At 35.9% G+C, this 144,179-nt stretch overlaps 1 protein-coding gene and 2 long non-coding RNA genes across 6 annotated transcripts; 2 read left to right on the top strand and 1 right to left on the bottom strand.

Annotated features, from left to right (window-relative positions):
* Positions 1-35,339: 35,339 nt before the first annotated feature.
* On the top strand, positions 35,340-89,362 carry FAM174A (family with sequence similarity 174 member A). 4 transcript variants are annotated; one of them, XM_017651882.3, is made up of 4 exons: positions 35,340-35,922; positions 56,734-56,868; positions 60,436-60,526; positions 81,434-89,362. In XM_017651882.3, exons 1-3 carry the CDS (start codon positions 35,495-35,497, stop codon positions 60,482-60,484), a joined length of 612 nt encoding a protein of 203 aa, XP_017507371.1. In that variant the 5' UTR covers positions 35,340-35,494; the 3' UTR covers positions 60,485-60,526; positions 81,434-89,362. The 4 variants fall into 4 exon arrangements, with proteins under 4 accessions (XP_017507371.1, XP_036867861.1, XP_017507382.1 ...); XM_037011966.2 differs by lacking the exon at positions 81,434-89,362 and adding an exon at positions 61,637-69,461; XM_017651887.3 differs by lacking the exon at positions 60,436-60,526 and having other exon boundaries at positions 35,345-35,922.
* Positions 89,363-89,486: 124 nt separating this feature from the next.
* On the bottom strand, positions 89,487-126,821 carry LOC118971222 (uncharacterized). The gene is made up of 4 exons (XR_005059564.2): positions 126,746-126,821; positions 96,427-96,595; positions 90,000-90,122; positions 89,487-89,844 (listed from the first exon to the last, which is right to left on the bottom strand). It is a non-coding gene; the product is annotated as an uncharacterized lncRNA (long non-coding RNA).
* Positions 126,822-130,347: 3,526 nt separating this feature from the next.
* Positions 130,348-133,563, top strand: LOC140848365 (uncharacterized). The gene is made up of 4 exons (XR_012129138.1): positions 130,348-130,449; positions 131,268-131,349; positions 132,501-132,564; positions 133,345-133,563. It is a non-coding gene; the product is annotated as an uncharacterized lncRNA (long non-coding RNA).
* Positions 133,564-144,179: the final 10,616 nt, after the last annotated feature.

Below are 144,179 nucleotides of genomic sequence, written 5' to 3'. Positions count from 1 at the left end.
TGGTCTTATGCACTAACCCAACTATAGATTTGAAAATATCAGGTGTAATGATTCTTCACAATTTCTTAATTACAGACCACTTTGAATATCTGCTGAAAATAATGGACTTCCATTAAAATTCATATGCATAAAATCTATATGTAACTTAAGATGCTCCTTTATCTCCCTTACCCACAGTTAAGGATCTCTGAATAACAACAAGAGTAAAAATGGATGGACTACTTAATTTTCAGGAAATCCTTTGTAAACATTTTTTCTTCAAAGATTTTGAGACATTGAGCAGTGGTGAGTTTGAAGTTTTTCTCCCTGGTGATCCCCTGGTACATGCATTCTGTGCTGTCACTAAATCAAAACCAGACAGAAGTTTATAGGTTAATAGGTTTAAGCAGGGGGGATAAGTGACAGCCCTGTAAGACAGAAAGGATGAGAAAGAAAATGATATACCAAAATGCCTAATTTCCTCAGTGCAGAAGAAGAATACAGATCCCTGAAAGAAGGGCCCAGGATCTCCACAGGACTCTAAGGAAATCATACCATTATTAAAATGAATGCATAGATAGCAATTTAAGATTTAAAGCTCCATAGTAAAAATGCTGGTAACAAGGATATTAGTTTAAATAATATGTGTAGTCCATTTTAATAATGCTTCCTGAATTTAAAAGGTCTGTATTTGTCTGTGCATATGTGTGTGTGTGTATTCTCTAGCAAAGCACCCACAAATACTTAATAGTAAATGATCAGGGTACATATTGCAATATACATGACAACAGCTGGAAACAAAGCAGTAAATTATTGCAAGACATGTACCCAAAGCCAGAATATGCCTTTGGTTTTGAAATAGCTGATTTGAAGTAATTCTTTTTGACATTACATAATAAATTTAGTTGGTTCCAAATTTGAGAAAATATATTCCTATCAATTGCATAGAAAAGAACATTCTTTCTATAAAGGACATATTTCCAGTTCAAACAAAAGTGGCAGCAAGACAAGTTTTAAAGTTTCTTACCAAACTTGAATTTTTATAAGAAGTATTAAAATATGACTATAAAAATCAACAATGAGGTGTCTATGTTAATTCCAAATAGCTTTTTCTTGGGTATTGTACAAGAGATGGATTCTCAGTCCATCCAGTTAAGTATAATGTCTAAAAACAGACTTGATTTACATGAGCTAATAAATTTCTTTTCTTTTATTAAATAAACACTTTTGTTTTGGTCACTTTTTACCAAGAGGTAGATATGTGCAGCCAATATAGAGTCCAAATCATTGAAGTAAAGAACAAGGTGAGACAAAAAAAACTTTCACATTATCTAATATCCTTAACAGATATTTCCACAAAGTGATGAATAGGAGTTCAATAGTCAAAATCATCATACTTTAAGCTAGCCTATTCTTCAATTAGAAAAATTGATATAAAAGGCCCAGTTTACAAGACTGTCAAGAACAGAGTTTACTCAACATTTTAGATGGAATATCTATTAAGTTAATAGAACCATAATTCAGTGAAAGTAGAAGCTTGCTTTTAAAAAATGGGTAACTTAGCTAATTATTTCAGCCAAACTATGACTCCATTCTTCCTTATTGCTTGTACTCATCTTTCATGTCTATGCTTAAATGTCTCTTTTTCAGAAACCCTTCCCTCAACTGACAAATTAAACCAGGGTTCCTGTATGATTTCTAGTTGTATCTTTTATTTTTATATATATTTTTAAATCATGAATTACATTCCTATACCTTTGTATAATTATTAAATAACAGTATCTCCCACCTTACAAACTGTGAATCTTGTGAGTATAGTTTTCTTTCAGTTTCTCTTTCTTTTTTACTCCCTCCTACTCCACACTGCCTCTGATTCCACTGCATCTCCTGCATCCAGTGTACTGTCTGACACTAGTAGGCACTAAATCAATATTTGTTAACTTAACAAGTGAATGGATGACTAACTGGGTTTAAGAAAATGTAGCTGGTTTAATATGCATTCACCGAAGAAGTCCTTAAGAATAATTACTTCCCATTCCCACTTCCAGGTCCTGCACTATCAAGTTAAACAAAGGAATGGTTAGACTGTATCAAGGAATCTTACGATGAAGCAGGAGTTAACAATGCAACTGCTTTCAACAAATCACTTTCTACGGATCACATTCTTTCTTTTGTAGGTATCTTTTGTAGGTTACATTTTTCCTGTTGTTTGCTCCAAGGCAGATCCTTAAATTTTAGTAGCAGGGAACAAGATCTAGACTTACTGGGAGAAAATTAATTTCAAGTATATCATTTGTTGAACTTAAAATAGAAACAGGAAATTGCACAACTGTTTAAAGACTGATGCTTGAGAGATGGGAATAATGTCGAGCATATGCTATGTTCCAAGCATGTTATATACAGCTTCACAATAAATTAAGTGGGAGTTATTATTGCCATTTGGTAGCCAAAGAACTTGGAACTTAAAGTTTAAATAACTCACCCAGGTAACTGATCACTAGTTAGCATGTAGAATTACAGATTACAATGAAACATTCATAAGACTCTAAAATGTAAACATAACAAATGGCCTCCCTAAGAAAAATTATAATTTGAATGTCTATCTTAATTTAACCAATTCTAGTTACTAAATATATATGTGCTAATGCTTGATTCATAATATAATTTAAAAATAATCAAATACAAATTATCTTTACTAGAAATATAAAACACCTGAGTGACTTATACTTTTAAGAGGAAAGCAATAAAAATGTGTATCATGCAAAGGAAACATAAAAGTAAGTCAAAGTTTATAGAACTACACAGAAAGGAAAACTTTAAATGAGTTTATTTAATACATTTTATCCAAAAATGCAGTACCCAATGCAACTAAAGAGAGACAAATAAAGCTATAGTGACATACATATATATACAAGATACACTCTGAATAAAAAATCTGGGTTATGAAAAAGCATGCATTAGGTCACATTCATAATAGAGATGATGATAATGATAGATACCATATTTAATCAAATAAAAAATACTTAATTTGCTGCTCATTTCCATGTTTTCTCTTAGATCCATTTCCCACCCATCCCTTACTCTGCTGACCCTCTAGATGCTATTCCACAGCATTCTTGCCAGCTGGCTTCTTTTTACTTTCCGTTAATGGGAGGCACATGTCAACAAATGGAAAGAGGGAGGAAGAGCCAGGATGTCTCTCTCTTCTCCCTGAAGTACAGCCTCCTTCATGGATCTAGCTCCAATCAGTCTCTCCATGATTCAGGCTCCCTCCATGATTCCAGTTCCTGCTAGGCACGCTACCTTATGTGCACAAATAACACTACCCTATCCCTTCATTCTTCCACCCTAAAAGTGAGAGCACTTTCCTTCAGTGGTTAATCTCTGGCTGTCTTACCTACTTCTGTTTGCCTTCTTAGTTCTTTTAACATTTTTCTAAGTAGTTCTCTATTCTTTCTCTCGAATTTCCTGACATCAGTTCTGTTTTTTAATTGGACATTAACTGATGCTCATGCTGTTTGGATGGCCTGACATCTATGAAACTTCAGTGGATCCTATCATTTTTGCTGATGAGATAGCAAAACTAACTTTCAATTGCCTTTATATCTTCTTACTATCTTGGGTTAATCAACACTGAAGCTCTTAAATCTTAAAAGTGCTCTCTTTTTTCAAAAAGGATCAACAATTATTGACATTTCCTTCTTGTGGTTAAAATGCTTTGAAATGATCTCTTTGTTAAGGAGGCTACATTTAAATTTGAATATTATCCAATAAATTGATCATAGCAAAGGGTTAGATCCAAAATCTAGGGTGTTTAGCTGAGTATCTTAGGAAATAAGAACATGATAATGCAGAATGCATTCTGGGACAATAAACTCTGGATGAGACATGAGGTTAACAGGTTGCAATGGCCCCAGTACTACCGCTGTTTCTCAGGATGATGAGAGGGAGATAATACAGGAAGGGGCATATATAGTAATTAGAAAAATCCAGGCACTGTTCGAAGTACTTTACATATAATTACTCATTTTTTTTCTTATTAAGCTATCATTGATACACAATCTTATGCTCAGGTTTCACATGAGCAACATTATGGTTACTACATTCCCCCTGTAATCAAGTGCCCACTACATAACCCATTACAGTCACTGTCCATCAGCATAGTAAGATGCTATAGAGTCAATACTTGTCTTCTCTGTGCTACACTTCCTTCTCTGCGACCCCCTGTATTATGTGTGCTAATCATAATGCCCCTTAATCCCTTATTCCTCCCTTCCTACCCACCCTCCCCAGTCCCTTTCCTTTGGTAACTGTTAGTCCATTCTTGGGTTCTGTGAGTCCAGTGCTGTTTTGTTCCTTCAGTTTTTGCTTTGTTGACAGACGAGTGAAATCATTTGGTACCTGTCTTTCTCCGCCTGGCTTATTTCACTCAGTATAATACCTTAAAGCCTCATCCATGTTGTTGCAAATGGTAGGATTTGTTTTCTTCTAATGGCTGAATAATATTACATTGTGTATATGTATCACATCTTCTTTATCCATTCATCTACTGATGGACACTTAGGTTGCTTCCATATCTTGGCTATTGTAAACAGTGTTGTGATAAACATAGGGTTGCATATGTCTTTTTGAAACTGGTCTGCTGCATTCTTAGGTTAAATTCCTAATAGTGGAATTCCTGGATCAAATGGTATTTCTCTTTTTAGTTTTTTGTGGAACCTCCATACTGCTTTCCACAATGGTTGAACTGATTTACATTCTCACAGGCAGTGTAGGAGGGTTCCCCTTTCTCCACAAACTCGCCAACATTTGTTGTTGCCTGTCTTTTGGATGGTGGCCGTCCTAACTGTTGTGAGGTGATAACTCAGTGTGGTTTTAATTTGCATTTCTCTGATGACAAGCGATATGGAGCATCTTTTCATGTGCTTATTGGCCATCTGAATTTCTTCTTTAGAGAAGTGTATGTTCAGATCCTCTGCCCATTTTTTAATAAGGTTATTTGCTTTTTGGGTGTTGAGGCACATCAGTTCTCTATATATTTTGTATGTTAACCCCTTATCAGATGTCATTTAGGAATACATTCTCACATACTATAGAATGCCTTTTGTTCTACTGATGGTGTCCTTTGCTGTACAGAAGCTTTTTAGTTTGATATAGTTCCACTTGTTCATTTTTGCTTTTGTTTCCCTTGCCTGGGGAGATATGTTCATGAAAATGTTCCTCATGTTTACATTCAAGAGAGTTTTGCCTATGTTTCCTTCTAAGAGTTTTATGGTTTCATGACTTACATTTAGGTCTTTGATTCATTTTGAGCTTACTTTGGTATACGGTGTTAGACAGTAATCCAGTTTCATTCTCTTACATGTAGTAGTCCAGTTTTGCCAACACCAACTGTTCCCAGTGTATGTCCATGCCTCCTTCATTAGATATTAATTGGCCATATATGCATGGGTTTATATCTGGGCTCTCTATTCTGTTCCATTGGTCTATGGGTCTGTTCTTGTGCCAGTACCAAATTGTCTTGATTACTGTGGATTTTTAATAGAGCTTGAAGTTGGGGACCATAATCCCCCCTGCTTTATTTTTCCTTTCAGGATTGCTTTGGCTACTCAGGGTTTTTTGTGGTTCCATATGAATTTTAGAACTATTTGTTCCAGTTCATTGAAGAATTCTGTCGGTATTTTGATAGAGATTACATTGAATCTGTAGATCCTTTTAGGCAGGATGACCATTTTGACAATATTAATTCTTCCTACCCAAGAGTATGGGATGAATTTCCATTTATTAGTGTCCTCTTTAATTTCTCTCGAGTGTCTTGTAGTTTTCAAGGTATAGGTCTTTCACTTCCTTGGTTAGGTTTATTCCTAGGTATTTTATTCTTTTTGATGCACTTGTGAATGGAATTGTTTTCCTAATTTCTCTTTCTGCTAGTTCATCATTAGTATATAGGAATGCAACAGATTTCTGTGTAATAATTTTGTATCCTGTAACTCTGCTGAATTCAGATATTAGTTTTAGTAGTTTGGAAGTGGATTCTTTTGGGTTTTTTATGTAGAGTATCATGTCATCTGCAAACAGTGACAGTTTAACTTCTTCCTTACCAATCTGGATACCTTTTATTTCTTTGTGTTGTCTACCATGGCTAGGACCTCCAGTACTATGCTGAGTAAAAGTGGGAAGAGTGGGCATCCTTGTCTTGTTCCCGATCTCAGAAGGAAAGCTTTAAGCTTTTCACTGTTAAGTATCATGTTGGCTGTGAGTTTTATGACCTTTATTATGTTGAGGAACTTGCCCTCTATACCCATTTTGTTGAGTTTTTATCAAGAATGGGTTTTGAATATTGTCAAATGCTTTTTCAGCATCTATGGAGATGATCATGTGGTTTTTGTCCTTTTTATTGATATAGAGGATGATGTTGATGGATTTTCAAATGTTGTACCCTCCTTGCATCCCTGAGATGAATCCCACTTGATCATGGTGCATGATCTCCTTGATGTATTTTGAATTTGGTTTGCTACTATTTTGTTGAGTATTATTGCATCTATGTTCATCAAGGATATTGGTCTGTACTTTTCTTTCTTTGTGGTGTTTTTGCCAGGTTGTGGTATTAGAATGATGCTGGCCTCATAGAAGGAGTTTGGAGGTATTCCCTCCTCTTCAATTTTTTGGAAAACTTTAAGGAGAATGGGTATTATACCTCTTCTAAATGTCTGATAAAGTTCAGCAGTGAAGCCGTCTGGTCCAGGAGTTTCATTCTTGGGTAGTTTTTTGATTACTGATTCAATTTCATTGCTGATAATTGGTCTGTTCAGATTTTCTGTTTCTTCCTGGATACATGCTTAAATATATACTTACTCATTTTCTATCTCCAACCCAGGACTGTTATTATTTTCAACTTGTACACAGAGACTACTGCAAGAAGTCAGAATACCTGGAGATAGTAAGACTATAAATATGCATAATTGCAGAATGCCAACCTTGCAGTTTTTTATAGATTGTCTCTAAATTTAATGCCTGCCATTTGTCCTAGACACCATGAACTAAATAAGATCAATAAAATCCTGAAAAGAATAGGTGTTTTTTTTCTCTTTTAGATAGCCTGAAAGGATCATGTTTACTGGAACACTGTAGTTCCAGTGTATCATTTATGATCATAAAGTAAAAGAATCCTTGACATCACTTATTTAAAAAAATCACTTTATAACAGAAAGGTTATGCTATAGTGTAGATAAGAATGGCCTGTATCACTTATCTATTGCTGCATAATAAATTACCACAGACTTCATGGTTATAAACAGAAACTTTTATGTCACAGGTTCTGAGGGTCAGGAATCCAAAAGTAGTTTAGCCATGTAGTTCTGGCTCAGGGGCTCTCATGACATTTCAGTTAAATTGTTAGCTGGTCTGCATCTTTATGGCCTGACTGGGGCTGGAGAATCTGGTACTAAGCTCATTCACTTGGCTACAGTAGGAGGTTTCCACTCCTCACCATATGGGTCTCTCCACAAGGCTTCCCTCAGATGGAGTGATGAGAGAGAGACTGACCAAGTTGGAAGGTATAATCTCTTATAACTTAAGCTCAGAAGTGACCTACCATCCCTCTGCCATATTTGATTCATCAAGTAGACCAACCCTAGTACAATTCACAAGAGTGTGGACACCAGAAGACATCAGAGGTGATCTTTAAGGCTGCTTACCACAGAGCCCTTGACTTGCACACAATTAATGCAAAGATTTGAGTTAATAAAGTGACCTGGGAAACAGGGGAAGACAAAACTCCCACTATTTCCTTACCCTCCCTCAAAGCTTCATGAGTAGAAAAGATGGCCCTTCCAGTTTAGAGGTACTGCATATCCTCCTGCCTTTGTCTCATCACTGGGAGACAAAAGTAATAGCGTACTTGAGCAGTGAAATAATGTACTGATAACCCCCTGAAATCCTGACTTCTCCTGTGTTTATAACTTATCCAGTTAAAGCAATGGGTTTACTAGGAAAACCTGTCAGAAGGTGCATGGGTTTTCTTAATGGGACAAGCTGAATAGAGTTAGTGGAGCAATTGTACCTACACCAGGTGCCATATTCTCCATACTTGTCAGAGTTTCATTTATCCTCCTGGAATCCATGAAATAGTTTAGGTCTTCAAGGACTTATGGATTCCCCTTTGATGTTTTCCTGAGAAATTTTCTATATACTTCAAGACAGAATATTGTATTAAGTTAGCCCCAAGGTCAACCTACACACTAAGCTGAGAATTTACACAGTCTTTATTCAATCTTAGTTAGGCTAGAAGGAATGATCTAGAATGATAATCAGGTGTGTGGCTTACTACTATTGAGAGAGAGTTTTGTATAGTCTATACCTTGCTTTAACTTTTCCTCTTTAAACATGATTTTTTAATAAGACACACTTTTCAATGTATTACTAGGTACAATCTAAATATACAGTTTTTGAATTAAACTTGCAATCAGGGAGAATTAGAGCAAGGGAGGAGTATTTTTGTGCCAAGCTTGACTGATCAGAGTGACTACTTAGATGGAACAAATGTAGTTCAAACATCAGCCAGTCTCTTCATTCATTTTAAGGATAGGGTTTTTTTTCCTTATTGATTTTTCTCTGCTCATTACGGATCACTTCATCTCCCTTTGATTTGTTTCTCTTACCGACTTGGTACTTCTTGTAGGTGCTTCACTTCTCACTAATGGCAATTGTTGGCTATTGACCAGATATGACATGACTACTGAATCGAAACTTTTTACTTCATTATAGCTCAATATTAGTAAATGCAGTTTTATATATTCCAAATTAGCTCTGCCAATAACATTAAGAAATGTAGGGGCCAGTAAGGACAAAATCATAATAAAAATGTCCAATAATACAATAACATTTTAGATCTCTCCCAATACTTATAAGGTAAAATCATTTTGCTTATCTACAATAAGCAGGGAAATTCTGCAAACATCCTGGTGTGTTCTTTCATTGTGATTTTTATTCTATTTGGTAATAGAGTTGCAAAAATTAAATTAATCCTGTAAAGTAACTATTGACCATTGAATAAACAAACCAAAGAAAACACTAATTTCATTTATATTATTTTCTTTTTTTAGATGCTGTATTTGGCAAGCCCAACTTTCTCAAGGACAGTAATTGCTATTTAGTCCACCTTGCCAGTATGGAGTGGCAAAACACAGAGTATTACATCCACTGTTTTCTGACCTACACTAGTTATGTTTCTATGACCTACAGGAGAACTACAAGAATTACTGTCTCTTCATTTTTCCCCAAAGGTTTCACTTGTAATATATTTTACAGAATATGTGTCTGTAGCAGAAAATGAAAATACATTCCTTTGTGAAATGTACATGTTTTCAAAACATGGGCAGTCAGATATAGGATGGATGGGGCACAAGAAATGATAAGAGAGAAGCAAAACAAAATCTAATAAAGAGTTTCCTACAGTTTTTGTGTCATATTTGTGAGATATGATATATCCATCCCATAATAGGACACAATAATAGGACCCAGAAATGATATATCCATCTTATAATAGGACACAATAATAGGAACTTAAGGAGATATAAGATGCAGAGCTCTATTTTGAGATTTTATCCAAATTCTTGTTTGGATACACACCTTTTTCTCTCTCAGCTTGAGCATGTAACTACATGGTCATTTTTATGAATGAGGTAAATCAACACTTTCTTATTGACCTCTTTTCCCATTCTCCTCACCGGTTTTATTGTACCTTTACACTTCCCTTGAAACCCTAGCCTGCCTCTTGAATGACACTCTTAACTTGGCCTTCGAACATTCATTCAGCCTCTCCACTCAGAAAGTGGATGAAATGATCAATGTATTTCAGCCTCTGCTTCTTTTTCCTCTTCTGACATAGACTCTCAAGAGTAATATACACCACTCCTTTCACTCTTATGCCTCCCTTGAATCCATAACACTTTATTTTTTCCCTCTACCACTCCAACAAAACTACCTGAAATTGTTCTCTGGATTGTCAAACTTTATTTTTCATCTGCCTTGATTTCATTGTGACATTCCTCCTCAGTGGCATTCTCTCCTCTTTTAGCTTAACGGTCAGTACTGTTTTGATCTTCTTTATCACTCACTATTGTTTATCTGGCTGATTTAGCATTAACTTTTAACCTGCTTTCCTATCCACAGATGAGCAACATTTTTGTCCCTGTTATGGTCTTTATACAGTTCCTTCCATGATATCAACTGTACAAAATTATTTCTCCAGTATTAAACCTTATCCTGAGTGCAAGACTCATTTTAATTCATTTACCAAACTCTGAACATAATTATAGTTCTCCAATAGAAATCTTAAGTATAATATATACAAAAATAGTAACATAATAATAGTAATGACAATATATAAATAGTAATACATTTCACATATATATTATCTGTTTTAATCTCCATAATAATCCCTTGAGAGGAATTACTCTACGGGTTTTACCAAGAATGAAACTAAGAATCAGAACAATTAAAATTGTCCACAATGTCAAAAAGCCAGTAAGTCAAATGCAAGTACAGCGATTTGAATTCAAGTCTGATCACTAAATTCTACTGCTTCTCAAATAAGTTTATGTGCAATAAAACTTGCTTTTCTACCTTGTTTAAAGCCCAGTTAATGACTTCAGCATCCATTAATCACTCCTACTTGAAAACTATGAGACAGCTCAGACCACTCATTCTCTAATGATACCCACATCCAATTTATGAGTTTTCAGAAATGGTTGCCAAAATTTCTTTAAATAAATTCCCTGCTTTCATTTTTTTCCACTACCCTTGTTCACATACTTTCTAATCTCTGCTGTCTTTAAATCATTTCCTACTCACTAAACCTGAGTTAATTGTTCTTTAACTTAAGAATTTTCATCATTCCCTTGAAGAAAATCTTTCAATTCTTCTAATTGCCTACAGGATAAAGTCTGTAGTACAAATCCTTTCATTCTCATATCTGTTATTATTTCTAGTTATATCCCTTGCCACTTAAGTTCCATGCCCTTTTGGTTTTAGATTCACTTCATCATAGTTTGATGTGTCAACATGCCAGTCAATTTGAACACCTGCCCTTATTCTTTTGCTCACGCCCTTTCTTACGTCATTCTCTTCCCTGTCTAGAAATCCAGTTAATCTCTCCTCATTACTGATGCATTTGGATTCAAATAGGTGTCTATGTCCCAAAATAAACTGACAGGTTTTCATGGCAAGAGTCAAGTATTCATTTTCATAACTCTCCTCCTTTTTCCCTTGGAGACACATCAACTAGAACTTCTTGTACATAAAAGCTCACACTGAAATTGTAGTTTCACAGCTACAGTGAGATAAGAGAAAATTCTGGCATTCAAACCTCTGACATACTAGGAAAACTAGGACCTATTACAATGTGATAACGGTATATGCAAAAATCCCACCATAGTATTACACAATAACATTTCAGAGCACTTATAACATAAAATTGATCTTAAAACATTCTAGAAATAGAAAAAGAGATTATACATAAAGGATGGGCTATAAGAAAACATCACATTTATAAAATCTATAGCTATTAATTTCTAAAAATTAAGGCCACTATGAGGAAAATACAAATTTGACACAAAAACATTCAAATCATGAAAGGGAAAAATGGAATGAATAGAAGTCTTATTTTAGCTAAATTCATAAAAGAGAAGAAAAGAACCCTTGACAAAGTCTAATACAAATCAACTAGAATAAATAAAATAAGGATTATTACAATAAGTTTAAGATTTAAAAACTTTTATATATTACTAAAGAGGAAAATAAATCAAGGGATATATAATTTATACTAGGATAACTAAAAATGAGCAAATAAGTAAAAACACAGGCAAAAAAAAGATCAAGGCAGACAAAAATATTGTTAAGTTGGCAGTTTTATATTTTATGACATATTACTCAAGAAAAAAGTCTTATTTTGCACTAATGGGACAATGTGAATCTCTCATAATGAGAAAAGCTATAATATTTTGAGCATTTATAAAAACACTTTCCTTTAATGTAGTAGCAAACTATAAAAAGCAAGAGTATAAGAAACAATAAGAAGGTGTTTGTCACCCTTTCCATCCAAAAAAGATTCATGTTAGGAGAGAACTCATTTACCTCAGAATTCAACAGGCTGAGGAGACATAGAAATGGTAAAAGAGATTTGAATATCATCCTTAATAATCCCAGAATTTTATTTATTCTGGGTATATATGCCCAAAATATATATTCTTCTAAAATGTACAACTATTACTTATAAAATCACTTATGTCTTTTGTCACAAAAAGCTCAATAAAATTTCCAAATAGTAACTATAAAGTCAACATTCCCTAACTTCAATGCAATCATATTTCAAAATTAATATAAAACACAAAATATAAATAAAATATATAAATAATATAAAAATTAATTTAAGACAGGAAATTAAAAACATCAATTCTAAAAGAATTCATCAATTCCTAAAAAAGGGAACCAAATTTTAAAAAATAGTCTGTTTGAAATTAATACTGATTAAAACATTACATGGAATACCAATAGGATTCAGCCAAAGCTTTATGCAGTAAAAATAACGTAAACCTTAACTTCTTCATTAGAAAGAAGGTATAGAAAATAAATGAGTTATGCACTTAATTCAAGATATATAAAAAGCAATAAAATACATGAAATGAATTTAACTGGATGACATTAAAATGGATTTTAAAAGTGAAACCCCTCAAAAGTCAGCATGTAGTCCCACTTGTTTATTTTCACTTTGTTGCCTATCCTTTTGATGTCATATGCATGAAATCACTGCCAAGACCAGTATTATGAAATTTTTCTCCCACATTTTCCTCTGGGAGTTTTACAATTATGGGTTTTATGTTTAAGTATTTAATCCATTTTGAGTTGATTTTTGTATATCATTTAAAATGAGTCCAATGTCATTCTTTTACAGTTTTTCTAACACCAGCTCTTAAAGAGAATGCCCTTCCCTCCTTGTGTATTCCTGGCACCTTAGTGGAAGATAAAGTGACCATATATGTGTATATTTATTTTTAGGCTCTCTCTTTCATTCCATGATCTACATGATTTTCTTCATGCCAGTACCATAGTCTTTTGATTATTGTACCTTTACAATACATTTTGAAATCAGGAGTATGACGACTCCACCTTTGTTCTTTCTTGGATCAGTTTGGCTAATCATGGCCTTTTCTAGTCCCAAAGAAGTTTCAGAATGGCTTTTCTTCTAATTCTACAAAAAAACCGACTTTGAGACTTTGATTCTCCTGCACAGCAAAGGAAACAATTAACAAAGTGAAATGCCTACTGATTGGGAGAAAATATTTTCAAATCATATATTTGAAAAGAGGTTAATCTCAAAAATATGAAAAGAACTCCTACAACCTGATAACCAAAAAACTAATAAATTTTTTTAAAGGGCTAAAGACTTGAATATACAGTTCTCCAAAGAAGATATACAAAGGGCCAAAGAGTGTATGAAAAAAATATTCATTGTCACTAATCAACAGGGAAATGCAAATAAAAGTCACTAAGAGATACCACCTTACACCTTTCAGGATGGCCATTATCAAAAAAATAAAAGACAAGTGTTGGTGAGAATGTTGAGAAATTGGAAAACTGTTGGTGCAAATACAAAATAGTGTGGTTACTATTTAAAACAGTGGGAGATTCATTAAAAGTTTAAAAATGGGACTACTATAGGATCTAGCCACCCTGCTCCTGGGTATACAGCCATAAGAACTGACATCAGGATCTCAAAGAGATATCATCACTCCCACGTTCATTGCAGCACTATTCACAAAGCTAAAATGTAGAAAAAACCTAAATGTTCATGAACACGTGAATGAAGAAAGAAACTGCATATACATGCAATGGAATACTAGTCATCCTTAAACAAAGAAAACTGTACTATATAACAACATGGATGAACTTAAGGACATTATACTAAGTTAAATAAGCTAGACAGAGAAATACAACAACTGCATAATTCTACTTATATGAAGTGACTAAAATAGTCAAATACACAAAATCAAAGTTGGCAATGCTAGTTACCAGAAGCTTGGGGATGTATGAAATGGGGAGTGATTTAATCAACAGATACAATGTTTCAGTTAAGTAAAATGAGTAAGTTCTAGAGATCTGCTGTACAACACTGTAACCTATTCAACTATACAATGTACACTTATAATATGTTAAAATGATGAATCTCATGTTAAGTATTCTTACCACATTAAAACAAAAAGCATGATTAATAAGAGTAAGAGCTGAAATTTTGAAACAACCAACAAAACAAACTTTTAGTAAGCTTGATAAAGAAAAGTATCAGAGAGAAATAAAAAATAAACAACACTATCAATTATAATAGGAATATAATGAGATAAAATAATACTAAAAATTACATTTATTGGTGTCTTTAATTTCTCTCATGACTGTCTTACTGTTTTCAGGGTATAAGTCTTTCACCTCACTGGTTAGGTTTATTCCTAGGTACTTTATTCTTTTTGATGCAATTGTAAATGGAATTGTTTTCCTAATTTCTCTATCTGCTAGCTCACCATTAGTATATGCAACAGATTTCTGTGTATTGATTTTGTATCCTGCAACTTTGCTAAATTCAGTTATTCTAGTAGTTTTGGGGTGGATTCTTCAGGGTTTTTTATGTACAATATCATATCATCTGCAAACAGGGACAGTTTGACTTCTTCCTTACCAATCTTGATGCTTTTTATTTCTTTGTGTTGTCTGATTGCCATGGCTGGGACTTCCAGAACTCTGTTGAATAAAAGTGGGGAAAGTGGGCATCCTTGTTTTGTTCCTGATCTTAAAGGAGAAACTTTCAGCTTCTTGCTGTTAAGTATGATGTTGGTTGTGGGTTTGTGGTATATGGCCTTTATTATGTTGAGGTATTTGCCCTCTATACACACTTTCTTGAGTGATTTTTTATGGGTGTTGAATTTTGTCAAATGCTTTTTCAGTATCTATTGAGATAATAATGTGATTTTGTCCTTCTTTTTGTTGATGTGGTGTATGACGTTGATGGATTTTCAAATATTATACCATCCTTGCATCCCGGGAATAAACCCCACTTGATCTTGATGGATGATCTTTTTTATGTATTTTTGAATTTGGTTTGGTAATAATTTGTTGAGGATTTTTTCATCTGTGTTCATCAGGGATTCTGGTCTGTAATTTTCTTTTTTTGTGGTGTCTTTGTCTGGTTTAGGTATTAGAGTGATGCTTTCCTCATAAAATGAGTTTAGGAGTATTCCCTCCTACTTTGTGGAAAACTTGAAGGAGGGTGGGTATTAGGTCTTCACTTAATGTTGGATAAAATTCATCAGTGAAGCCATCTGGTTCAGAAGTTTTGTTCTTAGGTAGTTTTTTGATTACCAATTCAATTTCCTTGCTGGTACTTGTTCTGTTCAGATGGTCTGTTTCTTCCTGGGTCAGTTTTGGTAGGTTGAATTTTTCTAGAAAGTTTTCCATTTCTTCTAGGTTATCCAATTTGTTAGCATATACTTTTTCACAGTATTCTCTAATAATTGTTTGTATTTCTGTGGTGTCTGTAGTGATTTTTCCTTTCCCATTTCTGATTCTGTTTATGTGTGTACACTCTCTTTTTTCCTGGATAAGTCTGGCTAGGGGTGTATCTATTTTCCTTATTTCTAAAAGAACCAGTTCCTGGTTTCATTGATTCTTTCTATTGTTTTCTTCTTCTCAATTTTACTTATTTCTACTCTGATCTTTATTATCTCCCCCCTTCTACTGACATTGGGCCTCATTTGTTCTCCTTTTTCTGGTTTCATTAATTTTGAGCTTAGACTATTAATTTGGGAATGTTCTTTTTTTGTGAGGTAGGCCTATATTGCAGTATACTTCCCTCTTAGAACTGCCTTGAGCTGTGTCCCACAGATTTTGGAGTGTTGAGTTATTGTTTTCATTTATCTCCATATATTGCTTATCTCTGTTCTAATTTGGTCACTGATTCATGATTATTTAGGAGCATATTATTAAGCCTCCATGTTTTTGTGGGCTTTTTTTGTTTTCTTTGCATAATTTATTTCTAGTTTCATACCTTTGTGGTCTGAAAAGATGGTTGGCACAATTTCAATCCTTCTGAATTTACTGAGGCTCATTTTGCGGCCTAGTATATGATCTATACTGGAAAACGTTCCATGTACACTTGAGAAGAGTGTGTAACAACTGCTGCTCTTGGGTGGAGTGTTCTGTAGATATCTGGTATTTCCATCTGTTTTAACATGTTGCTCAGTGCCTCTGTCTCCTTACTTATTTCTGTCTGGTTGATCTGCCCCTTGGAGTAACAAGTGTGTTGAAGTCTCCTAAAATGAATGCATTGCATTCTATTTCCCCCTTTAACTCTGTTAGCATTTTTTTCACATATTTAGGTGCTATGTTGGGTGCATATTTATTATGGTTATATACTCCTGTTGGACTGACCCCTTTATAATTATATAATGCTCTTGTCTCTTGCTACTTTGTTTTGAAATCTATTTTGTCTAATACAAGTACTGCAACTCCTGCTTTTTTCTCCCTATTACTTGCATGAAATAACTTTTCCCATCTCTTCACTTTTAGTCTGTGTATGTCTCTGAGTTTGAAGTGTGTCTTTTGTAGATAGAATGTAGACAGGTCTTGTTTTTTTTTACCCATTCTGTACCTCTATGTCTTTTTATTGGTGCATTCAGTCCATATACCTTTAGGGTGATTATCAATAGATATTTACTGATTGTCATTGCAGGCTTTAGATTTATGGATACCAAAGGATCAAGGGCAGCTTCTTTACTGTCTCATAGTCTAACTTAACTTGCTTATCATGCTATTTCAAACACAATCTAAAGGTTCTTTTTTTAATCCTCTCTTATTTTTCTTCCTCTTCCCCTCTTTATATGTTAGGTGTCAAATTCTGCATTCTTTGTGTATGCCTTGACTGACTTTGTGGGTATTTACTTTTGCATTTGCTTAGTTAACTAATTGGTCTACTTTACTGTGGTTTTATTTCCTACAGTGACAGCTATTTTGCCATAGGAGCAGTTCCATCTAGAGCAGTCCTTTTAAAACACACTGTAGAGATGGTTTGTGAGAGGTAAATTCCTTCAACTTTTGCTTATCTGGAAATTAATCCCTACTTCAAATTTAAATGATAATCTCACTGGGTATAGAGTATTCTTGCTTCATTGTATTAAATATATCATGCCACTCCCTTCTGGCCTGTAAAGTTTCTGCTGAGGTCTGATGATAACTTGATAGGCTTTCCTTTGTAGGTGATCTTTTTTTCTCTCTCTGGTTGATTTTAATACTCTCTCCTTGCTCTTGATCTTTGCCATTTTAATTATTATATATCTTGGTGTTGACTTCCTAGGGTCCCTTGTGTCGGTAATTTCTGCACTTCCATGACCTGAGGGACAATTTCCTTCCCAAGATTGGGGAAGTTTTCAGCAATTATTTCCTCAAAGACATTTTCTCTCTCTTCTTCTTCTGGTACCCCTATAATGCGAGTATTGTTCCTTTTGGACTGGTTGCACAGGTCTCATATTGTTTCATTCCTAGAGATCCTTTTTTCCTCTGTGCCTCAGCTTCTTTGTACTCCTGTTCTCTAATTTCTATTTCATTTACCATCTCCTCTACCTCATCTAATCTGCTTTTAAATCCCTCCATTGTGTTTCATTTCAGATACTATATTTTTTAAAATTTCTGTTTCTTAAAGTCCTCTCTGAGATCTTGAATATTTTCTGTAGCTCCTTGAGCATGTTTATGATTTTTATTTCAAAATCTTTATCGAGATTGGTGATTTCAGTTTCACTTAGCCATCTTTTTTTCTTTTTCCTAGTAATTTTGTTTGGACTAAATTCGTTAGCTTTTCATATTTGTTGATTACTATGGAATAATAATTTTGTGGAAGCAGTGCCTCCTAGTGCTCAGAAGCTCTACTCTCTGGAGCTGTCAGCACCTGGAGCGATGGTGGGAGTCACAGACATGTGGTGCTGGCCCCTGCTGGGAGGAAAGAGCTCTTTCCTGCTTCTGGGCTGCAGTGCCTGCCTCCACTGCCAAGTCCCAGGGTCCGAGGACACAGGAAGGAGCCTCTGTGTTACGCTTATCTGGCTGCCATAGACAGAGCAACCCTCAGGCTGGCCTCGCACAATGGTGTTGTCAGTAGATATATAGACTGGTGCCTGCCGGTAGGAAGGAGCAGCAGGCTGCATATCACAGTGGGCATATGGGGGCTCAGCCTTACATTGCCAGCCAGCCAGATGGAGCATCTGAAGCTCCTGGAAGTTTCCAACCTGCTGGGCTGTGTGTTAACATGATTCTATCTACCTGTCCTTTCTCATGAGCAGCAAGCTTTGTGTAATCCTTGCCCCATTAGCACGCATCCAACTATTGGTAATTCTTTCAAAGTGCCCACCTTTTTTTGTCCAGGAGAGGCCTTTTGTGGGCGCCTGCTCTCCAGGAGTGGCTGGAATCTCAGTCTCTCCAAATATTCTGCCTGCCTTTGCTTTCCAACACCTGTAATCTCCAGACCACCATGTAGTGTTGGTTCATCCTCCCAGAGCAGATCTCCAGGTGTGGGTGTTTAGCAGTCCTGGGCTTCTACTCCCTCCCCACTTTGTTTCTTTTCTTCCCACCTGTGAACTGGCTTTGGGGGAGGCCTTGGGTCCTGCCGGACATTTTCATAACAAAATAATGTGTTGTTTTGTGTTTGTAAATCAGGTCAATACTATGTTACTCTGTATATATACCAAATATATATATTTATATTTGATTTGAATTTAGGGGCCCTGTTGATTAAAAACCACACAAATTTAAACACTAGGATAAAAAGTCATCTTAGAAGAGTCTTCCACAATGACAGGCAGACAGAAACTGCACTCATTTTAATAGAGAGATTCCTGTTTTCCCACATCATACTCATTTCAGAGGATGTACATAGGCATTAAGTGGAACAACAGAAAGAATTGACCATAGTAGTTAAGATTCACCATTTAGTAATTTTGCACTTGAAGGAAACTTACTTATCATTATAAACTATATGTAGAAAAGAAATGCAGACTCTGTACTTATTATAAATAAAACACTAGAATCAATACCTTATAAGAGAAAAAAAGAAATAAGGATGTCCATTAACAGAATTAGAATTCTAGAAATTGTATTATATTGGAAGTCATGATTGAAGCAACATATGAATTTAAATAAATCAGAATTAAAGAATTAAATTTTAAAATAAGGAAGCACATTGTCATTATGCCAAGAATATTATACTTAATTGTAAAAACAAAATTATACTAAGAAAAAATACTACTAGATGTTCTATAAGAGTTTAGTAAAACACTAAATACACTATCAGTATACTGACATTAACATCCTTTTTCATATACTATATCTTTTTGAAAATGAGAAAATAATTCAAATTCACAATAGCAGGAAAAACTATAAAACACATAGTAATACCAAACAAGAAATGTGTCAACCTATAAAAATAATTGGCAAATCTTTCCTAAAGTATATAAAAGTTAAGGGAAATATATACTGTACTTTTAGATGACTTCCTTATCATAACAACATAAAATGACTCAACAGTAAATGCCAAACTCAATCAAATTCTCAGAGAGCTGTTTTGGGGAAAGACAACAAATTCATTCTGTAGCTTAATTGGATGAGTAAATGTTGAAGAATAGCCTGGACATTTTTTAAAAGGAAGAAAATTAGAATAAAGCTGAAGTACTTTTTAAATGTGGTATTGATGCAATAATAAACAGATCAAAAGAAGCAGGTGAGGAGTCACAAAAAGGACACATACATATATGCGGAATGAAAAGGGAAAAATTCATCTTATTAGGGAATGAATAAAATGGGGATAATTCTAGCCTTATATTATAATGAAAATAAACTACAAATGATTTAGCAATTTATATAAACACATAATATATTCACAACATATATAACACATAATATATTCACAACATATATAACACATAAACATATATAACCAGTTATATAAAACATAGAGTATTAGAAAAACATTTTTTAATATTCATGAGAGATGACTTTTCTAACCATGATATGAACAAAATGCCATAAAAGGAAGGACTAAATTTGACATTAAAATTTAGAAGTTCTTTATATTACCAGATTTTATAAACAAAATTAACAGAAAAGATACAGGAAGAAAAATATTTTCTACATATATATCATGAAAGAGTTAATAACCATGATATATAAAGAGCTCCTATAAGTCATAGTGAAACAGGATGTTTTAGAAATTTAGAACCAATTCTGACACAGAATGCAAAGATGAAAATACAAGAATGTTTATTGCTGCATTATTCCTAATGAAAAAAAATTGCAAACCCAAATGTTGATCAGTGTTTGTTTCATAGCAAGAGTGTTTCATAGGGTAATCAGTGTGAAAGTTTTATTTGTTTCAAATCATTTCCAACACTTACAATGTCAGTCTCTAATTTTAGCCATTTTGGTGGCTGTGTATTAACTTATCTATCTTTTATGACTATTGGGTTGGGCACTTTTTCATATGCTTATTGGTTATTATGGATACTCTCTTTTGTCAAGACCCTGTTCAAACTTTCTGCTCATTTTTCCAGTTTGATTCTTTTTTGTATAGATTTGTAGGAGCCCTCCATATATTTTTGGATATGAGCTCCTAGATAAAAATATGTATTGAAATATTTTCTCTCAAAGCATAGCTTGCCTTTTCACTCTCCCAGTGGTGTCTTTTCATAACAGCTCTTAGATTTAATGAACATCAACATCAACACAAACAGAAATGAGTGCACATCCACAGAATGTCATGCACAAAATGGCCTTATCAGCTTTATTCATAAGTCAAATTTAGAAACCACTCTAATGTCCATCAGCAATAAAATTGATTAAATAAACTGTAGTATATTCATACAATGGAATGCTTCACCCAGAAAAAGAAATTACAGCTACATGCAACAACATAGATCAATCTCACAAACCATGGTTAAAAAAAATCTACTCTAACAACACAGAGAGGTCCAAACTCAAGGACAGTGATGGGTTGAGTAGACTAAGATAGAACAAAATACTTACCATCTAATTCCATTTATGTGAAGTTCAACAACAGGCAAAATAAACCAACAGTGAAAGAAACAAGAATAGTGCTTTCCAGTGGTTCTCAACTAGAGGTGACTTTGTTCCCCAAGGGACATTTGTAGTTCTGGGTGTCACCACAGGGAGTGGCGGTGCTCCTGAAATCTAGGATTAACGGTCAGGTATTCTGCCTATTTAGATACTCTTTTATTTTCTTATTTCTCTTCATTACACTTGACAAATATATAAGAACCAAGGGTGAATAATTTAATTATACTATTAACATAAAAAAGTGTTAAAAAACTGGGAATGGAAAGAAGGAAGGGAAGAAGAAAGAAAGGAAATTCCAAAACAAGGCAGAACTAAATCTGATTCATAACAACATTTCAGGTGAATAATGAGAATAGAATGAATCAGTTTTTTTTCTTATTACTTAGCATTTTTGCTTCATTATTCTTTATAATTTCCTGTTTCTCCTTCATGCTACCAAAATTCTGTTTTCTGAGAATATTTATTATGCTCATTTTAAATTATTTAACTAGCTTCTTTTTCTGGTTTGTCTAGGCTGAAGTGTGTTATTTTTCTTTTATAGCTGTGTTCTTCAGATTGATGGATTTTTCTTTTCTCCTATAAATTATGGGAGGTGGACAAAAATCTAGGAATGCACTAACTTTGGCCATTCCAGATGATTTGAAGGATGTGGAATGCCCAAGGCAGATGGTACCTGTGATATCTCTGAATTCAAGCACCTTCATTTCCTATCCCCTCAAAAAGTGGTCCTAATGTATAGGAAATACCTTTCTGCCTCTCACAAGAGATCACTCCATAAATGCATTGGTTCCCAAATCTGACTGTACATTATAATAACTGGGGTGCTTTACAAAGTACACCTGTGCCCCAGCCTCCAGAGAATCTCCCTTACTTATTTAGGATTGTGGCACTGGCATTAGAATTTTTCTAAGCTCCCCAGATAATTCTAATGTGCAGCCATGACTGCAACTAGTTTTACAATCAGTAGATTTAATTCACAGAGAACTAATCTTATCAATCTGTTTTAGTATTTTCCTAGCAGCAATGCCCTACTGTAGTGGTTCTTAAACTAGGGTTCATCCAGATCATGCAGTGGGTTTATAAAATCACAGATCGCTGGACCCAGCTCAAAACTTGGACTGGCACATGAGAACTTTTACTTCCAGCACGTCCACAAGTGACGCTGATGCTATGGGCCTTACTCTCCAAGAGAGTAACTGGCCTATTGTTAATATTTATACATATGCCTAATTTATAAAAAGTACATTACTATGTTGCTTTTAATTGATCACTTTCAAAACCAAATAATTTAAGAAAGTAAGTACAGTATGAACAGAACACTCCCAAAGATAATTTTAGCTTAAATTAATTTAAATCAATTTTTTTAAAAAGAAAATGGCTTAAACCAGGGGCACTTGTTGAACAAAGTGAAAAATCTTAGAATACAGAAAAACTCACACTGGAAGTTACTGTTCTGAATTGAAAACTTGGAAATTATAAAATGATCAACTTTTGTAGTGATCTTAAGATTTTTTATAAATTATTATCTTAATTTTCTTAGTACTTAGAAATTTATAAACACAAGCACATCATTTACTAATAAACCCTAGTGAAAGATAATTTTAAATATGGTGTAATAATTACAGGAGAGCTTAAGCTACCGCATTTTGGTTTCATTATATGCATTAAATAAACCAAATAACATAACCACTTTGGAGAAGTCTTTATTCGGACTGTGTCTGAAACAACATATACCAAGAGTTTATTAAACCATCTTGGAGATGTAAGATAATCATTTTTGTCCTAATAGATAACTCTAATAATGATAAATCATAAATTGATATCATTGATAAATTCAGATATGACATAGATTTGTGTGATATACATTACATATTATTTTTCATGCTAAAAGCTAAGAAATATGCTAATGATAACTAAATATTTTAGATCTGATTACTTCCCCATTGCTTAGTGATTTATTTTTTATGTCTTTTAGGCTATGTGAGGCAGAAGCTTCAAAGCTACAACCTGTAGAACTTACATTTTCCCAAGAGGAATTCTTCATCTAAGTCATCCTTAACACAGAAGCTTCACTTGCAAGTACATGGCACTACGCTGCTGAGAATCCTGTCTGAGGCTGTCCAAAAATGTTTGTGAAAACTGCCAAATGAGTGTAACCATTTTATTAAATCTAACCTTAGTGGACTAGAAACTTGAAATGTTTCTTTTTCTTTTTCCTGCTCTTTCTCTTCAACCATCCTCTATACAGTCTCTTTCTCCACCTTTCTCTTCAAGAAGATCTTTGAGTCAACAGTAGAATATAAGTGATAATGTCCTCCAAATCAACCCCAAGGAACGTCTGGTCTCCCTTTGTTCACAGCTCTCCTTAGAACACAGGGTACTAAAGCCTTCTTATTCCTAGTTTTGGTACCTATTTACCACTTCCTTTACCCATTCACCACTCTGTTACAATGCTTTTGGAAAAGCAAACATGCTAACCTCAGACAGAATTCTACTGCAATTCACTGTGCTTTTTTTTTCATGGAAAATCTGTCCTTTAGATTCAATTAAATGAAATATTTTTATCCTATATATCTGTTTGACATTCAAAAGCAGTTGCTCTTAAATAATGAATTTACTCTTCTGCAGGTTAAAACATTATTTAGAAATACATTAGGTTGGAGGTATTATAGAACTATATAATTTGGGTGTTTGAGTTACCCCAATCTCTCGTCCGCCTGTCACCACCACAAAGAGTTATCAAGATTCTCTATTCTGAAAATCAAAAAGAAAAAAAAATAGGAACAAAAGAAAAGAAAAAAGGGTGTAATTTATCCTAATAGGATGCTTTCACCAAATCTATGCTTTTCTGTTAGAGCCATTTCAATGACAGAAACTTAAATAAAACATTAGACTTTAAACATCACTTAATCAATTCTCAGAAACGTAGATGGCCTAAGTACACTATGTAGGACATAGAAAGTATATGCTCATATTAACCAATTTGCAGAATTAAATTAAACCAACTCTGATAAAAGTTGAGCAAGAGACAAGTTGGCTAAAGACTAATTAGGGAAGATATGCTAAAGTAAGAATGTTTAAATTGGATTCTAAGGGAGGAAGAGGCTCTGAGAAAAATTAAAGATGGTGTGCTCTTTGTAGAGCAGGAAAAGGGAAGAGTACATCAGGATTGACACAATGAATACTGGAAGGAGAGGAGGATCTCAAAATGAAACCTCTGGTTCTTTTCAATTGGCTACTAACAATTCAACTCCCGAGTGTCCACTCCCAGCTTTCAGTGATGTTACTTCTAAAATCAAATTCTTTCTACCCTTATCATATATAAGTCCATATGTTGTTTTACTGTTTTTCTTCACAAAGTCTGGCAGAGAAATTAGATATGCCAATTTGAGTCCAATAAACCGAGTAATACTAGTTCAGATTATATTACAAGGAATAGTTTTGAATGTTATTTAGTCATCTGGATGAAGAGATAAAAAAATTCATTTGTTTATCAAAGAGTATTTATTTTAAATTAGTATTTGTAAAATTTTAACCCAATATTGCACAAAAGCATAGCTCCCATCTCTATTCTTACAGTATCTACTAACTCTTTTCTAGAAATTCATTACTATTTAATTTTACTTAATCTGTGTTAATACATTAGTATCTTCATCTGATTTTAGGTGCCTAAAAGTTGGGATTATATCTCATTTGAATTATCGATCTCTAAAACAATAGCTCATCTTTAGCACAGATATTAATTGGGGTTATTTTAGAAGTAAAGGATATCAAATCAATGCAAGAAAATAAATAAAGGGAAAATATAAGAGCACAATATCAGAAAACACAGTAGTATGAAAGAAGCCAGGACTTGGATAATTCCAGAATTGGAAACTAAAATGTTTCTTGTTAAAAACAACAGCAAAGCAAATAAAAGCAAACAAATCTATAGTCACTTTTCATTCCTCATCTGTGTTTCTTTCTTTCTTCCTATGAAGTCACTTTGTTTCACTATTCACATCAGCTTTGGAAGTACCTTAGACCACATGGCAAAAAACGGCTGAGATTTTACTTTTTAACCATTCAATAAACTTTCCTGGGTATGAATATTCCCAGGTCAAGTCTCAGGGCCAATTTTAAATCAATTGTAATGGATTCTGAATGGTCAGGTGCCTACCTAGAGTTTGCCAGACATGGCCAGAAAGTGGGATCAGACTGCTCAATGACCATGGGATTGTGAGAAACAGCTCCCAAGGGAAGGGTCCTGGAGAGGTCCGTGCAGTGCTTAGGTAGGCTTGACAAACTGAAAGGATGAAAAAGGAAGGAGCAAATGAATCACACTAAAACATAAAATCCATTTTAAAAGTTCTCATCAATAAGCTCTGATTGATACATTCTTATAATGGAAAGTATTATTCCCCTGGTGACAAGCAAAATAATATTTAAAGCAACATCTTGAGACTCACGTCATTCTTAGATACTTGTTTTCCTTCGTTTCCCTCTGCTGTATTAGTATTGACTTCACATTAGTCAGGAATCTTTTAAATCACAGAATTACCTTTTTATCTTTTTTCCTTTTGTTGTGAAAGAATACATAGTTTTCACATGACAGAATACTCAGTATGTTTTTAGAACTGCTATAGTTATTAGTACTTCCAGTGATTTATGTTGAACAAAGAAGTTGCTAACAATACACAGGAACAGTACAGATATTGAATACTGGAATTTCCAGTTTCTATTTCCCTAATTCCCTTTACCTAATTTAGTGTTGTTCTCTCACACAGACTCAATAAGATACATGAAAAATTTAATTTTTCTACATACACTCTAAAATTTTTTAAAGCCCTTTCTTGAGGTTGCAGTGTACTAGGTCAGGATGCAGGCTAAGGGAAGGGTTAAGTGTCTTCAGTAACAACATAAGTAAAGCAAAATGAAAAAGCATGCCAAGAAGTGAGTGAATAAGCAGGAGGTAGAGTGAATAAGCACTGGGTAAATATCTAAACTGCATCAAAAGTTTGTGGCTTGTGATTATTCATTTGATGTGCCAAGGTATGTGGATGGACCACTGGATTCCATTTAAATTTTAGGTACAGGCTAATGTCTTCCCCTTCTACCATTAGGGCTCACCAGGTAGATGTATACACATTTCAGGACATCCCTGAGGTTACAGGTAGGCCACCGTTACAGTTTTATTTTACTGTAGCCTTTCTATAAAATACAATTAGGAGCTTGCAACAGTGTTTGTGGGAAGGGAATACTTCAATGACCAACCCAGATTCCCCTCTGGTATGTCAGTGCTGACTGTAGGGGGTGATCGTGAGTGTGGAAGCCTTATTAGAACTGTAGGAAAACATCATATTAAAATTGCAGGAAAAGATTTAAATAGAAAACACATTTGATATTCAATTTTTGAAAGAAAACTCTTAACTTTTTTAAATAGCAAATTTACCTATTTGCCTTATGATCCTTGTCATCCTTTAAGATGAATGTTTTGGATATGGAACATCACTTTCAACTTTTAAACTGGGTTTACTTAATAAAAAAGGAAGAATCATTCACTATTTTAATTAACCATGCCAAAAGTGGTTTTTAAACTATAATTAAAATTTTCATTGTGGCTTAAATGATTTTTAGTGGTGTTATGTTCATAGAATCAAAGTTTTTTTGCATATAGTGTAGTTACATTAACTCCACTTAGAATAGTAAAAAGCCGTTAGCTGAATTTTTAAACTTTTTCTTCCTAATAAGAGTTTCCATTTTAAAAAAGATCTAAGTCCCTTATGGATGTCAAGGAGTAAACTCATATTTTCCAAATGTTTGCTGAGACATAGTACTAATGACAGATTAGAAAATATTATGTAGTGCAAAAGGGCCCAATTTTAAAAACCAGGGTATTTGAATTCAGACCTGCCTTTCAGTAGGCTTTTGTCTACTAGAAAAATTATAGAATCTCTCTAGACATTCCTTTTCTCTTCTACAAATTATGGGATTATATTTACTTCTATGGTCTGTTATAGAAATATAGAAATATTTGTGTATATCAAGAAATATTTGTATAAATCAAAAAATATACAAACATCTTAAAATGTATTTAATGCTAATTTTTTCTTTTAAATAATTTAATTTGATTAACCTGAATAATTTGCATTATATCTTTCCAACTTTTTTATTCTTCAGAGAGTTGTGGTAGATGGATAAAATACTATGAATATTATTCAAAATTAGAAATCTTACTTTCTTGTTCATTCTGTAAATTAACCAATATTTACTGAATGCCAACCATGTGCAGGCACCCCTGTTAAATACCAATGCAGTTACAAATTCCTACCCTTGAAAGGCTTACACAAAATTTTATATTGCCTGCTAATGAGTTCTGTACCTTACAGATATATTTGAATTCATCAGCAGTGCTGACTGCACAGTGTTTGTTAGTTTATATTTTTTTTATTTGTCAATTGAGAAATGATTTTACATAAGCATATAAATTTATGGCTTATTTGGGGAAAAAACTCATGCCTTTTATTCTTGTAAGCCAAAAACTGGCTGAAAGAAAGTAACTTCTACTTTGAGATAGGACCATAATTTTCTAGTTGATTATATATACATTTACTTACCCCTCCTGACCTCGTTTAGTTTCAATCCCTGGTCTACAAACATAAATGTAATTGGGAAAATATCTCGCTGAGAGAAGCTATACTGAGCAGAGTCTGCTGTGAGTTCCATGTAATTGCTAAAGCAGTTAACATAACCACCCAATCAATGATCTTGTCATAAGACGGACATGAAGGATAGGATAAAGAGGAAGACATTTTACAGTTGATGGGCCTGTGAGAAAACAAGCCACAAGACAATCTGACAATTGGTTTCTAAGACATTCCTCATGATGTGGATTAATTTTTGTGTTAGGCTATTTATCTAAAGGCCAAAGAAGGCAAAAGGATAGGGCCCCCTAAAATCATAATTCAGTCCTGAATAAAGAACATGGCAAACCTTGTGATGTACCGATATGGAATGATTTCCACATTATTTTAAAAAAATGACAACAAAAAGAAAAGTACCAGACTATAAACAAAGAACACTATTACTTCATTTATGTTAAAAGGAAACTCTTATATAACTTGCTTAAGTATGAATATCTTGGGAAGACGTGTAAGAAAATGAAAACATGATTAGACTATGAGAGAGGAACTGTGTATCTGGTGAACAGGGATGGAAGAAAGTTTTTCAATAAAAATCCTTCACATTTTAAATTTTGAGCCATGTTAATTTAATATTTATTTTTCAAATAAAAATATTTTTAAAATAAAGTAAGTTTTTATAATATAAAGGCAACTAATCTTTAGGGAGCATTTCTCATGCTTATATGGCATCAAGTATATCCTTTCAAATTAATGACCCATTTTACAATATAGCTATTACTATCCACATTTCATATGCTCTTTCTGAAATTAAAAAACAAGTATGGTGCTTCTAACAAATTCCAAATTTGGTCTCAGCTTAAAGAATGGTAAGATTTGTCCACAAAGACTTACATACTCAATTGCCTTGCTGAATTTGGTTCTTTTCCTAGTTGCCTGTCCTGTTTCTCAGCTTTAAAATACCAACTTAAAATACAAATTTCATTCCCTTCCCTACCTCCTATTACTATCAATCACCAAACACACATTCATGGAAGAGGCTCTGAAGAAGTTAGTTGCAAACATATCTGTTACAGATTATAAACCCCACGCCCTTTGATCCCAATGACTTCTCAGTGCCTCAGTAAACATCCATTGCCCAGTAAGTTTAATTTGTATACCCACTTGGTGACACTCATGCTAAGAGAGATTGTGCAGTGCACATATGGAGCCAGTCATAACTGCCTTATCTCACAAAATATTAATCTTCCAATTTCCATTCAAACCTGATACTGAGTTCTCCTTTTAGGTTCATTGCCAATACACTACCCCTCATTTTTAGGAACACTAAATTACTGCATGGGATGAATATTCATTAATGAAAGCCTCCCATGTAAGGCCTGCCTTCTCCCAAGTGATAACAGCAGTGAGAAGGAGGCAAAATCAGCACCCTACACCCCTACACCCTATGCTGGCTCTGCTCTCAAACATCACTCTCCTGTGTTTTTTCTGGTAGTTAAACTACAGTCTTGGGTTTACTTCTTACAGTTGTTACTCGCCAGATTGGGTGCTCAGCTACAGACACTGAGAGCCATTCTTCATTTAGTACTGGCTTCGGCTCTATCAGCTTCTGCTTTTCAACCAACTGACACAACAACTTCTTTTTCAACCTTTAAGATAGAGATACTCTACATACATAATACCCTAAATGAGGTCAATGGCATACATTCCCTTAAGAAATAATACACTGGCAGAAAATATTTAAATAAAATAATACTATAGGAGTATTTGAATTACCAGTGTTCCAGCTAAAGGGAAATTTTCTAACATTGCAAATATATAGGATAAGTGAAAATTCGTGTTTGCAAAGATATTGTAAACAAAAATATTTGTGATAGAAATACAAAATTGAGTATAAATTAAATATACTCTGTTATTCTAAATACATAAACAAAAATTATCTGCATATACACAGGCACATACATAATACTGGAATATGGAAAGGAAATTCTCAGGGTGGTAGAATTATTATAAAGAACCCTGTAAATTTCCAACTTTGATAATAACTGTGTATCACTTTTATTATTAGAAAAAATGCCACTTTCATGACCCAGCATAAGAAATACCTGAGGATGTATTTTTATTTGTAGTTATTTATTTTTTCTTAGATATACCTCTTTTCATTACTTATTAGTCTTTGAGTCTTTAGTTGCTTTAAGTCTAACAGTATACCTCCTTATTCATGATTGTAACAATGCTTATTTGGCATCAGTATTGTGCCACTTCAGTTTTTACTCCTAATCTTTTGAGCTGCCTGCTTCACACATAACATTTTCCACCTCTTATTTCACAAATGTAAAACCTTAATTCTATTTATACATATTCCTAAATTCACACCTAACATTTCAAACTTCACATTTCACATGTCATATTTTGCAAATGTGAAAGAGTATATTTCCATTTACTGCACCTCCCTTGTCCTTTACCTTTATGCTTGTTTCCATGTTTATTTGTACACACATCATAAACATGGCCTTATAATATTACCTTGCAAAGAATTAAATTATTTTGAGAAAATTAGAAGAAAGTTTTTGTATTAACACACCAAATTTCCATTTCTACGAGCTATTCTCTCCTTCCTAGAAATAAAAATTCCATCTTATACCATTTCCATTCAGCCTGAAAAACATCCTGTATTTTTTGTAGTGCAGTCTGCTTGAAATGAGGTTCCTCAGCTTTCATTTGCCTTTGCCTCATTTTTGGAAGATAATTTTACTAGATATAGAATTCAAGAATGATAGCTTTTTTTTCATTTGGCACCTTAAAAATGCCACTGTATTGTCTTCTGGTCTCCATACTTTCAGATGAGAAGTATGCCTTCATTTGTATTATTGTTCTTCTGTAGGCAATGTATCTTTTTCTATGGCTCCATTCTAGATTTTTTATTTTGGACTCCACCGTTTGTGACTTTCTTTCTGACTATGATATGCCTAAATGTAGTTTTCTCTGTATTTATCTTGCTTACTGCTCTCTGATCTTCTTGGAATTGTAAGTCAGAGTTGTTAAGCTATCATTTTTCAAAAATATTTTATTGCCTCACTATACTCTGCTTTTTCTTTTGCACTCCAATACATATATATCAAACTGTGTATTATTGCCCCATAAATTTATGGGGTTCTGTTCATTTTTCTTGAAACTTTTTATATCCCTGTTCTTGAGACTTTATAGTAAATTGTTTTTATTTCCCAAGCTCTTCTAAATTGGCAAGATTTAACCTTCAAACTCTGTCTTCTCAAGAATCTTGTTAGGGTTTGTTTTTAAGTTTTGTTATAGTGGGACTTTCTCTGGGTATAGGTTTTATCACAAAGCAGTGATTCCACATGATTCCCATGTTGTTAGGAGGTGTTGATAAAGTCAAAATTCTGAAGTCCCAGTACTACTTAATGTCTAATATCTCTGTCCTGCTTTCTCACCTCTGTAACAGCCACTCACTTATAAACCTTGAGTGCCTATGCATAGAGTTGCACTGTCGATTCCAGACAAGGACTTGTAGTGAACTTCATGACTCTTACAGACTCCTTCTCTTAATGACTTGCCTCAGATTCCAACTGGTTCAAAAGCCCAGAACTCTTATCTCTGCTACTTTAAAGACTTCTATATTTTCACTGAACTCCAGGTCACTGTACTGCAGTTGGGAAATTTTACCCAGGGAGAGATTTGGGGCAACTGTGGGTTCACTTTGTTTCTTTCATCTCAGGAACCACAGCTCATTTGATGGTCATTTTCTTTTAGATCTTTAATGCTAACATTTATTTTTGGTCCTACTTGTTATGCAGCACCTACCCCAGCAGCACTGTTCTCTCCTTATTCTCCACCTGTTGCTCTTTTGTTGTCTCTCTAGACATTCTAATTCTGCCTTCATATTCTAGTTATTAAGTACATTCTCTTGCCCTCCTGGTTTTGCTGTAAGTTCATATTCTCTTTTATGTACTATTGAACTCTATTTCTTTTCACACTAAAGATAGATAGTCCCCTGATGTGGAAGTTTCCTGTCACTTAAACTATAAGAGATTACTTCTGTTAGATGTGACTAAGAATGACCGTTGTATTGAGCCAACCTCCTACTTTCCCTCATCTTTAATGGACAACCAAGGGAATTTTGACACCAAGGAATGCTTATTGGCTTTTGTTCTCTATTCTGAACTAAAAATAAAATATCTATCAACATAAGTTTTCCTCTTGCTAATAAACACAATTTGGTTGGAGACTAGAATATGTCCATCTAGATATTAAAATTCCCAGATTCCTGCAAGCTGGTAAGACATCTCTCTCCAATAAGATGCATGTCAAGGGCATCAGGTAAGGCTTTTGGGTAACCAATTGTTCTCATGGGTTTTTTTTTAGAAAATGACATACATGGCTCCTCATTTCTCATTATGCCTATTCCCTATTTCCCTCCCACTTACCCATTTTGGCTCAGGAAGTTCTGATCTTAAGACTTTAGAAAAACATGACTCAAAATAACTGTCCGATCCCAGAAGAATGAGATGTGCATGGAGTAAAACTGAACTAAACTTGTGGCCTGGAACTAAGCCTATACAAGGTCAACTAAAGTCAGTCAATCTGAGCTTTACCAAAGACATGTGAGATTATAAATGCTTATTTGTTGCATGCCAGTGCTTTCTTTTTGGTTACTGGATATGCAGCATTATTTTAGCAATAGATGACTGAGACAATAAGGTAGACTCAAATTATGGAAACCCTTAATTAGGAAAAGATAAAATGCAGCAGAGCATAGCCCACCTCTGCTGCTGGTGGCCTACATTCACCGCCCAGTTCCATTGTTTTTATTCATGTGGATTTTTGCCAAATTGATTACTCTGTACTCAGTTTCCTTAATTGTATAATAGGAATAATGGTTTTTTGTACGTGTATGTATGTGGGTTAAACAAATACAATTATGTAACATTTGGTAACATGATATTTGGTACATAAGAGGCTGAATTAGTATTCAAAATTATTATTCCACACAGACTGAGGGTTTTAGATTTAACTCAGCAGATTTTTAACTATATTTTCATGAAAGACTGTTGCTCTTTCAGCTGCCATGTTCCCTGATTATTTAGGACAATAGTGGGGTTTTTGCCAGTCTGCAGATTAAGAAAACTAATATAATTATTGTTCTAAGAATTTTTCTCCTTTATATGATTCTAAATCTCTAGTGCTTGGCACAATTTGTTTGCAAGCCAACTGAAAACAAGTATATGAATAAGTAGTATTATTAAAAGAAAAACTCAGAAATGTCAATTATACTTAGCTTGACAACTTGTCATTTAAATAGATATGTGTGCCCAAAATTGTCATTCCATATTATACAAGCAGAATAAAGTATTTTATCCCAAGTAACTTGCTCCTAGTTCCTGTGATGGAATTGAAAACAGTTTCATGATGCTTTACAAATAATATGGCATTCTGCAAAGAACACAATAATTTGCAGGTGTTGTTTTTTATTGTTGTGGTGGACTGAGAATCTCTGGGAGAAAAGATCTATTTGTGTGGTGTTTATTTGTTATATTAAGATAGATCTGAACTTGAAAGCATACCCCTGGCAGTAATACATAGAGTTTAATTGGAAGTAGATGAAGTTGGGAATAAAGAAGACTAGTGTACAGCTCTAGGAATACAAAAATGGTCCCTTGTCAGCAGCAGGGAACAGAAAATAGTTGATTAATAAAAAATATGTAAGAGAGGTGAAGAAGATGTGACATCTGAATGCATGTGGTGAGGAAAAGATTCTTAAACTTCAGTGTAAATGAAAATCATTCTGACAGTTTAATAAAAATACCTACTCCATATCCCCACTCCCCAAAATTCTGTCTCCGAATTTCTGTAATTGTGATTTAGGACCTGCATTTTTAACAAATTCTACTTCTGATTCTGATTCAGGTGGCTGACAAACATATATGGAGAAACATTAGAACATAGTATGCTCTCGTTTGGAGCCATTAGTTTGACTGCTATTTCAGAATTATTTAGTACTTTGTATGTTCGTTACTGGAAAGGACTGCTGCACACTGGGAAACCAAGCGTAAAGGGTAACTTCAAGATTTTATGTGTGAGCACCTAGGAGAATAATGCCTTTAAACAAGATGAGGAACACAATGGTAAAATGACATATTGTAAGGAAGGAAAGATGATGCACTTTTCATTGATGTGTTGTATGGTTCTTCAAGGGGTGGAGGGAGTGACATTAAATATCAACCCTCCTCCACTATAGCCCTGAATAAGGTTGTATATAAGGGAGAAAGGAAATCCAAAGAGCCCCTTTATTACTGTTAATTGCCAGTTTGGAAGATAAATAAAGGTGTATCACCCATGGTTTCCTTCACACTGAAGCCCAGCATTAAGATGCCTAGTGCCTTAAGTTCTACCAGGCAGGAGCAACTGCATTACTCTGTTACTTTCAAGCAGCTAAAAGACATTAATCTGTACACCTTACATACATTAGTTTGTTACAAATTTCTTACTGTTGACCTTGTACTTGTTATTTTAACACACACTTCAGAATTCAGAATTAGTGCAATTATTGTTTTATCTTCATTTGAACCTAAATGGTATAGGAGGGAAGATCACATCTTATCTACTACCTAATCCTTATTTGTCTACAGTATGCAATATTCAGCACAATGCTAAAACAGAGGTAGAAACTCTAAGTAATGTGTTGAATGAATACTTTTTTTAAAAGACAAATATTAACTTAGGCTTCTGGCCAGGTGTATGTTAATATCGGCTCAAATCAATTTCATTTTACTGATGTCAAAGTTAAAAAGGTAAGGAATACTTTATCAAGATTATTTCAGTAGATGAGAGAGGCCAGAACTCTGAGCTCAACTTCTCAGAAACAAAGACACTGCTAGAGAGATTGACACTGCACCACAGATCACCTCTGTTTACCAATTGGACTTAACCAAAGGCAGAGTTAACTTTTTCTCATAGCTTCGTGACGGGACGTAGTTTTTCAACTTGGAAGAGGAAGCCTGCCTAAGTTAGGCTCCCACTGTTCCTGAGACTGGGATATAGGAGTGCTATCTTATTTTTTGACTGTATTTCAAAAGGATAGCTCCCAGTCCTTAAGAAAGACAGTCCTGGTTTGTAAAACTGGAGCTTTTAGAAAGATTTATAGCTCAAAAGGGCAGAGAATGCATTTACAATTACAAGTTTTCTAAGGTAAATGCTCCAAGGAAATACAGGTCAGGGACCTAAAGTCAGGAAGAAATTTGTCTGAATTTTGTACCTGAGCTGAGGGAAACGCCAAGCTCGTCTTATCAATGATTAGCTGTGTTTCGTAAATTCTGCACCAAATAATTCAAACTACGGACTTCTAATCCGTCATGGCTTCGTCATGTAAAGAGTTGCTGCACACTTCACACGATCCTTTCCTGTTCACTTCCTTACTAGTGACCCACTTGTGGAAGGGCGCATGCGCAGAAGGCAGTGTGTGCCTCACGTCACTGAACGCGCCTGATCCTACGTGCTGGCAACCGATAGCGTCCATAGTTGCAGCGGCTGCTGAGATGTACGAACTTCCGTTTCTCAAGGCAGGGGCCGCCGCTGCCGCCTCTTACACCTGCTGCGGCCGGGTCTTAGCCCTGTGTTTGGTCTCCTTTTCCGGGTTCTCCTCTGCGCCCATGGTGCCTTCTGGAGCCAGGGCTGCGGGCCCGGCGGCTCCCGCGTAGTGAGAGGGCGGTCCGGGAACGATGAAGGTCTCGCATGGCAGCGGCTGTCTCAGCCGCCTGCTGGCCTTAGCCCTCCTGCCGCTGCTGCTGAGAGGGCCCTTGGCCGTGCTGCTGCCCGCGGCCGAGGCTGCGCCGGACCGCGGTCCTCCGTACCATGGGCCGCGGACCCTGCCGCCCCTGCCGCCGGGTCCCACCGCTGCCCGGTCCCAGGGCCGCGCTCCGGCTGAGGCCGCGGGGCCACGGGGCTTTGAGGGCGGCAATGGCAGCAGCCCCGGGACAGGGCTTGCGGCGGACGACCTAGGAGGGAAGGCAGGGGAAGAAGGCTCTGTGGGTGGCGGCCTCGCTGTGAGCCCCAACCCCGGCGACAAGCCCATGACCCAGCGGGCCCTGACAGTGTTGATGGTGGTGAGCGGCGCGGTGCTGGTGTATTTCGTCGTCAGGACGGTCAGGTGAGGCAAAGCCTCCTTGAGCCTGCCCCCAAACAGGCTTGACAAGGGCAGGATGGTGACCAAGCTAGGAAGATTGCTGTGACCCAGGGTTACCTCTTCCCCGTCCCCAGTAACAGGGATGCCTACCTGAATGAGACTGTGAAGATGACCGTCTTAAAAACCTGTGGTACCTTTGGGAGAATTTAAACCACCAAGTAGCTGCTCCCTTTCATGTATAAATTACAAATTAGCATCCCACCTCCAAATCTCTTTGCCTCAAATGGTACTTTTCCTGAAGAGGAAGTAATCTTGTATTCGACCACACTATCTTGTAATGCTTCTCTTTTCTACTCTATATATTGTTGTGTACTTTGTCATTTTTGCCTATCAGAATGCAAACTTCTTAAAGTCAGGGTTCTTATTTAGTAGCATTTGTAAGTCCTAGAGTTCGTTGTTCAATATTGCCACTTACCAGGAATCGGTATTTGAATGGATTAATAGCGCATAAGAAACTTATTACATGCATTTTACTTTATAAAGTTGAAAAAGAAGAAAATATCTCCTTACCAGCAGTTTCTTATTATTGGCCTTATTATATGATCCAGGTTTAATATTGAAGCAAATGCTTAATATCTTAATAAAACTCTAATTATATGTGACTTTAAATTTATAAAAATTTGAATTAGTAAATGGATAAATTTGGTATTTCACACAAAAAAACTTTGTAAAATGAATTCATCTATAAATAATAATTCTAAGTTGTGCAAAAGTTTATATTTACAAAGTGAAGTTTTTTGAGCCAGTTCTTACTACAGAGTGCTAAATTATGGAGTTATTTAAATTTCAGATTTGGAGCAGATCTGATCATTAAAGTAACACCTTTCACTTTACATATGAGGAAACTGACTCAGATGGGTAAAGTAATAATATCTAGTTTCTTATTGGATCTAGTGATAATCTATGATTATACAATCCACTTTTTGCTTTCTTTGTGGTCTTTCCCCAGGATGTCTACGTCCTGATCAGTGTTCAACCTTTTGACTAAATAAACCAGGTCATTATATTGTAAGTGCCTGGTTACAAATAAAAGTAAATGATTATCATTTATTTTTCTGCTACTCTTACTTAATGTCTTATCAAGTAAAAAAGAATTCAATTAGTGATACTTGTTATTGTTATCAGTAGTCTCCATTTGATACATTCTTTTGCTACTGAAGTAAAACTGTTTTATTGCATTGAGCATATTAAAATATTCCAGTCATATTATAAGACTGTTTTGGAAATATCTGTAATAAGCCCTTTTAAGAGGGCTCGTTGGGACCATTTCTCTTAAGAGCTGACATAAAGAGTCAAGAGCTCACCATTAGAAGAGCCAGCCAAGAAAAGATCTGAGGGAGCACTGTTTAGGTAGTTTGCTCCTGTGTTATATAGAGTAGAGGATACATTTGCAGGAATGCATTAGTTTATTGTTTTCCAAACTTTCACACATTTTTCCTATAACTCCCTACCGTTTTTTTTTCATGTATTTCTTTAAATGTATTTATTTACCAAAAAAGTTTCCTTTTAAACAAATCTGTTAATTTATGAAGGGAAAACCAACGTCCCTTGGCTTTAAAAACCTGAAAAGTAGAATGTAAGCCAGTTATTCTAGGCATATGGTCTAAGGAACCCTGAGGAGTGGGAGGGTTCTTTGAGACCCCTTCAGGGAATCTGCTAGATCAAAATTATTTTCAAAATAATACATTCTCTTACAAGTATATTGGTTACAAGAAGTTCATTGATACAGTTTCAAATTCCTTATTGCATCTAACTGTTAGGAAAATAACTCTTGTTGAGTTTTGGTATAGAATCAAGAAAGAGTAAACACTAGTATTTGAAAAAGCTACTAAAATGCTCCTTCTTTTTCCAAGTTCCTATCTACATGAACATGGATTTCTTGTTCTATCATCCAATCAAACAACAGAATTGCAAATGACTGAACACAGAAGCAAATAGGAAAATCTAGCTGTTTTCTGTCTCTATATTCTATCTTGTTCTGTTTAAGCCAGATATTAAAAGGATTTAGAAAAATCTAAATCAATGCCAGTTCTTCACTTTCTTTTGTCTTCTTTTTGACAATGTATTTTTCATTAAATATTTAACATGCAATGGATTTATTATTTTAAATTGATAAAAATTTTAAAGTTTTCTCAGGTTTAATTAATAATCTTAACTATAAATATACATAAATATAAACTCTTTCAGATCCTGAATAATTTTTAAGAATTTAAAGGAACCCCAAGACTTAAAGCGTTTGTAAACCACCAGTGTAAACAATATTATTTGAGCTGGATACTGTCGGTTCACAAAAGTCAGCAAATCAAGCCCACTTTCTATTAAGGGGAAGTGAGAAGATGTTTGTGGGTTGTTAAAGACATATTACTACCAAACTGGGACTTTCTCCTTGATAAAAACAAAGATTAGGAAAAAGGAAGCATAAATTATATTTCTCAATATAATTGTTATTTCATGCTGTCTGTATAGTTCCTGTAAAGATTCAGAGTATTCTTGAGTATTATGTATCTTAAACACAAATTGTGGGTCTGTTGATAACATTTATGGGATGATCCTTTTTCATTTTGCTTCCACCTTATTTATAATTTCATATATAAATGTCTATTGCCATTGATTTTCTATCTTTGTTTATGTAAAGTTTGGAAGAGTACCTAACAGTCTTCAGTCTGATTCTGTTGGATGACTCACTAACTTGCTGTATGTTAACAGCCAGATTCTGAACCATGACTAAGAAAAACTTACTTCTTTAACCAGCATCTACTATTTGCATTCAGTCCAAGTCCTAAATGTAGGTGGCCACCTGATGTCCAAACCTTGATCAATGCTAATAATGTCTGAGTAATGTTCAGAACTCATATTCTTTGCTTCCATATTATGGGATGAATACCATTTTGGTGAATGTCCATACTCCCAAAATATGTGTGACAGCATGACATTAGCTATTTGTGCCAAGGGGTAAGAATGGGCAAAAATAATCATTTCCTTCACTGATGTGGGGTAACAGAATATTTTACTTGTAACTACTTTAATTTCATTGAACTTCCAAATTGCTTTGCTTTAATCTAATTCAGTTTTAATGAACTTATGACTAAAATAGCTTCCATCTTGGTCTGGAAATACTGAAGAACAGTTAGGTTCTCTGTGTAGAAACTAAAAAAATATATGCGGGAACAGTAGAAACAAAGTAGGTTTACTAGGATTCATGTAGACTGTCTGTGAGAAGAGGCTCATTGTTGTATTCTATATTCGCAGTGTGAACATTATGTACAATATATGGTAGGTACTGAATAAGGAGTTGCCTAAGAATGAGCATTCTTAGTTAATTTTTTATATTGCTGTACAGGTAGGTGTTCCATATTTGGAAATTTAAGGGTAATTGCTATTTATTGATAGAATAAAGAAGTATGAAGATCTCAGTTAATACTTAGATTTCCTTCCTCTCTGAAAGACATTCTTGTCACAGTAAAATCTACACAGCAAGGGAAAAAATACTCTATGTGATCATAATTATTTTTTAGCATGTATGTTGATGGTATAAAAACAATTTCTGGTGTAACTTTGTGAATAATGGTCCTTAAAAGCAGGAATTTTTTTTTTTCATGCCATGGCATTGCTACTTCTTTCACTTTGTGTGCAATACGGTGTGTTGGAAGAAGACCAAGGCTTAGATTCCAATCCTGATACTTTTTTCTTCTGTAATCTTTATTAAGTCACTTAACCTTTCCACCTTAAGATCTCCTCCTATAAATTGGGGATAGAAAGCTATTTTACAGAGTGGAAATGAGCATGCAATTTGATATGCTAGACTTCATGTAGGCAGTCAGTATTTATTCAGCTGCTTAGAACTGGGCACTGGGGATCAATTGTGAGTGTGAGACATTTCTGCTTCCATGGCACTTAACTGACTAGAGGAGCAGAGAGACTAATCAAGCAATCCTATAGATAATAAAGAATGTATAGGATGTTATAAGAAGTATTAAAAAGCAGTTCCTATTAACACTTAGTGTAAATATATGTTACTAATTTATTTTGAATGGTTACCACAACTATAAGCTAAGACACAAAATAACATTTCTTTAAAAGAAACTTACTTTCTAACTGAAACATTTTTTAAGGTTTGGCTTACCATCCTAATTTCTAACATTTATTAATTGCTTATTATGTATCAGATACTATGCCACATACTTCACATGCATTTTCCAATTTAATTCTTGCAAAAACCTTCAAAGTAGGTAATACTATTTCTGAATAGTTCAAGGAATTGAGGCTGAGTAAGGTTAAATAACTTGTCCAAGGGTTCAGGTATAGGACCTGGCAGCACTGCACTGAAACCCAGCTCTGTCTGAACCTTCTCAGCATGCCCAGCCACATGCTGCTTCCTGTGATTAAAAGTGACCAGTATAAAGTGATACTGCACATAAGTATGACTGGCTTATTTATGGAGAAAAACCAGGTGGATATTATATGTATCATGACATTCTGTGTAAAACAATGTTTCTCGTGAATGTTCTCTCAAAAGTGAACATTTCACGTTGATAAGTGAGTCAATCTTAGCATTTTTTGATCATTATGTCTGTGCCAAGCAGAAATAATTAAGTATGTTACCTCAATCCCCTACCCGCCTTTCCTTATCCAAAGATTTTCTTGATTTGCTAGGTATAATCAAGGAGTGGTGATATTTTAAAGCAAACTCTGTTAATCTGATCATATGTAATTCTACCTCAGCTCCTCCTGGAGCAAGTCATTTTGAATTATGAATATGGGATTGCTAACAGTATCTTTCCCATCTGTTAATTACTAACCTCAGTTATGGAATTTATTTTCTTTTTCTTCCAGAAGGCATGTTGTTTTAACACTACTTGCAAAATCATAAAGCATCAATAAAAGTCACTCAGTCCAGGCAAAAATAGTGACTATTTTGACTACTTAACACTTATGTTTTTACTGCCATTTATTTAGCAAATACTGTTGCAACTACTATGTGCCATTGGTAGGCCCTATTATAAGGGTTAGCAGGCTCAAGGTGAAAAAGTCCCAGCCTTTGTGAAACCTCCATTTTAGTTGTCAATATAACCTTGGAAAGTGGAGTTTTCCCAACAATTGTAAATTGCCCTGTTTTGTCATCATTTATTCAGTTAGATAGTATATATTGAATGTCATATATAGAGAGATTCAGAACTTGTAAATGTTTTGAACAACTACAAGTTCTTAAAGAACTCATATTTTCCAAGTATGGAGAGTATTTGAAATGAGTTAAAATGGTGGAAGAAAAGGTGCCCATACCAGGGTCATGTTTGTTATGGTCGAGAATAGGGGATTTTTGCATTGTAGGAAACATAATTAACATTGTTACCCTTTCAGAAGACCTTATTGACAGGGATTTTTCTTAGTGCACACCAGGGACACTGGACATCACAGGTCCCCTGATAGCATGCCTTGTGTATTGTTGTAGTACTAAAGCTTCACATCTTTCTTAGTGGGAGGGCCCTGATATATAAACTAGTTAAAAGCAATTCTGCACTGATTGGTCACACTTTCAGTGCCACATAAGACTAAAGAATCCACCTTAAAAAGTCATGTTCATGAATTTGAGCTGCTGAATCTCTGAGGAAAGAACACAGTGAAAAAGTTACGATGATCTACTTGGAGTTGGGACCACTGAGATAAGCTGAAAAGCAACTGTAGAATGAAACTCTGAAAAGTGGGTTTTTTTGCAACACTGACTTTTGATTGAAAACTGCTAAGAAAAAATTAACTTATTCAGACTGGAGGGGTTACTAATAGGATTTGCCTGAAAGATTCTTAAGAAGAATCAGAAGGAAATACACATCTGGGTGATAGAAGATTGGCAACATACCTCAGAGAAGCTAAGATGCTAAGTGTCCTTGTCAGGAGGTCTTGACATGTAAGCAATAGAATATCCAATTAAAAGTGACTTTAGCATATGGACATTTTTGTTGCTGTTGTTTAGTTATCATGACAATGAAGAGGCTCAGGCTTGGTTCAGTGACTTGATGAGGTTAGAATTCTTGTGGATGACTACCTCACCTTTACTCTATGTTCTCACACGAGAGTGACTCAAACAGGGAAGAGGGCATGAAAGAAATCCTCTTCCTATGTTCTTTTTAATTGGGGTTGGGTTGGGGTGGAATTTTTCTCAGAAACTAAGCTGTTAGAAGCATCCCCTTCTATCTCATGTGTCTGAAGATTTACCTTCTCAGCCCTAGACAATGACTGACAAAAGGAAGATCGTATTTTCATGATTGTTTTATACCAATTATTATGATCATTATGTATTTCTTAGAGCTGGGCCCAATTGCTCTAAATAAAATCATGTTCTGTTAAAGCAGAAGAATGTTGCTTTTTGGATAAAAGAAAAGTAGAATTGTGATCAAGAGATGGCCTAAGCAGAAGAACATGAATGCACTTGTTAATACAAGTAGCTACCATGTTATTACTTTTTATCACAAATGTATGGAACTAGACCATACAGTTTACTAAAACAATATATCCAATCTGGTATAATGTAAGACCATTGTATTGGGGATCAGAAGGATGTTTTGGTAAATAATTTTGTGACCTTGGTTAAATTGCTTTGATTCTTCAGGAAAACATTATAGCTTAATGTTTAAGAACTCAGGTTTTAGAGTCAAATTTCTTGTATTGGACTCCTAGCTCTACCATTTACTGTCTCAAAGTTAAATTTTTGCAAGCCCTGCCTCTCTATGTATAAAATGAAGGCACTTATAGGATTGTTGTGAGGATTATATCAGGTAATGCTTGTAAGCTGCTTAGTTCAATGCCTGACATATGTGTACACTCAGTAAATATTATGTCATTTTTCATATCTAGAGTTGCAGTTGTAATATGTTGTGGGCGTTTTACTGTAATACGTTTTCTAGTACCGCCCCTTTACCATACTCTGTATGGTATCTGATCTCTGAAATTAATCAGCAAGAGCATAGTAGGTCTGATAGGACTAGAGATGGGGTGGGAACTGAGGAGACTGTAAGAGAAATCTGCTGGTGGGGTTGGTCATAGAGCCAGTCAGGTAAACTGTGGGGGTCCTAGGTTGTAAATATGACTTTAAATTTGGTTGGAAATAAACTCAAGCTGAGCTGTCAAAGTGGAGATCAGAATAATTACCAAGCCTCACATCCCAAGCTTTAGGGCCTAAAAGAAAACACTAGGAAACCCATGCAAAGAAGAAGAGGAGAGCTATTTGCCATGCACTTTCATACAGGACACCTCACAGCTAAATTGTATGACATTTACTTAGGATTTACTTCATCTGGGGCTATCCACCAACATAGCATCAGACAGACAAATCTAAGCACAAGAACTGATTGTATGTGCTGAATTACAGGGAGCTGACTGAGAAAAGGCATCTATCAGAGAAAGGAACATTGCAACATACTAAACACAGATGAACATGCATTTCTTCCTTAGCTTTTGTGTGTTCGCCATGAACATTTACAGGAGGTGGGCAGTGGCAGGAAACCTGTTGGGGGAATCTTCTATTTAGTGCTGTATTTGGTCAAGGTGGTGATAGTAACATAGCTTGATAACCTATGGGCCAATAGAGATAACAAAAGAATAATTCTGAAAAGAAGCCAAAGGAATTCAAAAGGTCAGTAGTCCAAGAACTTCAACATGGGGTCAGTAGCTCCTGAGAGCACCATTGCTTTACGTCAAAGTGCAATAATTATAATGATCCTGAGAGATAAAAAAAAAAAAAAGTAGGATTAACTTTTTTATCCTGTTCAGTAAGGCAGGGATATCTCTAGTGTTGGATATGGTGTCATGTTGAATGCTGAGAATTTAAAGGAAGACAAAAAGGTTGGTTTGGCTTTTGAAAGGATTAACTTCAATTTTAGAGTACAAATGAAGGATAACTACATGTTACAATATTCAAAAGGTAAAAGTGAAACTTCTCAGCACAAGAGGCATTGTCTGTTCTAACTGGGTAGTATCTGAGAGTCCCCTAAGCTCTACCTAAAACATCCTGTGAGTATCTTAGAGGTCCTGGAGTGAGTATGTATTTAATATGTTTAATCTAGTACTTTTTTTTTGTCCTGAGCCAGAAAGCAATTACCCATATTATGACTTAAAAATTGGCATCTCCCCTAGATTATGCTATGGTATGTTTCTGGAGATGAACTTCTTTCAGGCTTCTCATCTCAGAGGTGGTGATGTGCATATGAAATTGTAGGTGTCTTTGTTATACAGAGAAAATGCTAGATATATTCTGAATCCATGTATTTTAGTTAATTAGTTGACTTAACAGATACTGTGCATCTGCTTTGTGCTGGTCCGTGTGTGCTGTGGGTATAGTGGTGAACAAGAACAAATCTGTGTCCTGTTCCTGTGAAACTAATAGTCTGATAAGGAAGACAGATAGTTACACAAGTAAGTATGCAGGTCCATCTTTGATAAGCTCTTTCATGAGGATGTCCATGGGTGGTATGGAAGTCATAATAGGTGTGTGTTTGTGACCTAGCTAGGTAGATTAGGGAAGGTTTCCCTAAGGAAGTAATACTTGAGCTGGAGGTCCAAGATACATGTATAGGCATTACTGCAGCAGTATTTTGGTGTGTGGGTATGAGTGTGAGGCCAATGACAGAGAAAGTATGAACATTATAATGGAATGAGAGAAGGCTTTGTGTCTGGAGTGCAGAAGGTGAAGTAGAATGTAGAGTGAAAAGCAAAGTGAAGGTAGATAAGCATGAGCCATCCTGTGTTGAACTTTGTAGGCCAAATTACAGAATCTTTACTTAATGCTGAGCAGTGAGAAACCAGTGGAGATTTTCGAGGATGGAGGGGAGGTTAGTGGGTGACCAGGATAGACAGAAGTAAACAGTTATGTGGCAATTTTAATAGTCAAGGCAAATAAATGATAATAGCAGTGATGAACACTATAAAAAAACTTAAGTGGTCTCAGGAAATACAGTCAACTAGGGCCATGATTCCTAGGCTTGTTCCCAGCCAATGACTCAGTATCGCCCAACTGGGCCATCCTGACTGACAGACAGAGTCTTCTTGCTTGAGGATATCACATTGGCTTACTCAAAACTTTCTCTGAATTGTACTGCAGTCAACTGATCTTACCCAATCATTCATCCTTTCCACTCTTTTTCATAGCTGTCATCACACTCTGCAGGACCTCCCCATCTTCTGCTCCTTCCCTCTTTATCCTTCAGAAGTCTTTCCCCAAGTAAACCTTCTGTACTCTGTATGGTTTCCAAGGCTGCTATAACAAGGTACCATGAACTACGTGACTTAAAACAACAGAAATAATGTCTCCTCACAGTTGTGGAAGCTAAATATTCAAAATCAAGCTACTGGCAAGATAGGTTCCCTCTGAAGGCTATTAAGGGAATGTTCTGGACTGAATGTTTATACACCCCTCTAACCCCCACCAAATTCATATGGGAATGTATTTGAAGATAAAGCCTTTGAGGAGGTGATAAAGGTTAAGGGTAATGATGTCAGCGCTGGACCCTCATCCAATAGGGTTGATGTCCTTATAAGAAAAAGAGACACAAGAGCTCACTTGCTTCCCGTGCATACAAAGGATGTCATGTGAAATGGTGGGTGCATACGAACCAAGAGAAGAAGCCTCTAAATGAAGCCTACCTGTTGGCACCTTCATCTTGGACTTCCCAGCCTCCAGAATAATGATAAATAAATATCAGTTGTTTTAGCCACCAAGTCTACGGCATTTTGTTAATGGCAGTCCAAGCAGACTAATGGAAGGCTGTGTTCCAGGTCTCTACCCTCAGCTTGTACATGGCCATTTTCATGTTTATTTAATGTTCTCTCTGTATGCATGTGTGTCTCAAAATTTCATCTTTTTTATTTTTTTATTTTGGTATCATTAATATACAATTACATGAGCACCATTGTGGTTACTAGATTCCCTCCATTATCAAGTCCCCACCACATACCCCATTACAGTCACTGTCCATCAGTGTAGTAAGATGCTATAGTGTCACTACTTGTCTTTGTTCTATACTGCCTTCCCCATGCCCCCTCCTACATTATGTGTGATAATCCTAATGCCCCTCATACCCCTTATCCCTCCCTTCCCACCCTTCCTCCCCAGTCCTTTCCCTTTGGTAACTGTTAGTCCATTCTTGGGTTCAGTGAGTCTGTTCTTTGTTCTTATCCTCCACAGATGAGTGAAATCATTTGGTACTTGTCTTTCTCCTCCTGCTTATTTCACTGAGCATAACACCATCTAGCTCCATCCATGTTGTTGCAAATGGCAGAATTTGTTTTCTTCTTATGGCTGAATAATATTCCACCATGTATATGTACCACATCTTCTTTATTTATTCATCTACTGATGGACACTTAGGTTGCTTCCATTTCTTGGCTATTGTAAATAGTGCTGTGATAAACATAGGAGTGCATACGTCTTTTTCAAACTGGCCTCCTGCATTCTTAGGGTAAATTCCTAGAAGTGGAATTCCTGGATCAAATGGTATTTCTATTTTGAGTTTTTTAAGGAACCTCCATACTCCTTTCCACAGCGATTGAACTAATTTGCATTGCTACCAGCAGTGTAGAGGGTTCTCTTTTCTCCACATCCTCACCAACATTTGTTGTTTGTCTTTTGGATGTTGGCCATCCTAACTGGTGTGAGGTGATATCTCAGTGTGGTTTTAATTTGCATTTATCTGATGATTAGTGATGTGGAGCATCTTTTCACCTGCCTGTTGGCCATCTGAATTTCTTTGGAGAACTGTCTGTTTATATCCTCTGCCCATTTTTAAATTGGATTATTTGCTTTTTGTTTGTTGAAGTGCATGAGCTCTTTTTATCTTTTGGATGTCAACCCCCTGTTAGATATATCATTTATGAATATAGTCTCCCATACTGTAGAATACCTTTTTGTTCTACTGATGGTGTCCTCTGCTGCACAGAAGCTTTTTAGTTTGATGTAGTCCCACTTGTTCATTTTTGCTTCTGTTTCCCTTGCCCATGGAGATATGTTCATGAAGAAGTTTTTCATGTTTATATGCAAGAGAGTTTTGCCTATGTTTTCTTCTAAGAGTTTTATGGTTTTATGACTTACATTCAGGTCTTTGATCCATTTTGAGTTTACTTTTGTGTATGGAGTTAAACATTAATCCAGTTTCATTCTCTTACATGTAGCCATCTAGTTTTGCCAACACCAACTGTTGAGGAGGCTCTCATTTCTCTATTGTATATCCGTGGCTCCTTCATTGTATATTAATTGACCATATATGTTTAGGTTAATATCTGGGCTCTCTATTCTGTTCCACTGGTCTATGGGTCTGTTCTTGTGCCAGTACCAAATTTTCTTGATTACTGTGGCTTTGTAGTAGAGCTTGAAGTTAGGGTTGGGGAGTGAGATCCCCCCCACTTTATTCTTCCTTCTCAGGATTGCTTTGGCTATTTGGGGTGTTTTGTGGTTCCATATGAATTTTACAACTATTTGTTCCAGTTCATTGAAGAATGCTGTTGGTATTTTGGTAGGATTGCAATGAATCTCTAGATTGCTTTAGGCAGGATGACCATTTTGACAATTATTAATTCTTTCTAGCCAAGAGCATGGGATGAGTTTCCATTTGTTAGTGTCCTTTTTAATTTCTCTTAAGAGTGTCTTGTAGTTTTCAAGGTATAGGTCTTTCACTTCCTTGGTTAGGTTTATTCCTAGGTATCTTATTTTTTTTGATGCAATTGTGAATGGAATTGTTTTCCTGATTTCTCTTTTTGCTAATTCATCATTAGTATATAGAAATGCAACAAATTTCTGTGTATTAATTTTGTATCCTGCAACTTTGCTGAATTCAGATATTAGTTCTAATAGTTTTGGAGTGGATTCTTCAGGGATTTTTATGTACAATAACATGTCATCCGCAAACACTAACAGTTTGACTTCTTCCTTACCTTTTATTTCTTTGTATTTTCTGATTGCCATGGCTAAGACCTCCACTTCTATGTTGAATAAAAGCATGGAGAGTGGGCATCCTTGTCTTGTTCCCAATCTCAGAGGAAAAGCTTTAATCTTCTCGCTGTTCAGTATAATGTTCATTGTGGGTTTGTCATATATGGCCTTTTTTATGTTGAGGTACTTGCCCACTATACCCATTTTGTTGAGAGTTTTTATCGTGAATGGATGTTGAATTTTGTCAAATGCTTTTTCAGCATCTATGGAGATGAGCATGTGGTTTTTGTCCTTTTTGTTGATGTGGTGGATGATGTTGATGGATTTTCAAATGTACCATCCTTGCATCCCTGAGATGAATCCCACTTGATCATGGTGTATGATCCCCTTGATGTATTTTGAATTTGGTTTACTACTATTTTGTTGAGTATTTTTGCATCTATGTTCATCAGGGATATTGGTCTGTAGGTTTCTTTTTTTGTGGTGTCTTTGCCTGGTTTTGGTATTAGTGATGCTGGCTTCATAGAAAGAGTTTGGAACTATTCTCTCCTCTTCTATTTTTTTGGAAAACTTTTAAGGAAAATGGGTATTATGTCTTCTCTGTATGTCTGATAAAGTTCAGCACTGAATCCATCTGGTATGGGGGGTTTTGTTCTTGGGTTGTTTTTGATTACTGATTCAGTTTCATTGCTGGTAATTTGTCTGTTTAGATTAAAATTCAGCAGTGAATCCATCTGGTATGGGGGTTTTGTTTTTGGGTAGTTTTTTGATTACCAATTCAATTTCATTGCTGGTAATTGGTCTGTTTAGATTTTCTGTTTCTTCCTGGGTCAGTCTTGGAAGGTTGTGTTTATCTAGAAAGTTGTTCATTTTTTCTAGGTTATCCAGTTTGTTAGCATATAGATTTTCATAGTATTTGCTAATAATTTGTATTTGTGTGGTATCTGTCATGATTTTTCCTTTATCATTTCTGATTCTGTATATGTGTGTAGATTCTACTTTTCTTCTTAATAAGTCTAGCTGGGGTTTTTCTATTTTATTTCTTTTCTCAAAGAATCAACTCTTGGTTTCATTAATTTTTTTCTATTGTTTTAGTCTTCTCAATTTTATTTATTTATTCTCTGGTTTTTATTATGTCCCTCCTTCTGCTGACTTTGGGTCTCATTTGGTCTTCTTTTTCCAGTTTGAATAATTGCGAATTTAGACTATTCATTTGGGTTGTTCTTTCTTCTTTACATAAGCCTGGATTGCTATATACTTTCCTCTTAGAACTGACTTCGCCGTGTCCCATATAATTTGGGGGCATTGTGTTGTTTTCATTTGTGTCCACATACTGCTGGATCTCTGTTTTAATTTGGTCATTGATCCATTGATTATTTAGGAGCATATTGTTAAGCCTACATGTTTTTGTGAGCCTTTTTGTTTTGTTTGTGCATATTATTTCTAATTTTATACCTTTGTGATCTGAGAAGTTGGTTGGTAGAATATCAATCTTTTTGAATTTACTGAGGCTCTTTTTGTGGCCTAGTATGTGGTCTATTCTGGAGAATGTTCCATGTGCACTTGAGAAGAATGTGTATCCTGTTGCTTTTGGATGTAGAGTTCTACAGATGTCTATTAGGTCCATCTGTTCTAGTGTGTTGTTCAGTGCCTCTGTGTCCTTACTTGTTTTCTGTCTGGTGGATCTGTCCTTTGGGGTGAGTGGTGTGTTGAAGTCTCCCAAAATGAATGCATTACAGTCTATTTCCTCCTTTAATTCTGTTAGTATTTGTTTCACATATGTTGGTGCTCCTGTATTGGGTGCATATATATTTATAATGGTTATATCGTCTTGTTGGACTGAGCCCTTTATCATTATGTAATGTCCTTCTTTATCTTTTGTTACTTTCTTTATTTTGAGGTCTGTTTTGTCTGATACTAGAATTGCAACACCTGCTTTTTTCTCTCTGTTGTTTGCATGAAATATGTTTTTCCATCCCTTGACTTTAAGTCTTTGTATGTCTTTGGGTTTGAAGTGAGTCTCTTGTAGGCAGCATATAAATAGGTCTTGCTTTTTTATCCATTGTGTAATTCTGTGTCTTTTGATTGGTGCATTCAGTCCATTTACATTTAGGGTGATTATTGATGGATATTACTTATTGCCAATTCAAGCTTTAGATTCATAGTTACCAAAGGTTCATGGGCAGCTTCTTTACTATATAACCGTCTAACTTAACTCACTTATTCCATTTTGGTAAACACAGTCTGATGGTTCTTTATTTCTCTGCCTTCTTTTTCTTCCTCCTCCACTCTTTACATGTTAGGTGTTTTATTCTGTACTGCTTGTGTTTTCCTGGACTGATTTTGTGTATAGCTGATTTTATTTTGCCCTCAGTTAATATTTGGTTGGTCTATTTTCTCTGCTGTGGTTTTATTTTCTCTGGTGACAGCTATTTAGCCTTAGGCATACTTCCATCTAGAGCAGTCCCTTTAAAATACAGTGTAGAGATGGTTTGTGGGAGGTAAATTTCCTGAACTTTTTCTTATGTGGGAATTGTTTATTCCTGCCTCCAAATTTAAATGATGATCTTTCTGGCCAATTCTATTTCATTGCATTCAATATTCCATGTCATTTGCTTCTGCCCTGTAAGGCTTCTGCTGAGAAGTCTGATGATAGCCTGATGGGTTTTCCTTTGTAGATGATCTTTTTTCTCTCTGCCTCCTTTTAATACTCTGTCCTTGTCTTTGATCTTTGCCATTTTAATTATTATATGTCTTGGTGTTGTCCTCCTTGGATCCCTTGTGCTGGGAGATCTTTTGACTTCTGTGGCTTGAGAGAATATTTCCTTCCCTAGATTGGGGAAGTTTTCAGCAATTATTTCTTCAAAGACACTTCCTATACCTTTTTCTGTCTCTTCTTCTGGTACCCCCATAATGCGAATATTGTTCCATTTGGATAGCTCGCACAGTTCTCTTAATGTTCTTTCATTCCTAGAGATCCTTTTATCTCTCTCTGCCTCAGCTTCTCTGTATTCCTGTTCTCTGATTTCTATTCCATTAACAGTCTCTTGCACCTCATCCAGTCTGCTCTTAAACCCTTCCATTGTTTGTTTCATTTCTGATATCTCCCTCTTGAACTCATCCCTTAGCTCTTGAATATTTCTCTGTAGCTCCATCAGCATACTTATGACTTTTATTTTGAAATTTTTTTCAGGAAGATTGGTGATTTCAGTCTCACCAAGCCCTCTCTCTGGTGTTTGAGAGATTTTAGACTGAACAAGGTTCTTCTGCCTTTTCATGGTGATGGGAGTGTTCACCAGTTAGTGGCACGTGTGTCAGCTGAGAGAACAAAGTCCCTTTCTGCTTGCCAGTTGCCTTGCCTGTCTCCACTGTCTGTGCCAGTTAACCACGCACAGGGAGCAGCCTCTGGGTTAATCCCCTAAGCTGCTGTGGGTGGGGCAGCCTTCAAGATGTCCTAGGGCACTGGCGGGAATTGCAGTCCAGCGGTGCATGTTCTGCCGGAAAAGCAAAGCCCCTTTGTGCCTTCCTCTCTCCACGCCCATCTTTGCCGGTCAACCGCATCCAGGGAGCAGCCTCTTGGTTAGTCCCCTAACCTGCTGTGGGCGGGGCATCTGTTAGAGTGGCCTAGGGCACTGATGGGGTTTGCAGGTGAATGGCATGTGTTCTGCCCTGAAAACAAAGCTTCTTTGTGCCTCCTGGACTCTCCGCCGTCTGTGCAGGTCAACTGTGTGCAGGGAGCAGCCTCTGGGTCTGGGCCAGTTAGCCGGGCGCAAGGAGAAGCCTCTGTGCTATGCTATGTAGTTGCTTTAGGCAGGGCTTCTCCCCAGCTGTTTCCGCAGCAATGATGGGTCAGCCGGTTTGCTTGCAGTCTGAGCGGGCAGTGGAGTGGGGAAGGAACGGCAGGCTGCTTATCGCTGTGAGGGGTATTGGAGCTGTGGCGCCTGAAGTTCCTTAAAGTTCCCAGCCTGTGGGGTGAGTGTGCCAGGACAATTTTGTCCACCTGTTAAACGCTTGTCCCTTTAAGACTTTTAAAGCTTCCACTTTTCGTTTTTCCCAGGACAGCTGGCTGTGGGAACCTCTTCACTGTCTCAATCTCAGACCTTGCTTTTCCACTCCTCCGTATCCAGTGTGTGTCTCAGCTCCCAGGGCAGACCACCAGGGCTGGTTATTTAGCAGTCCTGTGCTTCCACTCCCTCCCCACTCTGATTCTTTTCTTCCCTGCGCGCAGTTACTCAGATCCCAACAGGTCACAACTTTGTATCCTACCCTTTTCCCTTTTCCATGAGATGTTGGGTTATAGCAGATGTAGCCTGGCTTGTGTACTGTATCTTCTGGTCTCTTTTTTAGGAATAATTGTATTCACTGTGTTTTCAAAATATGTATGGTTTTGGGAGGAGATTTCAGCCACACTACTCATGCCACCATCTTGAGAACCTCCCTCAAAATTTTTAAAAGGACACCAGTCATACTAGATTAGGGCCCACATTTCTAACAACTTCATTTTAACTGGATTGATTCTGTGAAAAGCCTGTCTTCAAATAGTCACATTTGAGAAAGGAACTAGGGATAAAGTTTTCAACATAGCAATTTTGAAGGGACACAATTCAACCCATTACATACTTTGATCTCTTACTGTTGTCTGCTTCTTGAAGAACTTGAAATGACAACTTATGGATTGTGTTTTGGGAAGGGAATTGAAAATGAGAAAGGTGTCAGATGAAAGAACCTTTATAATATGTAATATATCCAGTTGGGTTGGGTTTCTTGATGAAAATCATAGAAAACTAAAATAGTGACAATTTTATTAAGGTAATGTTCTGGACTGAATGTTTATCCACCCCCTTTGCTTGCGTCACAATGTCAAAATAATTAGTTTCAAAATCCTTTGTGGTTACTAATTCATCTTTTTACTAAAAATAGTTAAGACAAAAAATTATGTGTCAGTAGTACATTTGTTTATTAACATTCACTCTGCCTTATTATGTCTAATCATACAAGGGAGTGAATGTGCTATAGAAGATATTAAGGAGTAATACTACTTATATTATTTCATACTTAATAATACCCTTCAGGCCAATTGAAACAAAAAGAATAAAATCAGATTGGTATAGCAAGTTACAGCAAGTTACATTGATTGGTTTTCTCTCTTTCATAGAGTTGTAAAATGGATTGGAGTTTTATTCTGTTGTGTTTATTTTATGTGGTATCACACATTTTTACATAAAATTTTATCAAGCTTACTTTAGTAGTTTTATTTTTCTACTGTAGCTTTTACATGTTATTTAAACAGAAATAATTCTTACCAACCTTAGTATAGTGGAACATTGAGGAGTCTGCATCCTACTTGAATAGTAACCTGAATACTTTGCCATGTGATGAGTGAATATAGTCTAGTATAATAAACAATATGGCTATTTCTTTTGCCCTCTTAAGTTTCCATATTTCCCTCTGTACACATTTATAGATAGTTCCTAATTCTGTTAACTAAGAACAAACAGAATGTCTTTTCAGATTGCAGTATGTATTTCCTATAGTAGAAAAGTATGTATATCTGCATATGTAGGTAATTGTCAACACACAAAGACAAGTTTGGATGTCATGAGCTTACAGAAAGCATTCATTTGTTTGGAAAAATGCCATAACTGTTGAAATGGAGTGAATTGTAAAGCCTTTACCCTTGTTTTAAAATAATGTATGCTACATGTTAAAAGATAAAAGTAGCCTTTTTTCCTTAAAATTTAAGTGTGTTCTTTATGTGTATCGTATTTTACATGCAATGTCAGTATTTTAAGTAGATGGTTTATTAAATCAGCCAATAATTTTAAAGCTTTTCAAGTGTTTTTGGCCTTCCCTGAGAAAAATAATTGTGTATGGTTATATGTATTTGTGCTTTATTATATATGATGCTTTGATGACCATGTAGCTATCATGGCCATGTAGCTGACACAGCTTGTATCTTTGGACTTAGGAGAAACATTTTGAGGGTTATTGCTTTTCAGGTTTAAATTCTACTTAACAATATGCAGGTTTTCTTTTTTACTGGTATGACTTAGTAGCATTTATTAAAATACTACATTTATTTAAATTGAACTTCATTTTCCCATATCTGAGGTGACTAACAATGCATTTTGTATATGAAATAGGTTCTTATCTTTAAAGAGTTTGGATTCATGTTTGGTAGAAAGTATTTATATACACAACTAAAGGAAAATATAAACTAGAATAAATAACACAGTACTCACACCAAGGCAAATGTTTACCCTATACACAGAGAAAATAGCATGATTAGTCAGATTAGCCACTTATTGAAAGTTTGCAAATTTATTGATGGTATGATGAAGACCTTGGGAGTGGAGGAGAATGTCAGCTGAGATGAATTTCAAAAGTCCTTAACCTTTATGTTCATATCATTCATTCCTTTTTTCAAGATTTGCCAAGGTATCCTGTGACTGGCATTGGCCAGGTTATTAACATATTGACCATTTGATATGTAACATATGACCTGGAAGAATCTAATTCCTGAAAATAATTTTACATAACTAGTTTCTTCTTTGTTGACTAAAAGTGTCAGAATGTTTGGAAGACCATATGGTTTAGAAAACTGAGCAACAGACTGGCAAAAGGGAAGAGGACAAATTATGACTCTGGATATCCTTAACTTACTCCTGTGCTTCCAAGTGGCTTCACTCACTCTTGTGTGTACTTTTTTAAATTAAAGGAATGCATGCAAATGTTATTAAGCCATATAATTCAAAAAGACCAACAGAAAACTTTAACTTTCCTGTACTTTTCTATTCCTACTCCTGGAATCAATACTAAGTTTTCTGTGAATTACTTTTATTAGTCTAAATCAGGGGTTGGCTAACTATTGCCTATAGTCCAGATCTGACCTGTTTTCTAAGGCCCATGAACCAAGAATATTTTTTTAACATTTTTAAAGGATTAAAAAGAAAAAGCCAACAACAAAATCAAGGTGAATATGTGACAGAACGTATGTTATCTAGAGTCCAAAATATTTACTATCTGATTCTTTGTTAAAGTTTAGACCCATTGTCTACATGAGGTGTGTGTGCGTGTGTGTGTGTGTGAATATACACACACACACACGCACACACATACAACACACACACATATATATACTTGTTAATTTAACAACATATTTCTCACTATATAAAAAAGACTAGCTTATGTATCATACTGCTGCCAATCTATCTCATTTCTGCTATTTCTAATATTAGTACTGGTCACACTTACAGTTTTAAATACTATACTTGAACCTCTGTTTCCTGTTCCAACACCTTTCGGTGGACATAGAGATAGATTTATAGACAGTGATCAGTGTAAGTATCTTATTTTTTGTCCAGGCTTAGGAATATTTTCTAAATTTTCATCACTGAGACCAGGTACTTTACACTCAAAAGCTAGCACAATGCCTGATACATAGTAAGACTCAAATGTTTTTTCAGTATGTATTTGTGTACATGAGTGTTGTGTGTGTCAGATAGTTTGTCTTCCAGAGGTCTCCACAGTTGTGTTTGCATAGGCTTCTATTGCTCTTTACAGTTAGAGCTGTAGTAGTATTTCTTATCACACATCCCATCAAACAAACTAAATTGGAATTTAAGTAAATCTATTTGTTATTACTTGCTGAACTATCTTCTGTTTTTAAAATTGTGTAGGTATTGTATAAAACATGTTTTCTTGTGTGTGCAGTTGAGGTTCTTGCATTGGAACTGACCTAGGTATTGACTGCAGGGTCACATTGGCATCACTGAGCTAGACAATGGTGTCACTCAGACCCTTATCAGGGAGTGCCTTAGTCAACTGGACTTTGTACTACAAAGTATGCAGTGGTGAAGTAGGTAGGCATGATTGCTGTCTTCATGGAACTTAGTAGGAGAGACAGGCGAGTAAACATTCAAATAATAATATACATAAGCAAATATAAATGCATGGAAGTCAATAATTTGGAGGAAAACAAGTTATTTGAGAGAGAAGCAGAGAGGGTTATAATTCATGATATTCTTTCATCTACATACAGATAATAACATTTAGCACTCTACAATATTTTCATTACTCTAGGGCAGTGGGTTCTCAAAATTTAGCATGCATCAAACTCCTAAGAAGTGTTTGTTAAAACATGGGTTTCAGAGTCCCAAGTTCAAAATTTCTTAATAAGTCTGAGTGGTCATAAGGATTTCCATTTCTAATAATTTCCTGGATGGTTCTGATTCTTTTGATCCAGGAACCATACTTCGTGATCAGGATAGTGGTTTTCAGCACATTGGGATCACTTACAGAACTTTACCAAAATATTGATACTTCGTTCCTATTCCTAGAAATTCTGATTTAATTGTGTGGAGATATGGCCTGAGTATGGAACTATTTCAAATACCCTAGGTGATTCTGATGTGCAGCCAGCATTGTAGGCTACCCACTCTAGAATTTGAGTACATACATGCATACAGTTTCTTAGTGGGACAGAAAATACCTAATCCTTTGCAATGGTAAAAAGGCATGGAGGAAATGGGAAAAAGGCTGTAGTGGAAGGCTTCAGTAAAAATATGATACTTGAACTAAGGCTTAAAGGATTTATGTCAACTGTAAGCTGACTGAGGGAAGAGATCATGTCAAATGGAAGAAAAGGTGTGGGACACAAATGTGTAGAGGTAGGTTTTGTTTTATAAATGATCCTAGGCATTGAGTCAGTTGCATTTCTGAAATGTAATCATTCTGATGCTGAATGCCTCCTGTGTCAGAAACAGAGGGATAATTTATTTTTAATTTACAAATATATTAATTAAGGAAGATCTATACCACATCCAAGTAATTTTTATTAATTAATATGTTATATTTAATAGGATGAGGAGAAGAAATCGAAAGACTAGGAGATATGGCGTTTTGGACACTAACATAGAAAACATGGAATTGACACCTTTAGAACAGGATGATGAGGATGATGATAACACATTGTTTGATGCTAATCATCCTCGGAGGTAAGTGTTGAACACTTTAATTTCATGAATCAGTATGCAAGTACCTCATATGTAAATGGAAAAATTAAAGTAAAATTTTATTTAGCAGTTTTACCCTAACAGATTTTATTCAGTCTATTTAATGAAGTTCTTTGTGCTGCCCAACCAATAACTCAGTATACATTGCTTTTTTAAAATAAGCATAAATAATAGAATACCATCCCCAAAATAAATCTTTATTGTAGATCTCCTTTCAGAGCTTTGTCCTTTTAACAGCTGCATACTGCTATACTGGTAACATGTATTAACTCTGTGTGTGTATGTGTGTGTGTAAAATATTAGTAAACATGATTTGCTTTTTGCATTCTGAGGATGTTTTGATTTAGTCTGATTTATTCTATTTGTAAACAAGCAGTGCTTCCTAGCAAAATTGTGGGACTGTGGGACTGTGGACTGAAAGTGTAGCGATAATGTCTGTTCTCAAATCTATTCTCAGTAAATAGTAAGACCTTTCCCAAGAAGTTTGGATAAGTGAAATCATATGGATATTGACTTAATTTCAGTGCAAATGGAATGAGGAAAGGAGGCAATAAAGATCTCAGTCAATGGGAAAGACATACTGGAACAGAGGGAGAATTACTTGGGTGAAGGAAAACGGGAGTTCAGAATCAAGTACAAATGCAGAGAGTACAGAAATTTGGAATTTAAAAAACTCTTAAATTATATATGAGCTTTTAGTTGATAGTAATTCATTCATTTAACAAAAATACATTAATGAAATGCCAGTTGTAGTTAGAATGGAAGAAACTAGATTTATAAATACAAACAACTGTATCTGTTGATTAGGAACTCAGTGATAATAAACATTAATAAAATACATAAGATACACATTTTAAGACATTCAAATATCCCTCCAAAAGCCCTTAAATTGCCTATAAAGTATTGTACAATTCTCATTAAGTCTTGTATTTCCAGTTGTTGATGCTTATTTAGGTGAGAACCTGATGAAGTTGCTGGCATGCTTTAGGAACCATTGTGTGTAATAGATACTTATTTTTATACTTTACAATTACAGTAAGAATAATGTGAAATACAGCTGGGAGCCAGACTGACTGAGGGAATAACACATCATGTCTCTCATCTTGGGCTCACTCTATGGCAGGTGTTCATTGAATCAAATAAGGGTGGAGTCTCACTTTTTATATAATTATTTCTTTAATTTTTCTTCAAAGCTTTTACAGTATTTTGAAAGTATAGTACCACTGACCCCTTGAACGATGAGAGTTATGGGTGCCAACCCCATGGGCAGTTGAAAATCCATGTATAATTTTTTGACTCCCTAAAAGCTTTACTAATATCCTACTGTTGACAGGAAACCTTACCAATCAACAGTCAATTAACACATATTTTATATGTTAGGTGTTACATACTTTATTCTTATAATAAAGTAAGCTAGAGAAGACGTTTTTTCAAATTTTTGTCAATGTCCAAAAAATTCTCCAATATATTTATTGAAAAAAAATCATTTGTAAATGAAACTGTGCAGTTCAAACCTGTGTTGTTTGAGGGTCAGCTGTATTTGTAGTATTTTCAAAATCTAAATGCATGTGAGACACCTTTTCTATACATACACAGAAAGGGAAGACAGAAAAAAGGAAGTTGTTCACTTAGGAAATCAGTATTGTTTCCAAAAAAGAAATTAATTTGAACCCTAGTTACTCTCTTTCAAGTGTGTTTGACTAAAGACAAAGATGTTAAAGGCAGAGCAACTATCCAAAGCTTAGTAGTTGTGAAAGATGATAGTTTGTTCAGGGTATGCAAGCAGCAGAAAGTGTCTGGAATGCAGCCTTTGGTGTGTGCATTTGTATTTATACAGGCAAGGTTGGAAGGATCATTTGTGGCAGGACAAAGGAATGTACAGGTTTTTTGAAGGAAATATGAAGAGTTTTATAATCTAAGGATTTTGTTATTACCCTGTTGTCATTGAAGAACCATTGTTGGTGTTTGTCTTAAATGTACATAATCAGATAATCAGACTTGTGTTATAGAATGATACCCTTGTAGTAGGACAGTGGCCTAAGAGAAATGAAAAGGGACAAGTAGGAGGGGCATAAAGAAAGGGACAGTTTCCATGAGATATAATTACCTGTAGGTATCTTTGATTCTGTATTCTGACTCATCACACACCTTTCTCCAATAATCCCTCTCTTTCACCCCACTTTCCATGAATTTTCCATTCCATTAGAGAACTAGATATTAATCAGTTACATAAACAAAGAAAGGATAAGTATAGGGTGATGTGAGACCTTACAGTGGGGGTATAGAACACTTAACCAAAGCTAATGGTCCAGAAAAGCCTCTTGGAAGTGATACGTAAATTGAGACCTGGAAAATGATAGAAATTAGAAAAATGTAAGGTGGGGCTAGAGAGGGTAGAGCAGGCACCAAATACCAGAGGTAAAGGAGAGGATAGAGTGTTCAAGGAACTCAAAGAAGTTAAATAGATGCATGTTAATGTGTGTGAAAATAAGTGAATGGAGCATTTTTGAGCTTTGAATGCAAAAGTAAGAGCGAGGGGTAAGGAAGAATAAAAAATTAGAAAGCAGATCATAATCCCCAGTTAGAAGTTATTCTATAGGTCATGAAAAGCCACTTGAAAAATTTTAGGTCAGGTGAAACACAGTGTTGTGTTTTGAAGATTCATGGGTTGGAGAAGAGTGAGATGAGGAGTAAGGCAACCGGGAAGACCAGTCAGGTGGCGCAGGTCCGTGTGTGGCGTAATGCTAGCAGTGAGAACAAGGGGAGTAGACGGCTTTAAGTTACTCGAGAGGTTTGGAAAGGTATTCTGAACAAAATTAGGTATTGTATCTGGAGAATAAATGAGGGAGAAATGGTAACAATAACATAGAAGCAAGTTTCCAGAATAATGATAATAATTATCAATGAATAATTGATAATGAAATTTTCTTGAGGTTTTTATAGTTTATTTATAGTTAGGTCCAGATAAAGTAAGGAGAACAGCAAATTGTTAACTGTGCTTACCTAGTCATTCATTCATTCAATAAATTAATGATGCAGCAGCTATTTCTATAACAACTATTTAGTGCCAGGCACTGTCCTAGATGCTTGGGACACATTAGAGCAACAGAAAAAAACAGAAAAGGAAAAAAAAAAATCCTGACTTTGTAAAGCTTAGCTCCTGGCAGGGAAAAGGTGAGATGGAGAGGTTGACAGTTCATTTTCATTTTCACTTTTCCTTCTATATCCTTTTATGTTGTATTTTTGTCAAGGACCATGTATTCATGTATTACTTTAAAAAATACTTTTTGTTTGGGAATACTATCAAACCTCCAGTGATGTTACAGGTATAAAAATAGTACAAAGAATATCTTATTATTTTTGCCTAGATTCACCTATCTTTAACGTTCTCCTTCATCTGTTCTCCTGTGTGCTCTCTCTCATAATACAGATGTGAAAGTCTGCTTCTCCCTCATTTGACATTGACTTGGTGTTGTAATGTTTTATCATAATTAGATTCAAGTTATTGATTCTTAGCTGAAGTACATAGATCATCTGTCTCCTTCTCAGGATATCATCTGGAAACACACGATGTCCATCTGTCCTTCGTGAGCGGTAGTAACGTTGATGGACCTGCTCAAGGTTTCATCCAGTTTCTCCAGTACGTTACTCTTTTTTGTCCCCTTGCAACTAATAAGGAAATATCTTTAAATTACGAAAATGATTTGCCAAAATTTCCACCTAAATTTACCATTCATTCATCATGATTCTTGCCTGGTATAATCTTCACTATGATATTTACAAAATTATGATTTTCCAACTTCAACACTCCTTCCATATTTACCAATCAGCATTGACAGTATGTTGCAAGCAAGAGCCCTCCCTCATCCCTTCTGTATTATCTACCTATTTATTTATTGACAGTGTGGAATTATGGTTTTATCTGTTTTCAAAGGCTCATAATTCATTGCTGTACATGTCCATGGGAGCATCTTCAAGCTGGCTTCTTTGCTTTTGTAACTTGCTCCCCTTTTTTTTTTTTAAGCACTTCCTTACATTCTGCCTAACAAGACGTTCCAGGCTTATTTTTGTACCTTCCCTTCCCAGCCGTGGAATTAGCCATTTCTCCAAGGAATCTTGGCTCTTTTGAGTTGGCACTAAGTGAGCTCTTTGCTACTGGGGTATCCTTGCTTCTTGGCCCTTTCAGTAGGCATGTCTATGAAATGTATGCACATGTACACACAGCCACATACACACATATTCCCATGTGTATGCATACAAGTTATTACTTTGTGCCTCCTATTCATCCTGTTCACCTCCTGAGAAGGAGATAGATGATCTGTTCCCACTGGGTTCTCATTTCCTGTTCCTTTCCTACAACTGTACTCTCCTTATTCTGTCCTGATCACGACTTCTAACAGCATTCTAGGTCCCAACACCATCAATATATTTATTTGCTCAATCTTATAATAAAGCTAATATAGTTTCAGAATTGCTTTGCCTCATAGCTCCACAAATAAACCAGTCTACTAAGAAGAGTTAGGATTTGTTTGCAGTTTTCCTCTCACAACCCCATCATTCCCAAGACTGAGAGTATTCAGTCAGAAATTGTAAGTGCTTTGACTTAGTTCTTTTTTCCTCCCCTCTACAGTGTGGTTATAGTAGTCATTTGAAATATAATTTAAGTAATTGGAGTCTGCCTTGTGTTTTGGGTCTCTCCTTCCCATCTCATTTTACTCTTTTTTTTTAATACGATAAAACACTACTGTAGGGGTTCAGAGTGAATCACCTCAAGATGTGCCAACTTCACATATGGATTATTTCAAGTTGAAAACAATCAAGGCTCAAAAGACTCAGGAAAAACTTTGGCCTTCCTTCTGATTTTCTAAAACAATTAAGATAGAGAACCTGCTCCAGAAAGGGCACCATCACCATAGATGATAAGAAGTAGGTGTGGTAGACAAGGAGGAACTCAGCAAAGTCTGTTTGTTAAAATTCTTCTCTATGTCCCATTGTTTTTACATGGCCCAGCACAAATTTGTCTACTTTCCATCTTCCTGTGAATTGCTTTCCTCCCTTTGAAGTCCCAGACCCCTAATTCCTTTTCGTTAGTCCAGGATGACATGTATGTTATGTATACCTCATTTTGCTTCACTATCTTTGAAATCTCTCATGATTCTATGGATTACTTGTGTGTACATAATTAAATTTTATTTTCTTGTGTTAATTTGTCTCATGTCAATTTAATTCTTAGACCAGAAGAACCTTGAAGGGTAGAAGAAAAATTTTCCTTCCTAACACTAACATGGTTCCAAAAGTAAAAACTCTACAAACATATTTTTTAAATACACACACACATATACTTAGGAAGTATCACTTCCTCTTATATCCCTTCCACTCCATTCTCCCCACTTCATCCCCTGTAGGTAATCAATTTCATCAGTTTCTGGTTTATCTTCCCTGGGGTCCATTTGATAAAGGTCAGCAGAAATATGCATTTCTTATGTTTCTCGCCTTTCTTAAATAAGGAGTAGCGTACAATATGTGCTATTTTTTGTTGTGGTTGTTGCACTGAGTATCTCCTATAAATCACATATATAAGTGCGTGGAGAAATTTTTCTGTAGCCGCACAGCACTCCTTGGTATGTAGATACCATGGTTTATTCAGTCATTTTCCTGTGCTTTGCCTGAACTTTGACATGTAGGCAGTTTTCAATTAGTTTGCAATTACAAATTATACTATAATGCATCATCTTATGTATATATATTTTTGTATTTTGGGAGGTGTATATTCAAAGTAAATTTCTAGGAGTGAGATTATGGGTCAAAGGATGTGAAGTTAGTTTTAACTATGAGAGTTGGAGGGGCCTAGGAGGTATTTCAGTAAACATACTAAGTTGGATGGATTCATTTTTTTCATTAAAAGTAATAAGAAATTGCCTACCATGTGTCCCAGGCAGTCTACAAAGGTGTGAGAATACAGTGGTGAACAAAACTGGGCAAAATGCCCAGCCTTATACAGTTAACAATCTAGCAGATGTGTACATAGGCCAAAATTATGGAACAAAGAAGTCTTAGCTAGACTTGGGATTACCCACTATTACTTTCTGACCTTGCCAAAATCAGACTTAACATTCTTTTCTAGACCAGATCTACTTTTGGCTCTTTTAAAATGAGCAGCAAGATGATATTTCAGTACACCAAGAAGCAAAGACCAGTGTTTCTATTCTTTTATATTCTCCAAACAATATTAAAAATCATATAAATAACATTTAAACATCATTTAAACAATACACTGATTCTAGACCTCTGCTGTGATTTTTTTTGAAGTCTATGCAGATATGGACCCATTTTTTGGGCAAGGTGGACACATTTCTTTAATGGAAAGCAGTTTCAAGGAGGTATGGGTAGAAGTGTGTTGATATTACTTTCAGTAGCTTAGAGATAATTCTCGGTGATGAGCTATACAGTTCAAATTATTTTACTTAATTTGAAGCTGATTGAATGGGCAGTACTTGTTCTGACCTTTTAATGTTGGTATTTCAGATTAGACATGCATTGTACCATCAGTGTATTCAACATTTCAAATTTATTTTGTGGGAAAGAGTCATATAGATCTTATTGTGACTCACTTTAATAACATGGTAACCATGGTTAATGACATTTTTTATCCCAATAAAGAGAAAAAATCAACACTTATATGGAGAGTGTATTATAAGGTCTTTGTTGGCCCTAAATGAGACTTTTATCACCAAGATCTTTCCAGAACGGCCATATAAATAGTAGAAGAAACCAAGGGAAATGGATGATAATAGTAGAGAGAATGTCTTCAGAGGACATTGGAGGGTATGTACCAGAGAATATCTACTAGAGAGGGATATGATCTAGGAGCCTATCACTGAGCCGAGGGGAAGTATGAAACAGATGGGGTTAACAGAACTGTAATAGGAAGATTGTAATAGTCACTTGTTAGAAAATAACCTACTTTAGTGCAGGATGTCCTAGACACTGTGCTAGGCTCCTTAAATGTGCTATGAAATCATAAAAGATAATCATGCAAAATAGTTCCTATTGCTCTTATTTTTAAGGTAGGAGAACTGAGGCTCAAAAAGTTTAAGTAATTCAGGCTTCTCTTCCTGTTTCAATCTCATTCCATTTTTGAAATATTGATTTGATTTATACTTATAAAGAAAATTATTCTAAATTCTGTTCATTCTGTCTTCTCTACCAGCACTTGCTATTATACTTTCTTTTTCAAATGAGGACCATAGAAATGATGAATATAAATATTAAGATTTGCCAGCCTTGCTAACTGCAATGTAGAATCATATTAGTGTACAATACAACTACTGGTAATTCTTATTGAATCATCTGTTACTGATGCTGCCTTCATTGTTAGAGTGGTTTCTAAAATTGGTTCCTCTTCGTTTTCCAAGTTCTGTCCACAAAATAACAGGAAACAAGTCATTTCCAGAGAGATTAATGAATTTCCTTCTGTACAATTTTATCACAGTATAGAACTATCTTTTTACTGTCAGCTTTCTCTGAAAAGCATATTTTTATCATGGCTTTTAATACATCAAAATTTTAATGTTTGTTATTGGTAGTTAGGATTTGGGGTATTGTTTTCGTTGTTTCTTTGTATTAGATTGAACTATATGGAACTACCAGTATATGGTTTAATCTAAATTTCCTAAGGGGAATTTATTGTTTCATGTAACACGCTGTCAGGGATAGGCCTCCTCAGGCCCTGGCTCCTCTCCTCCGGGAGCCCCCCACCACCTGGACTCTGCTCATCTTCACGTGCTGGCTTCATGTTCAGGCCGGTAATGGGGCGGGGCCAGCAGTTCCCATGGTCACACCCAGAGCGGTAACTTCCAGTGGAAGTTAGGATCTGGCTCCCCGGTGTTTCTTTCTTAGGAATGAGAAAAGTTTTCCCAGAAACATGTAACAGAGTTGTTTTTTGTTTTTGTTTTTGTTTTCCATATCTTTGATCATGGGATCATTCCTAAACTAAACCCTAGGTAGAAAAATGGAAGTACCATGATCAGCTCAGAATTATCATTTGGGTTTGGATCATATTCAGGAGTTAACCACCATTACCACTACATCTAGTAATTTAGGCACTGAGGTGAATGTAGTTAAAATGGGGACATTTTGTGGTTATGTGGAAAAAAATAACTTGCAGCATGGTTAATATATCTCCTGTTGCTATTGGTATCCTAATTTTGTATATTAGAAGAATTTCTCTTTTTTTTTTTGCACAAGGGCATTATAAAACTGAAAAACAACGATCAAGTCTTTAACTTGTATAGGATATTTCAGCCACCTGCTTAGACAGAAAAATTGCTGAGGAATCAGACAGCAAATACTGAGTAAAAATTACCTTCATTTTTTTCAAAGAAAAATATTAGAAACACATACTTATAACCAGCCTCAAAAACATAGTTTGAAAAGTGCTTTACAACACAAAACAAGTGATAACAATACCTTCTTAATGTTGTTTGATTTCTACTGATCAGTAAAATTATTGTTATTATGCTATATTGATGTGCACTAAAAGACATTTTGACAATTTCCATAGCAGCTTCGAAAAGCTAGTACTTCCATTACTTCAAGGCTATTCTAGTAATTTTGACCAAGTACATAATGTAAAAAAATCCTAAATTTGCTTTTCAGCTACTTACGGCTGCTTCACTAAGTTTAATACTGCATTGTGTGCGTTCATTATGTTTGTTACTTGACCACAAAATATTTTCTGGTTATTAACATCAACATACCAGAATCAGAAAGCAGATTTTATGTTAGTGTTTAACTCGAAACCCACATTATGATCTTACTCAGATAGCTACTAATTTGAAAATAGTGCTAATTTTTTTTTTTTTGAGAGGGCATCTCTCATATTTATTGATCAAATGGTTGTTAACAACAATAAAATTCAGTATAGGGGGGTCAATGCTCAATGTACAATCATTAATCCATCTCAAGCCTAATTCTCGTCAGTCTCCAATCTTCTGAAGCTTAACGAACAAGTTCTTACATGGTGAACGAATTCTTACATAGTGAATAAATTCTTACATGGTGAACAGTACAAGGGCATTCATCACAGAAACTTCCGGTTTTGATCACGCATTATGACCTATAAACAATCAGGTCAAATATGAATATTCATTTGATTTTTGTACTTGATTTATATGTTGATCCCACATTTCTCCCTCTATTATTATTATTATTATTTTTATTTTTAATAAAGTGCTGAAGTGGTAGGTAGATGCAAGATAAAGGTAGAAAACATAGTTTAGTGCTGTAAGAGGGCAAATGTAGATGATCAGGTGTGTGCCTATGGACTAAGTATTAATCCAGGCTAGACAAGGGCAGCAAGACATCCACGGATGCAGAAGATTTCTCTCAAAGCAGGGGGGGTGAGGTTCTGAGCCTCACCTCTGTTGATCCCCAAATTCTCACCTGATGGCCCCCAATAGTGCTAATTTTTAAAACACTCCTTTTAATGTTGAACATGACATACTGTCAGAATAAATACTAAGGTTATTCAAAGTAAATAGATTATAGGAATGTGTCAAAGTACTAATATTTATTTTAAATAGAAATTGGTATTTTAGAATGTCCAGTGTTAATGTTACTAGTAGGATAGTCTACTTTTAGGGAACTCTGTTTTTCTTTTTTTTCATTTGTTTCCAATAAATATATTTATTCAACAAATATACCTGGCCCACACTAGGAAATAAAGGAGTGGGGGTAAGGCCAGAAAGTCTCTGCCCTTTTTGATTTTATATGTTTGGTGGTGATGGTGGTGGTGGGTGGGGAGTGGGAATAGGTAAGGTACAGAAAAGAGAGCCAACCAGTAAATATACAAATATTAATAGCTAACATGCATGAAGCACTTACAATAAGCCAGGTTCCTTGGTTTGTGCTTTGAATGTATTAGCTCATTTAATCTTCACAGCAATTCTATGAAGTAGGAAATATTATTATTCTGGAAACAAAGGTATTGAGAGATGAAATGCTTTGCCCAGACACACACCTACTGGTGAGCTGTGTAACTGGGTTGGAGCCGACAGAGTCTGGCTTTCATGCTCCTGTGCTTTACCAATCAACTCTGTTGCCAGGTGATTAGGACTATGAAGAAAATATAACAGAGTGATGTGACACCCTGTGACTGTTTGCTGCCTTAAACTGAGTGATGAAAGGGACCTCTTTAAGAAGATACCCTTTGAACTGATATCTAAATAACTAAGGAAACAGTCATGTAGGAATCTAGAGGCCAGTAAACAAGAGCAGAGGCTCTAAGGTACTAATGAGGACCAGGACCTAAGATATCAAGGATCAGACAGTGCTAGTGAGACAGAAGTAGCATGCAAGGGTGGTAGTTCAGGCACAGTTAGAGAGGTGGCATGGGTGCAGGAGGCCAGATCGTTTCAATGTGGGCCATGATAAAGAGGCTGAACACTATGGTGTGATGGGAAGCAATTCGCAGCTTTGCAACAGGGTAGTAACAAAATCTCATCTGTATTTGAAAAGAAGCATTCCAGGTGCTAGTAAAGAACAGAAGGCCAGTCAGGAGGCTTTTTCAGTAATCTGGATGAGAGGTAGTGGTGGCTGGAGTGTCAATGTAACAATGGGATGGAGAAAAGGGGTAGATTTAGGACATATTTTAGAGATAGAAGAGGACATACTCATAGATTGTGAAGGATGATAAAAAGAGAAGTCAAAATATTTTGCTGCTAAGGAAACAAGGTGTGATTTGAATCAAGCAATTGATGTTTCTATCTATGTCTTATATTAGTTTTTATTATATTAAATTAGTTTTTATTAAAATTTCCTAGTTATATAACAGCAATATCATTGCTTAACAAAATCTTCATTTTTATTACTTACAAAATTTACCTAAATGTCATATACTATGTATGCCATGTGAAGTGGGCTTGGCCCAAGGACAAGCAGAACTTTATATCAACAAATGCTTACTGAGTCCCACAGTCTGCAGGACACTGTGGTAGGTGGTCTATTGATGAGAATGGACCCATTCCCACAAAAAGTGTCTGCTCTAGTCGAAGAGAAACTCAGATAAACATATTATTACAAATATGTATAATCAGAGACAGAGGGGAAAGGAGTAGGAAGAGCCACAGGAAAGATGATGGCTGGGCAGACTGCTGGCTCAAGAGGAGGGTGCAGGTGGACATCAGGTACAGAACGGTCCCAAGCAGAGAGAAGGACACATATAAAAGTCCTGAAATGTGGTGTGAACACAGAACCACAAGTAGTTCAACATTTCTGGAGCAACAAATGAAAGGAGGTGGCATTTAACCTGAAGAGTTAAGCAGAGGTCACACAGTGCAAGGCCATGTATGTGATGCCCAGAAGTCTGAACACTATCCTGCAGGCAATACGGAAGTATTGAAAGTTTTACATCAGATCTAGTGACAATATAGAGGGAATATTGGTAGGGGACAAACAGAGGAAGCTGTTGCGAAAGTGTTACCATGAAGGTGCCCAAGGAAGAGATGATACTAGTTTAGACTTGTATCAATGATGGTAATGGGCTTGCATAATATATAGAGAGGTGGACTCGAAAGGACTTGGAGCAGGTTGAAGGAGTAGTCAAGATGAATTTCCAGGTTTCTCATTGAAGCACCTGGATAAAGAATGGTGGAAGAGTCAAAGGTTTGAAGGATAATGAGAAATTCAGCATGGAGTATTTAGGTTTGAGGAATCTGTCCAAGTAGACTCCCAGACATACAAGTCAGGGTCTCATAGGTGAGATCTGCGCTGGGGACGTAAGTGTGCAAATCTTCATCCTGTAACTGAAGCCAAATGAGGGAGAAGCTCAGAATGCAGGGTGTGGGGAAAGAAAAACAGGCCTACAGGCCTTGGAATTTACTGTTCAGGAGAAGGAAGAGGACAAGTCGACAAAAGAGGCCCAGAATAGCAGAAAGAGAACTGTTTAATCTACAGAAATGGGGTAGTGATGAATAGTGCAAGTGAAAGAAATCAGTTAGAAGTTAAATCGGTGCACTTTCCTAACTGGATTCTTGAGAGGGCAGAGAGGATAGAGTTGAGAATGATTTCAAAGTTTCTGGATTTGGTAATGTCACTGACATAAGAAATATTAGCTATAAATCAGGCTTGGAAGTAAGGTGATCATTTCAGTCCTGTGATACACTCAGAATTATATTCAGCAATATTCTTAGCAATATGCTCTAAATGCAGTGTTAAACAGTGGATTAAGGTCAAAGTAACTACATATTATGCTGAAGAAAATTAGTTTGTGAATTACAATATTTATAATGTACAATATCAAGTCTAAAACCAAGGTGTCAGCTGGGCCTTGCTGTCTCTGAAGGCTCTAGGAGAGAATCCTTCCTTGCCCCTTACTGGCTTCTGTGGTTCCTGGAAATCCTTGGTGTTCCTTGGATTGTAGATGCATCCAGTCTCGGCCTCTTATCTTTCCATGGCTGCCTCCTCTGTGTGTCAGTTTTTTTTTTATTTATTTTTTTTTAATTTTTTATTTTTTTGAAGAACATTATGTTTACTAGGCTCTCCCCTACCCCAAGTCCCCCCCACAAACCCCATTACAGTCACTGTTCATCAGCATAGTAAGATGTTGTAGACTCACTACTTGTCTTCTCTGTGTTGCAAAGCCCTCCCCTTTCCCCCAACCCCCATATTATACATGCTAATCATAATACCCCCTTTCTTCTTCCCTGCATTTATCCCTCCCTACCCTCTCATTCTCCCCAGTCTTTTTCCCTTTGGTAACTGTTAGTCCATTCTTGGCTTCTGTGATTCTGCTGCTGTCTTGTTCCTTCAGGTTTTCTTTTGTTCTTATACTCCACAGATGAGTGAAATCATTTGGTATTTGTCTTTCTCCACTTGGCTTATTTCATGAGCATAATACCCTCCAGCTCCATCCATGTTGTTGCAAATGGTAGGATTTGTTTCCTTCTTATGGCTGAATAATATTCCATTGTGTATATGTACCACCTCTTCTTTATCCATTCACCTACTGATGGACACTTAGGTTGCTTCCATTTCTTGGCTATTGTAAATAGTGCAGCGATAAACATAGGGGTGCATCTGTATTTTTCAAACTGGAGTGCTGCATCCTTAGGGTAAATTCCTAGAAGTGGAATTCCTGGTCCAAATGGTAAGTCTATTTTGAGCATTTTAAGGAACCTCCATATTGCTTTCCACAATGGTTGAACTAATTTACATTGCCACGAGCAGTGTAGGAGGGTTCCCCTCTCTCCACAACCTCGCCAACATTTGCTGCTGTTTGTCTTTTGGATGGTGGCCATCCTTACTGGTGTGAGGTGATATCTCATTGTGGTTTTAATTTGCATTTCTCTGATGATTAGCGATGTGGAGCATCTTTTCATGTGTCTGTTGGCCATCTGAATTTCTTCTTTCGAGAACTGTCTGTTCATCTCCTCTGCCCATTTTTTAATTGGATTATTTGCTTTTTGTTTGTTGAGTAGTGTGAACTCTTTATATATTTTGGATGTCAATCCTTTATCGTATCTGTCATTTACAAAAATATTCTCCCATACTGTACAGTACCTCTTTGTTCTGTTGATGGTGTTCCTTGCTGTACAGAAGCTTTTCAGCTTGATATAGTCCCACTTGTTCATTTTTGCTTTTGTTTTCCTTGCCCAGGGAGACATATTCATGAAGAAGTCACTAATATTCACATCCAAAAGTTTTTTGCCTATGTTTTTTCCTAAGAGTTTTATGGTTTCATGACTTACATTCAGGTCTTTGATCCATTTTGAATTTACTTTTGTGTATGGGGTTAGACAGTGATCCAGTTTCATTCCTTTACATGTAGCTGTCCAGTTTTGCCAGCACCATCTGTTGAAGAGACTTTCATTTCCCCATTGTATGTCCATGGCTCCTTTATCGAATATTAATTGACCACATATGTTTGGGTTAATGTCTGGAGTCCCTAATCTGTTCCACTGGTCAGTGGCTCTATTCTTGTGCCAGTACCAAATTGTCTTGATTAGTATGGCTTTGTAGTAGAACTTGAAGTTGGGGAGTGAGATCCCCACCACTTTATTCTTCTTTCTCAGGATTGCTTTGGCTATTCGGGATCTTTGGTGTTTCCATATGAATTTTTGAACTATTTGTTCCAGTTCGTTGAAGAATGTTGTTGGTAATTTGATAGGGATTGCATCAAATCTGTATATTGCTTTTGGCAGGATGGCCATTTTGACGATATTAATTCTTCCTAGCCAGGAGCATGGGATGAGTTTCCATTTGTTAGTGACCTCTTTAACTTCTCTTAAGAGTGTCTTACAGTTTTAAGGGTATAGGTCTTTCACTTCTTTGGTTAGGTTTATTCCTAGGCATTTTATTCTTTTTGATGCAATTGTGAATGGAATTGTCTTCCCGATTTCTCTTTCTATTGGTTCATTGTTAGTATATAGGAAAGCCACAGATTTCTGTGTGTTAATCTTGTATCCTGCAACTTTGCTGTATTCCAATATCAGTTCTAGTAGTTTTGGAGTGGAGTCTTTAGGGTTTTTTATGTACAATATCATGTCATCTGCAAATAGTGACAGTTTAACTTCTTCATTACCAATCTGGATTCATTGTATTTCTTTGTTTTGTCTGATTGCTGTGGCTAGGACCTCCAGTAGTATGTTAAATAACAGTGGGGATAGTGAGCATCCCTGTCTTGTTCCCGATCTCAGAGGAAAAGCTTTCAGCTTCTCACTGTTAAGTATGATGTTGGCTGTGGGTTTATTCTATATGGCCTTTATTATGTTGAGGTACTTGCCCTCTATTCCCATTTTGCTGAGAGTTTTTATCATGAATGGATGTTGAATTTTGTCAAATGCTTTTTCAGCATCTATGGAGATGATCATGTGGTTTTTGTCTCTCTTTTTATTGATGTGGTGGATGATGTTGATGGATTTTCGAATGTTGTACCATCCTTGCATCCCTGGGATGAATCCCACTTGGTCGTGGTGTATGATCCTTTTGATATATTTTTGAATTCGGTTTGCTAATATTTTATTGAGTATTTTTGCATCTACGTTCATCAGGGATATTGGTCTGTAATTTTCTTTTTCGGTGGGGTCTTTGCCTGGTTTTGGTATTACGGTGATGTTGGCTTCATAGAATGAGTTTGGAAGTATTCCCTCCTCTTCTATTTTTTGGAAAACTTTAAGGAGAATGGTATTATATCTTCTCTGTATGTCTGATAATATTCTGAGGTAAATCCATCTGGCCCGGGTGTTTTTTTCATAGGTAGTTTTTTGATTACTGCTTCAATTTCTTTGCTGGTAATTGGTTTGTTTAGATGTTGTGTGTCTTCCTTGATTAGTCTTGGAAGGTTGTATTTTTCTAGGAAGTTGTCCATTTCTTCTAGGTTTTCCAGCTTCTTAGCATATAGATTTTCATAGTAGTCTCTAATAATTCTTTGTATTTCTGTTGGGTCCATCGTGATGTTTCCTTTCTCATTTCTGATTCTGTTGATGTGTGTTGATTCTCTTTTTCTCTTATTAAATCTGGCTAGAGGCTTATCTCTTTTATTTATTTTCTCAAAGAACCAACTCTTGGTTTCACTGATTTTTTCTATTGTTTCAGTCTTCTCAATTTTGTTTATTTATTCTCTGATCTTTATTATGTTCCTCCTTCTGCTGACTGTAGGCCTCATTTGTTCTTCTTTTTAAAATTTTGATAACTGTGACATTAGACTATTCATTTGGGTTTGTTCTTCCTTCTTTACATATGCCTGGATTGCTATATACTTTCCTCTTAAGACTGCTTTCGCTGCATCCCACAGTAGTTGGGGCTTAGTGTTGTTGTTGTCGTTTGTTTCCATATATTGCTGGATCTCCATTTTAATTTGGTCACTGATCCATTGACTATTTAGAAGCATATTATTAAGCCTCCATGGGCTTGTGAGCCTTTTTGCTTTCTTGGTACAATTTATTTCTAGTTTTATACCTCTGTTGTCTGAAAAGTTGGTTGGTAGGATTTCAATCTTTTAGAATTTACTAAGGCTTTTTTTGTGGCCTAGAATGTGGTCTATTCTGGAGAATGTTCCATGTGCACTTGAGAAGAATGTATATCCTGTTGCTTTTGGGTGTAGAGTTCTGTAGATGTCTATTAGGTCCATCTGTTCTAGTGTGTTGTTCAGTGCCTCTGTGTCCTTACTTATTTTCTGTCTGGTGCATCTGTCCTTTGGAGTGAATGGTGTGTTGAAGTCTCCTAAAATGAATGCATTGCAGTCTATTTCCTCCTTTAGTTCTGTTAGTATTTGTTCACATATGCTGGTGCTCCTGTGTTGGGTGCATATATATTTATAATGGTTATATCCTCTTGTTGGACTGAGCCCTTTATCATTATGTAATGTCCTTCTTTATCTCTTGTTACTTTCTTTGTTTTGAAGTCTATTTTGTCTGATACTAGTACTGCAACACCTGCTTTTTTCTCCCTATTGTTTGCATGAAATATCTTTTTCAATGCATTGACTTTTAGTCTGTGCATGTCTTTGGGTTTGAGGTGAGTCTCTTGTAAGCAGCATATTGATGGTTCTTGTTTTTTTATCCATTCAGTGATTCTATGTCTTTTGATTGGTGCATTCAGTCCCTTTACATTTAGGGTGATTATCGATAGGTATGTACTTATTACCATTTCAGGCTTTAGATTCGTGGTTACCAAAGGTTCCAGGTTACTTCCCTTACTATCTAAGAGCTAACTTAAGTCACCTAGTATGCTGTTACAAACACAATCTAAAGGTTCTTTTCCATTTCTCCTCCTTTTTCTTCCTCCTTCATTCTTTATATATTAGGTATCAGATTCTATACTTTTTCTCTATCCATTGATTGGGTTTGGGGATAGTCAATTTAATTTTGCATTTGCATCACAATCAGCTGCTCCACCCTCCGTACCATGATTTTACTACCTCTGGTGACAGCTATCCAAACCTAGGAACACTTCCATCTATAGCAGTCCCTCCAAAATAGACTGCAGAGATGGTTTGTCTGAGGTAAACTCTCTCAGCTTTTGCTTATCTGGAAATTGTTTAATCCCTCCTTCAAATTTAAATGATAATCTCACCAGATAAGGTAATCTTGGTTCCATGCCCTTTTGCTTCATGGCATTAAATACATCATGCCACTCCCTTCTGTCCTGTAAGGTTTCTGCTGAGAAGTCTGTTGTTAGTTTTATGGGTTTACCATTGTATGTGATCTTATTTCTGCCTCTGGCTGCTTTTAACAGGCTGTCCTTATCCTTGATCTTTCCCATTTTAATTACTATGTGTCTTGGTGTTGTCTTCCTTGGGTCCCTTGTGTAGGGGGATCTGTGGATCTCCATGGCCTGAGAGAATATCTCCTTCGCCAGATTGGGGAAGTTTTCAGCAACTACCTCCTCAAAGACACTTTCTATCCCTTTTTCTCTCTCTTCTTCTTCTGGTATCCCTATAATGCGAATATTGTTCCACTTGGATTGGTCACACATTTCTCTCAATATTCTTTCATTTTTAGAGATCCTTTTTTCTCTCTGTGCCTCAGCTTCTTTGTATTCCTCTTCTCTAGTTTCTGTTTCATTTATTGTCTCCTCCACCGTATCCAACCTGCTTTTAATACCCTCTATCATGTTCTATAACGATTGGATCTCTGACCTGAATTCATTCCTGAGTTCTTGGATGTCTCCTTACCTCCATTAGGATGTTGATGATTTTTATTTTGAACTCCCTTTCAGGAAGAGTCACTAGGTCCATATCATTTAAATCTTTCTCAGGAGTTGTATTAAGAATTTTACTCTGGACAAGGTTCCTTTGGTGTTTCATGTTTGTATATGGCGCCCTCTAGTGTCCAGAAGCTCTATTCTGGAGCTGCTCAGCACCTGAAGCAATGTTGAGGGTTGCAGGGGAGCAGTACTGGGGGTAGGAAAGAGCTGTTCCCCGCCTCCTGGCTGCTGTGCCTGTCTCCACTGCCTGAGCCAGTGGGCCAGGCACACAAGTATAAGTTTTTGTCCCAGAGCAGCCAGATATGGATCCCTGCTTTCCACAAGCAGCCAAAATCCCAGTCTCCCCAGGAACTCTGCCTGTATTAACTTTCCAATCCGGTAGTCATGCGAGTCTCATGAAAGCACCATGAAATGTAGGTTTTTGCTCCCAGCGCTGATCTCCAGAGCTAGGTATTCAGCAGTCCGAAGCCTTCCACTCCCTCCCTGCTCCATTTCTGTTCCTCCCGCCAGTGAGCTGGGGTGGGGGAGGGGCTCGGATCCCACAGAACCACAGCTCTGGTACGTTACCCCGTTCGCTGAGGTCTGCTCTTTTCTCCAGGTCTGTGCAGTCTGATGCAGTCCTCTTTCCTGTTGCTCTCTCATAATTAGTTGCACCAATTAAATTTTCTAATTGTATCCAGTTTTAGGAGGAAGCCTCTGCCTCTCCTCTTACACCACCATTTTTAATCCTCTCTCGGGAACTCTGTTTTTGTCATTACTTGAACAGGTAATAAGAAAGAACCTTCATGTAATTTTTTTTTTATATATTTTACTTTTCTGTGGACATGGAGCATTAAAAAAAATTTGCTCCATTAATAGACTTTACATTGTGCTTATTGGTTAAGAACTTGAATCATTTGTATATTATTTTTCACAAATGTTATGTGTATAACATCAGATTTTGTGTGATAATGTGGTTTTCTCATGTTAGTGCATGGCCTGGAGTTGTCCTGTCTCAGTTGATAGCTGCTAGGCATTTGTGGCTCTCGAACATTTGAAATGTGACTTGTGTGGCTAAGCAACTGAATTTTTAATTTTATTGAGTTTTACCTAATTGAAAGTTTAATTTAAATGGCTAGATGTGGCTAGTGGCTGTTTTGTGGCATAGCACAGACCTAGAGCAAAAGTGACTGATTGGGTTTAAACTAATTCTAGTAAAAACTCTTATGTAACAGTTGAATTACAAGTTTCTGTTCATATAAAAGTTGATTCATTTAATAAAATGCTTACTGTTTTGGTTCAGGATTTATATTCTGCTGTGAGTGGTTGATTTATATTAATGGGGTTGAGGACAGCACAGGGACAAAGACCTCAAGTTTATGGACAGGAATAATCCTAAACATGATTATAAAGGCATTAACCTTTCCTAGCACTCTCAGATAATGTTCATTTTCTAAAATCCACAGATATTATATCTTTTTTAAAAGACCTAGGAGAAAAAACCACCAAGAATCTAATATTTGCAAATTTATTTAAATGGACAAAAGTAAGAATCTCTTGATTGCACTAGGATAGTTTTTCCTTTCAAACTTGATTTGGATTTATAGCCATTTTAATAGTGTAAGATTTTCTGAGTTCATTTTTAAGTTGTCCTTGAAAATAATGTCTCTTCGAAAAAATTATTGTATCATTGTGTAATGTATAGAGATAGCATTCTCGAGGCTCGTAAAATACTCAAACTGAGATTCCCATAAAATTTATTAATACTGCCAACTTACTTTACCTCATAGAAAAGCATGGTGATTATTTTTATTTTTATAAGAATATTTAATGCGAGATCTAGCCTTTTACATTTGTAGGAGCACAATACAAAATTGTTGACCATAGGTGCAATGTTGTGCAACAGATCTCTAGAACTTACTCATCTTGTGTAACTGAAACATTACACCCACTGAATAGCAATTCCCATTTCCATCCCCTCAGGCCCCAGCAACCACCATTCTACTCTCTGCTTTTCAAATTTGACTATTTTTTTGCTACAATAATAGAGAACTTAGAATTACAGAGTCTCGAAAGTTTTTCTCACATCAGTAGTAGGCCACTGGCATTAATTCAATGGCTGTTGTTTGGCAGGGTCCACATTGATGTTATTTTCTTGAACCTTTCCTTGTGCTTGAATCCTGGTTATACAGCTGCTGTAGTTTCAGCCATCACATCTGTGTTCTGGGCAACAAGAGGGTGGGAGGCAAGAATGTATGCCACATCTGTCTCTTTATCAGGAAATCAGTTTCTTGGAACTGTTCCCTTCCTCCCAACAGATTTTTCACCCCTTTGCACATGCATGTAGGTGCGTGGGTGTGTGCGTGTGCACACACACACACACACACATACACTCAGTATTTTTATTAGCAAAGAAAAAGAGAATAAATGTTGAGTAGACAACTTAAGTCACTGATAATTCAAAATATTTTCTGAAAGTTAAATTTGGTAACTGGCAAGAAAAAAATGTTTGGGTTTGAGGGGCTGGGATCACTGACGAAAGGCATGAATTCTGAGGAGTTACTATTGATGTGTAGCTGTTTTGCAGGAAATAAGATGTGACCAGGGCAATGGGACTGTAGAGTGGGGCACAGAGTGTGCCAGTGACAGTATGCTGTGTGCTGCTCTTTGTTCTTAGAGTAGGGATCTATTGTCATAACCAGAGGAACTTTTCAAGTATGGGAATTCTGTAACTGGTTGAACAGTTATAGAGCATTTGACTTCTGATCTAATATTTAGATCTCAGTGACTAAACTCTCGTGACTGAGAAGTATTGTAGTAAAATAAGGAGACCAGAGTACGATTGCATAGAGCCAAGTGCTCTGGAGCTTCCGTCGCTGTAACTGAAGGACTTGACCTCAGTCCCTTGGATCTTGACTTTTCCTCTTTACCAAGTCACCTGACAAATAATGTGGTTGTACTACATCTCCAAACTCTTTCCCAGTTTTTAGACTCTAATGGTTGTCCATTTTCATCTTGAAGACTTCTATAAAGAGATGGCGTTAATCTTCTCTTAGAAACTGTTTTATCCCCCTTTTAAGAAAAAGAATTTTGGAGCATCTAGTAAATAACTGTCCAGGATGATACTAGAATTCAGGTTTCCTTTTTAGGTCAAGGCAGTTTTGTCTTCAGTGATTTACATGGTTTATTTGTAGTTATGTAATAAGAGCAGGGAATTATGGTTATTTTTTCTTTTCTTTTTTTTTTTTTTCAGCATTCTTAATACCAAGCAATTTTCTTGGCAGATTGTAAAATTTCAATGTGTGGTGATTAAATGAATGAATGTCACTTTTTAAAATGTGTTTATTAAATTCAGTAGCGCACACACTCCAATATGTTGCATACCCTATGTTAAATACTTTAAAAGCCACCAAGGCATTAAATGTTATGGTCGCCTATGTCTATTTTCACATGAAAAATAGATTTGAAGTAGATTTGTCTGTACTGGTTCTACATGTCACTACCATAAAGAGTGGTTGAACAAGGCTGTAACATTCTTTACTTTTTTTAGATCCTAAATTCTAATGGTGGTAAACTTAAACTTGCCAATTCCAGTAGTTATTTCCAGCTTAACCATTGTCAGTTCAAGATTTAAACATCATTAATAGAAGATTCTCTACACTCCTTTCCTCATCCCTTCACACCAAGTTATCTAGGTTCTTCAGAGAATTGCACCATTACTCATTTAATCTATGTCACTATTAATTTTAATCTCTAACACTATGAAAAAAAAAGCAGTGCCAATTTAATTGTGAAATAATATAATGACATTTTTACATAATGTGGGAATTTTCCACTACAGCCTTTCCATACTTCCTACATTTTTCATTCCTCCTAAAGAATTTAATAATTTCTTCTGCCTTCAAATGCATGTCTAAGTGTGTAATAGTTTCTCAGAACAGAACTTAGCAGAGTTACATTTAAGTCATCTTCCCATTTTAAAAGACATGTTTGCTTGTTGGCAAAAATAGGGAATCAACACTATTGTTCCAATGATAAACATCTGCTTCATTGAAAACAAATTAGAGCACTATCTCTGTCATTTCCTTCTGTATACACAATGACTGTTGCTTTGGTGATGTTTTATGATGTTATTTTTTTTTTTTTGGAGGCACAGCAAACGTCATTAAACTCATTCCTTATACCAATAATGCATTTGATTTCAGTGAAATGACGACAATATAAAGAGCTTTAACCAACTTTTTTCATGTGTTGGCAATGACAACTGAGTAACAATTACCACTTGTCAGACAGCAGTTCTAGGAAGCCTGCCATCAGTGGGAAGATGTACCCCAAGCTCAGAGATGTTAAAATAAGAAAAAAGTGTTTTAGAAACTGAAAGAGTTCTGTCCTTCCTATGAGAGGGGATACATTTGCAGTCCTACTTAGCTTTGGGGCTTTAGCCTCTTATCTCTGCCATTTCTGCCAGAAGACCCTCTTGTTAACAGGTCTACACAGATGATACTCTGTACTTCATGTTCTGTCTCGATGATTCTTTGAGTCTGCCTGCCCACCTCTGTGACTTCTGTGTCACCTCTCTGAGCAGTATGCACTCTTGGCTGTCTTTCCCAGGCAGTGCTAACAAATTTTTCAAACTGCTGTGGGATCTCTGAAAAACTGAGTTAGGGATAGAAACATAGGAGATTTCACTAAGGAGGTGATTCTTGAGGTGTAGTAAGTCTTAAAATTATGTAAGATACTCAAATAAGAGCCTTATAAAATGGGAGAAAGTTGCATTTCAAGGAGAGTTGAAAGCATGAGCTAAGGAATGCCCTGTGTGAGAGTGTGTGCATGATGTGAACCTCTGTAGAACACAGGATATGTACTAGGTTCATAGAAAATCAGTCAGGCTTGGGACCAAGTTGAGATGGATGTGTTAAAGAAACATACTAAAGGTTTGGATTTCTATTTTTGAAAATGTGCAGAAACCAAATGCTTTGGAGTGAAAGAGTGATGCCATGAGATTTATGTTCTAGGAAGATGATTTAACCTTATGAAAGATAAATTTAGAGTTGGGAAGAAACTAAGTTTTAATGTTTTGAAGTTACTTCAGTTGTTCAGTTGAGAGGTCTCAAAGCAAAAGTAAAAAGTAGGGTTTAGAAAGGGAAAGAAATGAAAAACTTTGACAGTGTAGTAGTATTCAGCAGAATGTAGAACATGAGAAATAGTCAGAGAGGATCTCACTGCTCCCACTGGAATGGTGACTAAGTAGACAGTGTTTATCATTATTTGAGTTAAGAAAATACAGTGGAAGACCAGGTGTAAGGCTGGAAAATGATGTCCTATAGGACATGTAGAGAAAAATTTCTTCTTCAGTATTGTTTGTTCTGGAGTTTAGTCATGCCAAGGAGAGATCCGGGAATGGTGGTTCTACACAGCACATAGTAGGTGTTAGGATGAAAACATTTGGGATGGAATTCTGAGGAAATCCCTGCTCAAAGAATACAATAAGTAGAACAGGTTGTAGAATCTGGAAAATATGAATAGGTTAAAAAAAATGTTTAACATATGTAAAAGACAGGTATAGATAGGTATGCATATTTCCATATGTTTTAAGGCTGATTATGAATCTTAAAATGCATTTGTGAAACCAGGCATTAAAAAATTATGTACTAGGTATTTCTTAGTCACAAATCTGACAGTGCTATTGCTAAATGTTCCTTAGGTTTTCATAAGTGGTCCAAGTTCAAAAGGCTATTTAGTGATAGAAGTGGGATTAGGTATTCTTACTTTGCCAAATGAAACTGCAATTTTGATTTTACTGATGAATTTTTTTTCATAACTCACAAATCCATTATCAAAATGATCAAGAGTTTCAAGCTGGCAAAGGACAAGTGTGTAAAATGAAGAATGTTAACATTGTTTTTAATAATCTTCAACATCTTTTTTAAAAAGCTTGAGTTTACCCTCCAGTTAAAATATGTTAGAATCTCATTAGCTTACAATAATCGAGTAATCACACAGAGATCTATTGTAGATTGCTTACTAAAGATTTTTGATAAAACAATAAGTTGGAAGAAAGTATTCATTCTCATACATATCTCTAATGAAGTTCTGACTGTTAATGATAATTATAAATGAAGACATATTTAGTAAAATTTATACACCTTTGGCTATTTTAGTTTGATTAAATGCTTTTGGTTGTATTGGCTCTTATTAGCAGAAGTTTCTTGGAAGCTATGGTTGGATTAACAATAAAGCATGATGCATAATTAGAATAAAGGTCTATAAAAATATGTGATGAAAATATCTCATGTCACCATAAACTAGTAATATAAAATATAATAAATAATATATAAAAATAAGAAAATGGGCAAACTTACCCCATTATCTATGTTTATGGAAAACCTTGTCTTCTGTATGGATACATTTGGTAACTGTGTTATATTTCAAAAAGTGTACTTCCAGACTTGCAGCTTATATTAATCATTTCTGAATGTTTAGAAATAGGATTAGTTAAGAATTGCATTTACAGAAACTATAGAAAAAAATTATTATATTGTATACTTAAGTTACTGAAAGCCACTTATGAATATTATATGAAGGTATAACTTTAATAGGACTATGGAATAGTTTTTAATTACCCACACTAGTTATATATAAAAACCGCTTTTGAAAAATTAGAATTATAATTCAAATGGTAGTATGTGATATAATTAATATAGACACGCTAATCATGTTTTATTGGTGCCATTCATTATAATTCACTTAGATTAAATACTTTCATTATCTTCCTGCCACTCCAGATCTTTGGGAATATTTTTAAATGTGTTTAAGTTTCTTTCAGGATGAGCATTTATAGTATTTTTTGCTGTTGTTGCAGATAAGAATGTGCCTTTTGATGAGAGGACTTCATCTTTCTACAATGAGGAGCAGAATTTCTACATTTAAGGAATAAGAAGCCACATTATCAATGGGGGGGGTATTTAAGCTACATATATTATGGCAACCTTTAATTTGTTGTTGCAATAAATATTGTATCATTTTGTTATGTCTTTGTATGTATAGAAGTGCTTTTAATGGGCTCAGACTTGTTGGGAATAAACCACTGTAGTAGAAATCTGTTTGAAATTACTTTAAAGTAGGGTGTTTTCTGATCAGTTTATTTCTTGTTTACCATATTTATTGTTAACTTATATACCAGTTAGTTAATGGGGTTTTTTTTTTTTGTTCTTTTGTTTTTCTCTAATTTTTTCCCCCACTGTAATTACAAATCCCAACAACCAACTGATGTGTAAACAAAATTTTAATGTTTCTTTACCAAAATGTATTTCCCATTTCTGCAGGGAAAAGAAGCCAAATTTATTACTTTGAGTTTGAGTTTTTTTAATATTAATAAATATCTGAGTTGTATGCAAAATAAATATTTCAAAATTTTTTTAAGGTGGTACAGAATATGTTTACGATACCAAATGAAAGACTACAGAATTATATTTTAATGTGTATTTTACATGATTTCTAGAGAAATGTGTCAAAAAATTTATTATTGTATTTTAGCAACATCTTTGTTAACTACTTTGATTAGGTATTTCAGACACTAGTAAGTCTCAAAACCATTTTATTTACAGTATGTGAGAAATAGAAGTAATGGCAAAAATGTTCTGGTCTTATTATGCTGTAGGTGAGTAAGGAATTAAAGTAAGTGCATAGACTTTGGAGTTACTCCTGTATGCAGAGAATGACTTCATTATCTCTGAAAAAATTATTTAACTCTATTGAGCTTCAGTTTTTACATTCTAAAAATTAGAGAACATAGGAAAAGCATAGGTCACAAACTCAGTTGCTTACAAGGGCCAGGGAGGTAATTTAATTGCCTATACGTGAGTCAGGATAGGCTAGGTTATGTCGTACTAACAGAATGTCCCCAAATCACACAGATTACAACAGATTTATTTCAGTCATGCTGCCCATTTGTTATGGACTGTGATTCTGCTTTTCATTGTTTTTTCGTCAGGGCCAAGAGTGATGGGGAAACCTCTGTCTGCAATATTGCCTTGTAGCTAAATGTCCAGATGTCATGAACTGCATGCTAATTCATAAGCTTCTGCCCTAAAATGATATATTTCATTTCCATCTACATATTAACAAACCCTAAGGCCACTCCAAAGTTCAACAACGCAAGAATAGGTAATACTCTAGTGATGAGGTAAGTTGGAATATTTGGCCACCCCAAATGCCAGCATAGTTTTACCTGTATGCTGATTGACTTATCACAATGAGTCAAGTCCCCCTGATGTCAGTGTGTCTGCGAATATTGTGTAAGCAGGAACTAAAGTGAAAATACATTTCCTCTTCTAACATGATCACTTTGGTTCAGTTCCCACTAATATTTACTATCAGGAAATATCTGCCAGTGTTTCTAAATCTTTCAGTTTTAATTTCCAGTAGAAGCCAAGACTCCATATTTCTTATGTGAAGTTTCATCATTTTACAATGTTACTAAACCAGAACACATTTTTGCATTAAATTTAGCCACATACCTACCGTTTTGTGACATTTGAAAATCATACACTACAGTATCAGTAATTCACATAACTGCTATTATTTATAAACTGAATGTTACATTAAAACTAGAGATAAGAATCAAATCTTTTTCTTTAGGCAGTAAAATTCTAATTTTTAAATAACCTGAAGTAATGATAAGTTTCATTAATGGTCTCCTGGTTGGTTTTAAAGGAGATATTACCAAAATGTTTTGAGCAGTGGCAACAGTTTTATAAGAAATATACAGTTTCTCTTGATGACTACTTTAAAAAGAGTATCTTTCAACTGAATGTGGAAATTCTTACATGTTTGTTAAAAATACTCTTATATCATTACTTTCATATAGTCATTCCTGAACTGCAGATCTACTGTTATAATCATAACAAGCCAGATGGTACACCAAATTTTAGTTTCATTAGCTATGTAACAAGCATGTGCATTAAATGGGTAGGATTTTCAACCTACAAAGCTATTTGTACATTATAAAATAACTGGCAGAATCTTAAATGTTTTGAATACATGCTACTATTCTCCTTTTCCATTTTCTACTTCCCTTTGGCTGTTTATTGGTAAGAGCCTAACGTAGGAATTGGAGATCAGTAGACACTAGTGTAATTGCATTTATAGCTCAGTAAGAGACTAAATGGGGAGGAAGAGTAACTAATAGACATTCTATACTTAAACCGGAAGCTTCTGACCAAGCACCACATGGGGCTTGAAAATCAAGTGGCTTCTTTCTGCCTAACTTCTCGTAATTATTAGGTCAGTAACAACTGCTATGAAAACAAGCCTTCAGACTGAGTAGTCAGTCTGCATACTGTCAGCTTCTAGCTGGTTTTTGGGTTTAGTTGTCTTCCAAGGATATAATCTATCACCAATCCTCTTTTTTTCTTTAATTATTATTTTTGCTACTTTAGTTTTAATTTTATAAATTTTCACTTAGAATAGTTTTACCTAATTTACTTTTCTAAGTGAAGCAATAAAGGAAAGATAATTTTTTTCTTTCATGCTGGGAGGTAAAAAGAACTTAAAAGAAAAATGATGAAAGGGATAAGTGTAGTGACGATGCATTCCACAAACATGTGCGACTGGAACACTTACCCCTGAGTACTCATTTTGTCACCCCCCACCTCCAAGGAGAGCTTTCATGAGAAGCTTTACCTTCAGTGACTTATAAGTTAGGCAAAAGTTATTCTCACTTCAGATGCTATGCTTGCTTTACTAAGATAGATGTTTGATATTTTCCTTCATTTCACAGTATCAGCTCATCAATGAAGATGAATGTTTTAAATCTAAAGTCTCCAGTGTATTATTGGCCCATGCCAATAGCATATGACAAAATAATAAGAAAAGCAAAACAGAAAAAATTAGGGGAAGGGCCCTCCCCAAAACTTCCATATCTGGCTGGTTGAGAAACCTTGGCTGCTACATGTTCCACTAAAAGATCCTATTATTGAGCCAGAGTAGAGGATCTGTAGTCAGTTTTCTAACTGTTTTTGCATCTGACTCTAAATATATGTATTTTTATTTGAATTTCTTTCATCCTTATTATACAGGTTCCTTCAGTGCCCATCCTGTATCGCCAGGGATAAGGTAAAATTATTGAGGTAGATTTTCTCAAATAGGTATTTGGAGCAAAGTAAGCTAAATATTTGTGATAGATACTTCTGTTAATCTGCCAGGACCCTTTCTAGGGCAGCCTGGGCCCACACCTATTGTTAATACCTAAAAAGGATTAGGAGTTCATTTCATTCTTTGATTCTGCTTATCCTCTTGCCTAAGGAAAGTTCCGGGACAGCAGCTTAGGGTGTTTTGTTTTGTTTTATTCCTTATCTTCAAAATAGAAAGGATGACAATGATTAAACCTCAGATTTTAGCTCTTTCCTCTTACTTTATGTATTTTTCCGCTAATCTATTGTTACTATTCCTCTTTGTAGGGTCTGATCTCCTTTCCTAAAATTCGAACTATATTTTACCTAGTAAGCTTCTCATGGACCAATAGCTTCTCATGGATAAGTCAACTAAAGTTTAGGTAGACTAGTACCATTGTGGTCAAGGATGTCCAGGAAGCCTGCAGATTTTCTTGTTTCCAAGCAACAGACACATGACCTTTGATTAGTTGCCCTTAGCTTGTCAGATATGCAATACACCTTACCCAGAGCTTTTGACTTAACAAATCCTAAAATCAAAGGTAAGATCAGTATATGCATAGAGAATAACCTAAACATCTGTACAAGTAGAAAGTGACTGCTATAACATCAGATTGAAATCCTCAGCCATTCTGAAAAGGAACCACTTCACACTTAAGAGCAGAGCTACAGAGACTAACAGACCTTTTGTTAAATTCTGGCTTCATCATTTCCCTCAACTTAGTTATCTTCAGTATTTCATGTTCCAGTCTCCTATTCTCCAATATAACTAATAGTTTGGGCTAATTGAACATCAGTGTGCTAAATGCCTTAGATTTGTTATTCCATTCAATCCTTATATTAATTATTTGAGGGAGAGGTATTATCCTCATTTTTTGGAGAAGGATAAACTCAGAAAGATTTAATAATTTACCCCAAATCAACCATCTTAAAGGTAGCAGAATGGTCTATTGAATATGAATTCAGGAAGTTTATTTTTACTAATGTAAATTACAGTTTGTTTCCAATGAAGGATAAGGTTGCTTATGAATGTATATACAAAAAAATCATTTTGAGGAGGTGAGGAAATTGAGGCACAGGAAAACAAAAGATAGGAAGATCATGCTGTGAGTTTATTGTCTGACATCTGTGCTATGAAATCCCAGGTACTAACTATAAATGTGCCTTAAATGTCACTCAAGAGAGAGGCAAAGCTATTCAGTTATTGGTAACACACAGAACAGAGGGAAATTTCTTTTTCCAAGTTCTCAAGGAGTAATGTAATGGAGGCCCTCTGGTATACAGCAGTGAACACTTTTTTCAACGTCTTTACAATAAACCTTCAGAATCCATCATGCAGATCTTTCTTATAATATCTTGTAATAGAGACTACTGGCATTGCACTGTAATATAATTCAGAAAATTAACCTCACAGAAAAGCAAAGTAATCCTGTTTGTATGCAACCATCTACTGATTTATGTTAACTAAAGGATAAATCTTAATAGCATCTAAGGTAACCTTTCCTAAAATAGTCTATAAAATAACAGTCTATCAAAAGAACCGGTATCTCTCCTTTGCTTCTCTGATATCCTTCTTGCTAATTTATTTGTTTGCTTTTCCTCCTCTCTTTCTCATTTTGTTTCTAGTTTTCTCTACTTTTAGGTTTCTCCTCTTCATACTGTGGTCTCTTCCTAGTTATTACTACTTATGAGAAAAAAGTTATACATAAACAATGTCAAGTCAAAAATTGCATCAGGCAGAGTAAAACAGGCAAAGATTTTATTCAAAGCTATTACAGTAGTGGAGAGATGCCAGAACTAACTCTCAACTCCACTGAACCTAAGAGCAGAAGGATTTTTAAGTGCTGGGATGAGCTAGTCAAAGTAGTGGAGGATGTTGGGGAAAATCCTAGGTCACCTATGTTTGCTAATCGGCTTTATCCAAAAGAAAAAATATCTTTATGATAGGAGATAATTTTGCAGCTTGGCCCTACCAAAGTTAGGTTCCTTCCTACTCTTCTAGGAAACCAAGAGATAGGGGTACAATCTGCCTTGATGGTTATTGAATGTTCCAATAGATGGCTCCCAGGTCCCTAAGAAAGATTTTTCTGGGTTGTAAAACTGTCAAGAGGTTCACATACCTGATCATCTACATTTGCTCTCTTACAACACTAAACTATGTTTTCTACCTTTATCTTGCACCTACCTACCACTTCAGCATTTTATTTAAAATAATAATAATAAAGGGAGAAATGTGGGATCCACATATAAATCAAGTATAAAAATCAAACGAATATTCATATTTGACCTGATTGTTTATAGTTCGTAATGTGTGATCAAAACCGAAAGTTTCTGTGATGACTGCCCTTGTACTGTTCACCATGTAAGAACTTATTCACTATGTAAGAATTTGTTCACCATGTAAGAACTCGTTCGTTATGTTTCAGAAGATTGGAGACTGACAAGAATTAGGCTTGGGGTGGATTAATGATTGTGCATTGAGCATTGACTCCCCTATACAGAATTTTGTTGTTAACAACCATTTGATCAATAAATATGAGAGATGCCCTCTAAAAAAAAAAAAAGAAAGAAAAGGGGTATCACTCCCTGATAGGATAAAACTAACTCTAAGTCAATGATTAATGCATACTTTAAATATCCTTAATTTTTATCACTTAAAGGGTGTCAGATGATCGGCTATGGTGGTACACTTTTCTGATAATATTCCTTTCTCTTAAAAAAAAAAAAAAGCAGTTCCTCTGTGGTGACCTCCAATGAGTTCTATACAATGGTATAAAGGGCATATCAAAGTGTGGGCAAAGGGTCTGTTTGTGTTTATACAGAGGATCAAAGCCTAATTTGGCTACCCAGAAAATGAACTAAGATACAATATGAAGAAGAACTTCCAATATCAGCACTCTCTGGAAGAGACATACCAGAAGATGATCATCAAAAAACCTCAACAAAGATCCAGGCGATGCTGCAGTTGTAGCTGCATTCATCCCACCGGTTCCTGGACTTGCAGTTGGAATGAAGAAGGAGATATCTAAGCTGGCCTGTGCATACAGTAAAACAACAAATTTGACTGGATCTATACTGTTGGAACTCAACCAAGAATTAGGAGAAGTGCAAGTTGTAGCGCTCCAAAATCTTGCAACTACAGACTATCTACTGTTAAAAGAACATATGGGGTGTGAACAGTTCCCAGGAATGGGTTGTTTTAATTTGTCTGATTTCTCTCAGACTGTTCAAGTACAGTTGGACAATATCCATCATATCATAGACAAATTTTCACAAATGCCTAGGGTGCCTAACTGGTTTTCTTGGCTTTACTGGAGATGGCTGGTAATTATAGATCTGCTTTGGTTATGTAAAAAAAAAAAAAAAAAAAAAAAAAAAAAAAACTGTCAAGAGGTTGTAAAAAAGATTTACATTTCAAAGGGTAGAGAGAATTGACAGTTGTGAATTTTCTAAAGCAAGTACTGGAAGGAAGGTGGGTAAGGCATCTTGAGTAAGGATGAAGCCTGTCACCTGTCAGTTTAGTCCAGATGAGGGGAACGCAATGTTAAAGCCATGTTGTTCAGCAGATTACTACTCACAAATGTGTATTTTCTTAAATTTTCTCTGATACAACCTATATATTCAAACCCCCATATATACTTCCTACCCCCACATGGAGGTCCCATAGCTCCCTCAAACTAATGAACATCCTCATACAAACTAGATGTTAATATATATATATATATATAAAATACAGTCCTTAATACATATGTAATACAGTCAAAAAGGGCATTTGACAGTACCCATTTTAATTTTTTTCCAAGTTAAAATTATTGGGTATATACTCAATGGGTTACACCATTCATATCTCCATTTGCCATTTTTGTTGTGAAATAAATGTTTTATGAGAAAATCCTTTCTCTTTTACTGGCTACCATCTCAGTCAATCTCCAAACTGAATTAAGAGTCTTCCACCCAGACCCATATACTAATTAAGCTCTTCAGTTTCTATAAGAGAATGCTGACTCTATCTCCATATCAGCATTTGAGTCTATTTTTAATTATATGCAGTATTTACACAGCTGGATTTTATCAAATTGATTTATCAAAAGCTTACTGACAAGAAGTTTTTATAAATATCGGTAGTAGAAATCACTGGCCACCAATTCCTCTATATTCTGAATCTTATTCTTGGTTTAATTCAGGCTCCCAGCAGCTATAAAACTGGACTTCATTGTTTTTCATTTTGTAGAATTGTTTTGGACTTTCTGGCATTATACCTTTGCTGAAGAGGTATAAAATTGTGAAGGACAAGGTTTTATTTAACTGATTGACAGAGAATAAGTTGTATACTACATCACACCAATCTTTTTTACAAGAACCTATGAGAAATACTTCAAATTGCTGTGTTCCCATTGAACAGCTAGATTGATTTTTATTTTATGTACTCCAGTAATTTTGCAATTGGATTACTGATTCTTTTTCTTTGTCCACAAAACTCAAAGCTGAACCAGTAGCCCCTGTTTAGCAAAGTACAACACTTTATGGTATCATTTTATATATTCACCTCATCCCTGGAGTATCAGTTTGTTAACATGGCTGCATGTGATCCAAAACCCAAATAAAAGACTTTTTTCTAATATCTTGAACTCAGGAAGTTTGTGGTTGCTGGTGCTTCTTTTATAGCTCAAGGAATTCAGGCTCAGGGTCTCTAAAAATGTCTTGGTATTTCCTTCATGTTCTCAAGATGGTTTTTCCAGCTGCAGACATCATGCCTTTGTTTGCAAAAGGAAGGAAGGACCAGAGGAAAATGGTTGGTTCTGATAACAGGTGTTCCTGCCATCTATTATTTCATGTCAAACCTCCTCAAAACCTATTAGCTTAAAACAGATCATATCATCACAGATGGTTCTGCGTCCTGACAGGCTCAGTGGCTGTCCTCACTTGGGATGTCACGTGACCGCAGTCAGACTGTGGCTGGGGCCGGAGGCATGCAGAGGCTTAGCTGGGCTGAAGGCCAAGTTGACTCACCAAGTGGCTGAGTTGATGCTGGCTATTGGCTCAGGGCTCAACTGAAGTGCCTACACATGGCTTTGGCTTCTCACAGTATGGAAGCTGGGTTCTGAGAGAGAGCACCCCAAGAATGAGTGTTAAAAATGAAACTGGAAAGCTTTTTATGACTTAGTCTAGATATTTGAAAATACTGCTTCTCTTACATTCTCTTGGTCAAGAAATAACTAAAGCAATCAGACTCAAGGGAAAGAAATCAGAGCCTACCTTGTCCTGAGAAGCAGTGTGTGTGGGCTTCTCAGGGGATCCAAAGACAAGGGACCCATAATGGCCAGTTTTGGAGATCACCACAATCTGCTCTCTGGATACCAATATTCATATCCCTTCCACCTGCAAAATAGACCAGCCCTCTCTAATGTCCCCCAAGTTTTATTATAAATAAAATTGTGTGTAAAGTTTAGGATTCTTCATTTAAACCAGGTTCAACAGAAGATGAGAGTCCAGTTTCTCAGATGCAGTTTCTCAGGTATGATTTCTTTGAACTAAAGAAACATGTTATCTTGCTCAATAAATTCAGTAAGTCATCTGCTCAACACTTTCAATATTAAAGTGGTGATATAAGGTCTGAAATTCACATACACACATGCAAGAAAAAAATCACTCCAATTTTGAAAAGCACTGGGGTCTGACAGGAGGCACATAGCAGTCACTCATCTATAAGGGAATCTAATGTCTAGCAAGCACATATGCCCAGTTCCTTGACTGGGGCTGAGTTCTACACCCTAAGAATAGGCCTCTGTGCCACTTGGGCGTGCTGTCTAGGTTTATGACTCCACACCCTGAGACTTCCCTTCTTTTCATTTAGAACTGGCTTGTTCCATTGAGTAGCTTTCTCAGTCTATTTTCTGCCTTTAGAAGGTTGGAGCCCGCAAGGACTCTTTTTTATTCTGAACTGCCTCTATACTTTTAAGTCCAGTTATAATGGGGTTCACTCCATTAGACAAAAGCCATCCCCACAGTATTTTTTTTCAGAGAGGCTCTTCTCTACTTTGAGCTGAGTCTTGATGGGGTAGAGTCATATCCTTAAGATTATGAATATTGTCTTTTTTAGCTAGTTCTTTATCTGTATCTCATCCTATGAATCTAACAGAAACCAACTGGCACTTTCAACATTCTGCGTGGAAATCTCCTGAGCTTGATATATTAATTAAGAGGACCATTTTCTATTTTGTATATGTCGATAGCATGTTATCACTGAACTTTGTGCCTCTAAAAGGTCTCTTATGACCTAGTTTCAAAAGTTCCTGAATATTACTTCTGTTATATCCTATCAGTCAAATCAGTCACTAAGACCATTCTAGATTCATGAAAAGAAGTAGATGTCACCTCTTAATATGTGAAGGAACATGCATGTAAAGAAAAGGAAGGAATTTTTGGTGGCCTTTGGGGATTATCTGCAGCATCAGGAAAGTAAGATTTCCAGAAATCCTTAGCACACTTAAACTTTTCTCATGAGCCAAAATCATTTCAAAATTTGGTAAGGGACAGCTTTTTTTTTTCTTTTTTTCCCTGTAGGTTCATTGCCAAGCCACAAAAAAAAATAGGAGTCCCCTTAATGAGGAGGAAGGGAATGTGCATTTGGTAGAACACTTAACACATTTCCTATAGTCCATACCTTGACATTATATGCACACTCTTCTTCCAAATGGCAGAATATAACCTCCTCTTTTCCAATGGAGACATCCCAAATTCTCTTCTAGTTACTGCATTCAACTCAAAATTCAAAATGTGTGATCTTGATGATGGCTATTCTCACCAATAGGACAACTTGTGGTTCCTAGTTATTTGGCAGTTTATTAACTGAAAGATAAATTATCTGTCCCTGAAACATGCATAATGTTGGAGAAGACATGGATCAACTGTTATGAGCATATCCAGCTGAGAAAGAATAAAAAAAAAAAACACAGAGAAGTAACATCCATAGAAATTTTGAAATCCTGCTGATAAGGAATAACTTGGACTTCCTGAAATAGGGGCAGAGCAAGCTCTGGGTCAGCCAGTCTTTTACTCTTCAATTTCATTTTTGTGGTCCCTGGCTCTGCCCTCTGAGATCTGATACTTCAGCCACTTGTATGTACACTTTTCAAAAGCAATTACCTGTGATTGTGTATTGGGAGAGCCTGGGAATTGTTTCACATCTTTTTTAGTGGAGTAATAACAATCACAAGAATTTGCAGTTAGACTGGGTATTTGGTGACCATGCGGTTCTATCAGAGCATTAGTATGTTACTCGTGTCCAGTCACTATCTTTTATAGATGTAATGATAGCGGAAGAGCTTACCTATTTGAGATTTTTAATCTTGCATTCTCTTTATTGACTGGCCTTTAATTTCTGCCACTCTCCCTCCCTTAACAGCCATTGCCTTGGGGTAACTTAATATACTGGGGAAGGCCAAACCCTTAATCTCATTATTGTCATCATACTGGCTGCATTTGGTTGGCTACTTACAAGTTTTACCTCTTGCTAAGGCTGCTTTGCTGTCCGTGCAATGGCTTCTATTTAGGATCGAAAAAACATGTTTTCATTTTTTAGCCTTCTAATGCTCAAAATGATCAGATTCTCTGGCAATAGAGATGTTAGGCTGTAAGGAGAGAGTGCTTTTCTTACCAAAGGGTCATTTCCTCCCACCTGTGCTTCTAAGCTCTCTACCTCTCACTTGGGGTCATCTAATTCCCTAGGTGAAAAATCTTGATTTTTCCTAATGGTGGTGGTCCAGCCAGCACAGCAAACACTCTGGTTAGTCCCCCAGTTTCTAATAGTACAGCCTCAGTCAGCGTATAGTTTACTTCACACAGTTCATCAAACAATTTGACCAAATATTTTCCAGTATATATAAAATGTGACCAGTTTTCTGGTGTTGAGTGTCTAAGTCCTGAATTTTCATCTCTCTACTTTTTCCATTAAATCAATTCCATATTTTAGTTCCTATTACTTATAGGAACATATTTCTAGTAACAATTACTGAATCATTTACAGTACTTATGTGCAAATCCAATGCATTTTAAATAACTTAATTAGCAATATTAGTTCAGAAAATCCCCAGAAAGACCAGAGGAATAAAAACTGTTCAAGGAAAATATCCTGTTGCTATGTTGTCACCTAACATGGAAGACACTAGGAACTGTATGACAGACACTGGTATAGCTGCCCCAGAACAACACACCTCTGTCATTATACATGACAAAGATCACATCTCCCTTCCCAAAGGCTGACTCACTTTGCTCCACTCTATCTCCAAAATTTCACTTGCTGTTGTTGAGCATTCTGAAGACTGCAGTTCTTAGCTTTATAACCATTATTTTACAGAACGGCAAGCTAAAAAGGATGAGAATGGATTTTGAATAAGTGGATACATAAAATTTGCCACCCCTGGTCTTTATTGAATTTTCCTTCCATGTTCAGAAGCCAACATAGCATAGTAGCAAATACAACAAAGTAGGTTCATCCCCAAGCCTTCAGTGGCATCCATACTCCCTTAGCAATGTGGTCTTGGGTGCTACTTATTTTTTAGATACCTCAGTATCTCTGTTTTAAAAAGCAGGGATAATAATACTATATCATAAGTTTACTGTAACAACTATATAGGATAATGCAAATTGTAATCAGCATAGGATATACATAAAGCCAATTCTTAAGAATAGTCAATCATTGCAATCATATATTATTTCCACTTTGAAGCAATCTCCTTAGCTTTTTCTCAATTGAAAAATTTTAATATATTTAGAATATTTGTTTAATATATTTATTTAGAAAAGGTACTTATTTATTTTGAAGCTTCTTTTTGGAATGAGACATGGCTTAAATAAATACAGGTAATTCTGAGTTTAAAATATTGGAAAGTTTACATTAAAATTTAAGACATAGAAATTAAAAAGTATCTCAAGATTTTTCAGGGAGAGCTAACAAAAGCTTTCTTTAGAAAGTTTATCACCTCACATTTCTCTTTCCATCATGGATAATATTATTGAGTCTTAATATTTAGTCACAAATTCCAAAAAATTTGTTAAGTACCTACTATGTGGTAGTCTTTCTGCCTAAAGGTGAGAGGATTGACAAGACCTCCACCCACATAAAGTTTATATTCCAATAAGGAGACAGACAATACACAAACATAGATAAAATGATTACTGACTGTGGTAAGTACTAGGAAGGAAATCCTAGTTGCCATGTTAGAAAAGTATTGGTAGGGGTTTCTCAAAAAACTAAAAATAGAAATACCATTTGACCCAGGAATTCCACTCCTAGGAATTTACCTTAAGAATGCAGGATCCCAGTTTCAAAAACACATATGCATCTCTATGTTTATTGCAGCACTATTTACAATAGCCAAGAAATGGAAGCAACCTAAGTGTCCATCAGTAGATGAATGGATAAAGAAGATGTGGTACATATACGCAGTGGAGTATTATTCAGCCATAAGAAGAAAACAAATCCTACCATTTGCAACAACAGGGATGGAGCTTGAGGGTATTATGCCCAGTGAAATAAGCCAGGCAGAGAAAGACAACTAGCAAATGATTTCACTCATCTGTGGAGTATAAGAACAAAGCAAAAACTGCAGGAACAAAACAGCAGCAGACTCACAGAACCCAAGAATGGACTAACAGTTACGAAAGGGAAAGGGACTGGGGAGGATGGGTGGGAAGGGAGGGAGAAGGGGAATAAGGGGCATTACGATTAGCACACATAACATAGGGGGGTGCACGGGGAAGGCACTATAGCACAGAGATGACAAATAATGACTCTATAGCGTCTTACTACGCTGCTGGATAGTGACTGTAATGGGGTATGTGGTGGGGACTTGATAATGGGGGGAATCTAGTAACCACAATATCGCTCATGTGATTTTATATTAATGATATCAAAATAAAATAAAATAAAATAAAAAGAAAAGTATTGGTAGGGACAGGGTAAGCTACTTAACATAGAATTCAAGAAATGCTGCCCTAAGAGGGTATATTTAAAATGGAAAGAGATAGATGCATGAAAAAAACAGTGACCTTACAGGTAATTGCAATTTCAGAGTTTCCTAAATGGAAACTAATTTGAATTGTTACAGTAACTAAGAGAATATCAGAAGTCCTGGGGTTTAGTGACTAGTGAGAGAGACTAGTGGCAAAGTTGGGAAGCCAACATGGACCAGAATATGCAGAGCTATAAAGGTCTGACATGAAGTTTGGGTTTTATTATAACTGAAATGAAAATGGAAAGCTATAGAAAAGTTTAAAATAGGGAAATGATCTAATCTAATTTGTATTTAAAATGATCCCTCTGGCTGTTTTTTAAAGACTATACACACACACACATACATATACACACACACTCTATGTAATATATATGCATATGTATTATACATAGTATGTTCCTGACAAATACCTACCTGTCCATTATATATTTAATGGAGTGAGCTAAGAGGAAATTGGAGAAAACTAGTTAGGAAGCTTTTGAAATAAATAGGTGGTATATGGAACAAATGTTCAGAGTTTATGAACAACTCTCAATTACATATTTCTTGATTTAGTAGATTACAGATTATGGAAAAGATGTGTGCATATGTCTGTGTGAATAATATTTGATTTTGAAAGAAAAGTTGAAACGTGTGGGGTCATTGGTCACCTAGGGAGAGTGTGTAGATTTAGTAGAGGCCCCAGAATGAGTTCTGAGAAACTTCAATTTTTAAAGGTTTAGTGGAGAAGTATATGTAAAAAAAAAAAAAAAAAAAACTTAAAAAAAAAAACCTACCACTAAAATAAAGGGAAAATGGTGTCACCATGGCTGCAAGAGGAAAATGGAAAATGTTTTAGGAAAGATGGAGTGGTCAACTGCAACAGATACTGCTGAAAGCTTTAACAGCATGACATACTGAGTTGAGAAATGTGAAATGTATTGGTGGCCTTATTAGATTAGTACCATTTAAATGATGGGTTTAAGCTAAAAATAGTAAGTTTAAGACTGAATTTGAGATCAATATAGAAAACACTTAATTTTTTTTCTATAAATATGAGTGAGGAAATGGGACTCAGGGCAAAGTCCTTTAGAAAGCAAGGATGATAGGAATCTAGAGTTCAAGGGGAGGGTTTGATATTATGGAGCACAAAATTTTCTTTAGATATAAAAAGAGGGAAGGAGAAGTTGAATGCAGACACTAATAGGATTGAAAAATTAGTGATGAAGAAATGAGGGATTTGACAGTTGACTTTGATAGACAGTGAGAATGAAATTTAAAAAATAAGGAAATCTTTTTTAAAAAAATGGTATAAAATAGCAATTTGAGCCAATAGGAAAGCAAAATTACAGGGAAAATATGGGATTCCTCAGTGCTCAGTGGTATATAGTATTTCAATGCTACTGATAATAATTGAAAAGGAAAACCAGATATGATAGTCCCACCATACCCACAGGGAAATGTTCCAAGACCCCTATTGGATGCCTGAAATCATGTACTGAACCATATATATGTATACATATATATATGCTATATTTTCCCTATACATACCTATGATAAAGTTTAACATAAATTAGGCACAGTAAGAGATTCATAATAACTAATAATAGAATAATTATAACAACATACTGTAATAAAAGTTATGAATGTGGTCTCTCTCTCAAAATACTTTATTGTACTGTACTCACCCTTCTTCTTGGGATGATGTGAGATGATAAAATGCCTACATGATTAAATGAAGTGAGGTTAATGACATAGACATTGTGATATAGCATTACGTTACTATTGGCCTTTTGACTTCTGTCTGAAAGAGAATCGTCTGCTTCCACATCACTGTTGATCTTGAGTAATGGAAACCTTAGAAAGCAAAACCACAGATAAGGAAGGACTACTATTAGTGATTACTTGCTAGTTAATATCAGGTTTCTCAGAATACTTTTGGCCACAAGCAAGACAAAATCTCAAATCAACTTAACCAATAAGAGAGGCTTATTTTCTCAAGTTAAAAACAAAAAACAATATTATGTTTTTCCATGGTTTGTTGAATCAGTAGTTCACAGTAACCAAAAGTCCATTCCCCTCGATATTCGCAAAGTATTGGCCATTTCTGTGGCTAGCTTCCCTCATAGTTCAAAATGGCTGCCAATGTTTTAGAAGCCATATGCACACATGTAGGCAAAAAAGGTGGGCCATAATACCACTAGCACTTTATAAAGGGTAAAGAAACTCTTTCTGGAAGTGACTTATAAAATTTTCTTTCATTAGCCAAAATTCTGTCACATTTTCATGCTTCACCCACTCTCCATGTGCAATGGGGAAACGTGGTTAGCTTAGTCCAATCAGAACCTAATCTGGGGTTAAATCAGCTTTCCCTAAATTATCCGAAGAACAGTATGGCTATAAAGAAAAAAAGAAGAACTTTTGTTTGAATGAGAATGGGAAACGAGTGTTCGGTAGACATTAAGTTATTTATTAAGCTATTTAATTTATAGTTGGGTAGAACTAGGTTTAGGTTTTGCCTAATGCATACAATAGAAAGAAGACAAGGTGTTTGGTAATGCAAGTAAAGATTAAATTGATTAACAATGGAATTGAAGCTGGACAGTGAGAGAAATGAAAACATGATGGACTGTGAGAAAGTGAAGAGGCCATGGGTTGGTGATCTTACAGGAGTCAAAATATTTCAATGATTACAATACTATTAAAAGTAATATTACTTTACAATATCATTAAAAGTAAAATTTCCAGATGGATAATCATTTGGGGTTGTGAGATATTTGAAACTATGATTGTGAGGATGGTAGACTTTCTAGTATTCATTCTCATTAGTCTTTTAATATTTACCTTTTAATGGTAGGATATAGTTTTAAAAAATGAGTCATACAGCCCAAGACTATTTTCCCATAGGTTACAAAAATTGGGCTTAAAGATAAGTTTCAACTATTAAAGTCTTGAGATCACTACTGAAATGAAGTTCATTAAGATTTAGGAGGTATCTCAGTATCTCAGTTAATGGTAGGAATAAATAGATACTCCACTGGAAAATATTAAAAAGGATATAAACTGTATAATACATAAGAAGTATGCACTATATTTATGTTTTGCAAGTATAAAAAACATGGTATATAAAGAAATCACCATGGACGTAATTGACCTGTTCTGTAGTTTGTCACCAGTACATTACCTTAAAAAAATGAATGCCGTTAGCTAAAATTTTACTTAAAGAGAATTAGAAATAGTGAGGGATGATACTTAATGTGCAGATATAAAGAAGGAACCTTTAAAACATTCTGTTCTTTAGTGGAGATCTATATTTTATTTTCTGTTCATTTCTTTCTTTTGTCTTTGTACCCAAGCAGGATGCTTTTGGTCCTTAGCATGCTCCCTAGCCAAGTGAAAGCCCATGCATGTCAGCTGAAGCAACATGAACACCCGCCAAAGTTCTTGTGGGAGTCAGACTACCTTACAGCTATGTCTCACCATCAAAGTTGACTGACTAATATGATTTAGTTTATCCTTCTATGATTAGCAGGCTGTGTTTTATGCAAAAATATCTATTGGCCAAGTATCAGGGCTCATAAGCATAGCTGCCCCTACTTAGAGACTTGCTTTTCTTATTTTTATTTGTCTTAAAGCTTAAATCTATTATTGCCTTCAAAGGTTAGGGAAAAGTAAGCCTCATAATTTAGGCCAGATCTTGTGTACATGAGTTAAGTTCTATGCCAAGATACATTAATTATTTATGAACTTTTTCTTAAATGTTTCACCTTGAAAAAAATATTTCTACTCCACTGTTCTTAGACTTAAAAAGGGAAAGTTACTGTAATAACTTTGTATAGTGACGAATGGTAAATATACTATCATAGTGAACACTTCATAATGTATATAATTGTAGAACCTCTGTGTTATATACCTGAAACATAATATGTCAAGTATAAAATATATAAAAGAATCCTTAGACATATAAAAAATAATAAGGTAAAATAAAAAGGGAAAGAGTAAATAAATGGCACAGAAAAAATTAAAGCAAAGATAAATTTTCTAAAACCCTAGAATTTTTAAAATATAATTTCCGTATGGAAATACTAAAGATAACAAAATATTTACATTAAATGGAACACAGATTTTCTGAATTCAGTATTGTACTTTTTCACATTTATGTAACTGCTTTTACCACTTTACTTTTGGAAACTTCAAGCACTTCTATTCAACTCAGCAATAATTTAATGATCACTTGTTACTTGGCTAGTACTAGGCTGATGCATTAGGAATTAAAAATGATATGTATTTGCCTAACCCTCAAGGAACTTAGATTATATATAGCGCTTTTAAAGCAGCTGATTTCAGTATTTTTTTTAGTTACATAAGCCTTCTAGATTTTGTTTCAAATATATGTTTTTAAGACATAGTCTACAACAGAAATTTCTATAATATTTTATTCTAAACATACACATAATGAAAGAGATATCTTTCAAAGAATCAAACTCATTCTTTCTTGATACTTCTCTGCATTGTTCTCATTTACCTCATTGTTTCCCTTAGGGCTTTGTAAGTAATATATGTTTACAAATTTTCTCTCCAATGATTCTTTGATCAATTTGTTTCCCTTTGTTTTCCCCTTTTTGTATTCAATGAATTTTTCATACTACCATCAACGTAGTATACTTTATACATTGCATGGATGTGCTGATCTATCAGGTCATTAATGGAACCATGAAGAAGTTAATAAATAATTTACTGCTTTGCTTGGAAGAGCCCAAGTTTTCTGGCCCTCGGAGCATAATGGAAGATCCATCTGTTTGTCAAATATATGCCAGATGAAGCAGCAGATCAAAATCCCATATTCCAGCCTTAAAGTGTTATATATAAGCATGGATATTATTTTGGACCAGAAAAACTAGAATAAACAGATCACAAATTAAATGATATCTTAATTATATATTTTTAAGTTCATTACCAGTTAACAAAAACTCTGTTTTCACTATGGAAGTCTAGTATTACCTTAGAAATCCAACATTTTAATCCTGTGTTCTGAAATAAAAGAATGTTCATCATAAAAATTTGGAAAATTCAAATTCAGACTCTATAAAATTAAAACAACCTGGTGTCCTATCATTGTAACATGTTGTATGTGTATACACACACTCAAACATGCAAATGCATAAATATACATACATGAACAGCTACTTTTCAATTTTAAAATTAATATATGTTGTTTTACGAATAGTCTTTAACACAATGTTTTTACTAACTCCATGTATTCTATTCTGAGGAATAGTGTAACTTATGTGTTCAAACCTTATTGTCAATCATTTACTTTGTTTCTGACTTATAAAGAATGCTAAAATAAACATCCATTGTGTATATATATATATATATATATATATATATATATATATATATATATATATATATATATATATATATATATATATATATATATCTGCATAGGTCTCATTGTGTAGGGTAAATTATAGAAGTCATGATGTTACATTAAGTACACAAGGATAACTGCTCTCACTTCTACAAATAAATACAAATAGTTTATGAAATGATAAAACAATATCACAATGCTTAAAAAAATACAGGAGCAAGAAATATTTTTGGAAGTCAAAACAGGAAATGAAAGTCTATGGCACAAGAGATGCTGAAATCAGAGGCAGGAGTTGAGTCTAAATTTTCAACCCTTGGGGAATGTTGGAGAAAGATGGCAGCATGAGAAGTAAGGCAGAAACCTTCTCCCAAAACTACATAGAACACAAAAATACAGCAAATACAACTAATTATGAAAGAGTGACCAGAGGATGCAGAACACTGCCTACATCTGGAGAAAAGAGAAGAACTCACAGAAAAGGATAAAACCACAAAGCAGCAATCAGGCAGAACCCAAGCCCTCCCTAACCCTAGCTCACAGGCAGGAGGAAGAGAAACAGAGTGGGGAGGGAGTAGAAGCCTAGGACTGATGAACACCCAGCCTTGGAGATCTGCTCCAGGATCACAAACCCACAATACATGGTGATCTTCAATGACTGGGAGAATACTGGGAGAGACTGAGAGTCCAGCTGCTTGTGGAGAACAGGTACACACAACTGGCCCCCAGGACAAAAGAAAGGCAGGCAGTTTGAAAGACTTCAGGCAGTTAGAGGAATGCTAAAGGGGCAAAGGTTGCACAGAGCTCACTGCTCAGGAGAAGGGGCTGGTGGACAAAATTTTCCTGGCACACTCAACCCAGCAGGTTAGGAACTCAAGAGCTTCAGACATTCCATCCACCTGTTTGGCAATGCAGCCCCAAGGCCACCTGCCCCAATGGTGCTATGCAGCCTGCCTCTCCTTCCTGTGGTCAGACACAGGTCCCTCCCAATCACCAGCTGCCCCTGCATGCCAGGATCAGACTTTAGCTCCTCCTACAGAAGCTACAGGTGCATAGCACAGAGGCTTCTCCTTGTGCACTCAGACCACTGGACCTGGCAGTGGAGGCAGGTGCTACAGCTGGGAAAGAAGGAAAGAGCTCTTTCATCCTGGCAGATGCTGATTCTGCTCACCTGTGATGAATCCTGCCATTGTTACAGGTGCTTGGCAGCTCCAGAGAGTAGAGCTTCTGGGCACTAGAGTGTGCTGCCTACACTAAATATTATTCCATAGTAATCACTTAAAAAACAAAATGGCAAAATAATTTTGTCCAAACAAAACTGCAGGAAAGAATGCAGAAAAAGGGCTAAGTGAAACTGCAATCACCACTCTTCTTGATGAAGATTTCCAAATAAAAATCATAAACATGTTCACGGAACTACAGGAAAATATTCAAGATATCAGGGAGGACTTCAAGAAAGAGATAGAAACTTTGAAAAGTACAGTGTCTGATGAAACATGCAATGGAGGGATTTAAAAGATTAGATGAGGTAGAGAAGATGGTAAATAAAAAAGAAACTAGAGAACAGGAAAACAACGAAGCTGACACACAGAGAAAAAGGATCTATAAGAATGAAATAATAATAAGAGAACTGTGTGCCCAGTCCAAACAGAAGAATATTTGCATTATAGGGGTACCAGAAAAAGAAGAGAGAGGAAGTCTCTTTGAGGAAATAATTGCTGAAAATGTCCCCAATCAGAGAAGGAAATAGTCCCTCAGGTCATTGAAGTGCACAGAGATCTCCTAAAACAAAGGACCCTAGGAAGACAACAACAAGATATATAATCATCTAAATAGCAAAGATCAGGAACAAGAAGAGAGTATTAGAAACAGCCAGAGAGAGAAAAAAAGATCACATACAAAGGAAAGCCTATCAGGCTATCATCAGACTTCTCAGCAGAAACCTTACAGGCTAGATGGGAGTGGCACGATATATGTAATGAAATGAAACAGAAGGGTGGACAACCAAGAATACTCTACCCAGCATGATTATCATTTAAATTTGAACCAGGAAAATAACAATTTCCAGATAAGCAAAAGTTGAGGGAATTTACCTCCTACAAAGCATCTCTACAGTGTATTTTAAAGGGACTGCTCTAGATGGAAGTGCTTCTAAGGCTAAATAGAGGTCACCAGAAAAACTAAAACTAAAAGAGGTAGACCAATTTATTACTAAGCAGATGCAAAATTAAATCAACTACTCACAAAGTTAGTCAAGGGATACACAAAGAGTACAGAATATGACACCTAATATACAAAGAGTAGAGAAGGAAGAATAAGAAGGGGGGGACCCTTTAGATTGTGTTTGAAATACCATAATAAGCAAGTTAATACAGACTGTAAGATAATAAGGAAAGTGCCCTTGAACCCTTGGTAACCACAAATCTAAAGCCTGCAATGGCAATAAGTACATACCTATCGATAATCACCCTAAATGTAAATGGACTGAATGCACCAATCAAAAGACAGAGAGTTGCAGAATGAAAAAAAGAAACAAGATCCGTCTATATGGTGCCTATAAAAGACACATTTCAAACCCAAAGACATTCACAGACTAAAAGTGAAGGGATGAGAAAAGATATTTCATGCAAACAATAGGGATAAAAAGCAGGAGTAGCAGTACTTACATCAGACGACATAGATTTCTAAAGGACATTACATAATGATAAAGGGGTCAGTCCAACAGGAGGATATAACCATTATAAATATACATGCACCCAACACAGGAGCACCTACGTATATGAAAGAAATACTAACTGAATTAAAGGGGAAAATAGAATGTAATGCATTCATTTTAGGAGAATTCAAAACTCCACTCACACCAAAAGTCAGATCAACCATACAGAAAAAAGTAAGGAGACAGAGGCACTGAACAATGTATTATAACAAATGGATCTAACAGACATCTACAGAACACTCCACCCAAAAGCAGCAGGATACACATTCTTCTCAAGTGTACACGGAATGTTTCCAGCATAGATCACATACTAGGACACAAAAAGAGCCTCAGTAAATTCAAAAAGATTGGAATTGTGCCAACCAGCTTCTCAGACCACAAAGGTACGAAACTAGAAATAAATTATGCAAACAAAAAATGCCACAAACACATGGAGGCTTAACAACAAGCTCCTAAATAATCAATGGATCAATAACCAAATTAAAACAGAAATCAAACAATATATGGGGACATACAAAAACAACTACTCAACAGCCCAAAACCTGTGGAATGCAGTAAAGGCAGTTCTAAGAGGAAAGTATATAGCAATACAGGCTTACCTCAAAAAGAAGAACAATCCCAAATGAACAATATAAACTCACAATTAATGAAACTAGAAAAAGATCAGAGAAGAAACAGATAAAATGGAGAAATATAAAGCAACAGAAAGAATCAATGAAACCAGGAGGTGGTTCTTTGAGAAAATAAACAAAATAGATAAACCCCTAGCCAGAGTTATCAAGAAAAAGAGTATACACACATAAACAGAATTAGATGTGAGAGAGGAAAATGGGACTACATCAAACCATATAAAGCTTCTGTAGAGCAAAGGACACTATCAGCAGAACAAAAAGGCATACTGTAGTATGGGAGAATATATTCATAAATGACTTATCTGATAAGGGGTTAATATACAAAATGTATAAACAACTCACACACCACAACACCCAAAAAGCAAATAACCCAATTAAAAAATGGGCAGAGGATCTGAACAGACACTTCTCCAAAGAAGAAATTCAGATGGCCAATAGGTACATAAAAGGATACTGCACATTACTAATCATCAGGGAGATGCAAATTAAAACCACAATGAGATATTACCTCACACCAGTGAGGATGGCTAACATGCAAAAAACAAGGAACAGCAAACACTGGTGAGAAAGCAGAGAAAGGAGAACCTCCTACACTGTTGGTGGGAATGTAGATTAGTTAAACCATTGTGGATAGCAATATGGAGGTTCCTCAGAAAACTAAAAATAGAAATACCATTTGACCCAGGAATTTCACTCCTAGGGATTTACATGAAGAACGCAAGATCCCTAATTCAAAAAGGCATATGCAGCAGTATTTACAATAGCCGAGATATGGAAGCAACCTAAGTGTCCATAAATAGATGAATGGATTCAGAAGATGTGGTACATATACACAATAGAATATTCAGCCATAAAAAGAAAACAAATCCTAGCATTTGCAGCAACCAAATGATTTCACTCATTTGTGGAGCATAACAACAAAGCAAATCTGAAGGAACGAAACAACAGCAGACTCACAGACTCCAAGAAGGGACTAGCAGTTACCAAAGGTAAGGGGTTGGGGAGGGTGGGGAGGGAGGCAGGGAGAAAGGGATTAAGGGACATAATAATTAACAATCACAGTATAGGTAGGTCATGGGGAAGGCAGTACAGCACAGATAAGACAAGTAATAACTCCAAACATCTTTACACTGATTGTGACTACAGTGTGGTGTGGGAGGACTTGATAATATGGGTGTATGTTGAAACCACAATGTTTAAGTGAAACCTTCATAGAATTGTATATCAAAATAAACAAACTGATTAATTAATTAAAAGAAAATGTTGGGCAAAGAGCACTGTGTGCACCTGGGGCTCCCTCCACCTGAAATGTTCCCCCCACCTGATATCTCCTAGTTCTGCTCTCACCTCCTCAGATTGTGGCAACAGGAGTACAGGGGCCTTTGACCGTTGTATCCTCAGCACCTGGTGATCAGTCCACTGTAGGAGCTCAATATAAATATTTGCTGAATAACAGCTGCCATTTCTGGAATGCCAAGAAGTAGACCAAACAATTTTCATACCTTACTTCATTTAATCTTTCCCTTACTTCATTTAATCTTTTCACCCTAAGAGTGATTAAACAGGCATCATCACTCCTGTTTTAGAGCTGAGGAAACTGCCACTCAGTGAGGTGATCTGAATGCCCAAGGTCACACAACTAATAAATGTCAGAGCTGGGACCCAACTCATTCGATACTACAGCTTGTGCTATTACCTGCTTTCCAATTCTGCCGTCCACTTACTAATCTCATGGTCTCAGTTGCCTTATGAGTCAAGATGAGCTGGTCTGCTCTCACAGGGTTATTATGAACATGATAATATGAAGCATGCTTGGCAACCTGGGTTCTAGAAATAAAGGTGGGCAAGTGGTCCAAGACTGTGACATCCTGGTCCAAGTGGCCAGGCCTCCTCCAGCTGTGATGAGATGACACAAGTCAGAGAGACTACAGCTTTCACACATGATCATGCACTTTCTGTAAAAACAGAAAATACTGTGTGAAAATACTCACCATGCTCTCCTCACCTGAGTCAAGCATTGTAAAGCTCAGTCACAAGCAGTGACCACAAGGTGTGCAGTCCTTCCACTCAGTCTCTGGAAGCTTGCCCACATCAAAGGTAGAATCCTGCTCTTGGCATGCCTGGTTAAAGTATGGCTAAGCCAGCCATTTGTTCATTTGACAAACATAAGCTTCGGAATCAGGCAACCTGAATTCAAATCCTGGCTCTACAGATTGTTGGCCAGATGACCTTGGGTAAAATGATTATATCTCTGAGTCTGTTTCCTCATCTGTTAAGTGGAGAACATCAGTGTCAATCCCATAGGTGGTTGTAAATATTAAATAAGGTAGTGCATATAAAGTGTTGGAAGTATAGAAAAGTTTCCATAAATGTTAGCAATTCTTATTGTACAAGCTTAGTATGTATACTGTGGGAAACTTTGAAAGTGCAGAGATGCATAAAGTTTACATAACGGTACATCTCAACATCTCCAAAAAATAAAATAAAATTTCAACCCTTGCATATGAACAGACAGCATAGATCATGCTTGAGTCACAAAGGCAGGCTAGCCATGTGAATATAGTTGGTAAGTTTTGCCCACTTGTAGGAAAAACAAACTGCTTGCATGTGGTGGAAGGAGTAAAAAGCAGCAGCAGTACAGTTTGGATACTGGCCAAGCCATATACTGATTTTAAGACTGAAATACTGTCATTTAGTGTTTGAATAGTTGGATGACCTCATTGTGAACTGTGGATCCCTGGGGGTAGTATGAGAAGATCTCAGAAAGGATCTCACTACTGTATAGAGAGGGGTGATCTGGTGGAAAGAGAAACATTCCAATGCAAGATGAGCTTTCAAGCTAAGATTTGCTGACTTAAAAGTCGAGAAGCTTATTTCCTTATCACTTAACAGTACAGGGTGGAAATTTTAGTTTTTCTCTGGCTTTGACACATAAAAGAAGTTTGGTGATCTGGACCTGTAGGTGGTGGTTCCATTTTTAGTACTTGGCTTCAAAAATTGCTCTTCTCACCATCTTGAAGGCCAGAGGCAAGTGGAAAGAGCATGGGAAAGCATGGGTGGGAGGTTAATGAGTCACATGTGGACGTGACAGACATTATTTTTTCTCAAAATCTGTTAATACACATCTAGGAGTCTCAGACTCAAGACGTATGGAGTAAAAGCATTCAGTCATTCATCTGTAACATAATATAAAAGTTAACCAATTAAAATATTGTAATTAAAATGCAATTATTAATATAGCACATTTTAATAGAAAAACTAATTATAAACTGGGCACATGAAAACATATAATTAGTAATATAAAAGAGAAAATCACTCAGAATTTTAGAACAGAAAGAAAATTCAACAAGTATTTGAATTTCTAGGGGCAGTACAGAGAGATAATTGGGGAGAGATGTAATTCAAATTTATAATGGCTAAAACTTTTGAGAATTTAAGAAAGCTGAGAGTACTGTTAGCATATAACAAAGCAAGCAGAATAAAAATTATACACTTCCTAAATCTTCCTAAATTGTAATAAAGCTACTTAATATTAAGGACTAACCTTATAAGAATGCTGAATTATAGAAAATATCATTTAAAATTTAAAAATGTCTGAAGACAATAGAATTACATTTTTAAACTGCTAGATGGAAATTGTTATAAATCTTGAATTCTCTATCCATCTGCTCTTTCACTCAAAAGTAAAAATAACAAATATGTGTATAGAGTTTAATAGATGTGGGAAATCTAAGGAAAAAACTATTAAAAGAGATTCTTCAAAAACAAATAAAATGAAACCAGAAGAAAGGATTGGATAGCAAGAAGTGGTGAAAATTAATTGGTAAGCCAAGTTGATAAATACAAGTAAGTACAGGCTTAGTAGCAGAAGAAGATGAAAAAAGGAGAAGTGTAGAGAGAAGGTAAAATATATTTATGGGCTGGCTTTGAACTTTGCAGAAAATATTTAAGTTGGGTAATATTTATGGCTAATCAATGAGGTTAGAAATAGAATGTATCATTTAAAAATGAGTATTGGGGAGAAAGGAGGAACTTATGAATTAAAAGTAAAAGGTAAACAAAGCAAAGGCAGCATGGTATATACACAGGTTGCAAAAATAAGACCAAATACACATCAGTATTAACATCAACATTAATATTAATAAGTACTACTAAGAAGCAATACCAATTAACATAAATCACAATTACTAATAAGAAAGACAAAACTTAGAATTATGTAACTATTTGCTCATTAGAAAAACACATCCACCATAAAATAATATGAAGAGCATGAAAATTAAAGGGTAGAGAAGTATTTACTAGACAAACAAAAGAAAAATAGCATTATATGAAAAAGTGGAGTTTAAGCAAGATAATTAGAGTATAAAGGATCTTACTTAATATTAAAAGGAAGATAATACCAGTCACAAATTTGTATGTACCTAAAGCATAGCCTAGAAAATTACAAGGTAAAATCTGGAGAACTACAGGAGGAAAAGCACAAATCAACTGTCATACCAAATATTATATCATTTCTAAAAAGAAGATAAAAGTAAAAAATATATATTTTTCTTCCTTGTCCAGGATTATAATAGATTGATGATATGAGCAACCCTGTAACTTCAAAAACAAAAAACTAGATCATAGTTATGACACACTCTTTAAGGCATTGCTGGTCTCCTATGATAGTGATCTCCAAGAATAACTCAACTCCCAAACAAATGAGCTAACAAGAAGATGAGAACTGGTGCTAGGGATGCAGGCAGCAAGTAGAGGCACAGTGGATGTCAACAGCATAAAAGTTATGTGCATACTGAGCTTTGGGTCAGAAAGAAGATGGAGAAAATGTGGCTGATACTTCCAGTGCTCACCTGAAAATGCTTAGTCCACCACCCATGTGGGTAGTGCTTCCCAGATACCCAAAGAAGAAGCAAATCTTATCTCGAAGAAAATGTTCCCCATCTATGCTCGTAGGACTCCTTCATTAAAATAAAGCAATGAGCTCACAAAAATAACAAAATATAGGAGTTGTCAAAGTAACATATGTAACAGTGAGTAGAAATAAAGTATCATATTTAGACTACTAAGGGGTGAATGAAAAAGAATTTAGATGATTTAGGAAGCTTTATATAAAATAGTAAAAAACAATCACAAAGATAAGCTAGAAGTGAAATGATTAATAGAAATGAATAGAAGGATTTTGGGCTCAAGATGGTGGCATGAGTAGGGCAGAGGAAATACCCTCCCAAAACCATATACATTTTTGAAAATACAACTACACCTAAAAGAGAGACCAGAGGATACAGTACAACAGCCAGGCTACATCTACATCTGCAAAAACTCAGCATCATACGAAAAGGGTAAGATACAAAGCTGTGACCTAGCAGGATCTGAGCACTACCCCCACACCAGCTCAGCGGTGGGAGGAAAAGAATCAGAGTGGAAGCACAGGACAGCTAAATAACCAGCCCTACTAATCTGCACTGGGAGCACAGACACACATTGCATGGTGTACTAGATATAAGAGAACCAGAAAAGTAAAATCCAAGACGGAGACTGTGAGTGGGTTCCCAGAGCTGGCTCCCCTGGGACAAAAGAAAAGCTGGTGCTTTTTGAAAACCTTAAAGGGACAGGGGCTTAACAGCTGGATGGAATTGTCCTGGCCCACTCAGCCCAGCAGGCTGGGAATACTAAGGAACTTCAGATACCCCAATCCCCTGGCAGGTAACCCAGCTCCAAAGCCCCTCACAGAAATAAACAGCCTGCCATTCATTCCCTCAAGCTGGTGCTGCAAGCAAACAGGCTGATCCACCACAGCAGAGGAGCAGCTGGGGAGCGGCCCTGGCCACAGCAACCACACAGAGTCTCCTCCCGGTGTGCAGCTAACGAGGCGAGACCCAGAAGCTGCCGCCAGCACGTAGCTGCCTGGAACAGACAGAGGAAGCCAGAGCAAGGCACAAAGGGGTGCCGTTTTCACAGGAGAACACACCAGGTGTGCCTGCCACTCCCTGCAGGGCACTGGGCTATCCCGAGGGCTGCCCCACTCATGGAATCTCAGGATATTATCCCAGAGACTGCTCCATGTGGGTGGGTAACCAACACAGGCAGTGGAGAAAGGCAAGGCAACCAGTAAGCAGGAAGCACTTTGTTCTCCCAGCTGACACATGCACCACTTGCCTATGATCAGCTCTATCACCATGAAAAGGCAGAAAAATCTGGTCCAGTCAAGAATCATTCAGACAACCCCAGAGAGAGGGCCTGGGGAGATAGCTATAACCAATATTCCTGAAAAAGATTTCAAAATAAAGGACATAACCATGATGATGTAGCTGCAGAGAAATATGCAAGAACTAAGGGATGCAGTCCAGAGAGAGATTACAGAAATGAAATAATCTCTGGAAGGATTTAAGAGCAGACTGGATGAGGTGAAAGAGACTATTAATGGAATAGAAATCACAGAACAGGAACACAGAGAAGCTGAGGCAGAGAGAGATAAAAGGATCTCCAGGAATGAAAGAATATTAAGAGAACTGTAGGACCAATCAAATGGAACAATATTTGCATTACAGGGTTACCAAAAGAAGAAGAGAGGGACAAAGGGAGAGAAAGTGTCTTTGAAGAAATAATTGCTGAAAACTTCCCCAAACTGGGGGAGGACATAGTCTCACAGACTGTGGAAACTCACAGAACTCCCAACACAAGGGACCCAAAGAGGACAACACCAAGACATATAATAATTAAAATGGCAAAGATCAAAGACAAGGACAAAGTATTAAAGGTAGGCAGGGAGAGAAAAAAGATCACCTACAGAGGAAAAGTCATCAGGCTAGCATCAGAGGTCTCAACAGAGACCTTACAGGTCAGAAGAGAATGGCATGATATATTTAATGCAATGAAACAGAAGGGCCTTGAACCAAGAATACTGTATCCAGCATGTTTATCATTTAAATACGAAGAAGGGATTAAACAATTCCCAGATAAGCAAAAGTTCAGGGAATTTGCCTCCCACAAACCACCTCTAAAGGATATTTTAAAGGGAATGCTGTAGATGGAAGAATTCCTAAGGCTAAATAGATGTCACCAGAGAAAATAAAATCACAGCAAAGAAAGAAGATCAACCAAATACTGACTAAAGGCAAAAAAAAAAAATCAACTACTCACAAAAGCAGTCAAAGGATACACAAGAGTACAGAATAAAACACCTAACATATAAAGAGCGGAGGAAGAAGAATAAGAAGGAAGAGAAATAAAGAATCATCAGACTGTGTTTATAATAGCTGAATAAGAGAGTTAAGTTAGATGGTTAGATAGTAAAGAAGGTACCCCTTGAACCTTTGGTAACCAAAAATCCAAAGCTTGCAATGGCAATAAGTACATATCTACCAATAATTGCCCTAAATGTAATGAACTGAATGCACCATTCAAAAGACACAGAGTAATAGAATTGATAAAAAAGCAAGACCCATCTATATGCTGCTTACAAGAGACTCACCTCAAATGCAATGACATATACAGACTAAAAGTGAAGGGATGGAAAAAGATATTTCATGCAAACAATAGTGAGAAAAAAGCAGGTATTGCAGTACTTGTATCAGACAAAATGCACATGAAAATAAAGAAAGTAACAAGAGATAAAGAAGGACATTACATAAAGGGGTCAGTCCAACAAGAGGATATAACCATTATAAATATATATGCACCCAACACAGAAGCACTGACATATGTGAAACAAAAACTAACAGAATTAAAGGAGGAAATAGAATGCAATGAATTCATTCTAGAAGACTTCAACACACCACTCACTCCAAAGGACAGATCCACCAGACAGAAAATAAGTAAGGACACAGAGGCACTGAACAACACACTAGAACAGATGGACCTAATAGACATCTACGGAACTCTATACCCAAAAGCAACAGGATACACATTCTTCTCAAGTGCACATGGAACATTTTCCAGAATAGACCACAGACATTTAGAGAAGACATAATATCCATTCTTCTTAATGTTTTCCAAAAAAATAGAAAAGGAAGGAATACTTCCAAATGCATTCTATGAAGCCAGTATCACACTAATACTCAAACCAGGCAAAGACACCACCAAAAAAAAAAAAGCCATAGACCAATATCCCTAATGAATATAGATGCAAAAATACTCAACAAAATATTAGCAAACTGAATTCAAGGAAACATCAAGAGGATCATACACCATGATCAAGTGGGATTCATCTCAGGGATGCAAGGATGGTACAACATTCGAAAATCCATCAACATCATCCACAACATCAACAAAAAGAAGTACAAAAACCAAATGATCATCTCCATAGATGCTGAAAAAGTATTCAAAAAATTTAACATCCATTCATGATAAAAACTCTTAACAAAATGGGTATAGAGGGCAAGTAATAAAGGCCATATATGACAAGCCCACAACCAACATCATACTCAACAGCAAGAAGCTGAAAGCTTTTCACCTAAGACTAGAAGAAGACAGGGGTGTTCACTATCCCCATTGTTATTCAACATAGCACTGGAGGTGCTAGCCACAGCAATCAGACAAAACAAATAAATACAAGGCATCCAGGTTGTTTAAGAAGAAGTCAAACTGTCACTATTTGCAGATGACATGATATTGTACATAAAAACCCCAAAGACCCCACTGCAAAACTACCAGAACTAATATCTCAATTAAGCAAAGTTGCAGGATACAAAATTAATACACAGAAATCTGCTGTATTCCTATATACTAATGATGAACTAGCAGAAAGAGAAATCAGGAAAACACTTCTATTCACAATTGCATCAAAAACAATAAAAAAACAATAAAATACCTAGGAATAAATCAAACCAAGGAAGTGAAAGACCTATGCCTTGAAAACTATAAGACACTCTTAAGAGAAATTAGAGGACACTAACAAATGGAAACTCATTCCACAGTCTTGGCTAGGAAGAATTAATATTGTCAAAATGGCCATCCTGCCTAATGCAATCTACAGATTCAATGCAATCCCTATCAAAATACCAACAGTGTTGTTCAACCAAGTGGAGCAAATAGTTTTAAAATTCATATGGAACCACAAAAGACCCAGAATAGCCAAAGCAATCCTGAGAAGGAAGAATAAAACAGGGGGGATCTCTCTTCCAACTTCAAGCTCTACTACAAAGCCACAGTATTCAAGAAAATTTGGTACTGGCACAAGAACAGACCCATAGACCAGTGGAACAGAATAGAGAGTCCAGATATTAACCCAAACATATATGGTTAATTAATATATGATGATGGAGCCATGGATATACAATAGAGAAATGATAGCCTCTTCAACAGCTGTGTTGGCAAAACTGGACAGCTACATGTAAGAGAATGAAATGTGATTATTGTCTATCCCCATATATAAAAGTAAATTTGAAATGGATCAAAGACCTGAGTATAAGTTATGAAACCATGCAATGCTTAGAAAAAAACATAGGCAAAAATCTCTTGGACAGAAACATAAGCAACTTCTTCATGAACATATCTCCATGGGCCAGGGAAACAAAAGCAAAAATGAACAAGTGGAACTATATAAAGTTGAAAACCTCTGTACAGCAAAGGAAACCATCAATAGAACATAAAGGCATCCTACAACCGAAGAATATATTCATAAATGACAGATCTGATAAAGGGTTGACATCCAAAATATATAAAGTGCCCACACACCTCAACAAACAAAAAGCAAATAATCCAGTTAAAAAATGGGCACAGGATCTGAACAGATACTTCTCCATAGAAGAAATTCAGATGGTCAACAACACATGAAAAGATGCTCCACATCACTAATCATCAGAGAAATGCAAATTAAAACCACAATGAGATATGTCACACCTGTAAGGATGGCCACAATCAAAAGACAAACAACAACAAATGTTGGTGAGGATATGGAGAAAGGAGAACCCTCCCAACCATTGTGGATAGCAGTATGAAGGTTCCTCAAAAAACTCAAAATAGAAATACTATTTGACCCAGGAATTCCAGTCCTAGAAATTTACCCTAAGAATGCAGTAGCCCAGTTTGAAAAAGACATATGCACCCCTATGTTTATTGCAGCACTATTTACAATAGCCAATAAATGGAAGCAACCTAAGTGTCCATCAGTAGGTGAATGGGTAAAGAAGATGTGGTACATATACACAATGGAATATTATTTAGCCATAAGAAGAAAACAAATGCTACCATTTGCAACAACATGGATGGAGCTAGACGGTGTTAAACTCAGTGAAATAAGCCAGGTGGAAAAAGACAAGTACCATATGATTTCATTCATTTTTGGAATATAAGAACAAAGAAAAAAACCCTGAAGTAACAACACAGCAGCAGACTCACAGAACCCAGGAATGGACTAACAGTTATCAAAGGGAAAGAGACTGGGGAGAATGTTTGGGAAGGGAGGGATAAAGGGAAAAAAGGGGGCATTACTATTAGCACACATAATGTGGGGAGGGGCACGGGGAGGGCTGTACAACACAGAGAAGACAAGTAGTGATTCTATAGCAACTTACACTGATTTACAGTGACTAATTTGGGGGGACTTGATGATGGTGGGAGTCTAGTAAACATAATGTTGCTCATGTAATTGTAGATTAATGATATCAAAAAAAGTAATTCATAGGCAAATTTGAAACAAAAAATGGTAATAATAGAAATGAAAAAACAATTTAGTAACTAGAAAATATACAATATATTAAGCAGCAGAATCCACATAGCTAAAACTGGAAAATATCTGAAGCTATTACCTAGTTATGAAGTTCTGGACATTTTTTTAGAAGTATAGTAAACAGGATTTGCTCATGAATTGGAGACAGTTTATAAAAGAGAGGAGTCAAGAGTAACTCCAAATTGTTTTGTTTAGCAAGTGAAAGGAATGAACTGTATTTAACTGAGATAGAGTTGGTTTGGAGGAAGACTACCAGTATTTCATCTCAAGACCTGTAAGTTTGACATGTCTATTAGACATCAGCCATCTGGAATATACATCTGATGATCTGAAAGAAGTCAAGGTTAAGGAGTCATCAGCCTATCGATGTGTCTAAAGCGTAAGATGAAACATGATTATAAAGGGCATAAATGTAGCATAGGTAGAGAAGAGAGAAATTTCACTGATCAAGTCTTGGAGAACCCCAGCACCATGAAGTGAGGAGAACAGAGGTAGAAGGAATCTGAAACTTCTAAATAGGATATGATTATATACATAGAAATACTTTGTGCTGAGATGAATCATCTAGGGAAAAAGTCTGAGTTTAAGTTTAGGCTTCATGCTAACAGTTTGGCCTCGGGCAAGTTACTTAGTCATTGTGAGCCTCTTACTGCTATCTCACCTGTTTTTGCTAATCTGTCTCTGTAAATACATGGGAAAGGAATAACTTTTGAATAATAGGATTTCATGAAAATACAGATGTAAATATATTCATTTTATTTGTGTAAGAATTCATAAAAACAGGAATTTTATCAAGCTATCATTGTCAGAAGCACTGAATTGCTTTTTAAAAAGACTATTCTCACAGGAAATCAGAACACTCACAAAGAAACTGCAGTTTCTTAGCAAAGCTTGTAAATGACGTATTTGCAGCTTCCTAAGTGACCACCCAGTCCTGTTATTTAAAGACCACCATTTTGACTTTAATGGCTAAATAAACTCTGAATACGTGTGCTCTCCTTTTTGCCAGTGCCATGGATTTACTGTCTCCTCATCCCTGAATAAAAGAGCTTTTTAATTTGCTTATGAATTAAAGGATCTCTGGTTGTATTGTTTATTGGAAATAAACAAATTCAGTAAGAATGGGGAGTCTTTGAGAGTTTCCTTCTGGAATCTTTTTCAAAGAGTTGTATTGTACATTCATTTTTAAACATTATCTCTGGCAGGATACAAATACTGTTTGTTTTTCTTATATTTTTAGTGTCCCAATGTATCATGGGTTTTTATATACAGCGTTTTACCTACAAGTGCCAATCACTGTGATGCTTTAATTGGCCAGCAAGAGCCCTTTCAAGAGGACTTTTTGTCCCTTTGACAATCTTCCCAATTATGTTTCCTTCTTACATGGCATAAATCCCAGGCTTATGTTGTGTTTTCTCTGTTTTAATCCTGGAATATATCCAAGAACCCTGGCTTATTTAAACAGGAATATGGAAATGAAGATCTGGGTGTCTGGATTTTAGGAGTACTTATTGCTATTGGAGCATCTTGACCTTTCAGTGACTTAAAAATCATTAAATTCATATTAACATGTCTAACTTAAGTTCAGCATTTTTCTTAAAATTTCCTCTATGAAAAATCTCAGTCACTAATATCAACACACTTAGTTGCTTTGGCCTGTAATTTGAATACAGTTGTTACAATTATAATACCAATATCTATGCTTTTCACTAACCAATGTTCTTACTAACAATAAAGTTACTGAGATAAGTTTAAGATTCTTTTGCAATTCTTTTAATCCTCAAACAATATTCCACTAATGATATACAGTCTGAATTATGCTCTAAAACTGAAGTGATTTTTTTTTTCCTACGGTTATGGTACTAAATTGATAAACAGTTAAGTTTCACTCAAGTCATTCCAACTCTACTTTCCCTAAATCCCCCATTAGTGTTCTTCCTCCAGCCCCACCTTGCCAATATCTAGCTTGGGTAGTCCCGGATATTTGTATTTGTTTTCTCTTCTCATATGACTCTGCTAAGTATTATTGAGGGCATATTGTAAGCATCCTTGTTAAGTTCAATGTATGTTGATGTTTTTGACCTGAACTGACCGTTTCCTAAAGTTTTATAATTATTTTAATTCATCTGTGTTTGACTTTGTATCATGATTCCTAAAATTTTCTCCCAAGTGTTCTCCTCTTTATGGCTCCACTGAACTTCTTTGGTACAGCAATATCGTGTTTTGTTTAATCAAGATAAAGCCAATATTATGTGATTAATATTTAGAATCTCTAAATTTAGGAATTTATAATAATTTCTTCTGTATTAGTCCTCCTTACTGAATGTTTAGAGGTTTTTAATAGGATCTGGTAGCTTAAAGTCATGGCTACAGGGCTAGTTGAAATCTAGCCCTGGATCATTCAATGAGTTCTTTGGTAACTGGGCAGAATCAACATGTACAAGTGTGATATACATTGACTCCAAAACCCTGAAAATACCAATCAAGCATTGTAGTTCTTTCTTAATTAGAGGGGGGACATGCTGCAATGACCTGCTTTACACTTTAGAGGGTATATACTGGCATTCTTTAGACCATTGGCTATCTGAACTCTTCACCAATGACTGGTCCCTGGATTTTTAGATTTTATTTTTCATGTCCTGGCATGTGTCTTTCCAAGACTTCCAGAATACTTATTACGTTTTCCTTCTAATTTCTGATTAACATGAGGTCATTAATAAAGAGGGCTACAGTTATGTTCTATAGAATATCCAGAAAATTTAACTCTTTTTGAGATCTATTATGATAGCAAGTGAGTTAGTAAAATCTTGGGATAACACCATGAATTTATCCTATTGAATGTTCTAAGTAAATTAAATTTCTGAATCTCCTTTCATATAAGGTTGAAAATTAAGCATTTGGCAAACTAACAGCTACATACTGATGGTCAGAGATTGTGCTGATCCCCTTTAGTGGTTAAGCTCGTGGAAGTTCACTGTGACCTGCCTAATTCATCTGATTTTTTGCAGAGGCCAGACATGAATGAAAACGGCTATGACAGGAACCACCAGTATGACCTTGGGACTGACCTCTGCTGTTGCATTTGGGATGCAGGATTGCTTCTGGTTTTTCATCTTGGTGGGAAAGGACAATTCCGTGGTCTTTCTCTTTTCTTACAATTAGAGCCTTTATCCAAAAGTTAGGGAATAGCATAAGGATTCAGCCAGCTGCTAAACATATACACTGCAATTATGTTTTCAGAATTTACGAAAATAACTACAGGGTGGATTCATGAACACTAAACTTAATATGAATTGAAACTGGGCCATGATTCCATTTACCATCCAGCCTCTGCATGCTGCCATGCTAATAAGAGAGCTATAATACTTGGGTAGTATCACTTAAGTAAATTAACTTAATTTGCTTTGGAAAAGTCTTGAGAGAATCATCATATGTACTTGTCATGATGTTGCAGAGGTCTCTCCTACTGGTATTAAGGCAAAGGAAGCTACCATCCTCTAGAAAGGATGTGGGCCACATTTGTATGCTTAAGGGTTGAATGTAACAGAAGGTTCAAGGTTAGAATCCACTTCCAGATATTTCCTTCCCAAGTCTCAGGGTCTCACCAATTCCATGTTGGACCCTGACTTTAGCCTAAGGAGTACTTGGTAAGGCTATGGATTAAGATATTTTTGTAATTCTTTTACTGTAGCAATTAGTCCTGGGCTTGATTTTCTGTCTAATCTACCCTTCTGCTAAATACAAGAGTCTCCTTATAAGTCTTCTTGCTTTCACACCGTGGCCTAAGTTGGCCATTGGCTATGCTGAGTCTAGCACTTTATTCCTTCAGTAACCATTTAATTCTACAGTCATTTAAATTACTATTACCATGTCTCTTAAATACTAGAGAGATTTCATAAACCAATAATTCTCCTTTTAACTGTATCATATCCAATTAACCACAGTAATAATGATACCACAGCATGTCAATAGTATCATCCAATTTACAATGAGTTATGGGGTTCTTGTTGCTACCCAACAACATAATTTCATAATTCAGTCCTAAAGGTCTAATTTTTAGGAAAATTTCTGGTAACAGATTGGGTTTCTCTAGAAGCTGATTCTAGGACAAGGATTTGAGTATAATCGTTTATTTGGGAAGGTGAGAAGCACTGGCAGGGATTGAGGAGGTGATTCAAAGAAAGAAAAGCAGCTAAAGCATATTTCAAGGTGAGGCAACTTGAGTCTAATCACAAAAGGGATTGTGTCAGGGGAGGGGAAGAGATAGGGGAGCAAAGAAGATGAGTGGCTCCCAGGCCTTCCTATAAATAGAGTTATAATATCCCCTTCAATTTACCATCATACTCAGATAATATCTGGATGTAAGACAGGACCGCTGTCACAATAGTAATTAGTATAATTATATATTCTTATTCATTCTGATACAAGAAGAAAAGTGGCATCCCGCTGTAATTTCTTCACCATACTAGTAAACACATTTATCAATACATATTTTTAATAGATAAATACAGAACTTTTCCTTAATATTGTTTGTTTTGTGGCAAAATTCTTGCTAAATTTACTTTCAGAATGTTTTACATTGTGTTGACAAAGTACTTATAAACAATAATTTTTGTTATTTCTGTTACATGAATTTAATCATTGATTTTCAGTCATATACAGATACCTTATGGTCGTGTACTCAACGTTGTGTGGGCATGTAGTCACCTAATATCTGTGTGTATTTAAAAAAGTCATAAAATATGAGTGATGTGAGTTTGTGTACTTTATTTAAAATATAAATTCTCTTCATAATCTCTGTTTAAATTCTCTCACTGCTCATAAAACATGACAGGCCAACGAAATTGGATTATATGCAATAAAAGGCTCAGAGGAGAGCATTGAACATTTGGCAACACGGTTTAATGAGAGAACTTTTGAAGCCACTCAGATATTGTTTTAAATCCCAGTGACATTACTTAAACTTTGTGCCTCCATTTATCAAGCTACAAAATTGAAAAGCTTTTGTATACACATCTAGGTTGTTGTAGGATGAAATGAAATTATATATACTTTTACATTTAACTACATCTTTATCTCCTTTCAGTACATGCTCTTGAGACTATTCCTTTCCTTTCCTTTATCAAGTGAGAAAATTCTAAATGAATGAATGAGTGAGTGAATGAAGGGGCTTTAAAATATATAGCAGGAAAATTCCCAGAGATAATATCAAAATATAACTTACAGGCTAGGTAAAATAATGAAATGTATATACCATTGCGAGGATTACTTTCCTTAGTATTCAAAATAATCATGCAAATTAAAAATACAAATAAAGAAATCAGGAAAATGAGCAAAGAATGTAAACAGGCAATTCACAAGATAAAATGCATAGTATTAATGAAAATTGAAATATATTGAGTATTTCTAAGGGAAATTTACAAACTTCTAATGGCTCACCAGTTACTATTATCTCTCTTAAATATCAAATTTGTGCTTTAAGTTCTACTCTCACTGCCAAAACTTCATTCAGTCTGCCTTCATTGATTTCCAGAGTTTTTATAATAACCTCCCAATGGTGTTTCTTTTTCTAGTCTTTTGACTTTCAACGTTAATTATTTTCCTATAAAACCTGATCATCTCACCAACCTACTTTAAGCTCATTGAAAGGTATGTAGTAAAGTTAATATAGTTATTTCTCTGAGATTATTTTTTACCACATACTTCTACCACTAGTTTCTATCCTAATATATATATATATACACATACATACATATACCTATATATACTTGTTATTCAAATGTATCATGTCATCTCAGGCCTCCACTGCTTCACATAGCTGTGCTCTACTGCAGATATGCAAGAACTATCTTTACCTAACTATTAGTTCTCATGTCACTTATTCCAGATGGAGAGACAATGTCTCCCAACCCTGGGCTATGTGTTTCTATTTCCATATTTCACATATCAGAATAGTCATTTCATTGTAGTTATTTGTCTGATTACTTGTCATTTGTTTCACTATAGTGTGCATTTTTCAAGAGTAAGGACTGTGAAAGCAGTGCCTGAATCATCTTCAGTCTGCACTGTTACATTTCCAACATATTGAAGGCATAATAAATATTCTACTGTAATCATCAAGTAGGTTATAAATTAATGAATGTGATATAAGGTATATACAGGGTAATTAAATATCATTTTAACTGATGGATATTAAATACCCTTTCTGGTGCCCAAGGAATATTTACATAATTAATCAAAGAGGAAACCTCAATAAATTCCAAGAAGAAAATACTATATGGGTAACATTTCATGGTCAAAATGCCACAAACTCTGAATAAAAATTAACCAGAAATAATCTAACCATTTAAATTTTTTTAACTACTATACAAATCTTAAGTTTCAGAGGAAGTGACCATTGGGATTTTAAAATTAACCAGTTTTTAATATCAAAAACTATAGTTTCTGGCCAAAGCTCTACTCAAAAAATTTACAGCCTTTTTTTTTTTTAAATACCCAGAAAGGGACATAACTAAATGAAAAGCATTCGATTCCAAAAGCTTTAAAAAGAATCCACACACAAAAAAAGCCACAATTTACAGAAGGAGTGAGAATTAGGAAAAATAAAACAATACCTTAATGAATTAGAAAAATATGATTTATTAATAACCTTAAAATACAGCTAAGTTACAGAAAACTATTTTAATCTATTCTAAAGGAAACAAATACTTAATATTAAGGATGAAATGGGGGAATAAAATCACAGTTAAAGTAGAAATTAGAATTAAGAGAATGCTGATTTTAATTACATGAATGCTGTGTTCAATTCTATAGTAAAATTTTGAGAGTTTTAATATATTGTTTCATTAGAAACCTTTTATTATAAAAACTAATGGAGGATATTTGAAGGGGAGTTAAAAGATCCAAGATACTGGGAAAGGACAAGAATCAGACAAATACTGTTTATGCTAAATCTCTGGTTTTACCTTTCCCTTCCATGTTGGGTATAGAATGGGGAAATAAATGACTCTAAATAATCAAATCAGTATAAACCATAGCATGGAGGATACATTCAGTGGGAAACTTGAGTACTTCTGGTAGGTCAAAATATAAGGACCGAGAAGTGTTCATTAAATAATGCCAACATTGAAATGACCTGAGCAGAAACTGTTTTAGTGTAGAGATAAAGAAAGGAAGTTCTAAAGTGAATACTAAATTAGCTGACAAAGGCAGTACTATTTGAGGACTTGAACTAAATTGAGTGTTGGTATAATCTGCATTATGGGCAAAATGTTTAAACTTTTCCCTACCAAACCCTTCTGTCATGGTCCTATCCCATAGATATCAGGAATAGCCACGTGACTTGCTTTGTCCAGTGAAATGTGAGGAACTGTGAAGCAAACTAGTTCCACGCAGAACCATTAGCAGTCATTAGGCACCATGTCTGTTTTGCTCTTCCACTAATTCAACATGCACAGCTCAGACTTGCTCCACCAACCCAGGTACAAGAAGGAAACGACAGCCCAAGGTGCATGTGTAACAGGAGACTTCAGGATAAACTAGTGAAAGGTAATTAGAGGAGAATACTGTTGCTTTTGCTATCTTGATTTAAACTTGATTTGTAATCATAATGTAGCCATTTCCTATAGAGAAAAAGTAAACGTATAACAGGAAATGGAAAGGCAATCTGTGAGTATATACAGTGATATTTCTAATGTAGAGCAGGCTTAAAAGAGATAATATGAGTATGTTAAAATAGGATTATATGAGATAGAATATTATATCTATTACCCAATACAATAAGTTATTCTTAAGTGATTCTGAGAAAAATCATATGATGAATAGGTTCACCTATTTGTCTAACCTATTCTGCCCATGCCTGCTTATTCTATACAACCTGGACTCCAGGAACCAATAATAAGGTTGTTAAAAGACTCTAATGTTACCAAATTTTGCTTATTACACAATTTGATTATATATATATACAAGTGTGTGTAAATTGGTCCAAAAATAGCAGCTTATTTTTAAGACAAGCACAGATTTTCTCGTTTCTCTATTTCCCATTCTTGTGTGATGTATCATTGCTTATCACTAGAATATTACTATTATCGAAGTCAATTTTGTGTTTTACAGCAAGAAAATTGACTATGGAGGCTTATACTTAATTTTTTTGTTTAAAAATATCAAATACTTTCCATTGGAAGCATTTTTAAGGAAAATACATTTTATTCAAAAGTGCTATCATAGTAACTTCCTATAAAACATTCCTATGTTACCTTCTTTCTTTGATTTAAAGTACAGTATTTCCAAAAATTTGATTCTGTAAAGCTGACATGTCTTAGTGTTCCAGTTTTCTCCCCCATCAGTGACTTTCATTTCATACTCACTAAGTTATCAAGTTCTTTTTTTGGTGATAATGTAGTCAGTAGTGCAAGCTTAACCACTTATTAGAAAATCAGGCTATGCTCTTTCCACTTCATGCATCATCACCAGCAATGAAAAATTCTGAGTTCAGTATGTTTCTGGCAGTATTTTTGACAATGCATTAGGTGGAAAAAAATCTAACTTACGTTTTAGAAGCTCACAGCTCAGCATTGATGATAATGGTGCAATTGTTTTTCCCTCTGTGAAATAAGCAGACCTGATTTCTGTGGCTTACCAGGCTGAGTGTACGTGCCGTGAAAGAGTGCCATTTGAAGTCTGAGAGTAACTTCTCTGTTCATAGTTCTACTTTCGAGTTATGTACTTTATTCAAGGTGATAGAACCTGCAATGCTATTAGTGACCATGGAAATTCTGGTTTATAAATATTGATTAATTCATACAGACTCTTTGTAAGAATTCTAAATTTCAGTTCTTTCATTTTACTTGGTAAGTGGTACCAAGTTCTCTATCCCCCTCACCTGAATATGCTCCTTTCTCTTCTCACCTCTAGCTGAAAAAAATCTGTCCTGCTGTTGCTGTTGTTTAGAATAATCATATTAAAATCTGTGCACATTAGCATGAAAATATTTGGAGAGCTTGGTACAAGATATTCATGGTTTCCATTTCCTACATTATTTCAAGGTTAATAGCAGGACATGGGTAAGGTGTAAAAGTGAGGAGGGCAGAAGGACAGAAAACAACAGGCAAACACAGAGGAAGAAACTGGGCGGAAACGCAGATATACTCGAAGCCTGGCTTTGAATCTGTACAGATTACCAGAAAGGTAATCCAAGAGGAAATAGCACTTTGCCTAAATCTATGTAATTAAGGTATGTTGATGATCAACAAATAATAAGACAGTTTGTTACATAATTAGTTTGATTTAAGTAATGGACAATTAAAAGCAAAATTATATATATATGTATAACTTTGAGAAAGAAATGTATATATATAAATGTATATAATATAAAATGTAAATATATAATATCTCCAGTTCTTCTCCAGGCATTCATAGTTTGAACAGTCTCTCTGACACAGATGCACAGATATGCAGGAACAGGGCGATATGGTAGTAAATACTCATGCCTCAAAAATCGATTTATAAATTGAATCAAAATATAGGTTATAATTATATATGTGGATCACTAGAGATCTCTGAATACCTCTATATTTGTGGAGAACAGTTACAACCTTGAAGAAGGAAAGAACATACACAACTTCTCTCAAGCTAGGAAAGCTTACCATTCTCAGAGGCTTTTTGGAGAAATAAATAGTATGTATGTATAGTGCCTACTGGAATACTTCATACAATGAAAGTGCTTTAAAAAGGGAGCTATTTTGATTATTTCTTTAGAAAATAAGACATTCAGTGTTGAGCTTTGCAATATGCATTAATTTGCTCTGACTCTATGAATGGTGTATGATAATCGACACATATTTATAAATGAAGACATTAGAATTAATATGATTCAATTGGGGAAATAATGTTTCCCTGGGAATATTCTATGAAGTTTTAAATAGCAGTCAAATATTGTTATGCAGGTTGTGCACTGTGCAAAGATATCTATCTGAAGAGAATGAAAAAGGGCTGAAATGTAGCACCTGTGCTGTGACAAGAGTGCATTTTAAAAATATTCATCAAGTTGCTTTAAAGGCTATAATGGTAATATTTAAGATAATTTTTTTAAAATTAGTTATCTGTACTCTTTAAGTTAAGGCAATAACTTGTCTTTGCATGAGACTGCATCAGAAGCAGGAGAGTTCTAGATTTATGTTCAGATGGATAAAATTTTAAATATAAAACTTCAGGTGTTTATTTTATACAATTCTTTTTTTCCAGAATACTAATACTCATAATGAAATGTTTTATTTTCCATCCATATGAAGTGAGGGAAACAAACAAACCAAAATAGGCAACTCGTTTTAATTTGTTATATGTGGACACTTGATAGCACTTTTGGAATATTCTAGAACATGAAGGTTCTGATGGGTTGATCAGCTAGTATTATTCTTACCCACCTTTTTTTTTTTAAAGAAACTCTTAATGAGCAATAATTGCATTCAGAATATGTCAATGTATAAATGTGGGACAACACAAATGCCTGATTAATACATATCTAGCTTGGGAAAGTCCTCTAGATTCCTGTTATCCTGTACTTGCATATGAAAAACTAATTTTTCTCCCTTGCTTCTATCTCTTTTTCTGAATAATAGTTGAGTCTATCGTGATCATTAGTGGCTAATGTAGCTGATTTTTCTGCTTGCTATATACTAATGTGCCACATTTTCCTCCACTTTCCCTTCCTACATTTTATTTGTTGGGTTGAGTGAGTTACACTTCACAAAATCTCACATACATTTATTTACATCTTAGTCTCCTTTTGGCCCTTGATACTTCCTCCCTGACTAAGTTTCTTTTTGCTGAACGTGAAAAATCCTTTCTCTTCTCTCCCACAAAGTTGTTGATATGTCCTCACCTTTCTCTAATCAGAGAAACTCTTCCCCAACAGACATCCTTGAAATGTCATTAAAAAGTTGAGTTCAATTTAATTCCTAATCTTAAAACAATGCTACTTTCTATAATGAACTAGGCAGGTTTTCATGAATTAGCTTTGTAATTGTACATATTTTTTGATTAGCATATGTATGTGGGTTAGAAAGTACTTGCAGAGATGTTGGGTTCAAACCCTATGATAAAAAAAAAATGTTAAGTAAAACTCCCAAATATGAGAAGGTATCCTCTATTTTATGTGGAGAAATAATGAAAAAAAATACTCTGAAACTAAACCCATCAATTACTCACATTCTTGTTCCTACTCTGTGTATTTTATGATTTCGTTGTACAAAACCTAAAGTAATAAAGTCCCAAGAGTAGAGAAATACTTCAGTGACAGAAGCAGATTTCAAATGGGTCAGGACCTCAGTCACAGTAAAACTTTGGCATTTTCATGTTTTTACATTTGTGAGTTAATTTTTTGTGTGTCAACTTGACTGGGCCAAAGGGTGTCCAGATGAAACATTCTCTCTGGTTGCGTCTGTGAGGATATTTCCAGATGGAATTAGCATTAGAATCAGTGAACTCAGTAAAGTAGATGTTATGTTACTCAGGTCCAGCCCATTAGACAGTTATTTTCGAACTTTGATTCAAAGGAACAAGCGAGTGTCTGATCACTTTGCAGAGACTGTGGTAGAGGCGGGAATATACAGGCGTGGCCATGGGTGTCCAGTGGCAGCATCCTGGCAGATCCTCAGCAGTGGCAGGATCTTGTTTATGCTCATCTCTGGCAGTTTCTGCCTGAGTCTCTGTGAGTTTCCCAATATTCTCCTTGAGCCTCTGAAGCTCCCCAAATTCTTTCTAATAAATAACCTTGTAATAAATCCCCTTGTTGCTAGAATTAGTCTTTTTTCCATTCTTATAATTAAAACCTTGACTGAACAGTCTTCTTTCAGAACACACTAACATAGATGCACAATGCTAAAGAACTCCATTTTTATGATAGCAACTTAAGTCCCAGCTTCATTATTGAAATTTTTGGTCTTGATCTCAGGATCTAATAATATCTACCCACCCATTCCAGGAAAAAGAGGTGAGATTTTGAAATGCTGTCAGTATCATAGCATCATAAAGACCACAAAGAAACAGTATTAATGGGTTATATTCCATCCATTCTCTTTCAAACAACTTTTCAAGAACACTCAGTTTCATCACTGGATTTAAAAATGATGAATCAAGCGCTATACTTTTTCTCACAAACTTCAGAGTCCCGAAGAGAGACATACATTATCAAATTCATAACACAATGTAAAGAGTTACGATTGAGGCGTTGTATAGCTTTTGTCGAGGATGCAAAGTTCAGTAATAATGTAAGAGAAAGAATAGAAATATTTCCTTCTGCCCAAATTAGAGGAAGTGAAGGATGCTGAAAGATGTGAAAGCTGCCCTCACACAGACACACAAGTAGAAAGACTGTGGAGCAGAAATAAAAAAATGAAAATTTGAGAGTCTGTATCTATTTTTCTAGCTTCTGACTTAATGATACAACCAGCTTCTTCAGTATCTATCAGAAGCTCCATGAAGCAGGCGCAGACCCGCAGTCACTGATAGGATTGGGTATACAGGCAGCAGCTATAAAGGAGACACCAAAACAAGGGCCACCAGCACCACATCGAATAGTTTCTCAATAGCGTCTCAGCTCTAGTGATCATTTTCTACTCACCATAAGCATCGTTTCTCTAGTGCTGCGCTGCTGATTACGCCAGCATTGCTATTAAGTAGCACACAGGAGCAGCGCGAGCATTACCATTAGCTGGCTCACAGGAGCAGCTGGGTGTAGCTCGGGAGCCACAGCCAGGCTTCCTGCTTTTCACCAGGGCTGAGGAGAGCATTTTCTATTTGCTTTTCGGTTTATTTATTTATTAGAAGCAGTGCTGACTGCCAAATGCATTTTAGAGATAAAGTATGAAGCAGAAGGATGTTAGATCATAAATCTCCAAAACCACTGTCAGATTTCTTAAAGCTGTGATCATGCTCATCATCTCTATTTAGATCTTACTTGCCTCTCCTTTCATATCCAATGTTTGCTTTTTAAACAGTTTTTTTTTTTCAGGTTTGAAAATCCTAGGCCACACTTACAAAGTTCTTTGAAAATCCTAGGCAACATTTACAATCTTCTTTGCAGCCACAGGAAAGAGTATTCACAAAAGTATTATTTTTATTATTATTTTGTAATGGTGTAATGAAACCATCTTACTTGGGATATCATTAACAGAATTATCAGTGGCTGATCTGGAGTTTATCTGGATTGAGTTAACCTCTTTTGGTAGGCAGCATAAGTTAATGTCTAAGAGTAGGGAATGAATTCCTAAAGGACATTATAAATCAGCTATTAAAAATTTTCTAAAACCATCTAATGATATAAAGATCATAGCAATAAATTTATGAAAAGCTATCATATGATCTTTTATATCATATACATTTATTAAAGTAGACTTAAAAATTCCTACAAGGTATTACTGTATTAGTTTAGTTTGAATTATGGTATATGCTATGAGAAAATTGGTACTTATTTTAAATTAGTATAGATTTCATTTTTTCCTAACAGCTTAATATAACCTCCTTCTAGATGGCATGAATTAATGATTTTACTTTATAACTTCTATATTTATTTATTCTCTTGTTCCTTAAACATTTCCAGAACATATTCTGGCTATTTTTGAGCCTCAAATCATCTGATTGCTACTGTTGTCACAGTGAAATTAGGCTCATAGAAAAGCAAACTCTTTTTAGCTACATATGTCATCCAAACCAGGTACATCTGATTTCTATAAATTTCAGTGATTATTATCAGTTACACTAGATGTGAATCAGAAAGAACAGCTTGATTTTTAGAGTGAAGACTGAACTTCAACACTCTCAGAATAAAAAAAAAAATTTTTGTTTTGACTTGTACCCTGAGCACATTTTGCTATGTAAGATACAGATGGAGAAAAAATAAGAAGTAACAGAATGTCATCTTGAAGAGTCCTTTTTTGACCAAGACCACATGGCAAATCCCTTTAGAGCATAACTGTGAAATTATAAAAAAAAAATCATTGACTCTTGGCAGGAAAGAAAATTGAAATTCAATTGCTCTCACATGTCTCCTTTCGTTACATTGCCAATCCCATCGTTGGACACAGGTAGCTCAAGCCGCCAATTAAAGCAAGTACAACCACTCACTCCACTACTGGAATACTCTGGGTATTTCCTTGCTTTTTTACACATTCAAAGCACTTTAACTCATCCCTTAATTTTAGTTGTAAAGGCTTGAGTTATGAAGATATCTGTATTTGATTCCTACTGCTGCTGTAAGAAATTACCATTATATTGTAGTTGAAGCAACACAAAGCTATTTTCTTGGAGGTCAGAAGTCCAAAATGTATTTTACACTGCTAAAATCAAAGTGTTGATAGTTTTGCTTCCTCTCCAGGGCCTAGGGGATAATCAGGTTCCTTGCCTTTTCCACATTCTAGAAGCTGCCCTCCTTCCTTGGCTCCTGACGCCTTTCTCCACCACCAAGCCATCAATACACTGTCTTCAAATCTCTCTCTTTCCTTCTTCTTTTAACTCTGGCCCTCCTGTCTCCCTCTTATAAGGCAGATAATCTAGGATAATTTTCCCATCTCAAAATCCTTAGTTTAATCATACCTGCAAAGTCCCTTTTGCCATGCAAGGTACATATTCACAGATTCTGGAGATTAAAATGTAGTTATCCGTTGGGTGTAGGGGTATCATTTTCTCTACCACAATGTCCTTCTACTAGGTGTAAAGAATAAATATGTTTTCTTTTAAGGATGACTTGGTGATTCAAAGTAGAAGGGAAACAAACTTTTTGGAAATATATGAACCATCACATCAGAAGGCCTTCCTTTCAAAAACGTGAAGGGCAGAGGATATATTGAAGTTATGATGCTTGGCTTGCATTTTTACACAATTTCCCAAAATTACTGTATTTATTAATTCTATATGTCTTGATATCAGATATTACTACCCACCAAATAGCAATTTTCACAGCTCTCTAAATGAGCTCTTCTCTTCCAAGTTTTGTCATTTTATGTTCAGTTTCCACTATGCTTCTTTCATATCTGAGGAAGACTTATATGGTTTTCTTAATGAACATACATACCAGGTTATTTATACAGTAAGACGGTTTTATTCATTAAATTCTAGTGCAGAAGACAGGAGTAAGTCTTTGTTCTACCAATCTCCTCCTGTTCCTCAAACCTTTTCCCATCAGAATCTTGCTGACTTCTAGATGTGCAGCTGTATTTTGGAAATTTGATGTTGTCAGAAATCCATAGACTACTTAACTCAATTTCTTATTATATCTTACTTATAGGTTTAAATTTATTTTTGTAATTAGCCAAAGCTTTGTATTTCTATATATATAGTTTGACATAGCATGAAAACATGAAATAATTGGATAACCTATATTTATTGATAAAATATATATATTAATGAAGATGTAAGACTGGCATACCTGTTTATTTAGAATAGCCTCTTTTTGTGTGTTTGTGGTAAGAATACTTAACATGAGATCTACCTAACATATTTTTCTGTACATAACAGTATTTTTGACCATAGGCACATCATAGAGCAGATCTCTAGAAATGATTCATTATGCATAACTGAAATTTTATGTCTGTTGAACAGTAAGTTCTCATTTCCTTCTCCACCAACCCCTGCTAGCCACCATTCTACTCTGTTTCTGTGTATTTCATTTTTATATGAATTCCAAGATTCTAGCAGTAAAATGTGTGGATAAAATTGGCCTTTTTGGTGGTTTTGAAAAATGTGATGTGTGTTAAGTTCTTTCAGATGACTTTAATTGACCAGCCAGATTGTACTAGTTCAAATGCATTCAGTAACTAAGCCATACTATGGAGTATCAACATATATTCATTGTCATCCATCTCTCTATTTATCTACTTTCATACTGGCTCTTGTTTTCCTGCTAACATTTCTGCTAAGACTGTTTTCTGATAAATAGAGAAACCAACTCTGCTATAGCAACTTTTTCTGACCCCAGAACTCTGAAGAGAACCCTAGAGTCAAAACAAATCCTTTTCCTGACTTGGGACACCGAACAGGTTAAACCATGCTTTTCAGCAGTCCTGTAACTCAGATTCCTGAAGGGCTGTGCCTGCTGCCGTTGTCATCACAGGCTCTCTGAGAACAGAATTGTCTTTGAACATACTGGCACTGTTCCAAAGCCTTCACTTCCTGTTCCCTGATCACTTGACTGCAGAGCAATTATAAACAACCAAATTAATTAATTATATAATTGAATGTCTTTCTCTTTTAGGAATGGATCTTCATTCATGTCTATTACAATCTCAAAGTACTGGAGGAAGGTCATAATGCAGGCTCTCTGAAAATCAGGTATGTCAGAGCTCCCTCTCTGTTAGCCACAGGGCAAGCAAGGCCACTTGTAGAGAGCTTACTTGTATAGAGGCTGACAAACTCCATCTGTGCTCTTACTGTAAAGAGGTCATTTAAATTTTAAATCTTAATATTATGAGATTTTTCGAATAAGTTACCAAAGGGGGGAAAAGTGACATTTTTTCATACAGATGCATATTTTCATTTCTAACAATTATAGCTTTAGGTCATCTATTTTTTTTACCTAATTATTGATTATTTCAAAAATATGTCAATGTTTGTTGAATTTTGCAAAATTCTTTCCTTTGAAATTGCATAATGCACCATTAAACTTCCTCAGATAGGTTAGCTCAATATTATAAATGAGTAATGCATGGCACAGAGAAGTTAATCATTTGATTCAAGTTCACAGAGTTTAATCAATTTGCATTCAGAAAATAAAACATTATTCCAATTCACCATTGTCGAGCTTTCTATAGTCCTATGATTTCACTTTAAGATTTTATATATTTTTTAGAAAACTAGCCAATATTGTTTTAATCCAGCTTCCCAAATAATTTTTGAGCGTCTATAAATTTTGTTCTTTCCTAAGTATACATCTATTTTTTTGTATATGTAAACATTTTATGTGCTAAGCTTAAAAATATTTTTAGGGATTGGATTATAGAGAAAATTGGTAAAAATGTTCTACTCTGTCATGGGACTTCAACATTATGGTCAGAAACTTAATCTGAAAATTCCAAGTTTATAAAATAAGCATATATGCAAATAAGTATATAAGAATAGATTTTTAAAATGTTTCCATCTGACTCATAAAGGCTAAGTGAGCTATGAAATGTGAAAATCTGAAACAAATGAAACTGAGGAACAAATTCAAACATGTCCAGAGCAACAAATACGGTTTGTATGATTTTTGTGTGTTGTTTTTGTTTCTAGTTAGTTATCCAGAGTGTATCTTCAGTGATGGATGATATGAAAAAATAACCCCCATTAATTTCAACAGTCTGAGTATTGGATATATTAGAAATCTGGAAACTTATGAAAATTCATGTGATATGTTACTGCCTTGCTTCTCTTTGGCTATTTTCTCTGCTTTTGTTGTCTGGCCATGTTCAAATCCCTCTTGCTTATTAGATATAAAACTTTGAAAGTAGGTACTATGTCTTAATCCATCTTTACATTTCCAGATTCTGCTAGCACAGGCTTTGGCTCAAAATAAGTAATCAGCAAATTGTTGAATGATTAAGTGACTTGAAAAAAAATCACATTGACTTAAATATTAGTAAATGTTAAAGAAAAAAATTACCCAAATTTAAATGTTTTCCTAGAAATCTTTTCCATCTACCCTGCCACTACTGTCTTTATCTTAATTAAATGGAAGTTAAGAGGGGGGAGGATATACATTTTGTCTTTGAAATTAAAAGAATCAAAATATAAGGATGTCTTTACAAAGTAAAAATAACAATTTGAGCTTGAAAGAAGAGTAAAATTTTGAAAGCAGAGATTGGAGTACTTAAGTTTGGAAGGAAAAACACAAGCAAAATCGTAATAGAATAAGATTGATTATGTGAAGCAAGAGCAGTAGATACATTTAATTGGAGCCTAGAGTAGGTATATGGGAAGAACTTTGCAAATCTAGGCAACAGCCTTAAGCACCAGGCAGATGAGTTTCTCTTAATTTGTTAGAGACAAACACAGTAAATTTTTAAAGGTCTTATTTTTATATATACTACTTTCTTTTTATTTGATTTAATTGTATGTTCAGCCTGTATATAACTATCATTCTGAATATAGGTGACTATGAGTTTCTCTTAATTTGTTAGAGACAAACAGTAAATTTTTGAAGGTCTTATTTTTATATATACTAGTTTCTTTTTATTTGATTTAATTGTATGTTCAGCCCGTATATAAGTATCATTCTGAGTATAGGTGACTATTCCCTCATTTATTATTCATTTAGCAGTACATGATCTTAAATTTCCAGTATAGGCATACTTTCCTGCCTTTCGAATATTTGTTTAAAAAACAATTTTTATTAATGTGTTTTTAAGGAAGAAATCATTGTATGCATTCTCATTGGCCTCTGATTCAACTGTTTGCATCCTCTCTCTTCAGGTAAATGAATGTGCCTGTTTTACTGCCTGACTCCTTACAAGTCAGAGCCATTTTTATATTTTAAACCCTCACACTTGGTGAAGTATAGATAAGACCAAATTAAATGTTTTTATTTTTCAAATAATGGTGAATTTCACCCCAAAATATTAAGTTCATTTTGATTCAGCTATAAAGATGTGAGGACCTAGTATATCTAGGTATGGAGTGGTTCAAGTAGTTCCATAGAGTCTTAGAATAATTTGTGGTATGTTATTTTTAACTTTGCATGCTAAGGGAAGCCAAGATCGAACCCTTTAGGATATGGAATAGTCCCTTGAGTCATATTTTAACCAAATCCCTTTCTTACACCTCTCCTAAAAACCACTACATGAGGAATAAAACTACTGGGTCAATTCCAAATCACTCTAAAATGGAATTGAATTGATACTTATTTCTCAAACAAAAGTAAGGTAGAATAAGGTCATTCTTGAATATCAGAGTAGGTACCATTATTCTCAGCATTATTTTTCAGACCACTTAATAAAAAACACACACAGATAAGGACTTAAAAGGAAACAAAGAAGTAAGTTTTCCAGTCTCACAATCATAATGCCCTCATCAGTTATGTTTTTGTACTAGAATCTGAAGTTCTCACAGAATGAACTATAAGCAAACAATCTAAGAAAATGGCACAATAATAGAAACAGAATTTCAAATTTACCCTCTTGGAGTTTTAAACATTTCACTCCTTTCTTCGTTGTCTTCCCTGGTATTGCTACTCTACGCACTTGGTGACTTGAGGCTGATCGTCTAGTGAAGCCCCTGGCTCTGGCACTTCAGCCTTCATCTGCCCTCAGCCAGAATTCACCAGGCATGAAGAAATGGCTCTCCCCTCAGCTGTAACAGGCAGAAAAGCTGCCCTTTATACCCAGAGCGCTTTGGGTCCTCAGAAGAGCAAGGAGATGTCCAGTGAAGTCTAAGCCTTCCTGCGTCTCTGCTTCAGTGTTTATCTTTCGTTTCTGCAGCTGTTTTTTTATTTTTCAAATAAATAGGTTAAAGAGAAACAATGCGGACTAAATCCTGGAGGTTAAAATAGTTTTCCTCGTTGTACTCCCTGTTTTCTTTTTCCTTGTCTATTAAATTTAAAACAAATTTGCTATGAAATAAAGTGGACCTCTGACAATACCCTGAAGTTTGAATTTGTATTATCATTATATTTTTTCTTCTCCATTAGGGCTGGCTTCTATGTAACTATGCCTGCAGGAAAGGAGATAGTGCTCAAGCAGGCACTGTTACCATTTGGGCTTATAATATGTCCTTTTTATGGATTATTTTGCATTTCTCTCCTGGAGATAATAGCAATGTAATTTCAAAGTATTCTTTAGTAGAAGCTCCTATTTATTATTATGGTGATAGAAGAATGCTATTTGCCCTGGTCACACTACTTTACCTATGGTTACATTTACTCAGCAACTGCTTATTGGAAGGCTGGCTTAGTTTACTGATATTTCACTTAGTGATTTAGGTGAGAATAATGGCAAGCATTACATATGGAAGGAAAGGTGGTTTGGGATTACCCAGAGAAGTGTGGGTTGCATTTTGTTGCATTTCTGTGTGACATACATTCCCTTAAATGCCACAGCATAGGAGGAAGTATTCCAGGCTGAAAGGTCCAACAAGCCCATGCAACAGACCTGAGAATCAAGAGACGTTTGACTCCCTGCTCTCCATGAGCAAGACATTTCACCTTTTCGCACTTCAGAATCTTTGTCTATAACATAAATGAAGGGCTTGGCTACCTCCAAAGACTTTCTCAGAAATAAACGAGTGTGCCTAGCAGTGCCAAACATTTAAATCATGTCAGATCCTTGCTCAGGCATATGGCTGGATGATTAAAAGGTATGGGCTCAGTAGCTTGCACTACAATTTTCCGTATCTCTAAAAAACAGAATCCTGTGTGGCAAAATAAAGATGATAGAAAAAAAAATTATTTGGATCTGCTATAAATGTATGAATCATAGGTTTACCAGCAGTAGTACTGTTACCTGAGATGGTTGATTTGAGTTGCTTGCCTGTCATGTAAAGTCTCGTGGTGAGGGTAAAATGCAGGGTGCTAGGTGAAAATAAAAGTAGTACTTTGGAAAATAAACATTTGAATGACAAACTGTCCTCAGGGAAGACACTTGGTTTTACATGTGAACTTGACTGGTAGAATGCACAGATATTTGGACAGACAGTCTGGTGCTCCTGTGAGGGTGTTTTTGGTTGAGGTTAACATTTAAATAGATTGCCCTTCCTAATGTAGGTGGGCCACATACAATTTATGCTTTGAACAGAACTAAAAAGTCAACCCTTCCCTAAGTAAGATAATTCTTTAGGCCTGACTGCCTTCAAACTGGGACACCAGTTTTTTCCTGCCTCTGCTCACACTAAAACATTGTCTCTTTCAAGGTCTTGAGTGGGCTCTTAAGTCTGGAACACTACCATTAGCTACCCTGGTCCTCAGCCTTTGGACTTAAGACTGGAACCATATCATCAGCTATCTTGGGTCTTCAGCCTGCTGACTTGTCCTATAGAGGTTGGGACTTGACATAATCATAGGAGTCATTTCCTTATAAAAAAATCTCTTTCTAAATATTCTAATATATTCCATATTTTAAAATGTAGTATGCATGTTGTGTGTCTATGTGTGTGTTTGTATGTGTGTTCATATCCTATTGGTTGAGAATAGTATACACAGATAAAAAAGAAGACATTCATGTATTTTTAAATTTCTCTAGGACTTACGTATTGATATTAAGCACAAAAAGAACAGAAAGTTGGTACAATTGACTGCAGTTTTCCCTTGATTTCTTATGAAAAACCATTTAGATGTGCTTTGCTTCATAACCCAGGGAAGAATATCTAAGAAAGAAAGCAAATTAGTCCCTTATACAGGCAATGTTGAGCCATTGTGTGGTCACTTTTCAGTTTAGCTCTTGTTAGGACAAAAGGACAATGCAGATAGACTATGCCGTTATCCCTCACTGTGCGTCTTCAGGCTGCACGGCCAATTTGGTATGACTGTTCAGCTTCTCTTTTGAATTTAATATGTGTTACATTGCCTTACTGGGAAACACAACTGTTGTGTGAATGAAAATGAGTCAGAGGATGTGAGTGGGAATATGTTTATCACTTTACTTTTAGAAATCCTGGAAGGTGTTCTAAACATATTAACTGTTCTCTGCCTTTTTCTGAAAGATGAATAAATCAAGTAGGAAGATTAAGGGATAAGAAAGGAGTACTCGGAAAAATATATTTTCCTACATCTGTTACAAAAATCAGGGGTACATCAGTTGTTGAACAGGAAGTAACATTAGACAATTCTCCATTGTTCCTATGCAGGATGCTAATATGGGGTGAAAGGGAGTATTTTGTAGTATACCAGTTCCCTGCACTCATAACAAAGTTGTGCTAAAATTTCTGTCAGTGGAACCCCTAAAAGTTTTGAGGAAAGCCATGTTTTTTCATGTTAAATGGGTAACTCAAGAGTACCCATTTAACAGCAAATCTGCAAATGTGATCAAGTGGAGTTGTGTCTCATGTCAAGACTAAAATGCCGAATATCTGTAATGTTTTGTTGTCACAACATTGATACAAAACAGTAGGAAATAAGCTACTGGCTTAAAATACAGTCTCCAGAGATAATTAGCCTGAGATACTGATCTTCTCGAAAGGGATTCTGAACCACTGATGGACAGAGATAAGAATCAACCCTTGGGAAAATGAAAAGTAAAGAGACATATTTACTATAACTCCAGAACCATTATGCACCAAGGACTAAATATAGCATGGCAGGAGCAGCACAGACAGAAGAATGAGAATGGACAGTGAAAAGTCATAGGTCCCCAGAACAAACTGTAGTCCTCCTGGTGTAACATCATCTAAGATACCTCCTGCCACTTGGCAAGAAAGTGGTAAGAAAAGTGCCCTGGGAATCCAGGTCCAAGAGATCAGCCAGGCAAGTGGAATGTGGAATCTGGAGCATCATTCAGGCAAATGTGAGCCCAGTTTTCATGACAGCCTTTGGGCAGCTGGACCATTTTGGAAACACTGTGACATTGTTACCAGGAATTCAGTAAGTGCAGAATATTTCCTAGAAAATGTGGATGTATACAATTAAGTGGAAATGAGCAGATTCAGCGTAAGAGCAATGCACTAGCCAGGAACTAATGGCCATCATATCCAATAAGCCTGCACATAATGACCAGTGTTACATGTATCCCTTGGTGCAGCTCAGCAGCCCTGGCAGACCCAGGCACAGGAATCTGCCTGCTCACTCGGGAAGTCTTAGCACTGCCAAGATTGGAGCACCTGAGTTCTGTCCCTTTCATTACAGGATAACATGTGTCGTGATCCCACTTTGTAATTTGGAGTCTTAGGATAATATCCTTTCCTACTTAACTTACTTAGTAAGTAGTTAAGCATTTATTGAGAAGTTATAAGCACAAAAATCAGTGCAACAGTATTTACATGGTACCAAGTTATCACCACAGAGATAACTTATTATCACCACGGCGGAACCTTGGATACCATCCAGGCAGACAACAGTGATCCGTGAACACCGATGAACAATGAGGCTAATCAGCACACCGGCTTCATGTTTGCACTGATGTGGTGCAATGGGAGATTCCTATCATCATCTATACAATATTCTTAACAAATGGTTTAAAATTTAATATATGCATGAGAAAATAGACAAATACAGATTATTAGATATCCTGCAATACAATTGTCCTAAACAATCAGACAAATCTAGAATGTGGGATATCCTACAATGCAGATGGCCTAAACTGCCCAAAAATATATCATGAAAGAAAATAAAAATGGGAGAACTCTGGTAGATTAAAGGGAAATATAGAGACACGACAATCAGGTAAAGTGCATGACCTTATTCCCTGAATGAAAGGTCAAAAAAGCTATGAAAACACTTGAGGGATGATTAGATACATTTGACTATGGAAATTATAAAATATTTTTGTACAATATTAAATTTATGGAATATGAAGCCAAATAACACAAAAAAGACCCAGCTGCAGTGCAATCAGAGGAAGGACCACAGACCCGGTGGAGAAATACATTATGGCCACAGGCTTCTCCATGCAAGGAGCTCTCTGACCAGGCCCGGCTATTACCAGAGCAGTGGGTCCTGCAGGCAGCAACCCAGGCGGGAGGCTTCTCCTCCAAAGAGAGAAGGAGATCCAGGCTTTTGGGACCCTACAACTTAGACAATTTTGAAGGCTCTCTGTCTTGTCAGTGGGGTTCAGCCCCAGGCAAGTTCACTAGGGATTCAGTGAGACCGAGGAATGATGATGGAACATTTTTGGGGTGAAAGGGTTTATTACCTGGCTTGTTGTCCCAGTGATAGGTCGAGCCCTGGAATTACGTCTGCATGCAACAGTCTGCAGGTCTTTACTCCTCCTTGTCTCTACGCAGAGCACTGGGTGGAGGTCTTTATACAGCGACTCAGTCAATAATAGCTATTGCCAACGGGTGTGGAAGCAGTAGCCTAGCAGCAGGCCAGTTGCATCCTCAAGTAGGTTAGGTTCAGGTGAGGATCCAGATCATAGGAACTTCCATTTTCATCCACCCTTTCTTTAAGTAAAATGAAGCAAATTCATGAATACAAAATCAGGTGAAATGTTTAGTATTTACTTAGAATGAGAGATAAATATTAAAAATTATAAACTAAAACAAATGAAACATACCATTTTATTAAATGAAACTATCTTGGAATGGATTCTGTAGGAAAATCTTTTGGAAATACATTAAGGAACACCACCTGTGAGGGAGGGAGGGCAACAGGATTAGTGAGAGAGAGAGAGAGAGACTCCAGTGTGGTGCAGCTGCCACAGAGGCCCCAGCAGACTCCACCAGGAGCTCTGGAACTGGGACGGCCCTTCAGTGATATCCCCGTGTCAGGCAAGGGGCAAGGGAGACAGGCCTTTGTACCCTACTAATGACCTAGTTTAGGATGTGGGCTGCCCCCAGAAAGGGCCGTAGTCTTGGGCAGACAAGCTGTCTTTGGGCAGGACAATTCCAGGAGGAGCTGCAGCTGTGAAGGAACAGCAATCACTCCTCCCAGCAGCTGGACATGTGAGGCTGTTGTTCTGAAAGGAGGTGGGGGTTGTGCCTCCATACACATTACATCCCCAAACAGCACACAGTTCAGGGAGGGAACTAACGTTATATTTTTATTAATTAACTGACCTCTACAATACATTTTCCTTTATTTTTTGGTGGCATGCTCTTTAATTATTTCTTTACTCACCAACAGCTTATAATATTATTTTATTTAGAGACAAGGAAAAGATAATTTAGTCTTTACTTTTAGAAGAGCTGTTCCACATCATAGCTTCAATTCTTTTTTTTAATATGGAAAATCATTTTTAATTTGGACAAATATCTCTCAGGTCTCTTTCATACATAACTTTAAGATTTCAGGTACTTCATGACATCACAGGCAGTGACTAATGTTAAACGCCACTTGTAACTGTAATGGTGATGCTCATTCATCAATTAACATTCAACTATTACTTGTAGTGAGGGTTATGAATTTCATGTCAGGCCCTGAACATACATTTCAGGACATAAGAGAATCGGGTCAGTGGTGGTAGGAATATTCTGGAAGCCATTTTGACCCTGGGATGAGCAATAATTTAACTCTAAATAGAAATGACTGCAAAGCACAGATACATATATATATCTTATGAAATACAAATTAAATTTACCTGTGACTTAATTGCATCTTGCATGATGTCTACCATCCCTCAGAGTCAGTCTGCACACAGGCGCTGATGCTAGTGAGACTCCAGAACAGAACCTTCCAGGGTTTCAAGGTAAACCTGCTTCCAGTCCCAGGGTTCATAACTTTCTGAGGTTTCCATTTCTTCAATATCCTTCTGCCCCTGATGCTTACTGCTACACCTCACACCCAGTTGGTCTACACAGTGAACAGACTCCTTAAGTGCAGCAGAAACTTAGGTTACAAACTCAGTAATGGTTAAGTGCCCTGTGAGAGGGTGAAGTTTCTCAGGTCATCTTGACCCTCCCTAAAGCATTATTCAGTTTCAGTCAGGTATTCTCAGCACCTGGCCATGTGTCCAGCTCCTCCTATAAACCCAAGTTCTGTTCATGTGTCCTTTTCAGTTCAGTCACACTAACACTTTCCCTCTACGACTATTGCTGTTTCTCTGGATTCAGTTATTGTCTAAGAAAGCACAGCATTTTCTTCCTGTGCCCTCCTTCCTCTGAAAATTTCTCTGAGTTTTATAATGAAATTGTTTTCTCAGAGTCACCCGAACTCTCACTCCTTAGCATCTTGTTAACTTCTCAGAGAATTCCTGGAACTGGATGTTCCACTTCTCAGGTACAACAATCCCCAGCTCCCCTTGAGTGTTACTGCGTACACAAATCATCATTCTCTTTCGTAAGCATTTCTAAAAGTCCCAAACACTTTTAGAACTCAGGTCTCTAGTGCTCCTTAAATATAACTATAATAAAACCTATACAAATCAATCACCAAGATGCCAAGGGAGAACCTAAATTGCTGAAGCAGACCATTCTATGACATATAGCCTTTTAGGATTCTGCAGGGATTCAGATGGCTTTATGAAATTTGATGTTACATCTCTGAACTCTTTAACAATACAGAATTTAAAAAATGATTATATTCATTCAAACTTATCAAATATGAATTCTGCCTCAGACAATCAGTATAATGACACTTTTAATGGTAATGTTTACCAGGAGGCAGGTGTTTGATGCATTTCTTTGGCTCACAACAGTAAGATCTTACATAACTTTTAAAATTTTCTTTCCTTTTGAGTCAATGAATAGGGTTAGCATAAGATTATGAATGGGCAATATTATTAAAAGGCTTATTTCTTCCTCTGCTTGTATTTTCTGAGGTTGCCTACCTGATTCCACTTCAACCTTCTCACATCCTCAAATGTAAGCATCCGAGAACTGGATATAGGTTGTTTTCCATGAAAGGCCTTTAGCTCTGAAATTTCTTACCTGCTGTGACATCTTGCCCACCTTTCTGGATGGTATTTGTAGCAACTATGCTTTTCACAAGGCCACCAGATTCTGGACACAACTGAAAAGGAAAAAATTAAAAAAATATATTTCAAATTTATTTCATGCTGCTTTAGTCAGAACTATAATTTTCTGGTAAAACTTAATTTTAAGCTTAATACTGTGACCATTGGGCAGTAAGAAAATTTGAAAATCAGAAAAGTAAAAAGTATATTGGAGAGACACTCAAGATGGCAGTGTGAGTAGGGTGGTGGAAATCTCCCAAAACCATATATATTTTTGAATATATAGCAAATACAACTATTCCTAAGAGAGAGACCAGAAGATACAGTACAACAGCCAGGCTACATCTATGTCTGCGAGAACGCAGCATCTCACGAAAAGGGTAAGATACAAAGCTGTGACCCAGTGGGACCTGAGCACTCCCCCTACCCCAGCTCACCGGTGGGAGGAAAAGAATCAGAGTGGGGAGGGAGTGGAAGCACAGGACAGCTAAATAACCAGCCCTAGTAACCTGCACTGGGAGCACAGACACACATTGCATGGTGTACTGGTTATTAGAGAAATGGAAAAGTAAAATCTGAGATAGAGACTGTGAGTGGGTCCCCACAGCCAGCTCCCCTGGGACAAAAGAAAAGCAGGCCCTTTAAATACTTAAAGGTACAAGGGTGTGACAGGTGGACAAAATCATCCCAGCACACTCAGCCCAGCAGGCTGGGAATCTTAAGCAACTTCAGGTGCCCTAACCCCCTGGGTGGCAACACAGCTCTGAAGCCCCTCATAAGATAGGAGCCTGCTGTTTATTCACACCCCCCTGCACTGCAAGCAAACCGGCTGACCCGCCACTGCTGCAGAGCAGCTGGGAAACAGCCCCACCCACAGCAATCACACAGTATTCTCCCAGCATGCAGCTAACTAGGCCAGACACAGAGGCTGCCACCAGCATGCGGCTCTCCAGCACAGGCAGAGGAAGCTGGCACAAGGTCTGGAAGGCACGAAGGGGAGCCGTTCTGGCAGGAGAACACACCTGGTGGTTCTGTGATCCCCCACAGCACCCTAGGCTATCCCAAGGGCTGCCCTGCCCATGGCAGCTCAGGAGATTAACCCAGAGACTGCTCCCAGTGTGGGTAACCTGCATAGGCAGCAGAGAAGGGAAAGGTGACCAGCAACCAGGAAGGGACTTTGTTCTCCCAGCTGACACATGCATCACCTGCTGGCAATCACTTCTATTGCCATGAAAAGGCAGAAGAATCTGGTCCAGTCAAAAATCACTCAAACAACCCCAGGGAGAGAGCCTGGTGAGATAGATATAACTAATCATCCCAAAAAAGAATTCAAAATAAAACTCATAACCATGCTGATGGACCTGCAGAGAAATATGCAAGAGCTAAGGGATGAAGTCCAGAGGGATATAACAGAAATGAAACAATCAAAAGAAGGACTTAAGAGCATACTGGATGAGGTGCAAGAGACTGTTAATGGAACAGAAATCACAGAACAAGAATACAGACAAGCTGAAGCAGAGTGAGATGAAAGGATCTCTAGGAATGAAAGAATATTAAGAGAACTGGGTGACCAATCAAAATGGAGCAATATTCACACTATAGGGGTACAAGAAGAGGAAGTGAGAGAAAAAGGGATAGTAAGTGTATTTTTGAAGAAACCCATCAGGCTATCATCAGACTTCTCAGCAGAAACCTTAAAGTACAAAAGAGAATGGCATGATATATATAATGCAATGAAACAGAAGAGCCTTGAACCAAGAATACTGTATCCAGCAAAATTATCATTTAAATTTGAAGGAGGGATTAAATAATTTCCACATAAACAAAAGTTGAGGGAATTTGCCTCCCACAAACCACCTCTAAAGGATATTTTTAAAAGGACTGATCTAGATGGAAGTACTCCAAAGGCTAAATAGATGTCATCAGAAAAGTAAAATCACACCAAAGAAAGCAGACCAACTAAATACTGACTAAAGGCAAAAAATAAAATCAACTACCCAAAAAATCAGTCAAAGGAAACACAAAAGAGTACAGAATAAAACACCTAACATATAAAGAGTGGAGGAGGTAGAATAAGATGGGAAAGAAATAAAGAATCATCAGATAGTGTTTATAATAGTGTAATAAGTGAGTTAAGTTAGACAGTAAGATAGTAAAGAAGCTACCCTTGACTTTGGTAACCACGATTCCAAAGCCTGAAATGACAATAAGTACATATCTTTGAGAATCATCCTAAATGTAAATGGACTGAATGCACCAATCAAAAGACACAGAATAATAGAATGGATAAAAAGCAGAACTCATCTATATGCTGCTTATAAGAGACTCACCTCAACCCCAAAGACATACACAGACTAAAAGTGAAGGGATGGAAAAAGATATTTCATGCAAACAATAGTGAGAAAAAAGCAGGTATTGCAGTACTTGTATCAGATAAAATACACATGAAGATAAAGAAAGTAACAAGAGATAAAGAAGGACATTTCACAATGATAAAGGGGTCAGTCCAACAAGAGGATATAACCATTACAAATATATACGCACCCAACACAGGAGCACTGACATATGTGAAACAAATACTAACAGAGTTAAAGGAGGAAATAGAATGCAATGTATTCCTTCTAGGAGACTTCAACACACAACTCACTCCAAAGGACAGATCAACCAGACAGAAAATAAGTAAGGACACAGAGGCACTGAACAACACACTAGAACAGATAGACCTAACAGACATCTATAGGACTCTACACCTAAAAGCATCAGGATACATATTCTTCTCAAGTGCACATGGAACATTTTCCAGAATAGAGCACATGCTAGGCTACAAAAAGAGCCTCAATAAATTCAAAAAGATTGAAACTGTACCAACCAACTTCCCAGATCAAAAAGGTATAAAATTAGAAATAAATTGTACAAAGAAAACAAAAAGGTTCACAAACACATGAAGGCTTAACAGCATGAGATCAATGACCAAATTAAAACAGAGATCAAGAAATATATGGAAACAAATGACAACAACAGCACAATGCCCCAACTTCTGTGGGACACAGTGAAGGCCATTAAAAGAGGAAGGTATATAGCAATCCAGGCCTATTTAAATAAAGAAGAACATTCCCAAATGAATAGTCTAAAGTCACAATAATTAAAACTGGAAAAAAAAGAACAAATGAGGCCCAAAGTCAGCAGAAGGTGGGACATAATGAACAGCAGTGAAGAAATAAATAAAAGAGAGGAATAAAACAATAGAAAAAACATCAATGAAACCAAGAGCTGGTTCTTTGAGAAAATAAACAAAATATAAAAACCCCTAGCCAGACTTATTAAGAAAAAAAGAGAATCTACACACATAAACAGAATCAGAAGTGAGAAAGGAAAAATCATGACAGACATCACAGAAATACAAAGAACTGTTAGAGAATACTATGAAAATCTATATGTTAACAAGCTGGATAACCTAGTAGAAATAGACAACTTTCTAGAAAAATACAACCTGCCAGGAGTGACCAAGAAAGAAACATAAAATCTAAACAGACCAATTATCAGCAACATAAT

Source organism: Manis javanica, chromosome 1, assembly GCF_040802235.1.
Source record: "Manis javanica isolate MJ-LG chromosome 1, MJ_LKY, whole genome shotgun sequence".
NCBI lineage: Eukaryota > Metazoa > Chordata > Mammalia > Pholidota > Manidae > Manis > Manis javanica.
This window is presented reverse-complemented; position numbering and strand designations above follow the sequence as displayed.

Coding starts and splice junctions, on each gene's coding strand:
- FAM174A (XM_017651882.3), top strand. CDS start 35,495: ATGAAGGTCTCGCATGGCAGCGGCTGTCTCAGCCGCCTGCTGGCCTTA. Junction 35,923..56,733: donor TTCGTCGTCAGGACGGTCAG/GTGAGGCAAAGC, acceptor TATATTTAATAG/GATGAGGAGAAGAAATCGAA. Junction 56,869..60,435: donor GATGCTAATCATCCTCGGAG/GTAAGTGTTGAA, acceptor TCTCCTTCTCAG/GATATCATCTGGAAACACAC.